Here is a 144,179-nt window from a genome sequence, read left to right on the forward strand (position 1 = left end):
ATTAATGATAATTGACATACAGTGGCATTAATGACATATATATATATAGAATAACATGAATTACAATAGACACGAGTGACGTGTCATACTGAAATCACCGGTAGGTGTCATTGAACGCAGCACAACGGCCTGGCGCAACAGGCAGATCACGTGATCAAACTAAAGCTGTAGTTACTGATCCGGTCAATTTGTCACGCTAACATCAGTATAATAGCAGCCTCAATGAACGTCAGTTACACGGTTAAATAAACAGTGACAGAATGAAGTTACGTGTCGGGCCGTTCATGTTTCATGGGGCAGTGTAAACATGCTACATGGTAAGCTAACAAGGAGAACCGAGCTTATTAACCTGGTAATTTAACAACTCTCGTCACATACAAAATATAAACAACGTCACATAACTTACATCATCACCGACGCACACTGTTGCACAAAGGAATGGAGGAAGCACGATCGGCGAAGAGTGCCTCAACAAGTTAACTACACATGAATTATCAAACAAACTGCGCATGCGCAAACAGTCCACAGTCTCTGCGTGGGGCAGCTTGCTGTGACGTGGACTCCTCACAGCAGGGAATTCACAACAGCCGCCCCCACATTCATTCATGAATGTGTAGAAGAAGTACAAGTCCCTGCTTTGTTAAGAGACCCTGGTGTCCGTGTCATCTTCAGGCATCTTGGGGAGCGGTACCAGCTTGGTAACCGGACGAGTGTAAACTGTCCCCTTGATGTTGACATCCGCTGAACGAACTGTCCCATCATCGCTGGGATGAACTTTAGTGACCTTTCCTATGGGCCAGAGCGCCCTAGGAAGCTGGGAATCCACTACCATAACCACTTGATCTGCAGCGAGGTCGGCCGTAGGGGTCCTCCATTTCTGGCGGCGCTGAAGGTCGGGAAGGTACTGGCGGGTGAATTGGCTCCAGAACCGGTCTGCCAGGACCTGGCTGTGCCTCCAACGGCGGCGGCCTAGAAGATCACCGGAACCATATGCGGCTTGAGGAAGCGATGCGTCGTGCCGCCCCATCAGCAACAAGTTAGGCGTTACAGGATCGGGGTCAGCCAGGTCAGAAGAGGAGTATCCCAGGGGCTTGGAGTTAAGTATACCCTCTACCTCCACGAGGACAGTCGACAACACCTCCTCTGATACAACTTGGTCCCGTAGCACGACTTGGAGGGAGGCTTTGACAGACTTTACCTCCCTCTCCCACGCGCCACCGAAATGGGGTGAAAGAGGAGGATTGAACTTGAATGTGATGCTTTGGTCGGCCAACTGTCGCTTTAATGGGGGGTCGAGATCTTCCAGTGATTCTTTGAGCTCTCGCTCTCCCCCCCGGAAATTGGTGCCTCTGTCGCATAAGATCTCATATGGCTTGCCTCGTCTTGAGATAAACCGACGCAAGGCCAGTAAGAACGAATCTGTGTCCATGTGTGGCAATAGATCAAGGTGGACACATCTTGAAGTAAGACATTTAAATATAATGCCCCACCGTTTCTCATGCCTCCTTCCTATCTTCACTGTATAGGGCCCGAAGCAATCGACACCGGTGGACCAGAACGGGGGTTTGTTGATCCGGAGCCGTGCAGCCGGCAGGTCAGCCATCTTTGGTGCCACGGGGGTGCTTCGCCACAAACAGCATTCCACACAGTGTTTCTGGTGTTTCTTAATGACCTGTCGACCACGAAGGATCCAGTAATTTCTCCGGATCTCTGCGAAGATTCTCTCGGGGCCAGCGTGGTGCAGACGGTGGTCGTAGTCCTTTACCAAGAGCTGAGTGATCAGATGATCAGGGCTGATGACAACAGGGTGAAGGCTGTCTCCAAGCAGGCTCTCTGCTTTGCGTAGGCGACCACCAACTCGAATGAGGCCTAGTACTTGATCATATTCGGGGCTGAGAGCACTTAAGCGACTGCCTGAACGGACTGGTTTACCCTGCTTAAGTGCCTTTAGTTCCTCCGGGAAACTGTCGGATTGTATCCTTCTCAGCAGAGTAGTTTCCATCCCGATGCGGTCAGCAGCGGTCATAGCTGGGGCAGCCGCCCCATGGAGGGACCGATAGGTAGCCTGCAGTAGTTCAGTCCATGTACTGTATTTAGCAGGGTCTGGATCATCGCTGCTAGTAGTGGAGATGTGACCACAGAAAGTTTGGGCTCTCAACTCATCAGGTTCCTCTGTGTACACTGAGGGGTTCACCGGCCAGTGGTCTGAGGACTGATACAGAAAAGAAGGCCCTTGACTCCAACGGCTTGACTGTGACAATTCGAGGAGGGTCTTCCCGCGAGTGATATCGTCAGCCGGGTTCAAGTCGGTGTTGACGTATCTCCATGATCCGGGTGTGGTAAGATCCAGGATCTCAGTGACTCTTGTACCGACGAATACTTTGTACTGGTTGGACTCCGACTGTATCCAGCTCAGTACAGTTGTTGAGTCAGACCACAGAACCACGGATTGGATGGGCAAAGTCAGTTCGGTCTGTAGCAACTTGGCCAGCTGGGCTCCTGTGAGTGCAGCGCATAATTCCAGTCGGGGCATTGTCTGTTGTCGCTTGGGTGCGACCCGAGACCTGGCTATAATGAATGACACAGTGATGCGTCCCTCCTGATCCTCCACTCGCAGGTAGGCGACTGATCCATACGCCTTCTCCGAGGCATCACAGAAAATGTGAATCTGCCTCACTGATGAGTCGTTGTCGGCTGCTGCTGGAACATAACAGCGGGGAAGAACTATGTTCTGCAACTGAGGGAGCTCACCTTCCCATGCCTGCCACACTGGAAGTAGCTCGTCTGCGATAGGCTCGTCCCACTGTCTTTCTGTAGCCCATAAAGCTTGGACCAGCACTTTGGCCCGAGTAGTGAAGGGGATTATGTATCCGAGCGGGTCGTATTGCGAGGCAAGCACCCTATACACGTTCCTCATAGTGGGCTGTTTGGGTGATACAGGCTGGCATTTATAACCCAGTGTGTCTGTCATGCAATGCCAAACCAGGCCAAGAGTGGATTCCCTGGGGTCAGCTCCTTCTGAGGTTAGCCACAGCTCAGAGGTTGTTGATCGCGCCTCAGTCGGGAGGTGCGAGATTACCTCGGTCCTGTTGGAGGCCCACTGCCTGATCTCAAATCCACCTTTAGCTAGGAGGGCTCTCAGGCGGTCGAGAAGATCCTTTGCCTGCTGTGGTGAGCGGAGCGATTTCAGGCAGTTATCCACATAGAACGAGGTGATTACCGTCTCCAGCAGGTCCTCGTTGTCGCTCTGGTGATCTCGAAGGTGGCGCTGCACAGCGTAGATGGCACAACACGGACTGCAAACCGTACCAAATGGCAGGACGTGCCATTCATAGATGTCAGGTGATCTGTCTCTGTCCATGTCGCGCCAGAGGAAACGGAGAAGTGGGCGGTCCTCGGGAAGGAGTCTGATCTGGTGAAACATAGCCCGTATGTCTCCGCTGATGGCGACCACATGTTCTCGAAATCTGAGCAGAACCCCCAGTAGCGACGGCCCGAGAGAGGGCCCTGGTAGCAGATCATCGTTCAGAGCACTGTCCTGGTAGCGAAAGGAGCAGTTGAACACCACCCTTGCCTTTCCATTATGGTGTACTAAGTGGTGTGGAATGTACCAGGATTCGGCAGAATGACTGGCCTCCTCGCTGGTGATCCGCTTAGCATATCCTGCCTCCACTAGCTTGTGTATTTCTTGGTTGTAGACTTTAGCAAGCTCAGGATTGGTCGATAGACGGCGTTCTGTGGAGCGGAGGAGGGGCATCACAGCAGCAGGTGATGCGCAGGGCAGAGCTACTTTCCTCTTTCGAAGGAGAGGCGTTGCGTATCTTGTGACACCATCCACTATCGCAGTGGTGCTCTTCTTATCAAGCATGGTGAGAGCTGCTTGGTCTTGTTTGGATCTCGTCACCTCCCTTTCGCCTTTGAATGGCAAAATGTCCAGCTGCCACAGGCGTTGAACATCCTTATGTAGGTCGGAGTAAGGTGTTTCAACTGACAGGTGAAAGAAGGAGCTCTCACCGGGTGGATGTTGAAGAAAGTTGGTGGGCCCTTGCACTGCCCAGCCGAGTCGAGTGCAGACTGCTACTGGTGCTCCGATATGTCCTGCACGTACTGGGTGGATTGGAGTTATTAGATGAGGGTGGTCGGATCCAATCAGCAGCATTGGCTGTACTTTAGTGAAGGTGTGCAGGGGGACTCCTTTCAGGTGATTGTATTTCCTTGTCAGTTTGTCTCCTGGACATGACTGCTCGGCCAGTTGGAGTTCGGTCGCAGTGAAAGCTTGGCTGATGGAGTGATAGGCGCGTGGCTGTATGTTAGCAGACACCTCAAATGACACTGCCATTCCCTGAAGCTTCAACACATCCTGTCTGATAGTCTTCAGTTGAAGTGACTCCACATCTCCACACAGTCCGAGGTGTTTGACTGCAGCAGCCAGAATCACAGTACGCTCAGAGCCATCATCTAACACTGCATATGTGTTTAGTGTTCTTTTGCCGTGGCGGAGCAGCACTGGTACCACCTTTAACATGACACGCCCTGAGTGGCTGGCGTGATCCAGATACACTGCATTGGTTGGGGCACTGACTGTGAGAATGTTTAGCTGTGGGTCTTGGGCCACAACTTCGTGGAGTATCAGCAGGTGTTGTTTGTTGCATGAGGAGCAGAGTTTCTTTAGGGTGCAGTCTTCTGGTGAATGGCCACGCCCACATCTCCAACATTTCCCTTTGTCTTTAATCCAGGTAGCTTTCTCCTCGGTAGTAATTTTTTCGAACTCAGGGCAGCCATTGAGGTAATGATCCTGGGTGGTCGTGCAATATGGACAATAGGGCTTAAAGCGCTCCCTCCTTTTACCTGTAGGCTGATCCTTCTTTGAGCCCGGCTGGATGTGGGTCCGTTGTCGCTGTGGAGAGGTCTGCTGATGTTTGACTGTTGTGGAGTCGCTGCTGAAGTAAACAGAGGCTGGTTTGGCCCACTGTGATTTACCTGCCTTATTATCCCTCTGTGTGATGCGACTGGACTCGGCTGGGTTGGGTTCTGCTGCACGTCGAGACACCTGGAGCACCTGAACCTTCATGTCCAGCCATTCAGCGAGGTCAGGTAAGGTGTATGTCTGGTCGCTCCCGCTGCGGATGATGCCTCTTTTTATGCAGAATTCGGCGAAGCTATCCCTGTAGTTACCGGGCAGTTTACCAAGGAGGGTGTCTACATGGGAGCCGCACCGCAGCTCAGACTGAGCGGGACCGTCCATGCGACTTAACATCCCCACCAGTGTGTTTACAGCGGAGGAGAAATCTTCAAAGGCCCTTGCATCACCAGGTTTCACGGGAGGAGAATTCAATATAGTCTTTAATTCTCCCTGGACCAGCTGTCTTGGCTGCCCGTATCGTTGCTGCAGAGCGTCCATTGCACTGGTGTATGGGGCGGAGTCATGTATATATCTCTTTGCCATTTGGTAGGCACTGGGCAGTTTGAGGTGATCAAGCAATACTTGGTATTTATAATCTTCAGTTAAATGTCTGTGTGGACCAAGTAAGCTATCCAGTCCCCTTTTCAGCATGATGAAATCACTCTCCCGTCCAGAACTGAAAAGAGGCAGTTTGGGCTTCGGGATCCCGTATGAGGCCGCAATAGCCATTTCTGTCATGGTGAGTGTTGCAGGATTGTTGTAGGGAGAGATGTATCTTGGCGCTGGGGGTGGAGCGACCATGGGTGTGAACTGTGGGTAGTGTGCAGCTGACTGAGATCCAGACTGGTGTGGCTGTGGTTGCGCTGCAGGGGGATACTCAGTCTGTTGGAGTGAGTAGACTGCTCTTGGATCAGTAGGTGGCTGATAAGGAAGGATAGCACGAGAGTTTGGTCTTGTCCCTTGTTGGTTGAATGTAGCAGGTTGAAATCCTAGTGGTGGTCCAGGTTGAGGAGTGGCCTGATGCTGGACGTATTGAGGATAGTTCTGCTGTTGTGCAGTTATGAGGAAGGGCTGTGGCATAGCTTGAGACTGTGGGGGTGCAGGCTGGGCTGGTTGAGATGTATACAGAGTAGGTGGATGTGTCAGCGGGGCTGCAGGCTGATTTAGCAGTTGAGCTGGTTGGTGCCCGGGCTTGACGAGCTGACCTGCATGTTGGACAGGCAGAGAAGGTGAATATATTCGCTGGGCAAGCGGGGTGTGATGAGCCAACTGAACTGCAGGCAGCTGTGGAAACTCTGGCGCTGGTCCAGTTAGGTTAGCTGAATGATGAGTAGGCTCACTGAGGTCTATCAGTTGTGCTGCTACCTGGACGGATGGCTGCAGAGCTCCAGCAGCCTGATGTGTTGAGCTGAGTTCTCCTTGCTGTATGGGCTGTGCTGTAGGTGGGTGATGCTCGCTGTTGTCTAAGAACTGACAATATCCTCCATCAGCTGATCTCCAACTCATCTGATTATCCAGGAGGGGGGATACTCTGGTCTCTGTCACTCCACTGTGGTGAATATGAGGAAGGCTTGAGCTCCGGGCTGGATATGACAAGTTGAATGGATGCTGCTGAGGGTGAGCTTTACCTTTAACACTGTCCATGGCTGACTGTAGCTGTCTCATCTGCCTAGTTATGTCTTTCATGCGGGCTTCCATCCCTTCCAGCCTCATGTCTTCTGGCCCAGTGAGCACCGTATGGTCTGGAGGCTCTTCCTGGTTTGCTTCTATCACTTGTTGTGTTGTATCTTGTCTATTCAGGTAGCCAAAGTTGTCAATGACGAAGTCATGCAGGTACCTGGGGAGTTGACGAGACCGGCATGGGCGGGATACAACTGCAGGTTGATCATCTGCCTGGTTGCCAGAAGCTGCCATGGCGCAGCTATACACAGGATCCGGCTCGAAGGACCACTTGTGAGGGAACAGCTTTGGTGATGATACGCTGGCTGTGCATATACTGGCCTAATCCTCCGGTCAGAGAAGACGCAGCAACTTCTCTCTTTATTGGCTTTATTGCAAATAAACAGGACACTGCAGCAATTGTATCTTGTGTGTGTGTGGTTTGTGATGTCTGCAAAGACAACAATAATAAACAGTATTAATGATAATTGACATACAGTGGCATTAATGACATATATATATATAGAATAACATGAATTACAATAGACACGAGTGACGTGTCATACTGAAATCACCGGTAGGTGTCATTGAACGCAGCACAACGGCCTGGCGCAACAGGCAGATCACGTGATCAAACTAAAGCTGTAGTTACTGATCCGGTCAATTTGTCACGCTAACATCAGTATAATAGCAGCCTCAATGAACGTCAGTTACACGGTTAAATAAACAGTGACAGAATGAAGTTACGTGTCGGGCCGTTCATGTTTCATGGGGCAGTGTAAACATGCTACATGGTAAGCTAACAAGGAGAACCGAGCTTATTAACCTGGTAATTTAACAACTCTCGTCACATACAAAATATAAACAACGTCACATAACTTACATCATCACCGACGCACACTGTTGCACAAAGGAATGGAGGAAGCACGATCGGCGAAGAGTGCCTCAACAAGTTAACTACACATGAATTATCAAACAAACTGCGCATGCGCAAACAGTCCACAGTCTCTGCGTGGGGCAGCTTGCTGTGACGTGGACTCCTCACAGCAGGGAATTCACAACAGTGTGTATGAGAGCATTTCACTTGTATGTATGAGAGCATTTCAGTAGTGTGTATGAGAGCATTTCACTTGTATGTATGAGAGCATTTCAGTAGTGTGTATGAGAGCATTTCAGTAGTGTGTGCAAGAGCATTTCAGTAGTGTATATGAGAGCATTTCACTCACTTGTATGTGTGAGAGCGTTTCAGTAGTGTGTGCGAGCGAATAGTTTTCAGTTGTTTATGTGAGAGTGTTTCAGTAGTGTATGTAAGAGCATTTCACATGTGTTTGTGAGAGGTAATTCTGAATAATGTCCCTGACGGCCCCTCATAGATGACTACAGCTTTGGGCCGAGCGGAGTGGAGGCAGAGGGTGGAGCTGCACGACGCACAGCTGATCCGGATCTCTCTGATCAGACTGCAGGCTACAACGCAGGATGAAGGAGCAAGAGAAAGAGAGAGACGGAGGAGGTGGAAAAGCTGGAAGTAAGAAAGAGAAGGATCAGGTAGGCTGTGTGTGCACAGTTATTAGTCTGTAGAAAACAGAAGCGTGGCGAATGGTGTTGGCTACATTGATTCGTTTGATTGTTTGATTGATGTGTGGATACACTATTGGGTTTCTGAATATAGACTATTTTCTCAGTCAGAGTAAAAAGAAAGAAAATAGAACTTATATTCGATTATAAATTGATCTGTGTGCCAGTTGAAACTTGTAAAGTGTGAAATGCTCGGGCTGCCTGTGCTGGTATGAAGTCTTCGGGGTAGACTGACTGAAGCAAGCCAAGTTGTTTTGCTTTAGGTAAAGTAAAAAATAAGGAAATATCCGCAGAAACAGTAGCTCTTCCAAAATTCTACTTTTATTAATGCCTTAAAAATGGGTGTTTGTTTACGTCGTTTAGTAGTAATATTGACAAATAAGCATATTTTTCTTCCATTATAAGTTTTTGGGGCAATAGATGTTAAAGTCTCACGATGAAAGTGTCCTGCTGCATTTGTTCTTCTGGAAAAAACGGAGCAGGGCAGGGCAAGAATGCCCTCAGGCCTACAGTACAAAGGGTAATGCTTTACATCAGTATCCTGATAAAAAGATTTAGTTAATCTCTTAAAAGTCAGAATAAGATGCTTCATAACATTATTATGTATTTTAAAGACTATATAAGTGTTAATAATTGCAATATAATTACATTTATTGTTAGATTATAAAACATTCATAAGCACCCATAAGAAACGTGTAACAAACTGTTGATAAAAACCTTACGAGGTTCTTATAATTGTTTATAGTATGCCTTAAAAAAGTCATTTGAGTTTAACTAACTTAACTACTTTTTTGCATTTATTTACACTAAACTATGCTTTTTGGAGCCAACAAATATAAGGTGAGAACTATGACTTACTAAGGTTCAAAATCCTATATTATGCACTGAATAACAGTTAACTATGCTTTATACAGCTTTCACATCTAAACAGAGAACAGAGCCTTGTCAGGGTAATACATCTTTTACTATGCACCACTATGCTCTTTGCAGCCCTCCATCTGGAATGAGCAATACATGTGACCAAGGTTGATAAAATTTGAATAAAGAATTACATATAAATACAATATTCTCTTTTCTTTCTTTTTTTAAATTTTTTTTTACTTCAAATCATTTTCATATAAAATGAAGACCAGATGTGGCCATAAAGAGAATGTTCCATAAAAAATAGTACAATTATTAGCGCAAGTTTTCCACTCTGATCATTTTCTTGCATGAGGCCCTAATTTCCTCTAGGGCTGCAATGGACTACTCTTAACTGACCACCAGTAACCGCACAGCTACAAAGAACATTCATTTTGTTTTGATTCTGGCGGCCCCTGTGGACGAAAGCAACACCACCACCTCCTGTAGTAAAGACCATGCTAGCACATGTATTTCTTTTGCATGCAAGTGAAAGAAAGAGGCAACACATTTTTAATGATGATGAGGTAGTTCTTCTAGCTGTAGCCAAGTCATTGTTTTTCTTCTTTTCCCTTCTTCTCTCTCTGTCTGATCTCCCGGCATGGGATGCTGGGAGATCAGCTGTGGTCTTTCCTAAAAGTTGTATCATAATTACACCTATCTGCAGTGCTGACAGCCATCTGTGTACAACAAGCTCAGCATTGAAATTGGCAGCTGCTGTCAAACTGGCCAAATTCTCATTGTTGAACCCTGGATTACTGCACATGGCTTTCTCTCTCTCCCCTCTGCATGTCAGTGAGCATTGAATTTCAATTCTATCAACAACATCAACATTTATATATTTGTCTGTATGCTTTTTTGGAACAGCTGTTAGATGAAATGTCTCCAACAGCACTAGACATGCATGTTGCCATCATGTTATTGTGTTTTGAATTATGATGGACAGTCAGATATCTGATTGTATGCATCAAGGACATGCACAAGACTGGGTTAAAGGTGTGAGAGCATAAGCCCATTTGCCCTCTTTGACTGCAAGTATCCCATAATTGCTAGTTGGACCAAATTAAAGCTGCTGTAATCATTGTCGTTTTAGCCAACTTCCTGTCTGTTTTGCAGTTAGCAATCTCCTCCCTCCTTTCACCACATGAACGCGCTGCAGTAATCACCAGAGCAGAAAACAGGAGGATCCTGCTCTCTCTGTGTTCACAAGCAGACAGTACCACCTCTTTATGGAGTTCTCTGTCCTGATTGGATAATGTGGGCAGGGATACCAGAAAATATCTTTTTTTCTTTTACTCATGAACACTCTGAAACAGTGATTACTACTGAAATCTAGAACTATTTAATAGTTAGTTGCAGAATCAGAATCAGAAATACCTTTTTGGTCCCTAAGGGGAATTTGGTTAAATTTTTGATAAAATGTAATATATAATTTTAATGAAAATATATCACCTACAGTACATTTGATGGGTGGCCCAAAGTGTAAATATACACAAGTGTTTTGTAATTTTGGATTGGTGTGTGTGTGTGTGTGTGTGTGTGTGTGTGTGTGTGTGTGTGTGTGTGTGTGTGTGTGTGTGTGTGTGTGTGTGTGTGTATTTGCTTTAAAGTCACACAAACTCTTTTCTTGGAGCTGGAATGTGGGGAAAAAGCCTTATGTTAAGACATTATGGCTGGATTACACCAACAAAGGATGAACTTTTAAACCTGATTGAATTAAAAGCTCCACTAATTCGGTATATTGCACATTTAATTTCCTATAAATTCTTCACAATAAAAGTCCTATGTCATTTTATCATTGAAGAGCTTTAATTATGAGGCAGCACAATCAGGAACTGTTTTCACCAGCAGTAACTTAACATGTCTCCTGAAACAGCTGTAAACCAGCATGATGTAACGAACAGTTAAGCTAATTTTTTTTGCCAACTAGCAAACAATGTGGCATTTCATTAAAAAATGCAGAGCAGCTGAAAAGGCTTCCTTTATACGTACTAGGTCCTGACAGCATGCAAATTGATTTTATTCATATATTTATTTCAATTTGGGTAGCATCTACACATTGATTAAACACTGTTTAGTTTTGGTTTACATAAATAATCTTTAGATTTAGATAGATAATGCTGCAACAGAGCTCTGCTTAATTTTAAATCTGGATTTACTCATTTTAAACCTAGTTTTACTAAACTCTGATTAAAGATAATCTTAGATTAAATAATCCTTGTTGGTGCAACCCAGTCTATATGTGTGCTGTGGCAGCTGTTAACCATTACAGCTGCTATATAACCTTATTTCCTTAAGAAGTGGCTTTGTAGTTCTGTTTGATCTGCAAGAGACAGAGATTAAAAGCAACTGTATCATGCCAAAAACAAAATTAAATCAGGGGCATGAAGTATTAACCTGCGTGACATTCATCTCAATGGCACCTGGCTTCAGACGAGAAGTATTAAAGTGCTCTTAAGAAGGGGGAACAAGACATGTTTTAACCGCTCTCAGTGTTTTTCACTTTGGCTGCTTCACCTGATGACATTCAATTCAGTCTTGTGCTGTGTTAGTGCAACAGAGATTTTACAAGTCTAACCTAACAAGACTGCTATTTACAACTTTTATGTAAAAAGGATTTGGGTGTTCAAGGGACTGACATGTCAAATTATCTTCACATTTTTGCATTTATAGTGCACTTGTCACATTCGCCCATTCACGTACACATTCTTACACTGATGGCAGAGGCTGCCATGCAAGTGCTGACTTGCTCATCAGGAGCAATCCACCACTTCTTACATGATGCACACCATGGTATTTCTATGATGGACTATTTACACACACTCACCCTCAGATTAAACAATTTGGGGTTCAGTATCTTACCCAAGGATACTACGACGAGTAGCCAGGGATCTGGGGAACGAATCACTGACCTTTCGATTAGTGAACAACCAGCTCTACCGCCTGAGAAACAGAAACCCATGTAAAGACGTGCATGTGTGAAAGTGTAAAAATAACACACAGTTTGGTCTGTTGGAAATTAATGAATTAATGAATTATCAGGTCTGCCTTAGGATCTCTAACAAGTACTGCATCTTCTCTCTTGGTTTTCCCAGCATGAGATATTTCCGTTACATGCAGACTGGGCTTTCATTTGATCAGCTTAGATACTTCAATTGGGAGAAACTCATTGCAGAAGACCTATAAATAATAATAGGGTTGCCCCTGTAGACCATAATGCAGTGCAACCACATAATGATGTGTAAGTCAGGGGTGCAGGTCATTGTGGAAAATGAAGAATACTGGATAGGATGAGGAAAAACTTAATAATACATAGCACCATCAAAGAAATCCTGCAGTACAACATCAGCTGAGTAACGGCAGAGAATTACTGTACATTCGGTGTGTAAATGTGGACGGTAGAGACCAGTAAGAGAGACAATAAAGCACTCCCTCTTGACTGCTAGTAACGTCTAGGTTGTCAATAGACAGACAAGTTGAACCAGTTCACACTCAGTGAGGTGACAGATTGTATTTCAGCTGAATCTTTTTTGCCTTGGAGCACTTTAAAGGTTTAAAGGAGTTTGAAAAGAAGTTCAGGGTGTGTGCAATGGTGAACACATTGTTTACCAACTAGTTTCAGAGAGCATAACCGTCAGTTTCCTTTCTCTTCGGAACCCCACAATCATGCCTCAACTTGAAGTATCACTCATTCCTGACATTTCTTTCCTTCTTTGCTTGGCTTTCATCTAGTGTCTGCTCCAACACTTCACTTCTTCCCTTTTTTATGCAGCTGATTTCTTGTCTGCTTCCTTCTCCTGTCTGTTGCTTTTTATTTCCTGCTGCTATAATCCCTTCTGTGGGATCTCATGATCTTAGAGTACATTCCTCCCTAAACAGTTACACATGGAAGCTCATGCCCACACATTCACGCACACAGCTTCTGACGAAATTCCAAGTAGACAGGTTGAGTGGTTGAGGTTGGTGTTGAAATAATATCCAGATCACATCTTCTGAACATTAGGTATCAAAAGAGGACAGCTTCAGATTTTTTCAAGACTATTTTGATGACAGTCACAGGCTTTAAGAATCTGGCAACTGATACTGTGGTGGCAACTCAGTGTTTGCTGCCGCCTGCTGACACTAGCCCCATTTACACTGCTCTTTGAGTGCGGGGATCTTGCGCCAATTCTCTGCATCCTCCTCTGTGTGAAAGTCTCAGATGCGGCAAGGGGTGAAATTTCGCTGCGCCTCTGATGCACCTCCAGAGGTAGTATCAGAGGGGCAGCATTGGCGAATCAAACCTGTGTGAATGGATAAGCCGGCGGCGCAGAGTGGGGGCGTGTCGGTCTGACGGTCTGATAACTAAACAGATCCTTCACTCAAATAAAGAGAAATGTCCCACTAAGCAATGTTACAGGACCAAACAACAGTAATATAGCAACTGGTAGTGTCTTTGGCAACTTATATGATGAAAAAAAATCCGTAGTTATACGTGGAGAAGTGTCTGTCATCCTGTCTGTCCTCACCATGTGTTTGTCTCCTTCACTATTGTGTTGTTGTAGTTACTGTCTCATGGTGACGGTCAGCCCTCCTGACTGAGACTTCAGTGAACTTTCCCCCAGAAAACAGCATCCCCCCCCCCTGAGTGAGAGAGTCAGACAGCGTCCTGTTTACTGATGGAGATTATGTAATCATGTAATTAAGAGCGAAAATAACTTTGTCATTTTCCAGGATGCATGGTGGGTCAGGATCTCAGTCACAACACATTATAACATATACAATGAACTTATGCGACTTAACCAATGGAAATTATAGTTTCAGCAATCAGGGTAGCGGATTTGACAAACCAAATTAATGTCTTAGCCATGTATCTGTGGAAGAGACACACACACAAATCAGGAAACCACAACTTGTACAAAAGTGGTAAGCAATCATTCCTAAATAATGTTAAGATCCAGGAGAAATCTGATTATTGATTTTCTGCATGTTCGAATGGATTAGTGGGTTTTACAGTAATATGGTTTTGACAGTGCCTGTAAATGCAAACCTGGTGTTTCAGTACTGGTTTCTTCTCTGAATGTAAACATAGTCATCTTCTTTCTATAAGACACCCCAACAAAACACAATGCAAAAATTAGGAGAAAGACATCGGCACCAGAAGCAAACAGAGCATATCAGTTATATAACAATTAGGGGTGGAACGGTTCACAAAATCCACGGTTTGGTTCATATCACGGTTTTGTGGTCACGGTTTTTAGTTTGGTTCGGTATACGTTGATCGTTAGGAAAATCAATTATGTCTTGTATAGTCAGGTTAAAACTGAAAGAATGAGGCAGTCTGACATTTGATACATCATTGTGACAGTCTTAGGTTAAAAGTAGGTAAGATTCTGGCACTGCAAGAGAGGAGACATTGCTAGTTCAAACATGCTTTTCATTTATTTGGCAAAGAAAGTTATCTTTAACAAATGCTAAGAACAAATAGTTATTCACTGTCCCTAAAATGCAGTGGAATCTTTTGTGCATACTGGGCACAAATACTGAACTGAATGAACTATATAACCTACATTTATCAATTGTGGTTCTTACAAAAATTATATCTTATAAAATATAAAAGTAGAAATGGCTCTTAAAGCTCTGATCCTTTAATTAGTGCATACAAAAGAATTTAACCTTACTACTTTTACAACCACATTATATACCAACAACATAAAGTGAAGCATAGGCTCTATCAACACTAGACTTAGGTCCCTGTTTATCAGTTCTTAATGGAAAACTCAAGTTTTTTTCCACTTGAAATTACAGTGCAGTGTTTGAAATACAATCAAAGAAATAAGGCTGGATTGCTTACCAAACTGAAAGTGTCACTGTGTTATCTAAAATAACAAAATAAATAACCAGATTATCAGGTCATCAATATAAAATGTAGCATAAACCAAACTAACACATACTGCACTGCTTATAAACAACACAGCTCCGCTCATTCTATTATCATGTTCTTCTGTAAGAAGATCAGTTTGTCCACATTCTCTGCCAAAAGACGAGATCTACTTGCAGTGACAATGTCCCCTGCTGTAGAGAACTCTCTCACTTGTTACAGATGTACGTGGGACTGCGAGGTAACGTCGAGCCAATTTAGCAATATGAGGATATTTATGCTCATTGCTTTTCCACCATGAAAATGGATTTTCATCCACAGGAATGCAGCCTATGAGCCTGTATGACATGACAGGGATTGTGCTGCTGTCCCTCTGCAACTTCCATTCTGTCACTGCTTCAGAGAGATGCTCGCTTGTATGGCTCACATAAAGGGGGCGCGTCTGTAAAATGGAGCTTTTCATCTTCCATTCTGAAGTAATGTAATGGGCAGTCACAGTCAGGAAACTTTCAGTAGCCCTGGAGGTCCATCCATCACTAGTAAGCGCTACATAGGCTATGTCTGACAACTCTTTAACAATTCCTTGTCGAGTCTCTTCATAAAGTGCGGGAATTACTGTGTTGCTGAAGTGTTTGCAGGAGGGGATTTTATATCGTGGCTCGAATGTTTTAATCATAAAACGAAATCCCGCACCCTCCACCACGGCAAAAGGCTGCATATCTTTGGCTATGAAATACCCCACTCCTTTCGTTATACATTTTGCCCTGTCTGACTCGTCACTGTAAGGCTGTTTAAAAGCTGTGGGGAGTAGAAGTTGTCCTGTCAACTCTCTCCCTTTCCTCCTTGCGCTGCCAATTGTCTCACTGGGATGATGTCTTTGCAGATGAGCTGACATGTTAGTCGTGTTACTGTTAGCATTAACAACACGTGTTGCACAATGCTTGCACACTGTCGCACTTTTGTCAACAACTTTCTTACCGCTGTCATCGTAGGTCACTCTAAATGCAAAGTGGTCCCATACAGCAGACCTATACAGTGCTGCTAGCGCATCTTCTAGCTCTGACACTTTTCCACTCGCCATGCCCACAAACGTCTTCACAACTGACCCAAAGATACTCTATTACTATCTGCTACACCGCTTCGCTTTTTCATCTTGTTTACTGGCAGTTGGCATCCAGCTCAGTACCGCCACCTGCTGCTCTGGAGTGTACATGCTTTGCCTCGTTAGTAAATGAGAAAAAGAAGTTGCGCATGTCTATGAACCGAACGTGACACACGCAAACCGAACCGAGACAGTCGAACCGAACGGTTCGGACAGTTTTCATAAACCGTTCCATCCCTAATAACAATACAGTTGAGCACAACCCTGCACTGTGCTTAAGTTCAAACTCAGCCTAGTTTGAAAGTAATTTCTAATGTAGGATGGAGTTTACACTCTACTTACATTTTAAAGGGTTGCACCAACTGAAATAGTTCCAACGTTAGCAAAAGTTACAATTTTAATTTTACAGCCACCCCTCAGTAGGTGTAAAGTCCTAAAATTTCAGCATGGCACATCATTTTGAAAGATTGGATAACTTGGAGGATGAGGAGGAGTGAATTTTACCGGCTGTTTTACATCTAAATTTGGCATTAGACACTAATGTTATAGTGTTTGCAAGCTAATTTAATAAACAACTAGATACTAATTTATAACAGTTTGCAAGTGTAGCCCCATTATCTGCTTGTAATATTGTTACAACTTCATCTGCCCAATTCTAGAGCATCACTATATTACCATATGTTGTGGTTAACAGTTTCACCACTCAATGCCACTGTTATTTTAAACTAGCTGTAGATTAGGGTTAGAGGTTATAGTTATCACCTTATCATTATGCTTTTTTCCAATTTCACGTACCTTTTTGTTTTTTGTTGATTAACGACAGTTAAGTTAGGACTCTGAACTGAACTCAGTGTCCCAGAATTCCCCATTGTTCACACCTAGGTGCAAAATTCAGCTTTGAGCTACTATTGGTCAGGGTGACAGACACCCCCACTGACCAGATAGTCAAAACTCCAGCGCCTTCCTCGTTCTCTCTCTTCTCCTCAAGCCTCTCTTCTCCTCCGACTTCCTATCCTCAAGGGCTCCTCTCCATCTCCCCACCACGGGGTTGCCTGCCCTCAAGATCTCTTCTTCTAGGCCTAACAGCTGCGGAGAGCTGCAAGCTGCATTTGCAGCAGGCCCAAAGAACTTCTCCTCACTGCAGCGACACGAGGTCCTGCCAGTATTCCTGATCAGTTAGCACCAGCAGCTGCAACACAAAGCTTGCCAGCTAACTTCACAATCTGAGGAACACCAAGCAAGTTAGCACCGAGCTGCTATCCTTGCAAAGGAAAGGAGCAAACCGTTTCCTCCTCTGCCGACTTTCATCCATCAAGAACAGCATTCAACATTGGAATCCCAACATTCTCCTGCAACCACCAGCACCTTTTCTTCAAAGACTGGTAACGTTGAACTGGGCTTAGATAGCATAGCATAGCACGGCTAAGCACAGGACTTTAAACTCTGGTTGATGTAATGCATATGTGTTCAATTTATCTGTGTCCACTGTTTGAGTGTTATTGTGATCACAGGTCAGGTTATTGGTAGTTTGCTTTCCTAGACGGCTAATTCGACGTTAGTCGAATGATGCTTCACACAGACTCAGGGTCTTTGCATGCAACTAACCATCTTCTATAACCTGGCATCACGTCACACACACACACACGCATGCACGCACGCATACACACATTCCTTGAGCCTGGAGCATATCACACCCACGTGATATCAGTGACCACCATTGTTTCTTTGTTCTGCCAGACACACACACACACACACACACACACACACACACACACACACACACACACACGCACACATTACACCTGTATACACCTGTATATAGTACATGTTAGTGTGTTTTCATCTTTGTGTAAATAAAATACTTTTGAACCTTCAGGCTGCCTATTTAATATTGTACAAGAGTGAATGTTGCCAACCTCTACTCTGTCAAGAACTCCAAAATCCTTTAACCATTACTAGCTGTTATGGTAATATTGGTTGTAGTTATTAAATTAATTATTAATCAGTTACAAACAGTTTAGTACCTTTTCTGAGACTGATTTGGTGAATTGGCTATCTTTTCCCTTCTTCAAGGGTGGTGCCCCGAGGTGATCTAATGTAAATTGGATCTTATTAGTAATCATAATTAATAATTATCCCTGATAATCATTCATTATTATTGATAGCCAAATTTAACCCAAAACTCCCTATTACTGTTGCATGAAGCACTACATTATGGTGCCTCGTGTGATGTGAGCACAACAACTGATTGGCCACAGGAAGTGAAAGCATCATTTTATTTGACAATATTTTGGTTAGTTAAGATGTACCTTACATCTCTGTGGTGCAACCAAACAACCACACAGATTCAGACTCAAAGTAACTAGTTTTAACATATCATTTAGTGTGGATGTTAAGAGAGAACTAAGCCATAGCTTTTGTAAATATATACTTATTGTGAATTTGATGGGTTACATCACCACATTTCAAACAAGTCAGGATAAGGGCAGCAAAAGACTGGGAAAGTTATGAAATGCTCCAAAAACAGGTTAATTGTTAACAGGTGATTGTGTCATGTTGGGGATGAAAGGGGCATCCTCAAAAGGCTGAGTCGATCACAAGCAAGAATAAGGGGAGGTTTACCACTTTGTGAAACGCATGATTGTACTGAGGATATTACTACATGGGCCCTGCAGTGCTTTGTTAACCTGTTGTCGATAAACAGTTAGTTTGAAATTGGTTGCACTAAGTTTTACGCAGCCTCCAAACTTTTTTGGAATCTGGGTTGCATTACAGTAACACACATCACATAACTCTTGTTGCAGGCTCACACTGATGGCTGTCCAACAGTTTGTCACTGCACCTTCTCAAAATATTTTTTGTGCTTGTAACTTGTGCTTGAGCCACAGTAATGTTCTCCATATTTATTTGTACTTATGCTTCTAACAAAATGTTTTCATGCTCACAGAGCTGGATTCCCAAGATCATCAAAAAGCGAGTGTGCACCACTTTTGTTGAAGACTCTTTCAGGTAATCTCTCCCTCTGGCTTGTCTAGAATGCAAAAATACTGTAGTTTAATGTTTTTTTCTGAAGATAACCCTTTTGATGAAGGATTAATGAAGGAAAGCTCTGGTTTAACTGAATGTAAACTCTGCATTGATACATTGTTTCTTAATTGTTCGTCCTAAACAGAAAGTTTACTCTTTGGGATTTCATATGACCCACACCCCCCTCTCACCTGAAATAATGCTATTTAGGTCATTAACCACATCAACATTGAATGATGAGTTTAATAACCTGCCCCCCTCTGTTAAAACTATGCCAGAAATCAAATGCCATCAAATTTGTATTGTTTCAAAAAATCTGATAATTTTTACTCTTCTCTAACTTGGAGAAAGTATTCCTTAATATACTTACACATTCTATACATATACAACTCTTGCCAGACTGTTAACTGAAACAGACAAAAGTAATCATGTAACCCCAAATGTAGCCCCACTGCATTGGCTTCCATTTGGTTTCCGAATTGATTTTAAGGTTTTCACTCATTACATTCTACTCATTACATTTAAACATTGAAACCTTAGGAGTTCATGGAATCTGTCAGTGCCCTAAACTCTGGACCAGCTTTCCTGTTGAAATTTGACCTAGAGAGAGCGTTGTAGCATTGAGGAACTTACTGTAGAGTAGGTTACCATGAACCAGTATGCAACTTACTGTAAGAAAGTGTCTCATTGTCTCAAATGCCTTTGTAATGGCTTAGGGTGTTTGAGACACTGTCATACACAGAATAACAGGTTTTATGTTTTTTGTGTTGTGTGACAGTAATGGAGCATTGTGTCAGTGTGGTGGTGTGCAGGAGATGCATGACTCTGTGGCACGAGGAGACTACTTTGGAGCTGCTATTGTCACCCAGTGGGACAGCAGGCAACACTCTTCAGAGTATCCCACTGATGCCTTTGGAGAGCTGGAGTTCGCTGGCGCTGGACGCCGACACAGCCATGTGAGTGGCAGTACTGGACTCCCACATAACACACAGTCATAGATATTTCAGCGTACCTTTAGTAAAGTGGTTCAGCCTCAACACTGATGAATAGAACCCATGGACAGTGTAACTTTACCCCAAAAACCTTGCTTCTGCGTCCATCCCATTAGGGATTTAAAGCTCCTGTAAGCATTGTTGTCATTGTAGCTAACTTCCTGTCCATTTTGCAGTTAGCCAACCCCTCCATCCTCTCTATGTCACCACACTTGCAAAAAGCATTTTTTTTCCGCTTCCATGATTGGGAGCGCTGGAATTGGTAGCTTAACCTGTCCCTTCATTGCTGGTAAATGGGAGGATCCTGCTCTCTGCCTGTTACCCAGGCAGACAGGACCACCTCTTTATGGAGGTCACTTAGTCCTGATTGGATTAAGTGGGAAGGGATACCAGAACATTTCTTTTCACAGACATTAGTTACTGACCAAACACTCTATAATACCGCTTTTCCACAGAAATTTGTGGGTCTACACAGGTTATTTAATGTGGGTCAACCCCGCTCAAAATCACCTATTGACCTCACTCCCACTTCCCACAGGCAAGACAGCCCGTCTATGGGTAATTCTCATTTCTATTATTTGTCCTTTCCTTGCTCCTCGCTCCTCGCTCCTCACTTGAACCGGAAGTCGTTCCTGTCTGCCATCTTGCAGGCCATCCCAATTCTCTAATTTGTGCACCAAGGAGCGAGGAGCCATCTCTGAGGAGCGATGATCGAGGACTCACGAGAGTCACAACATGACTGGAGTTTCATAACGGAGTGAAAACAAGTTTTATATTTAGTTTGTTTTCTGGTTCAGTAGTGAGTTAAAATGTGTCAGCCTGACTGTAGGAGAGAAAAAGGACCACAGACAACTTTCTTCATTTATTACAAACATTTTTCTTTTCAGGGTCTGTTTTAAACACGTGAGGCTGATCATTCCTAAGTGACATCATTTCAGTTTTCCCTCAAACATTAAAAGATTATTTCAAAATCAGAATATCACTGAATACGAAGGCAAATAATGGATCAATGTCTGAACAAATTCTGCCGGTTGAAATGGTTCCTGTGCCTCTGACCATAAAACAGTACACAGTATAAATACACAGTACACATTATAAATACACAGTACTCAGTATAAGTACACATTATAAATACACAGTATAAATACGCAGCACACAGTGTAAATACACAGTACATAATATAAATACGCAGTACACAGTGTAAATACACAGTGTAAATACACAGTACACAGGGTAAATACACAGTACACAGTATAAATACGTAGTACAGTTTAAATATGCAATACACAGTATAAATACACAGTACACACTGTAAATACGCTGTACATAGTGTAAATACACAGTACATACCATAATTACACAGTACACTGTGTAAATACACAGTACACAGTTTAGATACACTGTACACAGTGTACATACACAATACACAGTATAAATACACAGTACACAGTTTAAGTACAAATTATAAATACACTGTACAAAGTGTAAATACACAGGACAGAGTATAAATACGCAGTACACACTATAAATACACAGTACACAGTGTAAATACACTGTACACATTATAAATACACAGTACACAGTCTAAATACACAGTACAGAGTATAAATACGCAGTACACAGTGTAAATACACAGTACACATTATAAATACACAGTACATAGCATAAATACGCAGTACACAGTGTAAATACAAAGTACACATTATAAATACACAGTACACAGTCTTAATGCACAGTACACAGTGTAAGTACACATTATAAATACACTGTACACAGTGTAAATACACAGTACACTGTGTAAATACACAGTACACTGTATAAATAGACAGTACACAGTATATATATACGCAGGACGCAGTGTAAATACACAATACACAGTATAAATACGTAGTACAGTTTAAATATGCAGTACACAGTAAAAAAAAAATTACACACTGTAAATACACTGTACATAGTGTAAATACAAAGTACACATTATAAATACACAGTGCACAGTGTAAATACACAGTACACAGTGTAAATACACAGTACACAGTATGAATGCACAGTACATATTATAAATACCTACTACAAGGTATAAATACACAGTACACAGTGTATGTACACATTATAAATACACTGTACACAGTGTAAATACTCAGGACAAAGTATAAATATACAGTACACTGTCCAAATACACAGTACAGAGTATAAATACACAGTACACAGTGTAAATGCACAGTACACATTGTAAATACACAGTACACGGTATAAGTACACTCTACACAGTGTAAATACACAGTACACAGTATAAATACGCAGTACAGTGTAAATACACAGAACACACTATAAATAGACAGTACACTGTGTAAATACACAGTACACAGTATAAATACATAGTACACATTATAAATGCACAGTACACAGTATAAATACACAGTACACAGTTTAAATACACAGTACACAGTGTAAATACACAGTACACATTGTAATTACACAGTACACAGTATAATTACTCAGTATACAGTATAAATACACAGTACACAGTATTAATACGCAGTACAGAATTTAAATACGCAGTACAGTTTAAATACGCAGTAAACAGTGTAAATACACAGGAGACAGTATAAATACACTGCACACAGTGTAAATACGCAGTACACAATGTAAATACACAGTACACAGTGTAAATACACAGTATACATTATAAATACACAGTACACAGTATAGATACAGTGTACACAGTGTAAATACACAGTACTCAGTATTTGTACATATTATAAATACACAGGACACAGTATAAATACACAGCACAGTGTAAATACACAGTACACAGTATAAGTACCCATTATAAATACACTGTACCCATTATAAAGGCACAGTACACAGTATAAATACACAGTACACAGTGTAAATACACAGTACACAGTATAAATACACAGTACACAGTGTACGTACACATTATAAATACACTGTACACAGTGTAAATACACAGTACAGAGTATAAATACACAGTACACTTTCCAAATACACAGTACAGAGTATAAATACGCAGTACACAGTGTAAATACACAGTACACAGTATAAGTACACTCTACACAGTGTAAATACACAGAACACAGTATAAATACACAGTGTAAATACACAGTACACAGGATAAATACATAGTACACAGTGTAAATACAAAATACACAGTATAAATACGCAGTACACAGTGTATGCATGTAGTACACAGTGCAAATACACAGTATACATTATAAATACACAGTACACAGTATAGATACAGTGTACACAGTGTAAATACACAGTACTCAGTATTTGTACATATTATAAATACACAGGACACAGTATAAATACACAGCACAGTGTAAATACACAGTACACAGTATAAGTACCCATTATAAATACACTGTACCCATTATAAAGGCACAGTACACAGTATAAATACACAGTACACAGTGTAAATACACAGTACACAGTATAAATACACAGTACACAGTGTACGTACACATTATAAATACACTGTACACAGTGTAAATACACAGTACAGAGTATAAATACACAGTACGCTTTCCAAATACACAGTACAGAGTATAAATACGCAGTACACAGTGTAAATACACAGTACACAGTATAAGTACACTCTACACAGTGTAAATACACAGAACACAGTATAAATACACAGTGTAAATACACAGTACACAGGATAAATACATAGTACACAGTGTAAATACAAAATACACAGTATAAATACGCAGTACACAGTGTATGCATGTAGTACACAGTGCAAATACACAGTACAGTGTGAATACAAAATACACAGTATAAATACGCAGTACACAGTGTAAGCACAGTAGTACATAGGATCCCCCTTTGCACGTACATGTGGACTGTGCGCGTGCATGTGAGAAAAATGTGTGTGCGTCAGGAAAAAAAAAATGTGTGCGTGTGTGTGTGTGTGTGTTTATGACCCATAGCATTCTTGTGTGTGTGTGTGTGTGTGAGTGTAAACACCTTTCAAAGGCCTTTCTGATGTGTATTAGAGTTAGCCATATGGTGGGTTACTTACACCTTCAGATGTCTCTAAGGGGGACATAGTGTATTAGTCTGTGACAGTTGTCATGGGGAAAAGCAGATTCTGCGTTTTACATGTAGGTGTTAACCTGAATCATCTACCCCCCAAAATCCCAATCTGCAGGTTAAAACACTTTTCACAGTTCCCTTAAGCATGGGGTAATTTTACACATCAGACAGTCACTCTGTCTGCAAATAAGGTACAACTTGTATATGTGTGTGTGTGTGTGTGTCTTTGGTTTTATCTGACATAGGTCTCATATGATGTTTGAGTTGAAGAATGTTGGTGAAATATTTCTATATCAAACTGGTGTTTCTTAGTAATTTGTTACATCCAGCCTGAATACTATTCAAGAGCCCCCGCCGCTGATGGGGGGTGGGTGGGGGGGTCAAAAACAGGTAGTTGGTGGGATTGCTTACACCTTTAGATGTCTCTTAGGTGAGCATATTGTATTAGTCTGTGGGAAAGTTGTCGTGGGAAAGCAGATTCTGTGTTTTACACATAGTTGTTAAAAACACTTTTTCACACTTCAAGCAGTCACTCTGTCTGCAAAGATGAAGTCTGCAGAGATGAGTTGAAGAATGTTTCTTAGTAATTTGTTACATCCAGCCTGAATACTATTCAAGCGCGCCCCGCCGCTGATGTGGGGGTCAAAAACAGGTAGTTGGCGGGATTGCTTACACAGAACTCTACACCAAACCAGCAGTGAAGGAATCGGGGGTGTACTCATTAGGCAAATGTGCTAGCTGTGTGTGTGGTTAGGAGATTCAGAAAAAAATGAATGTCTGAATGAGTGATAATAGTGTAAAAACTTGTTTATATTCTTTTGGTGATTTGTTTTATCCAACATAGGACACTTTTACTTTTGAGTTAAAGAATGGTGATTAAATATATTTTCCACATGTGGTTACCTGTTACTATTCAGCTCATGTCTAGGTGTGAAGACCTGAGAGTTCAAGGGGATATAAGTTTATGTAATTATTATTAGAAGCTATCGATGAGTGGTCTCGTTGCGAAGCTTTTTTAATATACGCTTGTTTTCTTTTCTTATTGTTTTATTCAACATATATTGTGTATAGTTATGTGTTAAAGAGTTATGGTTAGATTTTAAATTTCTCAAAACTCCTTTTTCATCACTACAATTTTGGGTTACGCCTATCGTGGTGACGTGTGATACCACCCCTGGTGGAGGTGTGATTATTTGAGAGTGTATATAAGCTACTGTAAAGTGTCGGTCTTTCTCTCTTGCTTTTTGCGCTCTCGACAGGCCGTGGCTCGTACTTTCTGGAAAGACATTTTTTAATTTTTTCTGGTGTGTTGATACGATGGATCTTCTGAATGGTGAGTTTTATTTATTCATTTTGTTTGTTATTATCTCGTTCCTAATAGATTTGTTTATCTAGTGTTATTAATACGGTGATAGCATAGTAAACATTGTGATAGCATAGTAAACATTGTATGTATCTTTTTATTTTTTACAGAAATGATTGTATCAATGTATGAAATCAGGAGTAGCTATCTTTTTTCTTCAGGGTAGTTTACTAGTGGTATAAAAACTCCTCAACAGTATAGGGATGTTTTTGCAATCGCTAAACTGGTGTTCAAACACTGTGTTTTTTTGTTTGTTTTTATTATTTATTTTAATTTTATTTTGTATAGATTTCCAAGAAGAAGAAACACAGCAACCCAGAGTTAATAGCCTAACTCTTAAAGCCCGCTGGGCAGAGTGGTATGTAGTGAATTTTTATTTGGTCTGTGTTTGACTATATCGACACATACTACTTTATTTATGTATTTATTGTTAGATTTTTATTAACACACATAGTCATAAGACAGTGTGTGTGTGTGTGTGTGTATGTGTGTGTGTGGCTATGGTCTTTACGTCAGGACATTCACAGAATGTATCATATTCCCTCAGTGAAAAGGCGTGGAGAGTGATTGCGGGGGACCGAGAGGCCGCAGACGGTAAAACTTATTTATCTACTCTATTTACTTGACTAGTAGTCATCAATAGCGGTTAATTATAACCATATGAGCTAACTATTTTGTGTGTTTGTATAGATTTCCAAGAAGAAACACGTCGACCCAGAGTGAATAGACTATCTCTTAAAGCCCGCAGAGCAGAGTGGTATGTAGTGCAATTTTATTTAGTATTGTATTTTGTTTAAATATATTGAGATGTATACTGCTTTATTTATGTATTTATTGTTAGATTTTTTATTAACACACATAGTCATAAGACAGTGTGCGGTTCTGTTGCTTACGTCAGGACATTCACAGAATGTATCATATTCCCAAAGTGAAAAGGTGCTGAGGGCGATAGAGGAGGGCCGTGAAGACGTGGCTGGTAAAACCTGTTTTTTAAATTTTTTTTTACTCTATTTACTTGGCGAGTAGTCAATAATAGCGGCTAATTATAACCATACGAGTGAACTATTTTGTGTGTTTGTATAGACTTCCAAGCTCCAAACAAGAAACCCGGCAGGACAGGTCGTCCCAAAGTCGTTAGAACCAATGCGATATTGTCCAAAAAGCGCAAGAGGCAGAAGGCCATACAAACCGTCCCTGATACAAGGTATGTAACAATTATTTTGGTTGTATGTATTATCAGGATGTTCTTTTTTTTTATTTATTTTATTTTACTTTCTAACTTTATCGTCTTATCACAGGTTGGTGAGCAATGTGTTGCAGCCAGTAGTCTTACCCCAGGAGCCAGAATCCCCTAGAGAAGAGGACGATACAGAGCTCGCTCTCCAAAATGAACTGGATGTAGCTGTGGACACACTTGTGGGGTTGAATACAACTACGAGTGAGGCGGAGCCCGTACCACCCCCAGTGTATATGGTCTCCTCTACACCACCAGGTGATGTAGATCAGATAGTTGTGTCACATGATTGTGTACCACCAGCTGTGTCACCGACTACACCTCCTGATTTTAAATACCCAATACCTTGGTGTCTTGATAACGGTGATTGGGTGTCTGACACGGACACAGCACCTCAGAGGTGTCAGCAGACTGCGCTCGGCGATTTTCAACCCCCAATACTCGAGCGTCCTGATAATGACGACGACGATTGGGTGGCCGACGTGGCCATCACACCTCTGGAGTGTCTACAGCCACCCGATTCTTCTGTCTTACCAGTCGTGTCAGATAGCCCAGAACTATTGGATATAAGGGGGTTTTGTGAATACTATTTAGGCCCAAATGCTTTTGATCATGTCGAACTACTAGACACAGAGAATGATAGGTTTGACATAGTGAATAACAAACTAGAGAAATTGGAAAGCTCTATGATTAAAAAAATAGCAGTGTTAAAAAGACAAAACCAAAACTTGTTAAAAATAGACGGGCTTATACACTATACAGACGCCAAACCACAGAGGCATTAGGCGATCTGGGTGTAAGGTTCGCAGCAATTTTGCCCACAATTGGCCACACGGGGCAAAAACATAAAAGAATAAATAAATAAAAAATAATAATAATAAAACTTGCATCACTCGGTGTGTCATTAGCGTTGATTACTAGTTATTAAAATGGCCCCTCCCAGAAAAAAATTTAGACGTAAAAACGGTACCTGGTATGTCGTAGATACCGGTGACAGCGATGAATGGAATACTGACGATGATGAGCAAACAACATCTCACAGTATTGACGGGGCTCGGGCTGGATATATTCGTTTTGCGCAAAAGAACGATTTGCCTTATGGTAACGTTAATGATGATGCCAAAACAGTGCCTAGATGGGTTAGGACTCAGTACAAACGATTCAAAAGACGTATGTCAAACATGATTTCTACCCAAGAGTCTTCTACTCCTGCGGCTGTTGCTGCTGCTACTGCTAGTGCTGATGATAACATTGCTGGTGATGTGGACATTGGTGGATTTGCTGCAGCTGCTGCTGCTGCTGATGATAACATTGCTGGTGATGAGAATTTTAATGATGACGCTGTTGCTGTTGATGTTGCCGCTGTCAATAATCCTGTTGATATTAGTATTGGTGATGTTGGTATGGGGCCTGCTGCTGCTGACAATGGAGATGTAGACAATGCCATTCAGACTGGATCTGCATCGGTACCAAGGCAGGTAGAACACCGTAGTGTTGTTGTTGTTGATGAGCCTTGTTCTGTAAATCAGATAGGCGGTGGTAGTGAAGATAGGGATTTACAACAGAATGGTGAGATCGATCCTGTGCGTGGTGCCGATTCATCCCATAATGATGATAATGATGATGATGATGATGATGAAAACGGGCAGGATCAGATACAAGTCAGGAATATACCTACTTTCAATGCCTATGAACTGCGTCAGCGACTTGATTTCAGAGACATCAGTCTCGATAGTCCTGAATTGGTACCCATGAGAGTTAGGGATAGGCTGTCTGGTGTAATCGATCGAGCCTTAGAGGGAGCGCATCCTGGTAGTATTTTAATTGCAGTATTGAGAGGTCCATCCCTGGCCAGTGACGTGCAGGCTATTTTAAACGCCGACAATCAATACAATGCAGATTTGTTTATGGAAGAAATTTCACAAGTTTTGCAAAGTAACGACACTTCCATGACTGATGACGAATTGGAATTTATTGTCACGGTGGTACAGAATAGAAGTGGTGGGGCTCGTCTCCGTTTGGGTAAAGTGCCTTATGATAATATTTTGTCAAAGAAAGGTCGCTTTCTGTACAACCCTGACAATGGTGGAGATAATAATAATTTGTGTTTCAGTCTCTGTCTGGCCCGTTTTAAACACAAAGATAAGACTTTGACTGAACAAACTGTGTATGCGGAAAACAAACATAGGAAGGTGATGCACGATCTCACTCGCTGTGTATCATTTGATGATGTCGCAAAATTTGAGGAGGAGATAAATGCAAAAATCATAATCTTCCACCATGCCGCTGACCGTAAACGATTGCTGTGTTACAAAACACACGACGCATACAACAGAGACACTGTATGGCTCTATCTACACGATAACCATTATTATCTGATAGAAAACCAGACGGGGTTCTGGGGTGTCTCATATGTCTGTCATTATTGTTATGAAACATATGAAGCACCCCTGTACCATAACTGCGATCTCAGATGTAATGTTTGTTTTACAACAGAATGTCTTGATCGACCAAACAGTGTCAGGAAATGTGATAAGTGCAAACGTATATGCAATTCCACATTTTGTTACAACCAACACAAACAGCTTGAGAAAGAACACCAATTGGTACCTTGTGACAGCCTTAACTACTGTGACACGTGCGGTAGAATCTACAAAGTAGGAGAAAAAGCTCACCAGTGTCAACCTATTAGGTGTCGACACTGCGGCGAGAACAAATTGGATGGTAAGGCTACACATCAGTGTTATATCCAACCTTTGCAGAAGAAAGAACTGCATGAAAAATACAAAATATTTGATTTTGAGACGTGGTATAACAACGGTAAACAAGAGGCAAATTACGTGTGTATAAAAGATCTCAATGGAAAGAAATGGTTCTGTTGCGAGGGAACAAACTGCGTTAAAACCATGATTGACCGCTTCAGAAAACCCGAATATAAGAACCATACATTCATAGCACGTAATGCGTCAGGGTTTGACAACTACATACTGCTGGAATACTTTGTCAAACAAGGAATCACCCCACAGCTGACGATGAGAGGCAGCAGGGTGATTCTAATGTATGACAAAGAATACCAACAACGTTGGATAGACTCCTTTAGCTTTCTGCCTATTCGCTTGTCGAAAATACCAGCAGCCTTGGGGTTTGAGGATATGTCGAAAGGCTATTTCCCCCATAAGTTTAACACAGAGGGCCACGAGTTATATGTAGGGCCCTACCCAGAACCACACTACTACGGCTATGACAGCATGACTGCCAAAGAGAAAACAGCATTCATGACCTGGTATGACACAGTGCGCACTGAAACCTTTGATTTCAATACAGAGATTCGTCGCTACTGTATGAACGACGTGGAAGTGTTGCGCAGAGCTTGTGTGATCTACCGAGATACATTTCTCAAATGCACCCAGCTCGACCCCTTTGCATACACCACCTTGGCCTCCAGTTGTATGGGGGTATTCAAAACGCTGTTCCTGCCTAAAGACACACTCGCTCTCACGTATGATGGGGCATACCTTGAGCAGAATAAGACATTTTCAAATGTGTCTATAGAATGGCTTGAATACCTGCGTCACACTGAGAAGCTCGAGATAGCTCATGCGCTCAATCATGGTGAAAAGGAGATAGGTCCATACTATGTGGATGGCTATCACCCTGATACAAATACGTGCTATGAATTTGCAAGTTGTTTCTACCATGGGTGTCTCAAATGCCACGTCCAGTCTGCTATGAATCCAGTCACCGGAAACACCTTTGGCGAGCTCTCCTGTGCATTCTCTACAAAGATTAAAGCTTTGAAGGATGTCTATGGTAAAAAAGTCGTAGTGATGTGGGCGTGTGAATGGCTCAGGCTTAAAAAGACTAGCCCTAGTCACCAGACATTTCTGAAAGATTACCAGAAACCAGAACGTTTGGACCCCCGACAGGCTCTGTTTGGAGGGCGTACAAATGCCATGAAACTGTATCATAAGGTGTCAGATGGTGAGAAGGTAAGATATTACGACTTCACCAGTTTGTACCCGGCTGTGAACGCGCTAAAACAATATCCAATAGGTCACCCCCAGATTATCTTTAGGGATTTTGATTCCCTTGATAACTATTTCGGGTTTGTGAAGTGTGTTTTGCTCCCGCCGAGAGGTTTGTACCATCCTGTCCTGCCCTATAGGTGTCACAATAAACTCATGTTCCTGCTATGCCGTACATGTGCTGAGGCGATGAACCAGACGAGTGACTGCACACACAATGACGACGACAGACGGTTGTCGGGTGTGTGGGTCTCGTTTGAGCTTCAAAAAGCGGTTGAAAAGGGATACCAGGTAGTGCGTATTGATGAAGTGTGGCATTTTCCCAACAAGACCGACACCATGTTCAGGGATTATGTCAAGACATTTCTAAAATGCAAGCAAGAGGCTTCTGGTTATCCGGGACATGTCAAGACGCCTGAGGAGAAAGAAAGATACATCAATGACTATCTCCAAAAAGAGGGCATCCAGCTAGATGCAGATAAAATCTGCGTAAACCAGGCGGTGAGGAGTTGCAACAAGCTTCTTCTGAACTCATTGTGGGGTAGATTTAGCATGAGGAATAACCTGCCGAATTGTGAGTTGATAACAGAACCAGCCAGATTTACACAGCTGATGTTTAGCGATCATTATGATGTGCGGCAGTTTTGTTTCATCTCAGATGATGTGGCTATGGTGCAGTGGTCTCATGCCGACGTCAGGGCCTCCAGAACTAAGATGTAAATATCTTTATAGGAGCCGTGACCACAGCCCACGCACGACTCATGCTCTATGACGTATTGGATAAGTTACAACAACGTGTTCTTTACTGTGATACTGACAGTGTTGTTTTTACTTCACGGCTGGGGGAGTGGAACCCACCCATAGGTGAATACCTGGGTGATTTGACTGATGAGCTGAATGATGGTAATGTGTGCGGACTCCCTGAAGAAGATTATATCACCGAATTCGTATCAGGGGGTCCAAAGTGCTATGCCTATCACACAGCACATGGCAAAACGCAGGTCAAATGTAAGGGGGTGACGTTAAATGCTAAAAATGCTGCAGTGGTCACCCCTGAGTCTCTGTTGGGTCTAGTACAATCTTTTGTGACCAATCAGAATACAGATGCGCACATGGTGACTGTTTCTGAAACAATCAAACGAGACAAAAAGAGGTTCCATCTCAAGAATGACACAGTTACAAAGAAGGTTCAGGTTGTGTACAACAAACGTAGGGTGTTGGCTGATTATACTACACTTCCTTATGGATATTAGATCAGATCGCGGGTTTGATGACAGACTACAACATCCATTTAGTCTGGTGGTGAGCGGTCCTTCAAACTGTGGGAAGACATATTTTGTCAAGAGTGTTATTGAAAATGCATCGAGGGTTAATTCACACCCTATTGACAATGTTGTATACATATATTCGTGTTGGCAACCTTTTATATGATCAACTACTACAGATGAGAGACATTAACTTTGTGAATGGTCTACCCGAATCTCTGTGTGATGATGTATTGTTACCCCTAGACAAAAACAATCTGCTTATTATAGATGATTTAATGAATGACGCCTGCAATAATATAAAAGTACAAAATGTTTTTACCAAATACGTTCACCATAGGAATCTTAGTTGTATATATTTAGTACAAAATCTATTTATTCAAGGCAAGGCTAGTCGTACTATTAGTTTGAATGCCAACTACCTTGTTTTGTTTAAAAATCCTAGAGATAAATACCAAATCACATTAATAGGACGACAAATGTTTCCAGGCAATACCAAATTTTTTTTAGAGGCTTTTAATGATGCCACCAACACGGCATATGGCTATCTTCTTATTGATTATAAAGCCAAGACACCAGATTATCTAAGACTCAGAACTGCAGTGCTATCAGATCGTCCAGTTGTGTACATCTCTAAAAAGCAGAAGGTGTGACAATGTCGTTACGTATGCAGAGGAATTTGGCTCTGTTGGAGTTGTTATATAAATCACCACCGAGTGTACGAAGGGTCATTGTGGGGCATGCAAGCACTGACTTTGTGAATGCTCTGTGTGAAATAGCTCTCAATGTAATAAGCGGCAACATCCCTTTGACGGACAAACAGTACAAACAGCTAAAAAAAAAGAAAACCATCATCAGACTAGTAGCTGATAAAAAAGTCAAACTTTTAAAAAAGAAAAAGACTATCAATCAGACTGGAGGTTTTTTATTACCCCTGCTAGGAGCAGCTATACCCTTTTATAGCCGGTCTTTTTAACAGAGGTTGAAATGGAGCACGCACAAAAAATGTTCCTGGTCCCTCAGCATCAATTGGACGCCTTAAAACAACAGCAGGAGCAGAACACTGGTTCCATAAGGCAAATTGTGCAAAATGACTTAGATAAAGCCATGATCGACATGCTAAAACTACCGGACACGAACGTTTATGAGAAGGCCAAAAAATATGCCGGTATTCTACAACGATACCTGGTATTAGAAAAACAGAATGCGAGTGAAAAAAACGTCTTGACTCTATCACTGCCAGTCAGTGAAGGTCATGATACAAACGGTCCCTGCCTCAATATCACACCACGTACTGACGACGTTGACAAAAAAGATTTAATCACCGAAGAGGTATTAAAGCACGTACCTAAAAGAAGCAGAAAAAACGCCGAATACATTTTAGACGCGATAACCCGATCAAAAAATTTGATTTCATGGACAGATCAGGGTGAGATCATCGTCGACAAACACACTGTCCGAGGCTCACACCTATACGATTTGGTAAAAAGCGTTACTGCTACACATAATGTTTCAGATGTTTCAAGACCTATAGGGTGGGACCTGTTTTTAAAAACTATGGCGCGTTTAAATATTCCTTTATCGGCTATCCCAAACACTATGGTGCGACGGGCTATTGCTGAATATAAAGGAATCGCTGACACACCAAGTGATGCGAGTTTTATACCCCAAGACACGTATCGAGAGAGAAAAAGGGTGGGTCCTAGTAGTACACCCAGATACCGTGCCCCTCTTAGGGCCCCGAGGGTGAGGGGTTTGAAATCACGTAGTTGGGACACCAGCTGGTTAAATTTTTGATTTCCGTCTTACATGTATTTTAGTTTTTATTTTACTTATATATTTTTTCTTTTTACGTATTTTGTATCATTTTATGTATAGATTGAATTGTCTTCTTTATTGTTTAAATACCACGGTTTGCTGCATAAATGTTTCAGGGACAATATACCTGTAATTTCTAGATTTTTTTCTTTCTTTCTTTTCTCACTGCCAATGGCACATTGTTGTTTTTAAAGTATTTTCATGTATATGTGAATGTGTAAGTTTTTCTAATTTTTTTTTCTATTATTATTATTATTATTATTATTATTATTATTCATTTTATTTACTGTTGTTCCATTTTAATAAACAGTTGTTTCTTTTTTTTCATTCTTTTTTTTGTATATATACATATATGCAATGATTATTATTATTATTTTTTAAACATGAATAAAAAAAAATGATACCTTAAAACAAGATTGTGTTCTATATTTATTTGATGTTAACAGTTTAAACACCATTTAACATTAGATTACACATTTGTTATCCACATTGTACACATGTAAAATCATATCCATGACATACATCAGGTTGTATTTTGTTAACAAATTGACATACCATTGCATCATTACAAACAAGATCGGGTCCATACATATTTAAAAACCGTGAATACGGTATCCCTTTTTGTACATGACATAGAAAAAAGACACAGTGTGGGCCACATGTTGTTGCGAGATTATTTTGAACCTGTTTTCTAGAATAAAATACATCCGTACAGTTTTTTATCAGAAAATTATTTATCATCGTTGGAAATTTGTCAGGCGGGTGACCAAAACTGTCAAAGAAATATCCTTGTTTATGTTTTGTAATATAAATAGCCAGCCAATGTTCACCAGGCATGTTAGAGGGCTGCGTGTTTACAATCAACATAGCAGGATATTTATAAACACCATGTTTAGGGAGCTGATCGCATGCTAGGACCCCCAGAAAATCTGAACCCCTAATAATTCTTTTCCTAACAATACTAGTTAATTCTATCGTATTCATTATGTTTTTTTAGTAGTAATCCATCAATACTTGTCTCCTGTTTGATATCTCGATAACTGAATCGAAAACAGAATAACAAATAAGATTAACAGTGCGTGGTAGAGGAACTCTGAAACGAGCTTCCAGCCTCACATTGCTTGTTTTAATTAGTGACACATTCCCTGCACACCCTTCATCGGGTTCCAAATTGAAACAGAATAATGTGTAACCGGCTCCGAAATCTTGACGTGATATGGCCAACGATCTGTCTTTTAGATGACGTCCGGTGGTGTGAATCAGCTGATAATACTCTCTTGTGTACTGGCCTCTCTGAAAGAGCGGTTGAAAGGGTTTTGCGGGAAAAGACTGACCGTCGGCGTATAGACTTATAAACTCTGTATCAAAGTTCTCAAAATTAAATGGATTGCGCGCATAACTTCCTGTATGTCCCTCGTTATCAACAAAAGCGACAATAACAAATTTAGGGATCTGTCCAATATAGAGATTTTCTTGGTTGCACACCCTGGTTCCTGCAGGTATGGAGAAAGTTTTCAAAGTCACTCTGTCTATAGCGTATTTAGCATTAGTATGCTGTAGAGCCCTGCTATGGGCCAGACGTACAGTTGGAGCAACAGATACCTTTTTCACAAATACACTGGGGCTAACATAATCTTAACTCGAAATTGTACATTTCCCGGCGTCATAAGAGAAAATTCATCCTTAGACCGTATAAATTTCAGAGAAATATCGACACCATTTAGCAATAGTTTTTCTTGAAAAAACAAATCAGAGTGTATCGGGGCGATTAACTCCACGATTCTGCTTTCTCCAGTGTATTCTCCTCTAGCCGCCAACCCTGCATTGTCTCCGTCTATGGACGCATCGTTCATATGCGTGCTAGTGTCTTTACAAAACAAACCGGTACTGAACTGTGTATCCAAAGTGTCCCGTCCATAGTTAATCAAACATTCAATTATACCGCGATATGGATATGTGTTGGAGGATTGTGTTATAAGCCTATCCCCCAACATTATATCGACCTGTGAGAATAATCTACATCCTGGATAGTTTATAAATCCTACGTCGGCGCCTTGAGCTATGTTTGTACTGTCTGCATTTACAATCCTCACACGTGTAAAAAGATATGATTCATTCAGGTCTAGGTAATCCTCGCAACTAGCCGATATGTAAAATTCCAGAGGTCCAGTGTCCATTATTGCAGAAATAGGTGGGATTTCGACAAAAGTAAATTTCTCAATGGATGTCTGAGTGTAGGGTACTGTAAACAGATCCAACTCGGTCTTCACACATTCTTCAGACTGGTTATGAATGAGCGCCATGGTTGTATTCCTAGAGTTGTGCCCTAAAATATGTCTCTAGACAAAGTCCTGGAACGACTGATCCGAGCTCTGCGTCTCTTGCTGGTTGCCTTCTTTTTGACGGCTTTGCGTCTTTTAACACCGGTTTTACGTTTTTTAGCCCCCGTTTGGCTACGCCCTCGTCTGGAAGGAGGTCTTTTCAAAGGTCTTCTACTATACACCATCAGACCACTCCCCTCCTGTTGCCTTGATAGTGTGTTTCTTGCAATATTCGACACAACATCCCCCATAATGTTTGTAGCGGCTGTTTTTAAGTGGGGTTTTGCCAGATTGAACCCACTTTTTAACAAAGGTACTGCCATTCTGAGTAGACTACGAAATATCCCCCCTAACCCATTACCGTATTGGGTACTGCTCTCTATAAATCCTGGTAAATCTCCCCCCGCCTGGTTCATGTAGTAGGTCATATATCTACCATCATCGCGTGTAAATGGGGTGTGTGTCATTTTTTATTATTTTTTTTTTATTTTACCAAATGCAAAAGGTATATACTGATTTTGATCGTTTTTTAACGAGATCTCTATATCATCAATAATCGATTTGGAGAGTGATGTGTAGTGTGGCTTGTCATAAGTCAGAGTGGGCATACGCCTTATCTCGTCCGACACATTTATACAGCGGAGAAGTGGCACATAGCTATCACCCAATAGTTGATAATCCACAATATCACTATAGAGAAATATATTATACGTTCCTGCGTGAATATCGGCGGGGTGTGGAGCAGTATATTGTTTCCTAAAATTTAGGGTGATAGGTATTTTGACCGGCTCCCCTGGATTGAAACCTAGTAGCTCTGCTAGACGCCCTTTAAATGTTAAAGTATATCCTTCAGCCCCCGAAAAATTAACAAAATTCGTAATATTGTTGTACACCAGACTTAGGCGGGATATCGGCGGGGTTACTATGCATTTTGAATTAAATTCTTTCAGTATTCTAGGTATAGTCTCATAGAAGCCCACTGCTAGAGATATAGTATATGTCTTCTGTGTTTTATAGTCATAGATATCCACATCGGCATCCGCTGCTGGGAAACTATTCCATACGCGGGGATATTGGACTTCAATAACACCGACTTCATATGGTTCGTTCAGGACTATCGGTTTAGCTAATTTAGTCCTATATTGCCATATCTTGTTATTTGGATATACATGTAGTGAAGCATTACTAGGCAGTGTGACATAAAACCCGTTTTTCTCCATAGTTCTGATACGCACGAGCCAATATTCAAAAGTGACTCTGTAAGGAGTTAGTACACCCCCTTTTATCACACATCTACGATATCTTTTTCAGGGAGCCATGAGTTAAATTTCTCAGGCCACCCCAACCATTTAACAAAGACCATATTTTTACGACCTAATTTCTTTCTGGCCAGTATTTTTTCTATTTTAAAAGTTTTGTTTTTATCAATAATCACTAGTTGTAGCTCTGGCTCGTAGAATGTACCTTTCACTACTTCCCCCGCACAATCTAATAGCCTGTATACAGGTGGATCTCTTGCTATACATGCGGCTATTGTAAAATACTCATCTGTGTATGTTTGTTCGTAACCTTTTCTAAACACCCCACGAAGTTTTGAAATTCTCACTTTATCCCCCAACCTAAATTTAAAGAATGATGCTCTCAACGGTTTCAGCTTATATAAATTGTGAAAGACTGTTTTCTCGTTGTCTTTATTTACAGAGCTGGGGGACATCTTTATCGATCTATGATGAGAATTGTTATAGGCATCAACAAGGTCCTGGACCACATCTACATATCTACGCGAATTAACAGATGATAGATACCTCCACATACGAGTCTTGAAGGTTCTGTTAAAACGTTCCACCACACTAGCCTTAGTCTCATTTAGTGTTGAAAAATGGGTGATTTTATACTGATCTAACAATTGTTGAAAGTGTTTATTATAAAACTCTGTGCCCTTGTCCGTTTGGAGTTTTGTAGGTATATGGCCCTTGCTCAGAATGTTGTTAAAAGCTTTGGTTACAGACATGCCTGATTTGTTTTTAAGACATCTGACCCACACAAATTTAGAAAACACATCAATACATGTTAGTAAGTATCTATCTCACACTATCATTTTCAGTAGAATATTCACCCATATCCACTAAATCGATCTGGAAATGTTTATCAATACCACCAACCAAAACCCTGTTCCTAGGAAAATGTCTCGCAGCTTTGGCATGGAGTGTATAGACGTCTTGCCCCAGTAAAAAACGTTAAACATCTGTTAGCCTAGGGGTAATCCCTGTAGAATCCCTGACGGCATTACGAAGCTTGTTGATACTTCCAAGACCGCCTGGATGAGCAGGATCATGATAAATCTTTTGCAGTGTGCTTTCCATGATAATGATGAGACTGGAATGGTCAGAATATGTTTCTTACAAGGCTTTTATTTAACAGTTAGACAATTGTTTTCATTTTTTTAAACACACACACACACACACTAAACAAAAAACAAAAACAAAAAAAGGAATAATCAAAAGAAAAAAAGGAATAAAAATAAAAACATATAGCAAGTGTTGATGCTGCTTTACGTTGTTGTTGTTACAGTACACCTCAATGGTCTAGTCCTCTCCAATAGTCACTTATAACACGTAGTTGTGCTATTTTCATATAGTCATCACCAATCTTTGTGTCATACATTTCCTTGATTTTATCCGTGATCTTCTCCGCTGATTTCAGCTCGTGTAGAATAGCTTCTACAGCCCCCTGGGTTCTGGCTTCGTCGACATAGATGCGTTTTGAAGTCAAAAAGCGCTGAATGGCTGGGATAAAACGGTCAGTCCACAGTCTCTCTGTAAGCTGGTCAAACCGGCTCTCACAGAAATAGTCAGGGATCCCCAACACACACTCATGATGCTTCTGACTGGGGTGGTTGATCTGACAGCCATAACAGAGCTCCTCCCAATACCTGTATACAACAATGTTGAGGAGGTGTAGGACAATGGTTTTAACCCCATCAATGAACACGATAGATAGCACCCCGTTGTTTTGGATACTAGCCACATCTTGTGTGTCACAAATCACATCTTGTGAGTCAGAGGGAGAAGGTGAAGGGGTCCGCACCAGCAAAGATGGAGTGGAGGGAGATGAAGGGGGCGTCTGCATCGCCGGATATGGAGCAGCTGGAGTAGATGAAAATGTAGGAGATGAAGGTGTAGATGGCGAAGGTGACCACGGCTGTGACCAAAACACTGACGGCTTAAGAGGAGATGTAGGAGGTGATTGGAAGAGGCTTGGAGATGCAGGGCTGTGCTCTGATAAAACAAAAAAAAAAAAACATCATATTTAGATATAGAGTAGAAATAAACATTGACATATAAGTATGATTGCAAACAAAAATTATACATAATATGCCTACCATTTGTTCTCAGTAGTCGGTGTGTCTGATGATTTTCGGCCTACACAAGGTAGGAGGCTCATCGCGCTGGATACCAGGCGACATATCATCAAATACAAGGCGTTTTCTAATATTCTCATAACTAGTGTTGATTCTGTCTTTTTTGATGGCCTCGTCAATTTCTCTAAACAACCTTTGCAGAGCTCGCCAGTCGCACCACTGGATAAAGAAAACGGTTTTGAACCATGAGTCATATTCTCCAAGTGTGAGAGGATATGGTTGTCTTTTCCATTCTTCGAGCCCTCTGGCCGCTATCAACCTCTCCCTATCTTCACACACACTGAGAAAAACAAAATCGTCTTGCGGCCGGAAAAAACGATCAGCTACGATCCGATAAAGCTCCGGACCTGTAGCGCTGACCATCTGCGACACATAAACTGTCTCAGGAAAGCCAGGCCAATCAAGGTCTGGGCAGACAATAGAACGAAACAACTTCCAATCTTTCACAGACATACTACCCCCTCGTGTATCATCATCCACAATTCCGGCACACGTTTGCCATCCAACACTCACGCTAACTCTTCCATCATGATACTTTACAGAGTGAACATACCCATTTAGACCCAAGTATTCTAGATCCAGCCCTGACCCTGACGCAGTGTTAGCATTGGTAGAAAGGACACCCCTCATTAGGGTATGCAGGGGGTGACATACCATCAACAACACAGGCCTGGTCCAGATCCACACATCCACTGCTTGCCATGACTGCAAAGGGTCCCTTGTTGCTTGAAAGAAATCCGAGGGTAAATGAACACAAATGACCAATGCTTATATATACAGTTAAACAGAGGGAGGGACCAAGGGTGTGAGGACCCAGGGAGGGGCCAAGACAGGAGGTGTGGTCACACCCGCCCCCCACATCAGCGGCGGGGGCTCTTGAATAGTATTCAGGCTGGATGTAACAAATTACTAAGAAACACCAGTTTGATATAGAAATATTTCACTAACATTCTTCAACTCAAACATCATATGAGACCTATGTCAGATAAAACCAAAGACACACACACACACACATATATACAAGTTGTACCTTATTTGCAGACAGAGTGACTGTCTGATGTATAAAATTACCCCATGCTTAAGGGAACTGTGAAAAGTGTTTTAGCCTGCAGATTGGGATTTTGGGGGGTAGATGATTCAGGTTAACACCTACATGTGAAACGCAGAATCTGTTTTCCCCATGACAACTGTCACAGACTAATACACTATGTCCCCCTTAGAGACATCTGAAGGTGTAAGTAACCCACCATATGGCTAACTCTAATACACATCAGAAAGGCCTTCGAATGGTGTTTACACTCACACACACACACACACAAACACACAAGAATGCTATGGGTCATAAACACACACACACACACATTTTTTTTTCCTGACGCACACACATTTTTCTCACATGCACGCGCACAGTCCACATGTACGCGCAAAGGGGGATCCTATGTACCACTAAGCACGTAGTACACAGTGCAAATACACAGTACACAGTGTGAATACACAGTACACAGTATAAATACACAGTACACAGTGTAAGTACACATTATAAATGCACTGTACACAGTCCAAATACACAGGACAGAGTATAAATACGTAATACACAATGTAAATACACAGTACACAGTATAAATACACAATGCTCAGTATTTGTACACATTGTAAAGGCACAGTACACAGTATAAATACACAGTACACAGTGTAAATACACAGTACACAGTATAAATACACAGTACACAGTGAACGTACACAGTACACAATGTAAATACACATTACACAGTATAAGTACACTCTACACAGTGTAAATACACAGAACACAGTATAAATATACAGTACACAGTGTAAATACACAGGACAGAGCATAAATACGCAGTACACAGTGTAAATACACAGTACACATTATAAATACACAGTACACAGTATAGATACACTGTACACAGTGTAAATACACAGTACACAGTATAAATACACAGTACTCAGTATTTGTACACATTATAAATACACAATACAGGGTATAAATATGCAGTACACACTGTAAATAAAGTAAGTACAGAGTATAAATGCATAGTACACAGTGTAAATATACAGTACACAGTACAAGTACACTGTACACAATGTAAATACACAGAACACAGTATAAATACACAGTACACTGTGTAAATACACAGTACACAGTATAAATATATAGTACACAGTGTAGATACATAGTACACAGTATGGATACACAGCACACAGTGTAAATACACAGTATACATACGCAGTACACATCGTAAATGCACAGTACACAGTGTACATACACAGTACACAGTATAATTACTCAGTACACAGTATTAATACACAGTACACAGTATAAATACGCAGTACAGTTTAAATACGCAGTAGACAGTGTAAATACACAGTACACATTCTAAATATACAGTACACAGTATAAATACACTATACACAGTGTACACACAGTACACATTATAAATACCCAGTACACAGTAAAAATGCACTGTACACAATGTAAATACAGTGTAAATACACAGTATAAATACACAGTATAAATACACTGTACACAGTGTAAATACACAGTATACAGTATAAGTACACAGTACACATTGTAAATACACAGTACACAGTATAGATACACAGTACACAGTATAAATACACAGTACACAGTATAGATACACAGTACACAGTATAAATACACAGTACACATTATGAGTACACATCATAAATATACTGTACACAGTATAAATACATTGTACTCAGTATAAGTACACATTATAAATACACAGTACACAGTATAAATGCACTGTACACTGTAAATACAAAGTACACAGTATAAATACAGTGCCGGCCCTGACCAATTTGGTGCCCTAGGCAAGATTTTGACTGGCGCCCCCTTGCATCGCAGTCAATTTTATAATTAATTTTCATACACTCACACAGAAACTACATGTATGTATTCAAGATTTTATTTCTTTTAAGTCAAAAATATCACACCAAATAAAACTGAAAAAAGAAACAAGTGATAAATTAAAAATACAATATAAATAAGATATTGCACAAACACATTAAAGAATATTCTATTTACATACAAAATAAAAACAGTCTGTATTCTTTGGCAGGAAACCTTTTGCAGCAGAAGCAGTGCAAGCTATCATTCTTTTTTGAGTACATCAGCCAGCTTCTTTTGATTTTTCCCCCACTGACTCTGGTAAAAAAGTCATGTGGACATTCTCCCAACTTTGTTTTTGGGAAATGTGTAACTGTTTTTTATTTGAAATGGTCCTCTGTGAACTAACTCCTTTCTTACTTTGTCAGTTAGAAGAGATGGCCAGTCAACAGGGTCTATTGGTGCAGCCTTTAGTCCTGATGCTGTGTCACTCTGGTGTGCTGAGATAGAGGACAGGAGCACCTGATGCTCACTGGGGGTGGTGGTGAAATATTTTAAAAGTGCATCTGAAGAGAGAAGAGAAGTATATGTGACCACTGGATGTTACAGTTTAATAAAAAACAGATGCTTGGTGTGTGCTATACATAAGACTAATATAGACTAATAATGAAAATACGATGAGATTCATTCAACTTTATCGTCATTGCAATGCAATTCAGTCTAACCAGAGTGCAAAAAGCAGTAAAGTGCAGTGATATATATATATATATAGATATATATATATATATATATATACACATACACACACATATATATATATACATATATATATACATATGTATATACATATATATATATATATATATATATATATATATATATATATATGTATATACATATGTATATATATATACATATACATATGTAGCCTATGAATGATATGGGAAAGTAGTATTAGCATTAATACACTTTAACAAACATAAACTGTGAGACAATAAACCAAAGTCTTACAACTGCCCTATTACTTATACAGTGGATGGAAATCTAATAGCATTTTAACTGACATACAAGCAGGAAAACACAGCCAACAGGTTAAAATAACACCTGAACAGGCCTAACGTTAACTTTCCAAATGTCCCTCATGAATTTAAAGTGGAGTAACATTAACTTACGTCGACTCAGCTATTTACTGATTATTAAACAATGCTACTATTGTCCGAAGTAAGCTAGCAAGCTAACACTCTGCTCCAACAACGGTAACTACGATCATTAAACTATTAGTTTCATTCACTTCATCACATTGACGTTACTGTACCTCTTTCTTTTTCATGTTTTGCTTCCTCTGCTTTCCTTCTTCTCCTTCCCTGGGCGCCAGATGGTTTCAGTCTTTTGGACATTGTGGTTCCGCTACAGTATCAATAAATCTCTCTCTTGGGTCACGGTCCGGTCAGATTCAGGCAGCTCGCCTCTCGACCCCGCCCCCCACCCTCACAGAGGGGCACAGTGCAACGAGCCAGCCAGGAACCCAGAAAAAAGGCCTCTCCATTATTTAATAGGCTTTGCAATAAGGTTATGTTGCTGTGGGCTTATATAATATTTCGAAATAATATTAGTAATAGCGCTGGTAAAAAATAGTTTTGTTTTTTTTTTCTTCCCCGTTTGCGGCGCCCCCCGTGGATGACGGCGCCCTTAGCATTCGCCTATACTGCCTATGCCCAGGGCCGGCCCTGTATAAATACACAGTACACAGTGTAAATACACTGTACACAATGTAAATACACAGTACACATTATAAATACACAGTACACAGTGTAAGTACACATTATAAATACACAGTACACATAAATACACAGTACAGTGTAAATACACTGTACACAATGTAAATGCACTGTACACTGTATAAATACACAGAACACGGTATAAATACACTGTACACAGTGTAAATACACCGTACGCAGTATAGATACACAGTACACAGTATAAACACACATTATAAATACACTGTACATAGTATAAATATACAGTACACAGTGTAAGTACACAATATAAATACACAGTACACAGTATAGATACACAGTGCACAGTGTAAATACACAGTACAGAGTATAAATACGCAGTACACAGTGTAAATACACAGTACATAGTGTAAATACACTGTACACAGTGTACATACAAAGTACACATTATAAATACACAGTACACAGTTTAAGTACACAGTATAAATACACAGTACACAGTATAGATACACAGTACACAGTATAAATACACAGTACACATTATGATTACACAACATAAATATACTGTACACAGTATAAATACACTGTACTCAGTATAAGTACACATTATAAATACACAGTACACAGTATAAATGCACTGTACACTGTAAATACAAAGTACACAGTATAAATACACAGTACACAGTGTAAATACACTGTACACAATGTAAATACACAGTACACAATGTAAATACACAGCACACAGTATAGATACACAGTACACATTGTAAATACACAGTACACATTATAAATACACAGTACACAGTGTAATTACACATTATAAATACACACTACACAGTGGAAATACACACTACACAGTGGAAATACACTGTACACAATGTAAATACACAGTACACATTGTAAATACACTATATACAATGTAAATACACAGTACACAGTGTAAATATACAGTACACATTATAAATACACAGTACACAGTGTAAGTACACATTATAAATACACAGTACAGTGTAAATACACTGTACACAATGTAAATGCACTGTACACAGTATAAATACACAGAACACATTATAAATACACAGTTCACAGTGTAAATACACTGTACACAGTGTAAATACACAGTACACAGTATAGAGACACAGTACACAGTTTAAAAACACAGTACACAGTATAAATACACTGTACACAGTGTAAATACACTGTACACTGTATAAATACACAGTACACAGTATAAATACACAGTACACAGTGTAAATACACAGTAGACAGTGTAAATACACTGTACACAGTGTAAATACACAGTACACAGTAAAAATACGCAGTCCACACTCTAAATACACAGTACACATTATAAATACACAGTACACAGTATAAATACACAGTACACAGTGTAAATACACAGTAGACAGTGTAAATACACGGTACACAGTATAAATACACAGTACACAGTATAAATACACTGTGTTCTGGCATACATTCATCTGACGTCTCTACAGCTGATCCAGCTGTGATTAGCTGTAGTCGTCATTAGAAACGGACGTCACTTCACGTGGCGCTGCAGAGGAAATGACTTCTCATTTGTCTTAGAACAGATTTCCTCGGTCCTCTCTCCTCCCGTGGTTTCCTCGCGTCTCTCCACGAATTCTCGGTTGGCGGGACTAAGACGCAAGGAAAGGAGGCAAGTGAGGGAAACGTGGAAACAATTTTTAGGGAAATGAGAAGCACCCTGTGATTTCTCTCTCAAAGCATTACATTGTATGTCACTGATGTCAGGTTTTTTTTTCCATGTCACGAATGCATTGGAAACCGTTTAACCTATGGTCTTACTGCAGTGATGCAGAAGTCTACCGCAGGATGTGGTCAGCAGGCTGTAACATTGCTTTTGGGTGTAGTTACAGATGCAACAGAGCACTCTTTCAAAGTGAAAGAAACTTGATATTTTCAACGAGATGGAACAGTGAAACACTGCCTGGTATTAGGTATGTTACTCTTTAAAGAGCAGAGGGACTGGGAGACCCACGTTAATGACCAAACACTCTAAATGACTGATGGCTATAGGAATATAGAACTATTAATAAAAATATCACTTACTTCTGCCTTAAGCCAACAGAAAACATGATAATCACACCATTAATACCTTTTCAGCTCTTTGCTTTATATCATTCTGTACATTCTTTAGATGCATGGCATACAAGATTGCATATTGTGGTGAGGAAGGCAAGGCAAGGAATGACCCACTGAGGCCGTATTATTTACCTTGATTGAAATCCATATCTGTCCACTGATTGCTGGAAGAAGGCTAGTGCTGTTGAGGACCGATTGTTGTTTGCTGCACCCAGGTACATGATCTAGAGAAAATATTAACAGGGTGTAAATTTTTCTTTTTCAAGCTGTCCTCTAAAATGTTTTTTTACGTGAATTATACCTTTCTTGAAAAGCCATCCACAGCACCAAAAATGACAATGTTGTACCTGGTTAGACAAAAGACACTATAATAGTACAACACACCCTAGCTGGTTCATGCGACAAAGGATGCCAACAGTGTCCACACGGTGCATAGAGGCCCGCACCCTCTCCCACTGCACTCGGAATCCTCTGGCCTGCAAGCTTCCCTTAACCAAGCGGTACCCAGCATGAGGCATGTCTTTTTTTATTTCAGTTACCAAATGGTCCAACTCTGCGTTTGAACAGGTGCTATAGAGTGCTCTGACAGAAAAGCCAAACTCTCATTCTTCTGAAGATAGAGCGAGTGGACACTCCCATCAAGTTAGCAATACACGGCACAGGAAGACCTTGGTTGATGAAATGTAACAGAGAATCCGGAAAAATATCAAATCTTGGACGCCCAGTTGCTCCATGACGAACCTGCACAAATGCTATGGGGACCTGATTTTCTCTTTCTTCAACAACCAACGTGCAGCTCTGTGAGTGCATCTACAATGGCTTTTGGGATGAGAACCTGGTCAGAGACAGCACTAAAAAGAACAGCCTCCTGAGAACACACAAATTCAAGGTAATCCAGGTCAAGTGGCTGCTGACTGACAACATGCTGGAGCCGTGTGTGGAGCCTCTCTGACATAGTTTGTACAAGCAGTTCCTAGAGAGAGGGGAAAAGAGGAAAAATGTGTGAGGTCAAAAATACTGATATACCTTAACATGACTAGAAAAATGACCAAAAACTGCTATTACACTTTGCTTTATTCTTAATATCTTCATGACCATTAGTGATAGAGAAAGTATTTATAACTGATCCATGAACAAATTAGCTCTAAATATCTCCACATCTTTACCTGATTTCATGTGAATTAGCGAGAGCAGCGCCGCTAAAAAAGTTTGCGCTAATGACCGCATTTCACTTCCTATAAACTCTTCACAATAAAAGTCTCCCGTTACTTTGTTATTTCAAACCTTTCAATGTGAAGCAGCGAAAGCAGGGCGTGTGTTTTATCTGCAGTAACTTAACACGACTCCTCAGGTGGTGCTAAAACAAATGTGTGTGGACTGAGGTCGTCTTCACTTCAAAATTCAGTCTTAAGAACAAGACGTATCAAGTGTAACGTTATATGTGGCCATAGATTAATTTAGTTAAGTTAGAAACAGAATGAAAAGTTAAGTTAGCCTAATCGGTGTAAGCTAGGTTAGCTCCTGCGGTACCAAGCTACATATTTATCATCGTACCCACAAAAGACATTTCTGGAGTTTAGTTAACATTTGATTTTTCACCAGCAACGACCACAAACTCACCTGTTGGCCGCTCATTATGTTAAATTTAATCCCCAAAACTAGCGTTTCTCATTCTGAGCAGGTATCCGTCCGTGCGAGTCCGAGTCAGAGGCAGCAAGTCGAATCCACGGAAGCTCCTGTTTGCGGCCTTGAATAAAGATTTTGGGCGAAAAAAATCGTCCTGGCGGCCTTAAATTGACTCAACAGCGCCACCTGCTGTTGTGGAGTGCGGATTACAGGACATCTGTTAGAAAGTTTCCTGGCATTAGTGTGTGAATCTGAAGGCATTTATGTGTGAATCTGCAAGGCGGAAAATTAGTGCCAAAAGTCACGTGACAGTTTTTCATACTTGTATAATTTATATATATACACAGTATATTATATACTATATATATATATTATATTATAGTATATTATATATATAGTTTTTTGTACTTGAAGGATTTTTTTGTACTTGAAGGTTGTTCTGTTTTTGTACTTGAAGGATTTTTTTTGTACTTGAAAGATTTTAGTTTGTACTTGAAGGATATTTTTTTGTAATTGAAGAAATATGTTTCTTTGTATGTGTAAAACATGCTGTATTTGTTTCTGAAGCATGATGTATTTGTTTGATAGGTAAGTTTCTTATTTGCAAAACAAAATGCATTAGTTTGTGAATGATGTTTTGTATTTGCAAACCACACTGAGTTTGTTTGTGAATCGTTGGGCATGAGTAAAACATGTTTTGTGTGTTTGTGAGGTTTTGGCATGATTTTAACTCCATAAGCTGGTTTGTCCTTTTGTCTGCTTTTTGTGTTGAAGGAGTGAGGAGTGAAACAGTTTATCAACCACTAAATTACGTTTTTTATTTGCTCATTGTTTGAAGTCAACCCGGAGAATATTTCTGTTTATGTAAATAAATTCAAAACCTTTTTGTTGAAACTGGAAACATCTCTGCGTGTGCTTATTATTTAGTGAGTCGTAGACCTCATCCTCAGGAACTACTCTGATGTTTTTTTGACCTTTTTTGAATGCAAGAGTAGCCATAACAACAGTTGAAACCTGATGTGGACAGGGTAACAGTCATACATTGTGAGACACATGACAGAACAGCATCTTCTGAGAGGGAATGTTGCTTGTGGTGGGCCACTGGCGCTCTAGGTTAGGTTCATAGGTACACTGAGCCCAGACAAACAGTATGATTGATGTTAAAATGTTTGGAGTATTGCATCTCTGTCTGTATTTGAAAAAGTATTTGATAAATGCGTTCCCTCTCACTGTCCAGTATCTGCGGCTGTCATGTGACACACCGCCTCAGATCGTCTACACCCTGATGACGGCTCACTGGGGACTGCCCTCACCCAACTTGGTGGTGTCGGTTGTGGGAGGCGAAGGACATGAGAAGATCAAAACATGGGTGAGAGATGTCCTGAGAAACGGGCTGGTTAGGGCAGCACAGAGCACAGGTAAGAGCCCAAAGTTAACAAGAGTGTTAGTAGAAAGCATGGAGAATGCAACATGGAGCAGTTTGTTTGAAAACTTAAAAAATAGATCATTATAGTTTGTATGAGGTCTTGTTGTTCCGGTCAGCTGCTTGAGCTGACACCTGATTAATAATCAGGTACAGTAAAAACAACGGGTTCAAAAAAACACACTTTCTAAAATTCTGAATACTAAAAAAAGCATACTAAAACATTAACTACCTAGGTGATTGCTGGGTTTGGCTAAATGCTTAAATGCTGATGGCAGATCCTCCAGTCGTGACTTTTACATTTGCTTCACTGCTGAGGAACTTCCTTCAGTGAGCTGTGGCTCTATGTTTGACTATGTCAGTCACATTTGGACTACAGTTGGTCCACTGCATACACTTTCCAGATAAAATTCACACTCTTAAGTTTCTGCTCCACATATTGGATTAGTAGACAGAAATTGACTATTTTGACAATGATTGTTTGGATCACAGTGCTTGCCAAACCAAGCAAATAGTATACTGAATCAAACAACCTGCCTCAAACAGCTTGGGATGAGTACATGTACTGTTACGCCCCTATTTGTACTATACTGTATGTTGAGTTATTAAAAACCTCACCTCCTGTGTCCCACCTCACTACTTTTTTTTACTGCTTTTGCCCAGGGGCCTGGATACTAACAGGGGGTCTAAGGGAGGGCGTAGGCCGCTGTGTTGGCGAGGCTGTAAGGGACCATGGGGCTGCGGCCCCAGCTCTCTCCCAGAAGAAAGTGATTGCTGTGGGACTGGCACCCTGGGGCCTGGTGCACAACAGGCAGCAGCTTGTCAATCCCCAGGTACACATCATAATGCATACTATGAGCTTGTCGTGAGATAGTCCACAAAAATGTTTTGTTACCTCAAAGTGTTACATAGGTCGATACATATTTTCCTACAATTTGCCACAACTAAACTCAAACTGTGCAACAGCCATGACAGTCCTTACCATAATGGTAATTACTATTTAAATTTCCAATTTGAATGTATCATTTTAGAACAAGGGTGTAGGTTGTCATGTGGACAGTAGGGACATGTCAGACAGAGAGAGTAAGAGAGAGAGAGAGAGAGAGAGAGAGAGAGAGAGAGATGTTGTTTGGTGTTGTGTTGGTGTTCATGTTGTTATTTGTTGTGTTCTGTCCATTGTTGGACAGATGCTTTGGCAACATTGTTGTTAAAACTTTCATGCCAATAAAGCCCCTTTGAATTTGAATTTGAGAGAAAGACAGAGAGAGAGAAAGAGAGAGAAAGAGATAGATAGAGAGAAAGAGAGCAAGAGAGAAAGAAAGAGAGCGAGAAAGACAGAGAGAGAGAGAGAGATGCAAACGTTTTTTCCTGTGCACCTCCCCCTACTGAGTTTGTCAGAGAAGTCGATAAGTTGGTTAGTGTTCCGCTCCATTCTTATGTGAGAGCTCAGATTAATAAATGTTTTCTATGATTTTGAAACAGGAGTCTTAGAGCTAGTGTCCTTAGCGTTTTTCTCTATTACCGCACAACAGCTTCATCCCAGCACTCCCCAGTGTGCTGCCAGCATTTTTGTGCCTAATAAAAGAATGCAAAGGTTCTATCAACTCTGTGTATAAATCTGGTCCTTGGAACAACAAGAAATGATGCATCTGAGGATCTCAAGGAATAGGAAGGGGCATAGGGCAGTAAGAGATCTAATAAATCCAAAAAAATCTGAGGCCTCTCAGGGCTTTGTAAGCAATGAAAAATATCTTAAAATCAATAAAAGCAATAGGCTTGTCTATAGCCCCAGAAAAAGACACATGAAAATAATTGAAACACCACTAGTGGACATTTTCACTTGTTTGAAAAAATAAAACTTGGAAAATTATAAAATATAGTGAAGTGGAGAAGAGAGTAAGTGGAGCATCATCTCTGTAAGCAAAGACCCCACCTGCAACACTTTAACCAGTATTTTTCAGCATGTGTGTGGGAGTACAAGTTGTTGTTAATTGAAACAAAGCAAAGCATGATGAAGGCTGTGGTTGGCTTGTGTTTGCTTTATGTGAGGCAACACTAGATCCTCCACGCAGATCAGCAGAAGGGTAGCAGAGTAGATTCCATCCCTTCCTTGGAGTGAACTCACTCACATTTACTCGTGTTGTCTGTTTGAAGGGGAGTTTTCCTGCTCGTTACTATGTGCAGAACACATCACGTGACTCCTGCTGCCTGGACAATAACTGCCAGGCTTTCCTCCTGGTGGATGATGGAAGTGTTGGCCGCCGTGGCGGAGAGACAAGCTTTCGTGCAAGTCTGGAGGACTACATTTCCCATCAGCGCACTGGCATTTGGGGTGAGAAAGAGACATACACAACAGCCACTTTCAAACATGAAATCTGTAATATTACTGGTTCATCCAGTGGCTTACTGGTTTTGTTGGTTTGTCAGTAGGATAACACTTAAACTGCAGAACGGATTTACACTTTGACTGAGGAGGATGATCAGACCTTTTGACTTTTGGTGATGATCCAGATAACATTTTTCTCACTTTCTTTAACATTGTGTGAAAGGGTGTTTGTCAAATGTTTTTGTTAATTTCTCAGTGAGTAATGCGTGAATCTTGTTTAAAGAAAATAATGGTTAATGGTTTGGGTGGTTTAAAATTTAATTTAGAGTGATGCAGGGCTATTGAGTTGATATTGGATTAGCCAGCAATGTCTAAGACACTATAAATAAACGTCATGTTTATTGAAGGCATCTAATTTTGCTAAAATTTGCTTGCTGTCATAAAGATCTTTTTCAAATATGACAATGAAAAAAAACAATGCAGGGATAGGTGCATGTCTGAAAGCAACTAATGAGAAAATGTGTTTGCATGCTCATATTTTAATATCAACCTTGAGCTTCAAGATATATCTAACACCATGTCATGTTCTTTTCCAAATCCATTCCATTTCCAAATCACAAAACTTCTGACACACTAAAACTCAGCTTTACTGTTCTTACTGAGAGTGAATGTGGACCTAGTAAAGGTACAGTATGTGTAGACTATCTGTGTAAATTACTTGCTTGCCCTCTAGTGGTCTAGGTTGTAGAGCACATTGCACAATCTTCAAATGCTTTTACAAATACATTTTGTAAAAGCAAAAGATCTCTGAGCGTAGAGCAGGATGCTCCTCTTTTGTGTCCAGCAAACTTTTGCTATATATAAATAAAGGCCAAAACAAAGGGGTCTGGGAGGCAAGGAAATTGAAGACAATCTGCATGGAAGCTGAGAGGTTTCAGAAACCTACTACAATCAATTCATCTCATGTTAAAAAAATGGGAAGTTGTGTGTATTTTAAGTTGTGGGATATTATGAGAAATCATATCTATTTTTATTTTTGTTTGTTTGCTTAATGCAATGCAACAGGTAGTGGCAGTATTGAAATCCCAGTGTTGTGCATGCTCATATCAGGAGACGCAAACATGCTGGAGGTAAGGAAACTGCCAAATACATTCTCACTCAACACAAACACTATAATAGTTTTTTTGGATTCTACCAAAATATTTCACCCATATTGTTTTATGACAGAAAGAATATTTTTTTAGATTTAGGGAAATTAGCAGCAGCATGAATGTTCGTTCATACCTATATGTAATGTATGTATCTATATGTAAGGTTATATGTAACCTATATGTGTATGTGCAAAGAAAGCTGTTTTAGTTTGTTTCAGCATTAATGCACCCTTTACCCTACACTTATTGTAAAGCTCATAATTATTTATAATTATTGTGATATTTGTATATTTTCAAGTTAAGTTTCTAACTGTGTAACACAGTTTTGTATTTTGTCAGCTATCTGGGTACCTTTCAGTTCTCAGCTCTTTTAGAAGAGAGATTGCCATCCCACTGAGACTCTTTGTGTATGTTCCCTGGCTCAGAGATTAGATGCTTCTCTGAGGAATGCTACACCCTGGCTGATTCTTGCTGGTTCTGGTCCAGCCGCAGACCTTATCAGTGAGCTGCTGGGCAATCTCTTACCTGTCCCCCTCAGTCCCATCTCTCCTCCAGCAGAGGGTGAGGCTATTGAAGGGCCTAGTGCAGAGCTCCATGACTGGGTTCTTGACAAGGTCCGGAGACACTTCCCAGCTGAAGCTGAACTGGAGAAACTGGTGGATTGTGTGAGTCAGACAGCACATGAGTGAACTTGTATGTGTGTGTGTGTGTTGCTTTGCATGTAGAGAAGCAAAGCGGGCAGCATTGCAATTGCTGCCTGCAGTTGTTACAATTCTAAAGGAAGCAGAAAAGAGGTTTGTGGATAGAGTTGTATGAAGTGAGACAAATGGGGGACACATACATAGGTAGGCACAGGAAACTGGATTTATAACTGAACATTAATAACCCAAATTAAGGAAAATTCTTTTTATTGGGGGGATTTTTTTGTCCCCAGTGTAGTATGCTCAGTTTCCTTCACACTGTAGTTCTTGTCATGGCTAACTGTACTGTGATGTGCAGGAGGCAGTGCTACCAGGGTCAAATGTTGAGTCTCAGCATGAACATGAACTTAAAGGAACTTGGGGCAGGATCAAGAAATAAGACTCAATAGTGAAACGACGGCCGTTAGGGTAACTGCAGCCATCAACCAAACTGGCGCGGGAGCGCGCATAAACTCTTCACAGCAGTGCAGCTGATGCCGTATCCCCTACACACATGAAGCAGCCGGGAAGCCGGCTCGTTGTGTGTAGCGACACACAAGCGCGGCGATTTACCGTTACGGTTGATGCAGTCTGAAAGGCACAGGCGAAAGCAAAGACGGCTTATTGGGGGACAAAAATATCGTCTCTGACACGGAATTGCTGTGTGTAAGCGGCTAATGTTACTACACAGACACAAACAAACCGTCAGCCTGTGGCTACAGCCTGCTGCTAACGTCACCTCCCGGATAACAGGTTGGGCTTTCGGTCCCATATATAAAGGGACATATTTCTAACTATTCGGTTTCAGACTAAAGGACCGTGGAAAATGCGCAGTCTGTAACTACTCAGTGTTACACAGCGGTGGACTAAGTTACATGTTTGCAGCTAATGCTACTTTGCACGTTAGGTCACTCCGAGTCCTCGGTGATCTCATATGATTTTCAAATCAAGCTCTAAACATGACCTGTAATGTTTTCTTACCTGGTTACTAGGAAATGAGCCATGTCAGCATCTGTTCTCAGTCCCAATTCGAGTTGAAGCTGCCTCCATGAGTCGAATGTGTATCCGATGTTTATTCGGGTGCCAGCCCGGCTTTGGTCGTAATTTCGTTTCGACTTATGACGTGCCGCTGATAAAACCTTTGTTTCTTCTTAGTATGACTTTTTAGTGGACTTTGTGTGGTGGTGGGTCGTTTGCTGGCCGTAGCAGAATCCATTACTACCCAAACACTAGTTTGGGTCCACCGTGCTTGTCTTCTTCCCGTATCCAAGGAGGCGCATTCAGCGTCATCTGACGTCACGTCCGCACGACTGCGTGGGAAATTCGGGCCAGAATTGCAGTACATTATGCAGCACACAGCCTGTTCAAGGCAATGGAGAGATACGTGGGTGGGCTCATTCTTTTTGGTTTTGAACGCTTCATCACCCATTAGCACTAAAAAACTTAAAATGCATGTTTATTTTTTCACAAATCCTGCCCCAAGTTCCTTTATTCCTGCAGCTAATCACCACTGACCTTTTTTCAACTAAGCAGACCATATTGTCTTTGTTGTTTGTTGTCTAATAGTATTGTACGTGGGAGAAATTTACAACTTGAAACCTGACTGATATAACCTCACCCACCTGCTAATCAACAGATCCAACATTACTGTTTGATTGATGGAATGATGTCCTATATGAAATGAAAGTTTTTCCAAACAGTAATTTCCTTTACTACCTCTGTGTGCCTAGGCTCTGAGTATTTATCAGAACAGAGAGCTCATTACTATTTTCCATGGGGAACAGGAGGGTTCTGATGACTTTGATACAGTTCTCCTCAAAGCCCTTGTAAGAGGTAAGTAAGTTATTTAAGTTAACAATGAAAAAATAACACAGATAGAAATATAACATAAAACACAGATTTTTTTTAAAAAAAGCAAAAAAAACTGCAAGAAATATCAATGAATTAAAAGGGATGACACAATCACGAGCCTGAATACGTTTTCCAGACTTTAGGGGCCACAACTTTAAAGGCACAGTTTCCTTTAGATTTACACTTGGAGTGAGTTATAACCAATTAACCTTGATCAGAAGAGGAGGAAGATCAGTGAGATCTACAGGTACCATGGGGCTGAAGTAGATGTGTCTCTATGTAGATAGCTGTTTGACCCTGCAGAGTTCTATAAGTGATCACAGGAATCATGAATCGGCTTTTATGGGAAGCCAGTGTAATGATATCAAGTTATTTTAGATGACTGGTCAATAACTTGTAAGTGATCCAGTAAAGGTTTGCTAAAATGGGTGAGGAGGGTGTTACAATCGTCAAGAAGGGACGTCATCTCAGTTTAAGACAAAATGGGTCTATGTTTTGCAATGTTGGGATCATATCAGACCCTTAAATGGTAAATCCAGCAATTTTAATCATTAAAATGTGTGTTTACAGTTCTTAGGGAGTACTACTGTATGTGGAAAAAAGTTGTACAATGCCTTTTGTGACATCACGGGGGGCCATTTATCAAATTACATGCAGCTTCCTGGAGTTACGCTTTTAATATGTAAGACAAGGGTCTGTGCCTAGTCAGTAGTGACAGCTAGAGTTCAAAGGAAAGATTTAAGATTTAAGAGGAAAGCTAATAGAGATCTCAAGATAAGTGGTTCTCAACCGGGTTCACCTTGGGACCCACATTTTATGGTGTCATTAAGTTGTGCCCCAATCGATGTGCGTCTCTGTTTTTCTCCTAGTGTTCTCTTGCCATTTGATATTCTCCCGGTCAGTCTTATCATGTCTTACCTTTGCCTCTTATACCACCTTTGTGTGTGTTTTTGAGCGAGTAAACGTGTGTCAAGTGAAGCCAGTGAGTACATTGAAGAGTTGAAACTGGCTGTGGCCTGGAACCGAGTGGACATCGCCAAAACTGAGCTCTTCGATGGAGACATACAATGGAAGGTCAGATTCAAACTGAAAAACTACTGCAAAACTACCTTCTATACACCTGGCATCAACAAGGATTTGTGATATCACAGTGTACCGGGAGAACGCTAAAAGTTTAAGGTGTCACTTGTTTTTACAGGCTACAGCACATTAAACACTGTTAGCATGAACATATCAGCAGAATTATTGTGTAAAAAGTCAGGTTGCAGTCAGCTGTTAGCCAAGCAGCTGCTGAATGAGCCAGTGATTGTGGAGCGAGAATAAACCAGCTGTGTCACACTCAGGAAATACAGAGTTGTATTTCCTGAGTGTGACACAGCTGGTTTATTCTTTAGTCTCATCTCCCTGCCTTTCTCTTTCTCCTTTTGATACCAACTCAAATGCAGAAAGTGAAAGGCAGGGAGATAATTTCAGTGATTTAATGGAGCAAAGTTTACTGGATGGCACAAAGAGGCAGGTAACAGGCAAGCTGGTCCAGGTAATAGTTGAAATAATTGATCCTCTAAAACCAGTACTAGGCAAGAAACTAATAAGCAACATGGCAAATGACGAAACAATCCAGCAAGGAACAAATGAAGTGCACTGGTATGTATGGTCTCTGATGAAAGAACGAGATACAGATGACGAGGTGGGCAGGGAAGTACAGGGCCAAAATGATTGCACAGACATGATACGAGCTGTTTGAATTCTCTGTCTGAACTACTGGTCTTTCATCATAACTTTGCTACTCGTAGACTTTGATGTGTAAAATTGGTGTTGTGCTCTTTAATAGAAATTGAGAGAGCTCCAAATGTTACATAGGAGATACTATGGTATTGAAAGCTAAATATAGCAAATGATGCTCTCTTTCTGGTCACTTATACGACTACACATGCTGATTTTATTTTTCATTAAATGCATTGCAATAGTACCAAACCTGCTACAGAAAGTGGTTAGAATGTATTCCTGCATGTTTTAATCTCATAATGCTCATGAGGTGATTATATTTTCAGTACGAGGACCTTGAAGACTCCATGACAGATGCACTGATCAATGACAAGCCCCAGTTTGTGCGTTTGTTCTGCGAAAATGGTCTGAATGTCCTGGACTACCTCACATACCGGCGCTTGGAAAACTTGTACCACTCACTGTCAGACAGCTCACTGGCCTACATTCTGCTCCAGAGGCGTCTGAGCGAGAGGCAGGGTGTGGCTGGATACCTGCCTAACCTGGATGGAGCTGTGACAGTACCTCTGAAGAGTCCCCAGAGTGCACTAACTGGACCTGCATCAGCAATGGAGCTTAGCCTATTCGAGGTGAGGAAGATGAGTTGAGAATGGTCAAAGGGGTAGCAAGGAGGAACCTTTAAGATGGACTGATAGCAGGTTATCATACTGTTAATGGTGTTCAATTGAACTGTGACTTGATGAGTAAAGGATTGTGTTGATAATTAGTTTTGGGTGGTTACTGATAATGATGATACTGCTGATGGTAATACTTTTATATGCAGCTCTCTTACTTTATTTAATAACATGTTATCTTGTCAGGCTACAATAGGCTTATTACATTAACAATAGAAAGAATAAAACAAACAGTTGTTGAAGCTGTTTATGGAACCACATCATCCAACGCTATTTCACTCATAATTCTGTTGCATCACATCATTGAATTGATACAGTGGATGCATTTTCTTGAAATAGATTGTAATGCATTTCAAGAATTAAATGAAATACTATTTTTGCTAGAAAAACTTGAGAAGAAGGCAATAATGCACAGAAAATAACTCATATGTGCAGGTATTTAGTTAACTGAAAGAGAAGCTTTTCATAACCCATGAAAGAGGGCTGCTTGCAACGGTCACCATTCCCCTACAAAAAAAGTCCTAAGTGTCTTATTAAGGTGTTGTCACCAAAAGCATCTTGAACAGATTGAATGGTATTTAGACTTAGAATGTTCAACTCTAACTCAACCAGTGGGATGAACAGCATTCTTCCAACCATATAATATCATCTGGTGTTTTGATTGACACATTGCTCCAAAATCTCCAATAGTCGTTTAGTTGAGTTGAGATCTGGTGACTGTGAATTTATGGACTATTTATCCATATTTATCACCCTGAGTCTGATTTAGCTATTTTGAAACACAGCAAACTAATAACTGTAATTACTTTTGTTTGTCTGTATTATATCAAGTTTCATTACTTTCATTTTGTTATGCAACCTTGTGTTGTATAATGACAAATCACCTTGAAAGCATCCTTGCTCTGTACAATATGCAGTTGTAATGAAGTATTTGGTGATGCTGCAGGTGTCCCGCCTGCTGTGGGACCTGTTGGGGGATGTCTGTCAGCCTTTCTACTATGGACCTCTGGGTCTGGACCACAGCACCAGCACAAGGAGGGCTCTCAAGGTCAGTGAGCAAGGAACTCTAGTGATTTTAAACAGCAAAGTTTATTAAGACGTTCTTGAGTACAATTGCATATCTGGGTAACGAATCCGTGTATCATTCGTTCTTTTAATAATTAATTGGGAATCCAAAATCGGAAAATGTAAAAACAATTGTTTGTTTTGTTATTCATTTATGAATCTGATAACAGCAAAACAAATAAGGGTTTGTTTTTCATACTTCGGTTTTATGCTCAGATCAAATAAAGGGAAATGAAGAAACGATCCATGGGCCAAACTTGATTTTGATATTTAGTTTGTCCGATTTGTGTGACCCAGAAGTTATTGACTTCTTTGTGTGTTGCACTTGATAAGCGTGCAGCAAATTCACCCACCAACAGTTCAGTGTGAAAGAAAGCCTGAATAACCACAATCACACAGTGATTGTAAGTCAATGAATCGACACCATGGCCACACTGTGACCATACGCTTATATAATAAAATACTTTTTTGAAACTGGCAAGACATATGCAGAGATTTCCACCACACTGCAACAGACGATACTGAAGTTAGCGTCAGATTCAAAGCTTCTTATTGGAATTTTCCAGTCAACCTTAAAAGTGGCACACCACCTACAGATGGCGCTGTTCAGTCATTCTCAAGCCAGTTCATGGACTGAAAAACAAAAATTATGGGGAAGATGAAATGACAATGAATTATACAATGGCACGGTCTGTAATTGGTCTACAATCCTAAGTTTTGATCATTTTAACTCTAGCATTTTTTCCCCTATTGTCCTTGCTCATGGTAAAGTCAGTCATATTTCTGTTCCTACCTATTTGCTGTGGTTCTACCTGCTCCATATTAAAAAGTAACCAATATTCCAATATGACCAGGGACATCACAGGGTTTGATAATCCTGACTTTTATTTATTTTTACTTAAGCATTTATCTGCTGTTTACCTAAAAACCTTTTTTCTATTTGTGAAAATACAAAAAAGGGCCATTTCATAGCCTTTTTTCATGTCTAGACAACATCAGATCGGGGTCCAAATCAGACTAGTCAAATCTGGACCACAATAAGGAGACTCCAGAGACTCAGATTTGTGAAACCTTAATGTATTTGTGAAAAAAAGAAAAATAACAATAATGTTAGATTTACAATTTACAACAAGTGGCTTGCTGAAGAAAAAAAAAGCTGTAAAATGGCCCTTTTTTGTATTTTCACAAATAGAAAAAAGGTTTTAACTACGTTGCCTTGAGGCTACGTTGTTAAATCGTTTCATTATTTATCTGTTTTAAGTGTGTTTATTGTTAATATTTCCAATATTGTTGTGCTGTAGATCCCGAGTCTGCACAGGGTGTTTTATTTGCAAATTGACTGGATGCACCATGCCGTTCCACTGTGTTACTTCTTGTCCGGTTCGATCTGCTCTGTGTAGATTGACGTGGCTGTGGTCCGTTTCCGTAAACTGCAGCAGGAATAATGAGCCCAAACACACCTCAATTCTTTGCAAGATATACTAATAGATCAAAGAAGACCTGACCATCATTACCTCCATGCCTTGGTCGAGTGCATGTTATCATTAAAGTCTATCGGGGAAATACCAAATACTAAGTTGATGTAGTATTCATAGACATTTTTCAAAGATTCAACTTTTCATTCATATTTGTAGGCTTATATTATCAATTGTGATGAAAGAAATAGTATTTCCACACACACACACACACACACACATACACATGCACGCACACACGCACGCACGCATGCACGCACACACACACACACACACACACACACACATATACATATATACATATATGCATACTGGCCTTAAGCTTCAAACTATGATGCTCCACTGATCCCTCCCTCTATCTAGGTTTAGGCACAACAACTAGCCTACTTGGATAGGTTTGGGAATAGATCTTGCTTTGGGTTAAAATAAAGACGTTACCCACATGAGTTCAGTCACATCACTTGCATAACTTATGTTACATCATTTTATATAACCTTCCCTATGTAACATTACTGAAAAAAAAAACAGCTCTTCACACTTAGGCTGTGTTCCACCAACAAGGATTAATTCATAAGTTCTACTCAGAGTTTAGCAAAACTAGGTTTAAAATGAGTAAACACAGATTTAAAATTAAGCAGAGCTCTGTTGCACCATTAAAATGTAATCTCTGTTTAGTAAAGCCAAGTTAATTTATGTAAACCAGAGTTAAACAGAGTTGAATCGATATGGAGTTGCTACCCAAATTAAATAAATACATGAATAAAATCAGCTGACTTCTTAATAAAATGTCATGTTGTTTGCTAGTTTTGTTGTTTTGCCCTATTAGTTAGCTATGTGCATCTCTTTCATTGCCCTGTCTGACAGTTGGTCCAGTCTTCCTGTTCAGCTCTTCAACAGTTTCCTTGCTGAACCGGCATCTTTGGAAATTCAGCAGCATTGTTTAAGTTAAACCTTTAAAGTGTAAGTTTAAAGGTAATACTAGATCACAGTTTAAATTGGAGTTGGAGTTTTGGTGCAACAGAATTAAATGTAATCTATCTAGGTTAAGAGAAAAAACTAAACTGAGGTTTAAAGAGAGGTTCAAATTTAATCTTTCCTAATTTTAAGTAAGTTTTAAAGTTTGGTGCAACAGAATTTAAGCCTAAACCATGATTTAATCAGGTATAAAAGTTCATCCTTGTTGGTACATTTCAGCATGGGTCTTGGTCACACATGGGACTCAAAGCCTGATCTCCTGGGGGAAAATCCTCGACACAGACTTTTCTCGCTCTTTATACTACCGCACAAGAAATTACACATTACATCATATTACAACAAGTGTAGACCACTGACCAGGCTGCTATATTTGATTAATGGGCTGGCAGTAGCGACCTCTTTGCAGGACTCTCTGGGCTAGAACCTGCCAGCCACCTGGAGCCCGCAGGGTCAGGGCAGCACATGTTCTCCTTGTGTCTGCATGGGTTCCCTCTGGGTGCTTTGGCTTGCTCCCACAGTCAAAAGAAATTAAGGTTAATTGGTCATTTTAAATTGTCCTGTTTTAAATGTCAGTGTGAATGGTTGTCTGTATGTGTCTAAAGGTAAAGCGGTTATTAGTAATGGATGGATAGTTTGAAAATTGAAAAATCTTGGTGTGTGGAGTAACAAAGAAGTGATCCTACCTGTAGCCTGTTTATCATCTTTGCGTGAGGCTAGAGGAAATGTTGATGCTTTTTTTAGACTGTCTATCATGAGTCAGACAATGTCATAAGAGTGCAATGCTTGATCAATGGAGAACTCCTACGGGTAAACCTTTTTAAAAAGTTAACATCTCCCCTCAAATGAATTTTTGTAATGATCCTGACAAGAAGAGAGACACAGAAACTACTTTATGAAAATTTCCCCATACAAAACTACTTAAAACAACAGGAAAAGCTGTTGGCACAATTTGAAATAGATACGTTAATAATGCATGATTGTCAGCTGTAAGAGAGATAATCTTTTTTCTGATCTGACTGCCTCACTTGTGTCTTGTCTTACTTTCAGCAAGTTAATAAGATGCTGCTGGGGGAGTGTGTGTACCGAGACCAGCGCTGCCTCTCTCCCTGGGCAGCCCTCTTCATCTGGGCTGTCCTGCAGAACCGCAGTGAAATGGCTGTTTACTTCTGGGAGATGGTGAGACTAGCCTGTAATTTTCTACACCCTCATTTAATCAATATAGGCATTTAATTTCAAAATTGAAAAGTTTAGGCTGTGATCAAGTGACACTGTAAATGTTAAACTTAACCAGTTTCAGGTGATGACATTTTAGTGTGCTGTGAAAAAAAGGCTGACCACCATGTGCAGCAAACTTCATTGAGGTTACAAAGCTGCCATTTTTTCAAAGTTGTCATCAAATTTGGTTTCATTTGAGCTGGTGTTAATTGGCATCCTGTGTTTCTGTATTTCCTTGACAGGCAGGGGAGTCAGTGCTGAGCGCTTTGGGTGCATGTAAGATGCTGAGGGAGCTTTCTAAGCTCGAGAGTGAAACTGAGAACAAAGTTGCTATGAAGGAACTGGCACAGAAGTTTGAGAACCTGGCACATGGTGAGCCAGACCCAAAGCTGCTTTGTTCTCTATGTGTGTAGACTTCTCATCTATATGCTCCATAATATTAAACTGGAAACTGTCATTTACTAATGGACAGTTAAGAAATACATCTATTTATTGTTTTTATCTAAAAGTTAAAGCCCAAGACAACCCCATAGCTTAAGGTATAGCTTTGTTCCTGCAAGACTACTGTCTATCTACCTCATTAGGGCCCGAGCAGGGAACCTGCGAGGTCCCTATTGTTTTTCGAATGATTATTATTATTTTCCTTTGTCCTTAATGATCGCATTTTTCACTGCCTCAATGTGAATGAAAACGCGATTTTATTTGGCAAACTCATTAGGCTTGACGAAAAATTTTATAATCTGTTGTTGTTGTGAACGTGCACCACTAGGTGGCGCTATTATCAAGGAAAGTGCGTTTTGGCTAATAACTCCCACATACTTTGTCGCACCTTCAAAAACCTTATATCCACGCGTTCAGTGAATTGTGCTGAATCTCCGGATATAGGCCACGCCCATTTCCGCCTGGCGTTTTTTTTCACTAGCTCGCGAAATGTCGCAAACCTACTTTTTCGAACTCCTCCCAGGCAATTTCACCAATTTGCACCAAACTTTGCACACAGCATCTGTGGACCCTCCTGACAAAAAGTTATTAAAATAATTTTGATATTACAAAAAATACTCAAGTTATTAAATAACAACTTCCTGCAGATTTCGTTCCAAACAGGAAGTGTTGCATATCTCCACATTGGTATGTCCAAATGGCATGAAACTGAGGATACTACTTCCCCATGAGCCCCTAAGGCTCTGTGTAATATCTTGGCCCATGACCACTAGGTGGCGCTCTTTAAATTGAAGTATTTTATATCTCCACATTGGTTGCTCCCATTAACACAAAACTTGGTACACTCATTGACACTGCCCTCCTGAGGATAGCTGATGAAGGTATTATCGATCTGACACTAGGTGGCACTCTGGTGGCAGTTTCCTTTTATATTTGGCACTGTGCCCACACCATAACACTTATGGCTATGAAATTGATAGGGGTGGTATAGACCAGCCCCTGTAACTCACACACCAAAAATGACCAGCAGGGGGCGCTATCATCAACACAAACCGTTTTTGCTTAATAACTCCCACATAATATGGCGCACATTGTTAAACCTTATATCTACGTGTTCCGTGCATAGAGCTGAATTGTGTGATGTAGGCCACGCCCACTTTCTCGCCAGAACTCAATTTGCAAATTCGCCAAATGTCGCAAACCTACTTTTTCAAACTCCTCCCAGGCAATTTCACCAATTTGCACAAAACTTTGCACACAGCATCTGTGGACCCTTCTGACATATATCCAGAGAGACTGCTAAACTCCCTGAATAAATTAAAGATATGAGGAAGCGACTGTGATAATTCACTGATAAAGAAGAGTACATCATCTGCATAAAGTGATATATGATGAATAGTGGACTTTATCGTAATTTATCCTTGAACCGACACCTTACCGTGGTGGAGGGGTTTGAGTACCTGAATGATCCTAGGAGCTATGTTGTCCGGGGCTTAATGCCCCTGGTAGGGTCTCCCAAGGCAGACAGGTCCTAGGTGACAGGTCAGACTAAGAGCGGTTCCAGCCCCCTATGACTGAAAACACATCTAGGAAGCGTACGTCGCCCGGAATGGCGTCACCGGGGCCCCACCCTGGAGCCAGGCCCAGGGTTGGGGCTCGCAGGCGAGCGCCTGGTGGCCGGGTCTTTGCCCACGGGACCCGGCCGGGCACAGCCCGAAGGAGCGACGTGGGCCCGCCCTCCAGTAGGCCCACCACCCGCAGGAGGGTTCAGAAGGGGCCGGTGCGGTGCGATTTGGGTGGCTGTCCTGGGCGGGTGCCCCGGCGACCCAATCCCCGGACGGTGACTCTAGCCATGGGGACATGGAATGTCACCTCGCTGAGGGGGAAAGAGCCTGAACTGGTGCGGGAGGTTGAGCGCTACCGGCTAGAGATAGTCGGGCTCTCCTCCACGCACGGTCTGGGCTCTGGAACCCAACTCCTTGAGAGAGGCTGGACTCTCTTCTACTCTGGAGTTGCCCGCGGTGAGAGGCGGCGAGCTGGTGTGGGCTTGCTCATAGCTCCCCAGCTCAGCCGCCATGTGTTGGAGTTTTCCCCGGTGAACGAGAGGGTCGTTTCCCTGCGCCTCCGGGTCGGGGATAGGTCTCTCACTGTTGTTTCGGCCTATGGGCCAAACAGCAGTGCAGAGTACCCGGCCTTCTTGGAGTCCCTGGGAGGGGTACTGGAGAGTGCTCCAACTGGGGACTCCATCGTTCTGCTGGGGGACTTCAACGCTCATGTAGGCAGCGACAGTGTTGCCTGGAGGGGAGTGATTGGGAGGAACGGCCTCCCTGATCTGAACCCGAGTGGTGTTCTGTTGTTGGACTTCTGTGCCAGTCACAGTTTGTCCATAACGAACACCATGTTCAAGCATAAGGGTGTTCATCAGTGCACATGGCACCAGGACACCCTAGGCCGGAGGTCGATGATCGACTTTGTGGTCGTGTCATCTGACCTCCGGCCGTATGTCTTGGACACTCGGGTGAAGGGAGGGGCTGAGCTGTCAACTGATCACCACCTGGTGGTGAGTTGGTTTCGCTGGCAGGGGAGGAAGCTGGACGGACTTGGCAGACCCAAACGCACTGTGAGGGTCTGCTGGGAACGTCTGGTGGAACCCTCTGTCGGGGAAGTCTACAACTCCCACCTCCGGGAGAGCTTTGACCAGATCCCGAGGGAGGCTGGGGACATTGAGTCCGAATGGGCCTTGTTCTCCGCCTCCATTGTTGACGCGGCTGTTCGGAGCTGTGGCCGTAAGGTCTCCGGTGCCTGTCGTGGCGGCAATCCCCGAACTTGGTGGTGGACACCGACAGTAAGGGATGCTGTCAAGCTGAAGAAGGAGTCCTATCGAGCCTGGCTGGCTCAGGGGACTCCTGAGGCAGCTGACGGGTACCGGCAGGCCAAGCGTGCTGCAGCACGGGCGGTCGTGGAAGCAAAGACTCGGGCCTGGGAAAAGTTCGGGGAGGCCATGGAGAAGGACTACCGGTCGGCCTCGAGGAAATTCTGGCAAACCATCCGGCGCCTTAGGAAGGGGAAGCAGCACCCCGCCAACACTGTTTACGGTGGAGGCGGGGAGCTGTTGACCTCGACTGGGGATATCGTCGGGCGGTGGAAGGAGTACTTCGAGGATCTCCTCAATCCCACTGACACGTCTTCCATAGAGGAAGCAGAGGCTGGGGACTCGGAGGTTTATCCATTCATCACCCAAGCCGAAGTCACCGAGGTAGTCCGGAAGCTGCCCGGTGGCAAAGCACCGGGGGTGGATGAGATCCGCCCTGAGTACCTCAAGTCTTTGGATGTTGTGGGGCTGTCTTGGCTGACACGTCTCTGCAACATCGCGTGGCAGTCGGGGACAGTGCCTCTGGACTGGCAGACCGGGGTGGTGGTCCCTCTATTCAAAAAGGGGGACCAGAGGATGTGTTCCAACTACCGGGGGATCACACTCCTCAGCCTCCCTGGTAAAGTCTATTCCAGGGTACTGGAGAGGAGAATTCGGCCGATAGTCGAACCTCAGATTCAGGAGGAACAATGCGGTTTTCGTCCTGGCCGTGGAACACTGGACCAGCTCTATACCCTCAGCAGGGTGCTGGAGGGTTCATGGGAGTTTGCCCAACCAGTCCACATGTATTTTGTGGACTTGGAGAAGGCATTCGACCGTGTCCCTCGTGGCATTCTGTGGGGGGTGCTTCGGGAGTACGGGGTCGAGGGCCCTCTACTAAGGGCTGTACGGTCCCTGTACGACCGGAGCAGGAGCTTGGTTCGCATTGCCGGCAGTAAGTCAGACCTGTTTCCATTGCATGTTGGACTCCGGCAGGGCTGCCCTTTGTCACCGGTTCTGTTCATTATTTTTATGGACAGAATTTCTAGGCGCAGTCATGGGCCGGAGGGGTTCTGGTTCGGGAGCCACCGGATTTCATCCCTGCTTTTCGCAGATGATGTTGTCTTGTTGGCTCCTTCGAGCCGGGACCTCCAGCATGTTCTGGGGCGGTTTGCAGCCGAGTGTGAAGCAGCTGGGATGAGAATCAGCACCTCCAAGTCTGAGGCCATGGTTCTCGACCGGAAAAAGGTGGCTTGTTCCCTCCAGGTTGGGGGAGAGTTCCTGCCTCAAGTGGAGGATCTCGGGGTCTTGTTCACGAGTGAGGGAAGGATGGAGCGTGAGATTGACAGGCGGATCGGTGCGGCGGCCGCAGTAATGCGGTCGTTGTATCGGTCTGTCGTGGTGAAGAGAGAGCTGAGCCGAAAGGCGAAGCTCTCGATTTACCGGTCAGTCTACGTTCCTACCCTCACCTATGGTCATGAACTTTGGGTCATGACCGAAAGAATAAGATCCCGGATACAAGCGGCCGAAATGAGTTTCCTCCGCAGGGTGGCAGGGCGCTCCCTTAGAGATAGGGTGAGGAGCTCTGTCACACGGGAGGAGCTCGGAGTAGAACCGCTGCTCCTCCACATCGAGAGGAGTCAGCTGAGGTGGCTCGGGCATCTGTATCGGATGACCCCTGGACGCCTCCCTCGGGAGGTGTTCCAGGCATGCCCCACCGGGAGGAAGAGACCCCGAGGAAGACCCAGGACATGCTGGAGTGACTATGTCACCCGGCTGACCTGGGAACGCCTTGGGATCCTCCCGGAGGAGCTGGAGGAAGTGTCCGGGGAGAGGGAAGTCTGGGTATCCCTGCTCAGGCAGCTGCCCCCGCGACCCGGCCCCGGATAAGCGGCAGATAATGGATGGATGGATGGACAATTGCTCCTGGATTCGCATACAGAACTTTAATATAGCCAATGAATGATTCTCACTAGTGGCGCTCTTTAAATTGAAGTATTTTATATCTCCACATCGGTTGGTCACATTAACACGAAACTTGGTAGAATTATTGCCAATGCCCTCCTGAGGCCAGGTGATGAAGGTCTTACCCATCCGACACTAGGTGGCGCTCTGGTGGCAATCTAAGTTTATATTTGGCACTGTGCCCACACCATAACACTTATGGATATGAAATTCATAGGGGTGGTATAGACCGTCCCCTGTAACTCACACACCAAAAATGACCACCAGGTGGCGCTATTATCAACAGAAAACCGTTTTTGGCTATCAGTTAAGACATGCGCGCACAATAACGGGGCAATGGGTCCGGGTAAGGAGCACGCCCCGATGCGCGTGGCCTACGAGGGCCCGTTCATCGCTGCTTGCAGCTTTAATTTTCTGTCATGTCTCTACTGTCTATAATAAAGACATAAATATGCCTCCAAAAACTGTGTATCCTAGCAACCTAGTAGAAATTATGAATGAGAAAAAATAATAATGTTTGTTGTTTGTGTGTTCAGATGTATTCAGTGAGTGTTACCAGAACAGTGAAAGTCGCTCCTTCACTCTCCTTATAAGGAAGTCTCCAGTGTGGGGTGGTGCAACATGCCTGCAGATGGCCACTGCGGCTGATGCCCGCCTTTTCTTCAGCCACGATGGTGTTCAGGTAGAGAAGCTGTCATTCATTCTCTTTTTTCAAAACTGAAATGAGCTTAATTTGGCTTAATATGCTGACCAAGAAGAACACATGAACTACATGTAAAAATTCAATGCAAACATGGAAAAACAAACAAAACAGACAGTAGATTTTCACTAGATACTTGCTTCCTGGTTGAGAAGTAAAGTTGGTTATCATTAGGGTTGCCACCTTCCAAAAAAATAAAGTAAGGACACCCCCCGAGGCAGGGGCGCCACTCTGCAGGGACCCGACCACTATGGGCCCAAGATTGCGGTGGGGCGCCAGTTGTGATAAATCATAATGTACACCTGCTTTACAGTAGGATGACAGATTTTTAATGAAATAAATCAAAATCAATTTTATATATACTGTATATGCCATAATCACAATCACATTTCAGTGGGCTTTACAATCTTACAGTGAATGACATCTTCTGTCCTTAGACCCTCGAAGAAACTTGCCATATTACAATAAACAGTATGAATTTCATGGTATTTTTTAATTTATTCTTTCCTTCTTTCTGTCTGCTGTTTTTTTTGATGAAATCATGAATGATACTATCAATATTATATTGAACTATTTTCTGATTGTATTCATGTCTATTGACGATATATTGATGTTGTATTGATTATATATTGCCCAGGCCTTAGTGTGAATACAGATTTGGCTAAAATAATTGTCAGCTGCCTGTCTTATGTACTGAAAAGTAGTCACCCCATCTAAACAGTGAAACCACACAGTAATCTACACACTTCTGAGAAAAATATATTAAGTAAAACACTATTGTTGGTAAAACACTTTTTATTTTTAACATTTTATACTATTAATTCATTAGTACTGAAGGATGCAATTTTCCAGATTGATAAAGCATTAATAACATAATAATTGTGTATTTTCTTAACATCAAGGGCAATACATTTATATTGATTCATATTTAAATCAATCAGTGTTTATGCATCACATAACCTACTATTGAGGCCAGTCCACGTGAGGGCAGCCCATCTCAGGGACTGAGATTTAACCGGAAATCTGTCCCTTGTATGTGATGTGATACATTTATTTGCTAGTAAATTATATATAATCTGAACAGAACGCGATGTCCCATCATAGAAATGATTAAGAAGCTTACTGTATCAGCTTCAGGAGATGCATGGGATACGGAGAACTGTAAGACTGCTGTTCAGTTTTTGTCAAGCATTTGAATCTTAATGTTAATGTTATCTAATCAAATCAAATCAATTTTATTTATATAGCCCAAAATCAATGGGCATTATAATCTGTACAGTGAACGACATCCTCTGTCCTTAGACCCTTGATTCGAGTGAGGAAAGACTTGCCATATCTGTTTCCTGAATCTTGAATCTGTGAATACTATATATAGTTCTGTTGTCTAAGCCATAGTTTATTGGTCGTAGTGACTAGCTAATGTTGTTGCCGGAGAGAATAAACCTCCTGAACTTTGCTATCAGCTTCCTGCGTCTCATAGCACTTGAGTACTCACTGCATTCAAACATTTACATATAGTACATATATTGTATGTACTATATGTATATACATGTATATATTTGACAAAAGTGCAGCAAAATAATTGGCTTACTGAGTTTGAATTGGGAATACCAAAGTCAAAATTTAAGTTACAGTATATGTTAAATACATACCAAGGTTGGGTATAACAAATTGATATTTATGTAATAATTAATGTCATCAGTAAGGGTAATGTTGTTTGGGAGCTGTTGTAGTAACCGTGCTGTTCTCTGTTGTAGTCTCTGCTATCTCAGATCTGGTGGGGTGACATGGAGAGGAGTACTGAGGTTTGGAAACTGGTTTTAACCTTCTTCCTGCCCCCCCTCCTCTACACAGACCTTATGAGCTTCAGGTAAATGTTGTGTTATTATTGTGTAATTTGGCTTGTGAGTGTGTGTGTTTGCAGTATGATTCCATCCTGATTGTAGGGCTCAATCTTTGGGTTTACATCTTGAAAAAAAAGTGTTAATTTGTTTGTGAAAATCAGAATTTGAGCTAAAATTGGATTTGAAGTTGGAGCTCAAAATGCTCTTTGTTTGTGATCAGAGGTTTTTTGAGTTCTCCTAACTGTCTATCAATAAAAGTCTTTTCTAAATGGCACTTGTCACAAGAGTCAAGTCCAGTACATTTTATTTAAATTTCCCAAACTCACAGATTGCACATTTGCCTCTGAAGGAGATTTTAATCGGGACAATATACAGTATGGTACCTTCTATCTTGTAATGGATGATATCTTGCTGTTGGAGGAAATAACTTTTGGAAGCGTTGGTAATTAAAATTCTGTTAAAAATTGGGTAGACAGATCTGATCTGAAAAATCAGGATAATGTCAATATGATCGCAATATCTTAAAATGCATGAACTAGATCCAAACCTAGATCTCAACACAAAATGTTTATGTAAAGGGGTACACCTACATAATATCCTACAGAACAGTAAATGATCAATCTCCAGTTCGTATGAAGATGTATCCTTTGAGTCGAGGTTCCAATTTTAGTCAAGATTTCCACACTTGAAAACTGACCAAAGCCTTCTCCAAACCTCAGAAATTACAAAGTAAAGGTTCAGCTGCAGTAGCTATTTGCAGCATTGACTTTATGTGAGGTAGGATTCTTGATAGAATTTTACCAATCTGAAAAGCTTCTCTGAAAAGATTCTGTTGGGACCCACAGATGAAGTCGTTCATTGTGGATTTCAAAATGGATTCTGTACTGAACTCAGTTTCCCAGAATTCCCCAGTCTTCAAACCTAGGTGCAAATTCAGCTTTGAGCTACTATTGGTCAGGGTGACAGACCCCCCTCTGACCAGAACTCCAGCTCCTTCCTTTGTTCCCTCTCTACTCCTTCAGCCGCTCTACTCCTCAAGCCTCTCTTCTCCACCTCTCTCCCCACGGGGCTGCCTGCCCTCAAGTTCTCTTCTCCTGGATTCTTCTAGGCCTAACAGTTGCTGAGAGCTACAAGCTACATTCCCAGCAGGCCCAAAGAACTTCTCCTCACTGCAGCGACACAAGGTCCTGCTAGTATTCCATATCAGTTAGCACCAGCAGCTGCGACGCAAAGCTTACCAACTAACTTCACAATCTGAGGCACACCAAGCAAGTTAGCACCGAGCTGCTATCCTTGCAAGGGAAAGGAGCAAACTGTTTCCTCCTCTGCTGTCTTTCGTCAGATCTTGCACAGCAAGAACAGCATTGTTCAACATTGGAATCCCACCCTTCTCCTGCAACCACCAGCACCTTTTCTTCAAAGACTGGTATCGTTGAACTGGGCTTAGATAGCATAGCATAGCATAGCAAGGCTAAGCACAGGACTTTTAACTCTGGTTGATGTAATGCACTTCTGGTCCAATCGCTGGTCATTTCCCACCTGGACTACTGCAACTCTCTCTTGGCTGGACTCCCAGCCTCTGCAACTAAACCCTTGCAACGTATCCAGAACGCTGCAGCATGCCTTGTTTTCAATCTACCCAAATTCTCCTATGTGACCCCCCTCCACTGGCTTCCTGTTGGACCATGGTGCTCAGGCTGCTCAGCAAAGTCACGACTCTTCTCTGTTCTGGCACCCCAGTGGTGGAACGAACTCCCGACCAATGTCAGGACAGCAGAGTCACCCACCATCTTCCGCAGAAGACTCAAGACTCACTTGTTCAGACTTCAACTCGACCCCGCATAGTATGACCCCCCCCCCCCCCCCAAAAAAAAAAAAAAACTAAACAAATAAATAATTTATATGCACTTGTGTGTTCTTACCCTTAGCACTTACACCATAGCACTTTTGTACTTATGGTAGCCTTGATAAATAGCAGCTACTTTGCTCAGATGAGGGCTTGAATTGTTTCTATCTTTTCTTTTCTACTTTATCGTTGGTGATATGTTGTGGTTTCTTTCTTGTGACAAATGTACTTATTGTAAGTCGCTTTGGACAAAAGCGTCTGCAAAATGCCCTAAATGTAAATGTGTTCAATCTATGTGTTAGTTCACTGTTTGGGTGTTATTGTGATCTCAGGTCAGGTTCTTGGTAGTTTGCTTTGCTAGACAGCTAATTTGACATTAATGAATGATGCTTAACACAGACTCAGGGTCTTTGCATGCAACTAACCATCTTCTCTAACCTGGCATCACGTCACACAAACACACACACACACCTGTATATAGTACATGTTAGTGTGTGTTTTCATCTTTGTGTTAAATAAAATACTTTTTGAACCTTCATGCTTTCTACTTAATATTGTACAAGAGTGACTGTTGCCAACCTCTACTCTGTCAAGAACTCCAAAACCCTTTGACCATTACAAGCTGTTATGGTAATTTTGGTTGTAGTTATTAAGTTAATTATTAACCAGAGTCACAAACAGGGGGTGGTGCCCAGAGGTGATCTAATGTAAATTGGATCTTATTATTAATCATAATTAATAATTATCCCTGATAATCATTAATTATTATTGATAGCCAAATTTAACCCAAAACCCCTATTAATATTGCATGAAGCACTAGATAATGGTGCCTCGTGTGATGCAGTGTACAACAACTCACTGCGTTTTCTGTGAGTCAAATGCCATTTACATATATCATAGAAGTACAGGCCTTAAGGCACATAATACCAGACCTGAGAGGGCTCTCGAGTCCACCCTTTGTACTTAACCTCAGTTCGGAGTACTGTACCTACAGTAAATGCCAGCTCTGCTTTGTGTTTCCAATACGGACAGTACTCCTGGGGGGTTATTACTGGCCTTGGGGTAACTTCCTTTCACTTTTCCAGCAGCTGGGAAACAACAGGGGAGATTTGTCTTAACTCTTGAGAAACTGCTGCATTTATTAACTGACACACTGTGACCTGTACTGTACATCACTGCCCAACTGACAATACACACACTGCTAACCCTTTTTCCTCTGCTCTGCTGGCATTCACCATTTCTTTTCTGCTATTCGCTCTCTCTTGCTTGACCACACATTCCTTATGCTCTGCTGTTCTCTCTCTTTTGCCTGACCACAAATATTGCTTATTACAATAGGTAAACTAGCTTTGCTTGAGAAAAGGCTGCAGGCAAAAAGACAGAAGATAAAAACAGGAATTGGGAAATCCTACATCAGAGCGCAGACAACAAGATAACTCTGGTTGTTTGGACTGATCAATCAGTGGTCTGCACTGTAGCTCCACTTTTCAGTATAAGATCGCCATGCTAGGTACCTCAACAGAAGGGTAACAAAATAACAGAATGGAACTTTTGACAATGAAAAAACATTGATAACCATTCCAATGTGTAAGGAACTGACCCTAACTGAACTCGGACTGCTTGGTGGAAACATTGCTTTAGAGTCACCAGATGGAACCCTTTCCAGGATGGCACCCAGGGACTCCAAGAAGGCCTGGTACTCCAGCTGCTGTTCATTGCATAAGCAGTCAGAGCCATCTTCTCAGAGACTTGCACTTACAGAGAGGAGACCCTCTCATTCTCTGGGGAGAAGTCCAACACTGCGGCAATCAGCCTGGAGCTTGTGAGTTTCCCTAAACCCATTCGGTGCCTGTCACCCTGAGCAAGTCCAGAGATGGAGACAGTCCAGCCCCTCTCCAGGAGTTTGGTTTCAGAACAGGCACTATGAGTCGAGCTGAGCCCACCTATATCTAGTTGGCGCAGCTCCATCCTCCAGTTCCTTCCCCAACAAAGATGTGAATTTCCACATCCCTTGGACCAGTCTGTGATACCAGGGGTCAGGAGACCCAGGTCCCTGCCTAGAATACACTGCATCTGACCTCAGTGCCTGTCGTTTGTGTGGTGGGCCTACATGGCAGAGACTCCATGTTGTTTCTTCAGGCTGTGGCCCATTGAGTCCTGTAGAATAAGGCCTGAACACCAAAAGCTCACCTACAAGCTCCACTCTCAGGTATGGTTACAGCAGGGGGCCCCGTTTTTCCTTTTCATATGGGGTCTTCGATTCACTCTTAAATGTAGTCCTGGACCGTCATTGTGGGAACTACCACAGAAGCAGTTTTGAGTATTTTGCCAGGTGTTTTCATTCAGTCATTCAGATTTTCACCGCAATATTGTCACAACTGTGCAAGAAGCAGTCACAGCTTCACAAGTATGTAGTTGAGATCAAAATGAAGGTCAAGTTCCAAGACGGGCGCTTGCACCCTGGCCCACATTTGTGGTCCTGGAGACACTTTTTTTAGCAGTAATTACCACAGAAGCAATTTTGGGGACTTTGTCATGTGTTTGTCTGTCTGCCTATCTGCCTGTCTGTTTGTGGGCATGTTTTTGTCAGCATGATAGCGTCACAACTGTGTAAGATGCAGTCAGGAAACTTTACTGGTGTGTAAGATAAAAATGAAGGCCAAGCTGAAGATGGGTGTGGTTCCACTCATGAGTTGTGAGCACTCATTCAATAATGTAATAATGGGTCAGAATGTAAACATGGTGATAGGCGTCCTGGCTGGTGTGATCCCATCGCAAGATGATCTTTATTTTGTGCCTGAAATCACTCCCTATTGCACTAAATGCAATGTTCGTCAGTTCCAAAACAATCTGATTTTCTGAGTTATTCAGACGGCAGATGAACTTAAACATGATGTTTCTTAAGACAGATTGGAGAGTGTTGACTCGAGCAGTCACAAACATTTCGGTGGCGCTGGTCCATCTGGGCCATTTTAACAAAATTCTCAGAGTCATTGTATGCCACTTGCAGTCTCCGAAGGCTCGGTTTTTTATAATTTGACCACAGATGTGCAGTGTATAGCGGTGTGCAATAAGCTTTAAACAGAGTCAGCTTCACGTCATCAGAGCAACAGCCAAATTTCCGTATCAGTACATTTGCTTGCACATGTAACATGCGAGACTGACGCAGAATGTCCTCATCATCAGTCAGTGTGTCTGTGATCACATGTGTAGCGTAGGGCTGAAAAAAGATGCTTGCTAAGCAAAAGTTGGGCACCAGACAGGAGCACAAGGCAGCCTGCCATTTATTCCTCTAATAAAAAAACAAAGATAAACCCAAAACATTTGTCAACTCAACACCATACAAAATCCCAGCTAGCTCAAGGCCCTAGCTACTACAGATAATTAACCCAAACAAAACACTGGGCAACAAAATGACTGAAAACGAAAAGTTAATTGTTCACCACGCTAGACGAATCAAAAATCAAACAGATAAATCACTGTAGGAAAACCAAAGGTAATCGGACAATAAATCAACAGATTGCAAAAACCAAATAACAAATCCAAATTCAAAATGCAAATCCCAAAAAGCCATATCATTGGCTGTATTGGGGAGGAAAGACCAGACAGTAGCTGAGAGGGGTGATGAAGCCGGGAGAGCAACAGGCCGAGACCACTTAGCTGTAGAGTTGGTTGAGCCGGGTTTCGGACTGGTTGTACGCTCCGAGTACCGCGTAAAAGACATCAGATGGATTGATACACACTCCGGGATAGCGTTTAGTCCTTCTCAAGTGTTTAACTCCTCTTTAGCGCCGATTAGCTTGGGTATCTCCTCTTACTCTCGCTTCCTCCTCTCTCCTCCACGCTTTCTTTGTCTACCTGAACAAACATTTTCTTCCCCCAACTCCCAGGTGAACTTAATTACTTCCTAGTCCCTCCCCTTCCTCTGAGGAGGGAAGGCAGTGATTCAAGATATTTCACCTGACTACAGGTTTTTAAAACATGACCTGACAGCTTAAAGTCAGGGAAAACCATATGTTTATCCTAATTTGTTCTGGAGATCATAATAACACTCTTTACATCATTATATTTTATGTCATGTTGCTCTCCATACAAGGAATACACATTAAGGAGCTGCTGCAGACCAGCTGAACTCGGACTAAGTAGCACACAGTCATCCGCGTACATGAGATGGTTCACCACTGTACTGCCAAACATACAGCCGGTTTTACACATTTTTAACTCTTTTGACAGACTGTTCATATAAAAATTAAATAAAATTGGAGATAAAATGCTCCCCTGTCTGACTCCATTACTGACTTGAAAGGGAGCAGATACACAATTATCCCATTTCACCTGCATTGTTTGGTGAGCATACCAATGAGACAGGATTCTCACTATGTATTTTGGGACGCCTGCTTCGCTCAATTTTTTAAGTAACTTTCCATGGTTCACGCGGTCAAATGCCTAAAAAACACATAAACATGGATGAGTTTTTTCTTTTGTAGTTACTCAACAATTCTTTTAAAACATAGATACACATATCCGTACTGTGCTTAGGTTTGAAGCCAAATTGATTTTCTGCAGAGATAATTAATGCATTGACTCTTTCAAGAAGAATTTGTTCAACAACTTTAGACAATACACTAGCAAGAGCAATGGGTCTGTAATTGTCTGAGCTGCATACTTTTCCTGATTTATCCTTGACAACAGGGACCAGCAGCACTGTCATCATAGAGTCTGGAAGACAGCCATGGACCATGAAGGCAGTGAAGCATAGGGCAAGCAGAGGAGCTAACCTTGAGCTGGCAAATTTGAGATGTTCAGCAGAGATAGAATCCATACCTGTACATTTATTGACTGATAGGTTTCTGATCACTTGATACACCTCATGGGTCTTAATTGTACTGACACCTTCAACATTATCTATGTGATAGCATTCAGTCGGGACACAATTAAATAGTTTAGTATAATGCTGTTGCCAGAGTGCAGCAATTGCATTTGCACCAGAGACTCCATCTACTGTACATGGTAAGGATGGTTTGCAATTATTAGCACGCTTTACCTCTTTCCAGAAAGCTTTGCTGTTTTTATCTAAAAGTTTCTTGGCCATGGAGTCAGCCCTCAAAGTTTGCTTGTTTTTACTGATGTAACGTATAGCATATTTATATTTTGCATTTGTATGCTTCTTGTATTCAAAGATAGGTCCCTGTCTTGGTTTACCAGCCATTGCCCAAGATTTAGTAGCTTTACAGACTTCCGTATAGAATTCAGCCACATATGTGTTCCAGCCAGGTCTAGCTTTCCCCTTCATTTTTGTTTTAAGAAGAGGCTCACTGGCTTTAAGTAGAGCTGTTACAATATCAATGTACACTGCAGAGATATCCGTTTTATGTTTAATGTTAGAACAGTTAGTATTTTTACAGATGAGTGCCTCTCTTGGCAGATACATGTTGCTCAACAGTTGATCAGTGTGAGTAAAATAGGAAGCAATGTCTTCCTCTAAAAGAGAGGGCCAGTCCACATGATCTGGAATAAAACTGTTTGCACATTTTACAGTGTCAGGTATATTATCCCATCTAATAACCATCTTTACAGGAATGTGATCTGAGGTAGATGAGTTATATAAAATTTCTATATGTGCCAAAGAAGTGTGAGCATCAGCTGTTGAGAGACAATGATCTAACCAGGATGTGGTGTGCCATGCCTCACTTATATATGTGTAGCTTTCAGATGGCAACAGCTCCCTACTGTACAGTATTAGATTATTATCTCTACAGAGATGATTCAGGTGGTTAGCAAATACTGATCTACTTTCTGAAATATCTGCATTCATATCCCTGACAATAAAGACACTAGTAAATTGCTCATTTATTAACCCTCTATGGTACACATTATGATGCGAGTTAGGAAAAAAATATTTGGAGTGTTTTTATGTCTTAAAATAGACTAAATAAACCTAATCTAAAGAATTTTTTATTTTTTATTTTTTATTTTTGGAAGTTTTTGGGGTTCGTTGCCTGTAGGCAACATTGTACCATAATGGTGCATAAATTTAAAAAAAAAAAAAAAGTTTTATTTTCAATTTGAACATCATTTATTTCATTAACATGTGTAAAATATTAAAAAACTTCAACAGGTTACAATTAATTTTCCATTTTAAATGTAAAAGCAACATAAAAATAACTCTTTTAAATGGTTTCTGGTCTAAATGTTGCCTGTAGGCATTGTGGAACAACCCATTTGAATGAATGCCCCTCACTGCTTGTGGTACTGCACGAAGCAGTTTTTTTCTGGTGTGAAGCAAAGGTAGCTCAAGTGTTTAGCGCACTGAATCTATCTCATATTGTACTAGAAATACCTGTCTCTGTACTTGCGCTCTCACTGCCCTCATCCTCATCCTGATTCTCGCTCTCATCCTCCTCATCCTCCTCATCAGTCTCAAGTTCTCCTGTCAAGTATTCTTGCAGCTCATCTTCATTGTTACTTAATTCACATTCATCCTCACTATGCTCAAGTGGAAGAGCGATTTCTACCCTCTTCTTGGCTAATATCTCCTTCTCGTGGATCTCCTTCTCGGTGTTCATCTCTTGGCGCTTCGGTCCCCCCCGCCGAGCCGTCAGCACCGCTGGCAACATAGGCAACATAGGCAATTTTCAATAATGGTACGTTGTTGCCTCAAGGCAACAGTTGCATTTTAACAAGTTTCCACTATTTAATGAGCAATTAAATTGCATTTAACTATAAAAAATTAAAGTTTACTCATCTATGAGTGTGCATTTTTTTCACGATGGAAAAGGGCCAGAAAATTATGTTTTCAGACACTTTTTAAGGAGCAAAATGGCAAAGCTGTTTTCTTTGAAAAAGTCTGGGAAAAGAGGTTTCAAGATGGCTTCCTGAAGGTCATGTGACAAATTAAAGCATTGTTATTGGTTCCTTATGGTCTTCCCACTCTTTTAAAGTATTGCATCATTCAAAGGGATGTATTGTGGAGATGTGACAGGCCAAAAATGGGTTCGTTGCCTGAGGGCAACACAGTACCATAGAGGCTTAAGAAAGAACTAATAAACGCCAGCTTATTCATATAGTCTTCTTCATTATTCTGGCATTCATATGGGGTATAGACATTTAAAATGACAAATTCCTTATCAAGCTGTGTCAAGTGTATGGCAATACACCAGTCCACACCAAGCCTAATGACATTCACCACTGGAGTCCAGTTTCTTATTCCACAGAATTGCCACTAGTGATGTGCGAGTCATGAACGAATCGTTCAAAACTCGAGATTCTTTTTACTGACTCGGGGGTTACGAGTCATTGTCTCCATTAACTTGTTCACTGACTCACCGCTACTACCGCCAGCTAACTGCAAAGAGAAGACATGCCACACAACTGTTATTCTAACTGCAATTGCATAAATGTATCAAGCCAGCTCACAGCTCACTCGCTGTCCTTCCCAGCTCGTAAAGCCCCTCCCTTACCCGTGAAACTCGTTGCTCCACACCGTTCAGGACTCTGTAGCTGCAACTCGTAGCTCACAGCTAACTCGCTCTCCCTCCCAGCTCGTAGAGCCCCTCCCTTACCTGAGAAACTCGCATTCCGTGGCACACACTCTGGGTGACTGACTCAAGTGACTCAAGTGACTCGAAAACCCGATTCACTTTAGTGAGTGACTCATACAAACTCGAGTCAGTAAAAGGAATCGAGTATACCATCACTAATTGCCACACCTCCTGGTATTCTGCCCCTTTTTATACCCACGCTGAGGTCAGTGGTGGACTCACCAGCACCATGGAAATTGTCATTAATTGAGTTTAGCCCTTTTAGATCCTGCTTAGCTAGAAAAGTTTCCTGTAAGCACAGAATGTCACAGTGCTCCAACAACTGATCCACAACAATGCGGCGCACTTTTCCTCTGCGCTCTGATCCAAGTGCAGGCGACGGCAGTTGTAAGACAGGACGCTTATCTCCATAGCAACATCAGACTTGCGCTGTCATGCCAGTATTTAAAACCCCAGCAGATAAACCGACAGCGTTAACATTAGTGCCAATGAATCCGGCTCTACGAGGTTCATAAAAGCGCCATACATACACTCCCTCCGGCCAGAGCTCCGGGTTATACATGTCACCTACATCCTTGCATTCAGCGGATATTTTGAATGAAGCGTATCTGCTATTCATGGTGACAATTCTTTGGCATGACACCTCACGACAGAGTTTCTCCTCAAGATGAGCACGCAGAGTTTCAGCGTCTATTTCTGGAGAGAACTGGCAAAAACACTCACCAGTTTCGTTGTTACCACTTTGATCCCTCCAGCTGCTCCAGTGCCCATAATAGTTTTACCAGCTTTCTTCTGCCCCAATGTCGATTTACCGATGCGTAATCGGCCGACTCTGTGCACTTCCGTTGCCCTCGTTTCACTACTTGGCTCCACTTTGGAGACCCAGGTGAAGGCATCGTTACACCCGAGGCAGCTGCTGGTGTATCCCTCTCCACAGCTAGAAGTGGCAGTCCCTGTGGATCTCCTTCTCGGTGTTCATCTCTTGGCGCTTCGGTCCCCCCCGCCGAGCCGTCAGCACCGCTGGCAGCCGCTGCGCTAGTGGGTCCCGCGGCGCTAGCATTCACCGCGCCCAGACGCCTCACCGATGCAATGTGGCCGGCACAGCCGTGGTCAGCGTAGTTCTCCTGGGCACCAACCCGGCGGTTCACATCAGCCGTGACAGCGCGCAGCCCTTCACTGATTTCAGTCTGCAGGTGTAGTGCATGTTTCACGGATGAGACCTCGGTGTGTAGCTGCTCCACTTTCCGGAGTAGGCCGCATACATCCATGTTTGTGAAAGTCACTGGTGGCAACTCATCCAAATAGTGAGATAGAAATCTTGGAACATTGTCCCCACACTCGTTCAGCACCTTGAGGCAGCTCTTTATGTTATTGGCATCTTTCTATGCACCTTTATACGAGATGTTCCGCTGCGTTGTAGGACAGAGCTCAAACAGCGTTTTCTTTGAGGTTTCAATCCACTCTGAGTCGAAGCTGTTGGGGGCTAGCAGGACATTCTCGTCCTGACTTAATGTACTTATTTTCATAGCAAGGAAGTGTAAAAGCTCATCCTCCACTATTGTTTTACCATCAACAGTCTTATATACCTCAGGTTTTAAGCGAACTCTGGCAAACGCTATAGCACCTGAGGAGCACGCTGCTGTGACGTCCGCCATCACGTGTGTAATATATATCAGCCTGATAAATTATCGGCCCAATATATCTATGATTGTTTATATGATTTATATGATATGATTGTTTCTAAAATCTCAATTTACAACTCAGGGTTTTTGATATGTAGAGAATATTGAAAGAATGAACAAGGGAATGATTTTTGACACTGCTGTATGGAACTGGATCAATTGATTCAGCAGGAGCTGAGATGACTCACAAGCTGAATCATTGCAATTACAAACCACCGATGAATGTAATTTATCAGTTTGACCAGATTATTAAAGATGCCTGGTTGTTTGTGTTCATGTTACAGGGAACAGGAGGAGGAGGTTAGGTCTGTGGAGGTCCACCCCTGCAGAGACACTGAAAGTCTGGATGGGAATGATGCCACTGTCTTCTCGCTTGCTGACATTATCCAAAGGTAAATACAAATATAAATATAAAAATATGACTTTAATTTTATACAAATATACTAACATAATTTAGGGTTGTTTGATAGTTTTTGTTTCTCAGTTTTAATAAACATTCCATTCCTGATTCTTTGTTTGGGGTCGCAGTGAGGAAGACGCTGAAGAGTTCAAGGCTCTAAAAGAAAAGATGAAAGGTGGGTTTTGATCACTATTCAGCTATTACTACTTGAACTTACGGGCTACTCTCTTAGATACCACTTCCTTGCAGAAAGTAAGAACTGTCAGCAACTCCCTGCAATCTACATGAAGAACAAATAATGAGACAACTACACTGCGTGGCCCTACAGACTGTTAAACGGAGGTTTGTATCCATTAGCCAGCCAGCACAGCCCTCTGTTGGAGAAAGCCTGCATTTACAATCAAAAGTGAATGCAGTCAAGCGGTTCTTTCGTCATTTAGCAATAAAAGCGCCACCTATTGGCCGATTTGCACCAAATTTTGCACAAACTGTCATCGGGCCATGGAACACAATTAGCAAAGGTTTTGTGGTAATGGGACCGTATTTCAGTAAGATATGCAAGACTGTCTGTTTGGAACAAAATGTACAGGAAGTTGTTATTTAATAACTTGAGTATTCTTTGGAATATCAAAATTCTTTTCACAACTTTTTGTCAGGAGGGTCCACAGATGCTGTGTGCAAAGTTTGATGCAAATCGGTGAAATTACCTGGGAGAAGTTAGCAAAAGTATGTTTGCAACATTTTGCGAATGGAAATGTAGCATGAAAGTGGGTGTGGCCTACATCACACAATTCAGCTGAATTCAGGGAACACGTAGATAAAAGGTTTAAAAATGTGCGACATATTATGTGGGAGTTATTGGCCAAAAACTTTTTTGTCTTGATAATAGCGCCACCTGCTGGTCATTTTTGGTGTGTGAGTTACAGGGGCCAGTCTATACCACCCCTGTCAATTTCATATCCATAAGTGTTACGGTGTGGGCACAGTGCCAAATATTAAATTAGACTGCCACCAGACCCCCACCTAGTGTCGGATCGGTAAAACCTTCAACGGATATCCTCAGGAGGGCATTGACAATAATTCTACCAACTTTCATGTTAATCCGACCAACCGATGTGGAGATATAAAATACTTCAGTTTAAAGAGCGCCACCTAGTGGTCATCGCCCATTTTGAACAGAGCCTTAGGGGCTCATGGGAAAGTAGTATCCTGAGTTTCATGTCATTCTGACTAACCAATGTGGAGATATGCAACACTTCCTGTTTGGAACAAAATCTGCAGGAATTTGTTATTTAATAACTTGAGTATTGTTTGGAATATCAAAATTCTTTTAATAACTTTTTGTCAGGAGGGTCCACAGATGCTGTGTGCAAAGTTTTGTGGAAATTGTTGCGGCCCACATCAGATTCAAGACCATGGTGCTGGCCTTCAAGGCCGTCAACCGAACCGCACCCGTCTACCTCCAAACACTGATCAGACCACACGCCCCAGCGCGAGCACTTCGCTCTACTACATCAGCCAGCCAGCTGGTACCGCCATCGCTGAGAGCAAACAAAGACCGCACAGTGAAATCCCGACTCTTCTCTGTTCTGGCACCTCAGTGGTGGAACGAACTTCCGACCAACGTCAGGACAGCAGAATTGCTCGCAATCTTTCGCAAAAGACTCAAGACCCACTTGTTCAGACTTCACCTCGACCCCGCATTGCATTTTCTTGTGACAAATGTACTTATTATAAGTCGCTTTGAACAAAAGCGTCTGCTAAATGCCCTAAATGTAAATGTAAATGTAATTGGTGAAATAGCCTGGGAGGAGTTCGAAAAAGTAGGTTTGCGACATTTCGCAATTAAAAAAAAAAAACGGTAGGCGGAAATGGGTGTGGCCTATATCAGGAGATTCAGCACAATTCACTGAAGGCTTGGATATACGGTTTTTGAATGTGCAACAAAGTATATGGGAGTTATTAGCCAAAGCGCACTTTCCTTGATTATAGCACCACCTAGTGGTGGACGTTTACAACGACAACAGATTATAACCTTTTTCGACCAGGTGTGACATATATTCCAAGTCTGGTGAGTTTTGGGGTATGTTCAGGCAGTGAAAATGCGATCATTTGGGACTAAGAAAAACAAATTAAAAAAAAGGAATAATGATAATCCTTACAAAAACAATAGGGACCTCGCAGGTTTCCTGCTCGGGCCCTAATTACAAGTTGACCAGATGTAGGATGGCAGTGTTTACTGTGAGGGAGAAACATCAACCAACCTGAGCAGTGACACTGAAAGTGGGGACAATGTCTTCAAGCATTCATTCATCTTTCATCTTCCTCCGCTTATCCGGGGTTGGGTCACGGTGGCAGCAGGCTCAGTAGGGAGCTCCAGACCTCCTTCTCCCCAGAAACACTTTCCAGCTCCTCCGGGAGCATCCCGAGGCGTTCCCAGGCCAGATGAGATATTTAATCTCTCCAGCAGGTTCTGGGTCTGCCCCGGGGTCTCCTCCCAGTTGGACGTGCCCGGAAAACCTCCAAGGCAAGTCGCCCACGAGGCATCCTGATCAGATGCCCGAACCACCCCAACTGGCTCCTCTCGACGCGAAGGAGCAGCAGCTCTACTCCGAGCTCCCTCCGGATGTCTGAGCTTCTCACCCTATCCCTAAGGCTGAGCCCAGCCACCCTACGGAGAAAACTCTTCAAGCAATGTCTTCAAGCATCCAGGGACAAATACAATGCAACTCTTTGCGTATGCTAAGCTGATGGCCAGGAACTACACTGGAATAGTTGAACTAGATTGCGAGGACACTGATATGTTTGTCCAAGTGCCTAATGTCTCGCAACAGCTCTGAGAGGATCTGAATAAACACAACCATTCATTAATCATCTGGCATGTCACGCTCTCAAAAGAGCTCCTGGGATATTCAGAAGAAGAGTTGCAGCCAATTTGTCCAAATTTTGTTAGTTGAGGTTGAAACGTCAGGTTAAATACCTTGTTCAACACTTTGGTTATTCAATTCAGTTTAACATTTTGTGACCATGGACAGGCTGGATTAGTACCCCCAGGGGCCCCTGGGCACTGAAACTCATAGGGTCCATAGCAGGTGAAATGATGAGGTAGACATGAAAGATAAGGACATAAACTTACAGTAAAACATTCTTTGTTAAGATTGTCAGTTTCATTGATTTTTTTATATTATTTTGCAGTCTACATAGCGTTCAGTAAAATGCCACTTAGAGGCACATTTGTAAACTTAATTTAGAATTATTTATAAGTGATTAATTGGATCATTCTTTTTATTTACACTGGAGCCATTATCTCCTGAACTGTGAAGCACTTTGTGAAGTCTGTTTTCAATATGAGCTTTATAGATTACTCATAGAGCTTCCTTCTGACCTTTAATTGAGATTTTACTACGATAACAGTTTACGTGTACACCAGCAGGCGCAGCACTCTAAATAGTCTCAATCTTGCGTAACAACAACTGTGCTGCTGTCTGAGAACCTCTAGGTTCTAGGTGGGTTTTTTTTGCGGAGTCTAATATTTTAAAAGGGAGATGGATGGATGGATGGATTATTTTCTGTAAAATATTGATACTACTGCTAAAATATTGTTAAGGTTGACAGGTTGCTTGCATCTTTGAATCTTTATAATTTTCACTCTTTTACTTCTCTACAGACTCTTTGCCATCCAACTCCAAGAGACCATTTATTGTATCCCGGTGGAGACAGTTCTGGTTCGCCCCTGTCACCTCATTCCTTGGCAATGTACTCATGTACTTCCTCTTCCTCTGCCTGTTTGCCTATGTTCTGTTGGTGGACTTCAAGCCCCCACCCCCTGATGGCCCCACCTCGCTGGAGTTTGTGCTTTACTTTTGGGTTTTCACCTTAGTATGTGAAGAGTTTCGACAGGTTGGTAGTTAAGACATACCACACATATTATTAAGCAGCATTTATAATGCGGCCCAATCTGTGCAAGTAATAACTTACACTGACATTATCTAAATGGTAGGTCTTCTCTGTGTAAGACAGCAATTAACATTTGTGCTTCAGGTGCACAATCAGCAGTAGTGATGGAATAAAGATGGAAACAAAATGGCTGGAATGTTGAGGCATTTCAGACAATCTGACCAAACCATGTTCCAACTATAGCTCCCTGCTTCAAAAGCTAAACTAAAGGCTAAAGGTGTGGTCTCAATAGCACCAGTCACTAAATTTTAGTGCAACGACATCACTTTATATTGCACCATACTACACAGCCAGACTACTAATTGCAGCAAGTCTGCATGATAGACTGATTTATTACCCACTGTAAATGAGATATTGCATCCTTTTTGGGAGGCATGGTGGAGGGATATTTCATTAACTGTAGGACTAATGTTACCATACCTTTATGCCATGTTCAGACTGACATAAGTACTGCTTCAAAAAACGAATCCTCCTCATTCATTTCAACAAGGCCTAGTGTTGACACAGTGGGCACCCCAATAGGGGCCTCTAGCAAAAAAGAAAAGGAAAAAAAATGCCAGGTTGTCCGGCAAAGTTGAAACAGGGTCAACTTCTCCTGCATCACAACATGACGTCATGAAGCAATGCACTGTGTTGGCCAAAAAAATCAAATCAGCCTACATTGCTGGTAGATTACTTTGTAACATAAAAACTGTAGTTATGTTGTTAACCTGGTTCTCGTATCTGATAAACCTTTAAGCTCATGGATTGTTCTCTGTGGTCCCTGAGACAAAACAGCCCAACAGCCCTTTCTATAGCAGTGCAATTTTCAGTCTGAATGCTAATTAGTTACCACAGTACCAAAAATACATATTTCCCTCATTGACACAGACTTACTGTACACTGCACAGATCCATCCACATAAATCATGACTCTTATTTCTCTCTCTTTCTGTGTAACAGACCTTCTTTGTGGGCAGTACCTTTGTGCTTCAGAGGATGAGGAACTACATCCAGGATGTGTGGAACAAGTGCGACCTCACAGCCATCGCTCTCTTCACTTTGGCTCTCTGCTGCAGGTGACTCTTCTGACACGGTGACAGGAGGATTTACACTGACCAGTCCTCAAACAAAATTCAGTATTTTCTTGTCTTTTTTCTTTTTTTTTACTTACTTATGTTCATGAAGTAGATGAATAAATTGCATCACATATCACTGGTGATTGACTGCACAGTTTTGTTTTACAGAATGTTTCCCTGGTCATATGAGTTTGGTCGAGCTGTGATGGCCATAGATTTTATGGTCTTCACATTACGTCTGATCCATATATTTGCCATCCACAAACAGCTTGGGCCCAAGATTATTATTGTTGGCAAAATGGTGAGTGCACACACAAGTCACATAACAATGGGCAACACACAATTTAATGAAAATGTAATGCAATGTGAAACAGAAACATCAGTGATACCAAAGAGGTGGCAGGTCCTATCACCTGTTGCTATTTAACATTAACTTTGTGAGTAATTCCAAGCCGAAATGAAACTATTTAAAGGCCTATCTGCAAGCTAGTGTGTGTAGTCAACCTAATATCATTTGTGAGTCATGGACCTCCACTCTCAAGTAGCTCTTGAAATAAAAGTTGTGTCAAATTAAATAGGCTACATCACTAGTTCAGTGATGAGGATACATATTTAATCAGTGTTAAAGTAAATAAAAGTAGTGGCAGATCCCAGCGTTACAGGACTCAAATCATGATCTGGGCCAAAAGAAACTTGATCGGGACATCCATAATGAACACTGTACCAGAACTTTAAGAGAGGATCTGTTTTATTCTGATGTAGCTTCCGAGTCTTTGTCCAAGTATTCTCACTCAGTCGGTCATGGATATCAGAGCATGTGAGCAGAGCAGAGCATGTGAGCAAGCGGGTAGTGTGAGCAGGAGGATTTTGGATGGAGTGCAGAGTGGCTTTTTTTTAAAAGCTGGAGCAGCGGCTTATCTCCCGCTCCAATTTCGCTTCGGTACCACTCATTCCATGAGTATAAAGCATGCCCAAGCCAGAAAGTGTAACCCCATCTCTCTGGCTCTATCTCAGTGGACTGAAGAGCTCATGCAACAGCTTCTCTCATTTATTTTCCAGCAGTAGTCAAAGACATGAATTTGGTTGGTGGTGATGATGAAAAATACAGTACAGCCGTCAACAAACTAAGGGGGCGGGCTTACAATGTGATTGTATTAATACAAATGTGCACTCTCCATGAAAGAACTTGTTTTATTACATAAACTTCAATGAATTCATTATTTAAGTTTATATGAAAAATATTTAACAATTCTATGCAAAAGTTTTACAGTGCTCATTATAACTAGCTAACTACAGTTTTTCTCCATACAGAAACTACAAACACACCTGTTAGACCTCTAAGACAAACATATGAATGTGGTTGAGGGTGATGGTGAAACATACAGTGCAGTTTTAGCCCTTACACATTTGTAAAAGAATACAATCAACACACCAAAGCAGGCGCTATATTTACATTAGCCTCGTAGTACTTCTCTACAGACAGAGCAGCTACCTGCTACATAAGCTAACAGACTTAGCAGGCAAACTTCACTCAACAGAACAATATAGATACAGATTGACAACTTAGCAACAGTCACACGACATGATGAACTATTAATGTCATTTAATATACACTTTCATTTGGGTGTTAGGTTACTCTTATAATCTCTAAATTCTCTCAAATACTAATAGCTTAGTATTTGAAACAAGGCATATGTTTTCAGTACATACCATGGTTTAGATCATCAGCATGCAAAGGGGGCTAGCTGAGGACCTTGGGTCTCTATAATTACCACCACCGCCACATGAGGGCTCTCTAATAAAACAAATAAAAGGAGCCTGGCATATAAACAGATAAGTTATAAGGCCCATATATTTCCTGAAGAAATTAGAACAACGAGATAACTTAAAATAAAAGTAATACTGAATGGACATAGAAATTAATTTTGACAAACTGCAATCATCTAAAATAACCCTGTTATGTTCTCTTCCCCTGAATTTGGCAAAATTCTGAAATACAGTCCCCCTATACAATGTATAGGAGGACTCAATGAAGAAGTAACACTATAGTGTCAAATTAATCCCATCATACTAACACTTTGAATGAATAACACATATAAAATAACAATGGGCCCCGTAAAGCTAGAAGGCTTTTCAATAACATGAGGGGGAAGTGCATCGCTTATCACAAACCCCTCACTGATGACAGAATAAGATTCAATTCAAACTCAGTCTAACCATCGACAAAGGCAGAACACGCTTGACTGTGGCAACTGACGCAAGTGGCTGCAGCTCAGGAGGTAGCCAATCTGAAGGTCACTGGTTCGAATCCCCGGCTCCCCCAGCTGCATGTCGAAGTATCCTTGAGCAAGATACTGAACCCCACATTGCTCCTGATCAGCAGCTGGCTGCTTGCATGGCAGCCTCTGCCATCAGTGTATGAATGTGTGTGTGAATGGGTGAATGTGACAAGTGTTGTAAAGAGCTTTGAGTCGTCATAAGACTGGAAAAGCGCTGTAGAAATGCAAGTCCCTTTAGAGTAAGCCATCTACTGGGAAGGAAGTTTAACACACTGTGTTCACACTAAATAAAGAACTAGCTTACGTATTTTATTTATTAGTCTGTGTGTGCAGTTTCTGACCTTTCATAGTTTAAATAAGCCTGTCGACAGGTCTCATTTGTAAAGAAAATGTATATCAGGGCAGTCTTGAGTTCCAATGATTTCTACAACTCTCATTTTTCTGTGACGGAATGAGTGGAGGACATACTACTTTGTCACAAAAAACATTCATGAAGTTTGGTTCAATAATTAATTTATTATAGATCAAATATGCTGGGTCAAAAATATACACACAACAAATTGAATGACCAATTTTGGTGATGCAGAAAGTTGCGATTAGCATGGCCTCTTAACTTCTTCTGAGTGATTCTGATTGATAACAGCTGGTGACTTGTCTGGGCCCATTTTAATCGGGCTTGTTTGACACACCCATTCGAATCAGCCACAAACATGACAATTGGAAAGTCACTTGGAGCCTTTTCAAAGCAGTTACAGGTCCCAAGATCAACTGTGCAAACAATTGTTTGTAAGTATAAAGTGTATCATAGGGAAATCACCTTTTCTCTGGAAGTCATGGGTCGACAGGGGAATCCTGACCCTTGGAGACCTATATGCTGGGGATACACTCAAGTCCTTTTCTGACATCAAGACACAATTCCACCTACCCCAGAATCAGTTTTGGAAGTACTTACAACTCAGACACCTGTTGCTGCACACATTTGGGTCTCTTTCAACACCTCCCCCCACTGTAAGCTTCCTCACACAAATAATGAAAATTTTTGGTAGAGGTCATGAAGCTTCAGTATATTACTCAATGGTTTTGAAATGCTCAGATAAGGGTGCATCTTGCCTTAAATTGATTTGGGAAGGAGATCTCAACGTTTCATTCACAGACAGGGAGTGGAATAGGATCTTACAAAACATGAAAAAGATGTCCAGGGAACTCAGAACTAGGCTTGTCCAATTCAAGATCCTGAACAGAGTCTATTGGACCCCTCAAAGCTATATAGAGTCAAGTTAAAACAAAACCCAGACTGCTGGAGATGCCAGAGCGGGGAAGGCACCTTGACTCATATGCTGTGGAGCTGTCAAAAAATACAAGACTTCTGGTTTGAGATTCATAGTAATGTTACAGAGATTATAGGACGTGATGTGCCCTTTTCCCAGAGGTTGTATATGTTATTTCAGAATCGAAGGCATCATCATTTCTCCTTTTCCTGGAGTGAAAGCATTGTATAACATAGTTATTTGTTTACTTTCTGTATACAAGTCTCAATATTGTTTCGTAACCAACATTTTCCACATGTGTACTTGTAATGTGTGATATTCAAAAATCCCAATAAAATATTAATCATAAAAAAAAGTATAAAGTGTATGGCAAAGTTGTATCACTGCCACGATCAGGTAGAAAACGCAAACTGGTCAGGATGGTCAAGAGTCAACCAAAAAATACCAAAAAGCAAGTCTGCAAAGAATTAGAAGCTGCTGAAAGACAATTTGACAGTGTCAAATGGATGGTAAATGGACTTGCATTTCTACAGCGCTTTTCCAGTCTACTGACCACTCAAAGTGCTTTACAACAGTAGTCATTCACCCATTTACACACACGTTCATACACTGATGGCAGAGGCTGCCATGCAAGGTGCCAACTGCTCATCAGGACCTATTTAGGGTTTAGTATCTTGCTCAAGGATATTTTGACATGCGGCCGGGGGAGCCAGGGATTCGAACCAGCGACCTTCCGATTGGCTTCGTCCTGAGCTGCAGCTGCCTGCATCAGTGGCCACAGTCCAGCATGTTCTGCCTTTGTCGATGAGCAGCAATATGTTTGGAGGAGAGAAGGTGAGGCCTTTAACCCCAAGAACATCATACCTACTGTCCGTGGTGGTGATAGTTTCAGGGCTGTTTTGCTGCAGTGGATCTGGTGCTCAAAAGAAAGTAAATGGAATTATGAAGAAGGAGGATTATCTCCAAATCTTTCAGAAAACCTAAAATCATCAAGACTGCCATGATATACATTTTCTTCAAGTGTATTTAAAATTTTGACCACAACCATATGGGCTTCCCCAGTCACAGACACAACCTCTTGGCCTCTCCATCACACAGGTCGTCACAGGTGGTGTATTAATTTCAGGTAGACAATCCTCACTCTCCATAGGAATCTGAAAGACTCAGTGCACGGGGCTAGTACCAGGCTGTGTAAGTTGTTAAGTGGAGAGATCCACAGCTCCGTTCCCATCAGAAGCACAGCCTCAGGCAGGACTGGCAGGAAATTCACACAGAGCAGCATATTTGGAGGACAACCTTTGTCTGGCCTGAGATGGGATCATGGATTTCAAAGGTGTGAGTCTGGAGGTTTCTGTTGACCACAGTATAAACCATGTCCCCCCACCGGTCAACCAACTTTCTGAACCCTCACTCTCCCTTGTTTGCTAGGAAAACCCTGTCACAAGGTTCGATCTCCACTCCCTTGACTCTCCTGTTGTATATGTTGGCCTGTTGCTTTTGCTCAGTGCTGGAATGTTTTCCATAAGTGCCATGCCCTCACAAAGGTCTGTCTTTAGATCCTCAATGTACAGTGGGAACGAGACTTCACCATCATCTGACAGCAGACTTGAACAGAACATCGACAGGTAGGCAGGGAACCCGACCAAACATAAGGTAGAATGGTGGGAACCCAGTAGTCTCATGAGCAGTGCCGTTGTACTTAAATGTTATCTTGATGCTCTCAAGTGGTGCACTACCATTTGGCTCTTGCGTCTTGCCCATTACACACCTGGCACAGCGCTTGATGTGGTCCTTTACATCTGGCCCCATAGAGCTTCAGTGGAAAATTTGTTTCACAAGGGAGAGAGTCCTGTCTTGACCCTGGTGACCTGCATTGTTGTGACACACACACACAGCGTCATCTCTCAGTGACAAACGGACAACTTCCTCATAAGTCTCAAACAGAGCATGTGAGCGGAGCGGACCGGGTGAAAATTTCCACTCCTCGCTCACAGACCAATTTGCGCCGCTCGTCAGCTCCGCCTGGTTCTGCGTATTCTCTGCTCCGCTCCGCTCCACTCCATCATAAATTTTATCCCGCTCCACTCGCTCACCACTCCGCTCAAAAAAAAAAAAAAACTGCATCGTACAACCCTCACCTGTAATCTTCTATTCACAAATAAAACATGAGCTTGGCCGTTTTTCCCCAGGCTACATAATTTAATTTCATTTAAAAAATACCACAACCCAACTCAACTAAGACATAAGGGTAATGTTTCATTTTTAAGCCGACAAAAACAGTGAGACCATAAGTTATTAATTTAAAATGTTTCATTTTTAAACCAAGAGGGTTAAGGTTAGATGAATCAATAGGCATTGTTAACTCAAATAGATAGGCTACAAAATGCAAGTCATCCCAGTTTTAAAACTCAATAAACTATTAGGCCAAGCCTATAATGTTGACTTGTAAATAAAACGTACTTGCCTTAAATAAATTGTATGCCATAGAAATGTGTCTTTTTAGATTCCAAAACAACTCTTTACCGACTGCAACAACGTCACCGCATTCTTTTTCTTGTTCCACATTATCCCCATCTGTTACTTTTACAGGAATAGTACACTTGTATGACTTCTCAGTTTCTTTTCTGAAGTACACAGTAAACTCCATAGTTTTGAAAGAAAATAATGGGGGTGTGCGCGCAGGTGCAAAGATGCATTCTGGGTAGGGCATGAGCGACCGGAGCGAAATTGGAGCGAGAGATAAGGCTCCACTCCACCTTTTAAAAAAATAGCCGCTCCTCGCTCAACACAAAATCCTTCTGCTCTGCTCCGCTCAAATGCCCTGGTCTCAAAGTAGGCCTCTTCCTCCTTGAAGGTCTGTGATGTCACTCAACATAGAACATAACTTTTGCTAGGTCAGCATCTTCACGTTGTCTGTCCCCGGGGGTTTGCTAAATGGCAAGACATCTTGACCAATGGACGTGACACTTGGACATGGTCAACCAGGACTGTGGACCTGATTCTCACAGCCATTTCACAGACAGACCAAGATAGCTGACACCCCAACTTCAGGCAAAGAGCTCACTCGGGGTGCTGATACATCAACTGCTGCCCTCTCAACTTTTATTTTTAGGCCCTCTTGGTAGACTGGCGAACACCACCTGAAAGCCTCTTGGACATCACCTCCTGACAAATCCTCCGATTCCTTCAACAGACACCTGTATGGTTCAATGACAGGGCGCTCACCAGTCCTCTTTCCTGGGAAAGGCTCCCTACTAAGGGCAACTGCAGCAACATTTTTAGGCCCAGGGACGTATTTGACATCAAACACGTAGGCAGCCAACTTCGCAACTCAGCACTGCTCGCACGCATCTAGCTTTGGCTTTGTGAGAATTTAGGCAAGTGGGTTGTTGTCTGTGAAAACATGATCTTTCAGGCACTAGCTGAATTTCTTGCAGACTACCCATTTCTATGTTAGAATAGTGAGCAGGGTATTTACTCTGGGCTTTGTTCAGGGACTTATTAACGAATGCTACTGGACAAGCCTGTTTATCACCTTGAGCAACCTGGGATAGAACAGCACCTAGGCCGTCAGAAGTTGCGTCAGTGGAGAAGATAAACGGCTTAGAGAAATCTGGGTGATCCAGTATGACATCGACGACCAGGGCTTCTTTCAGTTTCTGTAGTGCCTGGTCACATTACAGGGTCCAGTCTACAGCTGTCAGTTTTCTGTAAGTCATGGGTCTCTCCCCTTTGTTTTCCTTGTTGATCTTGGTCTTAGTTGATAACCAAAAGAGAGGCTTAGCCATCGTAGAGCAGTTTGGGATAAAATGTTGGTACCACAAGACAAGACCCAGGAATGACTTGACCTCTTAGAGCATGGGGTCTGGGCATCAGCGAGCATCAAGTCTGACTTTGCCACCTTTGTTATGGCTTTCGCCCTAGCAGCGTCTGTTGACACACCACAGTTGTCAATGACATTGCCCAGGAAGAAAGACCATCTCAAGGCTCTTCACAGCCTCCTCCTCATCAGTTGCAAAAAACATTAGGTCATCAAGGTAACAGCAAGCTCATATAGGTCTGATCCCCAAAAATCTTCATGCACATGAAACTTGCTGGGCTATTTCACAGTCCTTGGGAGAACCTGCTGTATTCGTGGAGGCCAACAGGTGAGGCGAAGGCAGGGAACTTCTTGAGGTCTTCATGAAGGGGGATATTATAGAATCCAGATGTAAGGTCCATGGTACTGAACAGTGCAATCCCTCCTAAAACAGCAAGGCACTCTGCCTGATGGGGAAGAGGGTAAGCATCCTTCACCATCCCGGCATTGAGCCAGCAGAAATCAGTGCAGTTGTGTAGATCACCACTCCTCTTCCAGACCAAGACAAGTGGCATTGCAAACTACTAGGTGACTTTCTGATGATGCCTCTCTTCTCCATTTTTGAAATCAGCATCACCCGGAACCTTTGGTAGTATGCTGGAACACATCTGTAGGGGAGTTTGAAAGGTCTCTCATCCATTAGGTGTATTTTGTGGACAAAGTCCTTTATATTGCCACAGTCAAGTCTATGCTTGGAGAAGAGCAGAAGTAGAAGAGAAGAGTATTTCAGCGCAAGCTTGCACATCTCTTTCTTAGTTATCTGACAGTGACCATGTTTCCCCAGGACTTCTTCCATGTCGGACAGGTCAGGGGTCTGTTCTGTTGTGACATGTTGGTTGTTCAAATTAAAACATGAACTGTCAGCAGGCTGGAGTTCTTCGAAAGCCAGATATGGGAACATATCTGCCATCTTAGCATTCCTCTTGATTGTTATTGAATTATCTTGAGTTTTATGACCTTCATAGGGACCCCAGTCCTTTGGATAGATCGAGACTTGTCGGCTCAATCACCACAGTGCAAATGTATCTGTGAGCAAGGAGTAACTGCGTGTGTAAAAACATATGATGATATGATGAGATATTTTGCTGAGGTGCTTGTCATAAGATCCTGCCTGTAACCTGTAACATTAATCCAAAATGAGGTGAAGTCCTCATTTCATCCTATAACAATCTACAGTGATCATCAGAATAATCATCTTGTGACATAGGGACCAAATAGTTATGCCATTCACACACAACAGGCATTGACCAATGTACTTTAAGGTGTTTCATGACAGTTATGATTAAATGTCATTAAAACGGATCATATGACATTTGGACTAGAAACAGCAGCTCCTGATCTGACAAAGTTCTTATCATGAAGTCACACCAGGGCCGATCTTGTATTATCCATTTCTGGTCTCTCTTTGCTTCCCTCAGATGAAGGACGTTTTCTTCTTCCTTTTTTTTCTGGCTGTGTGGCTCATGGCCTATGGAGTGGCCAATCAGGCACTCCTCTACTCGTATGATCCACGCCCTAATTGGATATTCCGCCGAGTGTTCTACAGACCGTACCTGCACATTTTTGGACAAATACCCATAGATGAAATGGATGGTGAGTGGCTCAGTCTATATAGTTTTTTTTTTCTTGTATTTTTTCCCCCTCTGGCTCTGTCAAGCACAATGTCCTTTGGTTCTCTGACTGTCCTCCACATTTGAATTAGAAAAAAGAAATTGTAGTCAAAGTCATTTAAAAATTAAAACCTCTGAAATTTTCCTTTCATCTCAGTTGATTGAAGATGAGCTTGGATAAAATAAGATGTGCACAAAACGGAGCAGAAATGCAATGATAAGTAATACCTAATAATTGTATAAATGTCTGCTTCCGTTTACTTACAATGGACATACAAATGTAGGCAGTACACAGTGTACTTTTTACAGATGTAGAAGTGGATAGATTCTTACTTTTACTGCTATTGTAGTTGTCTTAATTCATTATACATTATATTACTTATTCACTAGTTCTGTAGTAGAGTCTCTCAGCCAAACAAGTGTTCATGGAGTGTCTTGTCCTACTAGCTTTTACTCTGTTGAGACTGATGCAGTGGCCATGTCAAATCCATGTTGGACAGGCTGCCTGAATGGGACCACAAGCGGTTTTAAAGAAGATCTTATTACTTATTCACTATTTCTCTCAGCCAAAGAATTTCACACAAGTGTACTTGTACAACCAGAGTGACAATAAACATCTTGAATGTTGAATTAGATTGATTCAGGTGGGATTTATTGCATGCTGTGAAATTGGACCCCATAAGATTTCATTCAGTCTGATAAACTGGCAACTCAGTGTATAGGAGTTGCTATTGCTGCCATTCATGGTTAAAATAGACTCTTTAAGGTGCTTGTAAATGTGCAGCATAGACTCTCACATGTTGTTTTGGACCTCTGCTTTTGTCTTCCATCTAGCTGATAAGTTGGAGGAAGTAAACTGCACAAACAATGCCACACTAATTGAAGCAGGAGAGGAGCCCTGTCTGAACACCTTTGCCAACTGGCTGGTTGTCATCCTCCTTGTCATCTACCTACTGTTTACCAACATAGTACTGGTCAACCTACTCATTGCTATGTTCAGGTACACTGGCATTTAGAATAATTTATTTCAGTCCCAATTCTGTTGTACTTTTAAAGAGATTTCATCAGAAGAAATTGTACTGTATGTTGTACAGAATGGAAACCTAGTGTATGAAAGCAATGCTCTCTGTATGCCTAATAAGATTTAAATTTTCTGTTTACAGCTACACCTTTTCAAAAGTACAGGAGCGCAGTGACACCTACTGGAAATTTCAGCGTTACAACCTGATTGTGGAGTACCACTCAAGGCCCTGCCTAGCACCGCCCTTCATTATCATCTCACATCTCCACCTTTTCATCAAAAGATACATCCGCCACATCCCCTCAGCCAAAAGCAAACACTTTGGTGAGAAGTTGCAAATACAGCATGGAGACAGGAGATATGTGTGAAAGAAACATGTGCATTTAGCAGGGGAAGGAGGAAGCAGTAAATAAAACCAAAGGTACAAGGCTTAATGGCTAAGACCCAATAATGAGCTAAGTGATAAAAAGAGACATTGTGACCCCTGGCTGTCAAACAATGAATAAGCTATTGCATTGGTACTGGGTAGATCATTCGATTTGCCCAATCAGTCTAGATGTGTTTAGTTAATTAATGTATGCTAATTGGAGAGGGACCTACAGCTGTATCTTGGGGTGCCAGGACCGTTGGTCATATGTTATTTGCTCCATTTATTGTCAAGACAGAGCTGTCTCAGCATTGTTGGTAGCAAGTTAAGTCGGTTGTCAGTTGATTTGGGCCTCTGCCAAGGTTTTGTTTTTTGAAAAAAAAAACACCTATAGTGATTATGTGTTTAAGGAGTGTCTAGTCCTACATGCCTACTCTGTTGAGACTGACACAGTGGTCATATCAAACCCACGTCGGAGAGGCAGCCTGAATGAGACCACAGGCATTGACCCTTCTTTAAAACGCTCCTCTTAACCAGGGTTGTGCACAGGTTGGTTGCTTGCCAGCTTCAGTGAATTGGATTCTCAATCAGCAATGGAAACTTAGTGTTACTGTAAGTAATTAGTTATGTTTAAACGTCATTTGACCAACTTGCCAATACAAGAAAGAGGGAGAGATAAAAAAGATAGAAGAGGAGAGAGAAAAGAAGCAAAAACATAGAGGCATATGGACATAAAAGGTTAGCCTGTATACTTGCTAAGTATATGTGGTTTATGAACCAAGTTTATCTATACTGCAGACTGTAGTCACTAACAGTGACAACCACAGTGAAAGTCTCATATCTATGTGTCCAATTCAGGTTGAATTGGTGTTGACACAACTGTGATGGATGTCTATCGTCTAACAATAATATTGTATTCCTGTAACCTGTAATGGACACGGGAGCAGTTTGATTGCGAAGGAGTTGGGTTGAGTGTCAGCACCTCCAAGTTTGAATCCATGGTAATTTGCCATGAAATAGTGGATTGCCTCATCCAGGTTAAGAGTCAAGTGAATTTGCTTCTAAATTTAAGTTCAGGTGTTGTTAATGTATGAGGTTAAGGTCGATGCTGGGATCACCATTGAGTCATGCGAACATTACTGTGAACCACTGTAGTGAACAGGAAGCGGAGACTGGGGGCAAGGCTCTCAATTTAGCTGATCGGTGTTCCAACACATACCCATGCTAAAAGCTTTGGTTAATGACCAAATCAATAAACCAAAATGAGTAATATATAGTGGCTGGAAGTGGTGGAAATGTGTGTTTCCTTCGCAGGGTGGCATGTTTACCTTTCGGCCAAAGTCCCACTAAACAGAGTTTTGGTGGAAAACACTACCTGACCTTATCTATTTTGATATCAGTACAGAGTGCACACTGTTTCTTTTCCAAAAGGAAATCATTCTTGGCTCCCTCTGATTTGCTCAAAGTTATCCATGCTTTTATTTTTTCATGCCTAGTCTAGTGTAATGCTGGTATCAGTCAGAGATCTCTTTAGAGACTGGTGCAGAATGCTGCTGCACAAAATTTAACAGGTACCAAGAAATAGGAGTACATTACTCCTGTTATAGCCAACTTACACTGGCTACTTGTTTTACTTCATATTGATTTTAAAATGTAAAAAAAATGTACTTTTATTTTAAAGCTTTTAATGGCCTCACCCCAAATGACTTTTTTTTACTGACCCCCCATGTGCCTGGGCGTTCTCTAACATTAGTGGATGCAGCTGGTTGTTCCTAAATCATGGCATGTGACTAAAGGTGATTTGGCCTTTGCTGTCAGAGGTCCTAGACTGCGAAACTCTCTCCCTGTTGAAATCAGGAAGGCCACATCATTAGCATCTTTTAAATCTTTTCTTAAAACTTTCTTATATAGGAAGGCATTAATTAATTCTCATTAAGTTACTAGCTTCATCATTTTAATCTTGCCATTTAACATATTTTAACTCTTTTTTTTTTTATCCCACAATGTTTTATAATCTTTATGTTGTTTAATTAATTACTTTTTTGTCTGTTGGTCTTTATCTGTGTTTTTATATTTAGTTTTTTTTTCTTCCTTTTTTTCCCGTCTCTTACACTTTGTAAGCTTGTTTCAACATATGCTATATTTATTATATTATTATTATCTTCTCTCTTCTCAGTTTTGGAACTGCGGGGTAGAAAGGCTAGCCGCCTCAACACATGGGAGGCTATCCAAAAAGAAAACCTCCTCTCAGCTCAGAATAAGCGACAGAGGGAGAGTGATACCGCACGACTTAAATGTACATCTCTCAAGTACGTTCCCTCTGCAATTGTCGTGACTTTATATAATTTGATTGATAACAATATACTATATGTATAAGAAGAGCCATTTTCTTCTCACTGTTAGAAATGAGCAAATTGTATATTTCAACCAATAACTAACGAGAGAGTGTAGGACAGACATAACATACATTTTATTTATGTCATACTATAAATCTAGTGTCTTCCTCACATAGTCTACTGACACTGACAAGTTTATTTTTCCACTGCTCACTACAGGCAATATCTTTTTAGTAAAAATGTTGGTTTATATTATGTGTTTGTAATTATTATCACTGACCAAAAATGTAATCAAACGTTTCATTAAGGTTACACTTTTAATCATGTTTTTTGTTTCAGTTCAAGTTTTTCTTTAGTTTCTCTTTTATGTATAGAGGTTTCTGATGTTCTGATGAACTGAGATTAATATTCTAGCTGAGTTTTGCAGCTGGTTTATTTGTGTGCATGTTTGTTTCTGCAGGGTGGACAGTGTGCTGAAGCAAATGACAGAGATCCGTGACCATGACAGGAGGTTGCGGATGCTGGAATCAGAGGTCAGTTATACTTTAACGCACATGCAATCTGTTAAGTCTAATCTGTACCTGTCAGACTTTTTTCAAGTCCAGAAAATAAGTTGTTGTTTTGACAATCAATTCTTTACACAAATTTAATTTAGAGATATATCTGACAAGGAAACATCTTTCACGACAAGAGTAGAGTAGGTGTTCCTTATTTTTATTGTGTCCAATCCCTGCATGCATGGGCAGATTTATATGGGTCCGCGGTATCTGGTATCTGTGTGTGGAGTGTGTGTGCATGGTGTGTCTGGTTTCTCTGCAGCTGTTGGCTCTGCCTGCTCAGCACTAATCCATCTCTGTTTGTGTATATCTCTCCCAGCTGGAGTACTGCTGTAGCGCTCTCTCCTGGATGACGGACGCGCTGTCTCAGAGCAATCTGATAAACGCTGACCGCCGCCCACCGCTCCTCAGAGGTAAAGTCACTGGACATCTAACCATAACTAAAAATAAAAAATCTGTTTAGATCTTTTTTTTTTGTATGATCCCACAGGTTACAGACAGCTAGATAGTTTTTAGTAAGATGATGTGAAAATACAACATCATATTATGCAAACTGTTGCACAATTAAAATGTTGATTAATTCAGTGGTTGTTATAATTATCATTTTCTTCTGTTGTAGATTCTCCAAGCTGACTCTGAGCTCCAGGATCTCACTCACACACAAACACACATTTAAACACACACATGCACGCATGCACGCGCATGCACACACACACAGTCATGAAAGTCATGTTTCTATCACTTTAGGGGATAATATCTTCCATTACCTTAACCTTAACCTAACCTCAGCTAACCTCAAATCAAAAATTAAAATGATTTACATTATGGGGACTTCTGTAGCCCCAAAAGGAAGGGGAGTCCACAAAATGTGATAGTGTAAACAGATTTATAGCATGTCTCCACAATATGAGTAATACACATATACACACAGTTCACTCAGGGCCATTGTGTCAAAGAGCACCTTATTTGCTATACTGCCAATCATTTCATTTCTTTTACTTTGTTGATTTTTAGATGTATGTTGTTTTAGGTGCATTTTAATTAGGATAAATAATATGTTGAGGTCAAAGTAACATACTTTTTTTTATATATAGTAGTGCCACCATGCACTGTTGTGTGCTATAACGCCTCTTCAGAAAATTTTCAAATTATTATGATTAACAATACACATAGGTGTACACACATAAACATCAGAGCATTAAACTGAGCTTAAAGCTGTAGATGTGTCTAGAGTGCCTTGTTAATATGTCTGTTAAGTTGATTACGGAAATTACAGTGGTATGCAAAAGTTTGGGCACAGGAAAATCACTGCATCAGTTTGTCACTTGCTGAGCTTTTGAAGCAGCAACTTCATTTTAACATATGTTATACCTTATGGAAACAGAAACATCTCAGTAGTGAAATCATTTTTATTGGTCCAACAGAAACATTTTTATGTGCATTTAAACAAAAATAGGCAGTGTTGGGGAGACTTAAACTACATGTAGTTGAACTACATAGCTTAACTACAATTTGCTGTAACTTGCTGGTAGTTAAACTACATTCATATTTTGTGCTTTGTCAAGTATTTCAACTACTTTTTGGGTCATTTTTTGTAGTTTAACTACTCAATTTACAAACTACAATTTTGGCCAATAACATGAAATTGAAAATTTTATTTTCTTTGAAAAAAGGCATGATGCATGTCATGACATGCTAAGCCAACGCTGCCTCTGATTGGCTTGCCCTGGCAGCACTCAAATGCTTCACAGAGTGGGTGGGTCTTTATGCCAAGGAAGGCAGTGCTCATATGGCACAAGCACATTATGGACAACCCTCCCGCTACCCCCGATGCACCCCCAAACGCGCCAGCCCAACCATGGCCATATTTGAGCATGTACATGTTGGATATAGATGGCTTTTTAGTGTTGGTAAAGATGTTTTTAGTGCCAAACGGAACCGGCTGTCTGATAAAAACTTTGAGAGACTGCTCATGTGTCATCAAGCAATTCTGCCCTGGCATCTAGTTCTAGTGGCTAAGTGTTAGAGCCTCTGAAGTTCCTGTGATGTTGACCAAAAATGTCAGCTTTTGTTTTGTTCTTTAAAAAATAAAACTTGAGTTGAGAGGCATATTTCTGCTGGCATGTGAATTTTTTGTAGGCTATTATATTTTGTTTCATATACACCATATGTTGATTTATTTAACGCTGAGTTAAATGAGTATAATGAGTATAAGTAGTTGCTAAAGCTACTTTTTTTAGCAGTAGTTTTACAAACTACATTTCTCCAGGGGTAGAAATGTAGTTTGTTCAAACTACTGCCAGGCTGAACTACATGTAATTTTACAAGCTACGCTTGCAAAGTAGCTTCCCCAACACTGAAAATAGGCATGTGCATAAATTTGGGCACCCCAAAGAAATAATTCCATTAATATTTAGTAGAGCTTCCTTTTTCTGCAATAACAGCCTGTAGATGCCTCCTATAGCCACAGACAAGTCCCTGAAGTCTGGCAGGTGGTATTTTGGCCCATTCCTCCATACAAAACGCCTCCAGTTCAGTCAGGTTTCTTGGCTTCCGTGTGTAGACAGCCTGCTTCAAATCAATCCATACATTTTCAATGATGTTAAGGTCTGGAGACTGGGATGGCCATTCCATAACATTGTACTTGTGCTTCTGTATGAATTCCTTGGTGGATTTTGAACAGTGCTTAGGATCATTGTCCTGCTGAAAAATCCAACCCCGGCGTAGCTTCAACTTTGTGACCGACTCTTGAACACTCTTGTCAAGAATCTGCTGATACTGAGAGGAATTCATGTGGCCCTCAACTTTAACAAGGTTTCCAGTACCTGTGCTAGCCACGCAGCCCCATAACATGATGGACCCTCCAACAAATTTCACAGTAGGCAATAAGTTCTTCTCATGGAATTCAGTGTGTTTTTTTCACCATGCATACCTCCTCTTGTTCTGACCAAATAACTCTATCTTAGTCTCATCTGAACACAGTATTTTTTTCCAAAATGCTTCTGGCTTGTCCAGATGTGCTTTTGCATACCTCATGCGACTCTTCTTGTGACGAACACTCAGGAAAGGCTTTTTGCGCATCACCCTTCCAATGAGCTTTTCCTGGTGCAAAGTACGCTGGATTGTGGAATGATGAACAACTACACCATCAGCAGGCTTGTCTGTGACCATTCTAACCATCCTTCACCTGTGCCTTTCCTGTATTTTTTTCGGCCTACCACATCTTTCCTTCACAAGGACTGTTCTTGTGGCCTTCCATTTCTGCACTACATTTCTGACTGTGGAGACAGACAGTCCAAACCTTCCAGATAATTTCTTGTACCCTTCTCCTAATTCATAATAGCAATTTTGTGCTGCAACCTGTCAGCTATAAATCCCTATAGGTCTTGAAATGAATGCGATTAAAAGGGTGCCCAAATTTATGCACATGCCTATTTTTGTTTAAATGCACATAAAAATGTTTCTGTGGGACCAATAAAATGATTTCACTACTGAGATGTTTCTGTTTCCATAAGGTATAACATATGATAAAATGAAGTTGCTGCTTCAAAAGCTCAGCAAGTGACAAACTAATGCAGTGATTTTCCTAAGGGGTGCCCAAACTTTTACATACCACTGTATCACCATTTATGAGATAAAATGCTGTTGCATTATCAAAACCCTTTCTGGGGAGTGCAACGTGCACTCATTTAAGCTACACTAATCAATATTTTTATATTAACAATGACTCTGATTACTATAATGTGAAAGTGAAAGTCCAACCATTTTTTGCAGTTCCCCTACTACTGAATTTCTTTGTTTCTTTTGGCTCATTGTTTTGAGTTTTGTTTCTGGTCCAGAAACTGCTCTTTCATCAGCCTTATTTCTACTAACATCAGGCAGCTGTTTTCAGTGACAAAGCTCTAAATGCCCAACACCAAACGGTAGACTGACACAGCTGGAGATAGCTGGTGAACATTGTAGAGGACAAAAAAAAAAGCTAAAAGGAGAATTCATGAGGTGGACCCAAACGCCACTTCAAATGAATCATAATGTTCCAACATAACCACTTAATAAGTTGATAATATTTTAGTTGTTACGCTCATGGAATAATGTCCAGAGGTTTTGCCATAAATTTTGTTGTCAATATTTTTTTTGTTGTACTAGATAGTTATTGCAGTTGTTACAGTTTTGTCATGAAAAAAGAGGATGTCAATAAATTGGCATACTGATTGTCAAAATGTTCGTTTAAGAGATTAACACTGATCTGGAGTGAGTAATAAGAATTTCATACATATAATCATCATCCTTTTGCACCACCACTGACAGGTGTTGCCACCAAAAAGCAGTAGAAAATGTTATTCATTAGCAGGTTTGTAACAAAGCATTTCAAGCTACAGTGGTGTGGGGAAAAAAAGTAAGTCTGTTTGGTGCTGCATGCGTGGACCCGTCAAAGACTGTATGCACCTCCTTGTTGGACAGTTGGACATGATGTCAATTTAGACACACGATGATGCCACAGTCACTGAGATAAATGTCCAGTTAGCAGCTTTCAGCATCAGTCATCTATACATTAACATGGAATTGAAAAAAGAAAAGAAACTACTCAGGGTTGTTGATGGTGGGGTTGGTAGGCTGTTTCTATTTTTATTTTTGGGGGGTTGATATTCAATGTGATATTTTTATACTTCTACTATATACTGTTTGTTCTGCTGTATACGGATACTTTATGTATGTTTCTAGATAAAGACTCTGTAAAGAACTCTTTTCAACAAAGTCATAATAAACAGGTTTTTTTTCTGCATTGTAACAGTGATGAGATGCATTCTGTTTTGCAAAAAGAATATACATCTTTCATCTCTACAGTACTGCTGAGAACCACCCACTTGAGTGCATTATATCATTTGCATCATCTCTCATGTTCAATTTAACAGATTTTCTCTTAAAAAAGATGTACTTCAAAGATGTAGGTCTCTAATATATTAATATACAACCTTCAGTTAAAGGGGAATTGCCGTTTTTTACAACCTGGACCTTATTTCTAGCATAAAATACGATCATTTACTCACCCAGATAACTTTGGTGTCATTTGGAGTCATTCGGACAAAATTAGATCCAGTGGAGCGCCGCGTATATCCATATAATGCAAGTGATTGGGGCACCGAAGCGCAGCCTCTACATAACGCATTATCTGCCGCGAAACTAGTTCATTTCACCAATATTTTGTTATGATACACTAGTGCTATTCCCCTCTGAGTCCGGGCTTGCCTGTTATCAACATCCGGGGTCTGTAGGTTGACCTACTAACCTCTGACCTGGATGATGTCATCTCTGAAAGCCGCGCGCACCCGTGACAGCCGGCTTGTTTACCTGTAGTTTGCTACAGCTAGTTTTTTGCAACATGGCTGAATATTTTTCCGATTCTGAGGTGGTGGACGATGACTTTGTTTATGATGGACGTCCTTACCGTTTTAAGCCAGTACACGGATGAGGAGCTCGCTGAAAGGAGGATGCGGAGGCTGGGAGAGGAACAGCTGGCCAAAGAACAACAAACGGCTGCGGCTAGGCTAAACGGCAAGGTCAACCTACAGACCCTGGATGTTGATAACAGGCAACCCCGGACTCAGAGGGGAATAGCACTAGCGTATCATAACAAAATATTGGTGAAATGAACTAGTTTCGCGGCAGATAATGCGTTATATAGAGGCTGCGCTTCGGTGCCCCAATCACTTGCATTATATGGATATACGCGGCGCTCCACTGGATCTAATTTCGCCCGAACGACTCCAAATGACACCAAAGTTATCTGGGTGAGTAAATGATCGTATTTTATGCTAGAAATAAGGTCCAGGTTGTAAAAAACGGCAATTCCCCTTTAACTCAACTTCAGGCATGTCATAGGGTCATAAAAACCTAGATGACGCACAGTTTTTTGCTACTATACTCAGACAAAAACGGATGTCAACGTGCTGGGCCCTAAACATTTTAGAGACATATTATCTCTAACATTAACAGCATTATTCTGGCCCTCAGCACCACGGTAAGGAATCATGGAGTTCACTTTGATCAGGGCGCCGGACAAATTTTGTCACACCACACCTCTAATTTTACCACTTGTTTTAATTAAAGCAAACATACTGTGCACTTATTAATTTATTATTCAGCATTCATTATATTGAATGACTATATATATATATATTGATCACTTCAAACAGCATCCTATTAAGAACATTAAAGCTGGAGTATGGAACTTGTGTCTCCCCCTTGCAGTTACATTTCTCTGCCATAAGCTCTACGCATTTGCTATAGTAGAGAAGCATATTGCTGCCACACATGAAAAAAAACTATCACAGCATAACATGAAAATGTTAAATAGATAGTATTTACAGTAATAATAATTTAAAGCGCAGTAAATAATTTGTGTGTTTTTGGAGTGAGCGTTGTAAAGTCTGATGGCACCAGGTAGGAATGATTTCCTGTGCTGTTCCTTTAGGCAGCGGGGTTGAATGAGTCTGTTGCTGAATGTGCTCTTAAGCTATTATTGTTATAACAAGATATTTTTCATGTTACAACATGGTAATATATTCTTATAATGTGAATAAGTATCACTGAATAATTCATATTGTTACATTGTCACATTTACACAATTTAAGTTGTACTTCATGCTTGAGTTGAGACATGTCAAGATTTTGCTGTTTATTATTATTATTGTGATAAGTATGGATACACTAAGGAGTATTTTAAAATGCATTGGGGTGTACAGAGGGAAGAATCAGTCCCAGAAAGAAAAAGGGGCAACTGGGGATCATGGGCAAAAGGCACTGGGACTGGGAATAAGAGAAACCAGGAGGCAGGGCTGAAGGGTGAAGCAGGTCTTGGGCGACCGGGAGGCAGGGTCAAAGGGTGAAGCAAGTCTGGGAGGTGACCAGACCACAGGGGGAAAAGGGCAGCCACTTCGGGAGGCTGCGCCAAAGGTGAAGGTGGAATCCCTCAGGAGGCTGGTGCTGAAAGCAGTAGCCCTCTGGAGGCCGGGCCAGAGGCCGGCAACAGAGGAGAAGCCCCTCTGAAGGCCAGTGACATTGCTTTGGCTTTAACTCAGGACTGGGGTGTGGCACCAGAGACTGGCAGCTGGAGAACTGAGCAAGGAACTGACGACAGGGTGCCAGGGCTGAGGTATGATACTTGTGTAGCAGCAGGAAAGGATGTGGGCAGCTGGAGATCTTGTGGATTGGCTAGGACTGCTGACTGGAGGTCTGCCTCAGCAGGGGTGAACGACAAAGGACCAGGATGAGGAGTCAACCATGGAGAAACAAGGACCACCAGAAGCCATTCAGGTAGACAGTGGAGAAAACACAGGTTTAAATACATAGGGAGCGGTGAACTAATGGAAGACAGGTGAGGACCAAAAGGGACAGGAAGACAGACAAAGGGAGGAATTAGAAATTGAAACATGACACATGAGGATATAACTACAAAATTAAACAGGAAATCAACAAACCCAAAAACCCAAACCATGACAAAATGCTCTGTTTAATTTCTGTACTGTAGCGACTCCCCTCTTCACTCACAAAAAAATGCAGCTACAGGCGTACCAGTGCAGGGTGTCTCCACAGACACACATTTAAAGACCCTTGATATACAGCAAAATACAGAGAGATTTTTCTGGAGGGTATAGGCTTAATTAGCAATGCGTGAATTCATTTGGCAATGACTTGAATAAAAAGATGAGTTTTTGAAAATACTGAACACGTAATCCAGCACAATATCATGGATGCTTTCACTTACATTTTGCAGACGCTTTTGTCCAAAGTGACTTCCAATAAGTACATTTGTCACAAGAAAGAAACCACAACATATCACCGTCGATAAAGTAGAAAAGAAAAAATAGAAACAATTTTCAAGCCCTCATCTGAGCAAAGTAGCTGCTATTTATCAAGGACACCGTAAGTAAATAAGTGCTATGATTTAAGTGCTAAGGGTAAGAACATGCAAGTGCATATATATATATTTTTTTTTTTTTGGGGTTCGGGGGTGTGGAGGGAGTCATGCTATGCTGGGTCTAGGTGACGTCTGAACAAGTGAGTCTTGAGCCTTTTGCGGAAGATGGCGAGTGACTCTGCTGTCCTGACGTTGGTCGGGAGTTCGTTCCACCACTGGGGCGCCAGAGCAGAGAAGAGACGCAACTTCGCTGAGCGGCCTTTGTTTGCTCTTAGCGATGCTGGTACCAGCCAGCCAGCTAATGTAGTAGAGCGAAGTGCTCGTGCTGGGGCATGTGGTCTGACCAGTGTTTGGAGGTAGATGGGTGCAGTTCCATTGATGGCCTTGAAGGCCAGCACCATGGTTTTGAATTGGATGCGAGCCGCAACAGGAAGCCAGTGGAGGTCATGGAGGAGGGGGGACACATGGGAGAATTTGGGTAGATTGAAAACGAGGCGCGCTGCAGCGTTCTGGATACGTTGCAACGGTCAAGAGCGAGTTGCAGTAGTCCAGGCGGGAGATGACCAGTGTTTGGACCAGGAGTTGCGTCGCGTCCTTTGTGAGGAAAGACCAGATCCTGCAGATGTTGTATAGGTCAAATCTGCAGGATCAGGCCACTGCAGTGATATTGGGGGTGCAGGATAGTCCATCGTCGAGGATTATGCCCAGGTTCCTTGCAGTCAATGAAGGCGATACCATGACGTCCTCGACAGTGACTGACAGGTCCATGTGAGGGCAGTCTTGCCCTGGGATGAAGAGGAGTTCAGTTTTACTAAGGTTGAGCTTGAGATGATGCGCAGTTGTCCAAGCGGAGATGTCTACCAGACATTCCGAGATGCGCTTGGCAACATGGGTATTGGAGGATGGGGGAAAGGAGAGGAACAGTAGGGTGTCGTCAGCATAACAGTGGTAAGATAATCCATGTGATGTGATTGCAGAGCCTAGTGATCTAGTGTATAGTGAAAACAGAAGTGGTCCTAGTACTGAGCCTTGAGAGACACCAGTTTCCAGAAAGCAGGGTTTGGACAAGGAGCCATTCCACGTGACCTGAAAGGTGCAATTTGTCATGTATGATGTGAACCAGCTTAGAGCAGAGTCAGCGATGCTTTCAGGGATACAACCAACCCTGTATTGCAGTTTTATCCTTGAAAAGAAATGTTAGCTTCTTAACAGCCAAACCAAAGAAAAAATACAACATCTCCTGACCTAAACACACATGCAAATATTACTGCTCAAACTAGAACATAAGTTAGTTCTTTTGATAATTCACTAGGGATTGTCAATGCCAAATAATGGAAAAGAACAGTACAAAGTGTGATGCTGTAATGGACACAACCCACTCTGTATTCCTGTTTGTTTCTTTGACAAAAGCTGTAACTTGCTTAGCAACCAAACAAACCTGATGGGAAATTTTTTTTTTTTAAAAACAGTATCTCCTGTCCTGACATATAAACACATGATAATGTCCTTTTTCGATTTAGGAGAATATGACTTTGTGTTTTTTTCACTCAAAAACCTGAATGAAAAACAAACAAAATAATGTTTTTTTTACCTGCTTAACAAAGCTCAGTAGGTGGACTATGTGCACATCACAGTTCTCATCCAGGGCCAAGGAGAATAAGTTGAAATTGTCCATCTTGCTTTTCAGCTGTTGCCTCAGATTTTCATTGATGTCTTCAATCCACCTTGTAACAGTTCTTCTTGAGCGAGACAGATTTTGTAAAGACTGTCTGGCAGAGTATTGCCACGGAGTCCACCAGGCACTCTGATAGATTCCCCCTCAGAAAATGGCTTGCTCTTTTTGACGTTTTTGTGAGCTAATACATAGCTGTATTTTTAAATGTCATTCCTTTGTTGCATGAAATTTCATAAAAAGTCTTTGCTGCTTTTGTAGCTTAGCTAGCAAATCCTCAGCAGTCCTCACCCTCTCATCTTCCGGCAGGTCTCTGTATGACTTTGCATGTTTTGTCTAGAAGTGACGGCTCAAGGTGTAGTATTTTAATACAGCTAAGCAAACCACTTTATTGCCTACCCAGTTAAAAAATATGAGCAGTCCTGTTGAAACTCGTCGGCCTGCCCACCATCCGGCTAATTCACCAAACAACATAAAGACAGCTAAGCAAATAGGCTAACACCTCAATTTAAAATCTAAAATCATGCCATACAATGTTCAAAAGCCTAGATTCTCGTGATTCTATTCATGCAAACCATTTCAAGATAAAACCACATCAGCAAGGTCCAATCAACAAACAAACCAGCTAACAAACTAGCATGTACAAAGTTGTGCCAACCCACCAATAAAAGTGTTTCAGTAGTGCATCAAAGGAGAGATTAATTGCATTAGTTGTGCACTATTAGATGAATCCCCTGCTTCACCGCTCCCCTGCACCGGTAGGGAAAGCTGAGGTCTTCCACAGCCTCTGTATATGAGACTTTCTTAGCAGCAAGCAGACGCGCCTTTACAAAAGGAGAGGGCGCCCAGCCACCCTCTCCCCACATGGCAACATGACATAATTACCTTTTTTTTTTCTTTTTTTTTTTATCACAGGTGCTCATGCCACCCCTCCACAAATGGTGCCCTGGGCGGCTGCCCATATTGCCCATATGAGGAACCGCCCCTGAGCCAATGACATTTACATTTACATTTAGGGCATTTAGCAGATGCTTTTGTCCAAAGCGACTTACAATAAGTACATTTGTCACAAGAAAGAAACCACAACATATCACCGTCGATAGAGTAGAAAAGTAGAAAAGAAAAGATAGAAACAATTTTCAAGCCCTCATCTGAGCAAAGTAGCTGCTATTTATCAAGGATACCATAAGTACGAAAGTGCTATGGTGTAAGTGCTAAGGATAGGAACATACAAGTGCATATACATTTTTTTTTTTTTTATTATTATTTTTTGGGGGGGGGGGAGTCATGCTATGCGGGGTCGAGGTGAAGATTGAACAAGTGAGTCTTCAGTCTTTTGCGGAAGATGGCGAGCAATCAATGAGATTTCAAATCCAGCAATTTATAGTTCATATCAATTTGTAAAGGCCTGAACTTGGAAATTATGCAAGTTTATGTAGGTTTATGCATCACGCTCCTTAAATAGGCTGCTTTTCTACCGTAGCACTTGTTTTTGACGATTTTATACAAATAAAGTTAGTGTAAATGAGGATATAAAGAACTGTAATGAGTTTTTGCCACCGTCACAAAATGGCATTTCTTTGACAGGCACCTGAATATTTCCTTAGAAAACATGTGTTAAAGCTGGAGTGTGTAAGTTATTTCTGGCGTCATTTGGTCAAAAATCAATAATAACCTTTCAGCATATTGTAATTCATAGTGTTATGACAGAACACTGGACTTCTGGGTCTCCTCTTGGCTCTGTATTCAGGCTTTAAAAAATCAGTGCCGTGACGGCAGTGTTCAGCCAATCACAGTTCATTTTACAGAGCAAGCTGTTTTGGGCGTTCCTATTGGTTGCTCGACCAAAGTCGATGCACGTTCACCTTCCATCGGTGGTGAAGATGCAACGGCGGACGTCCCAGCAGGAAAAGTCGCTATCCCGGCATTACCAACAAAAGCGTACACGGCTAAGCAAGCCAAAAAAAGGAAGACCGATGAGAAATGAGAGTCTAAGAGGGACAGTAACAATAGACGGAATAAATCGCGTGTAAACATTGGACAAGCATATCCGAGGTGGAGAGAGCTTAGCGATAGCATCGGGCTGAAGTTGGATACTGAGTTTGCTGTTCTTCTCCTGGATAGGTGAGCCTCCAATGCAAGTTTTACTTAGCTGATAATCTAAATGTGTGGTAGTAATTGGCTGTGTAGTTGAAATGAAAGTGAATCTAATAAAGCAGGCGGTTTGTGGTCACAATTGACGAGTAATGTTGTGAGTTGATTAGCTTTATGCTAACCGTAGCCAAAGGCTCGCGACAGCTACAAGCAAGCCAGAGCCAAAGTCAACGTCAAATGTATTGTCAGTAGCATTATATATACACAACATACAGAGGACGTGTGCCGTGTAAATATGGATGTGACAGTTATTATTTATTTTCAGGTTGCGGTGAAAAGAAAGAAGTGTCTGAATAAAGTGGTTGTCTCCGATAGTCTGTGCATGTGGGGGTAATTGTTTACTTTAGCGTTATACGTTGTTTTATTATTCTTAGCATTCACACCTCTTTCCCGTGATATATAAGTGTTGCTGTTGTCATTAGATTATGCTGTATAAGTTTCACGTCAGTATGACAAATATCATAGCGTTATTAGTGCCAGACATGTAGGCTATGTCATGCTGAGACTTTAGCAAGAAATAATTGTTGTCCGTCTCTATCGCTCTTCTAAACAATGCAAAAGTAATGTTTGTTTGTTCATACGTTCAATTTGTTCAGGAGAGAAAGGTAAAGTACTTTCTTACTTGTAATTCGGCCATGGTAAGTGTATGACAGAAAAGTTCCGACGTGAATATTCCAAGCGCTACAGTCGCGCGAGAGTGGAAAGTGAAAGTGTAGAGCTACGGAGTCGTTGGGAGGGGAGGGGGGAGCGCAGTTGTTTCCATCCCAGTCTCATGCGTTTTTCACATATTCTACAAAGTACAAACTTCATTTTCAGTAATATGGTTATCTCATTTGAACTTGGACCGTAATATATTATGTGGACCCATTGCATTCCATCCAACTAACCAATGGTAGTTACATTTAGGGGGCAGTTATAATTAATTAAAGAGTATGGTCTAGTGCTGCTAATTGCAAAGTGTTGTAAGATAAATTTTGTGAATGTTGTGCATTGGCACTATACAAATAAAGATTGATTGATTGATTGAGTGAGTGAGTGAGTGATTATAGGTTATCTGCAGGCTTATCTTTTCATTAAAATGTGTTTGTCCAAAACCATGCCTGTACTCCAAATGGTTCAACAACAGCTTTGAATTTACTTTGGGCTACACTGAGAAATACATTTCCAGAGATATGGGAACACTTGTGAGGCCACCTCATCTGGCCTACATCACCCACCTACAATGCAGTACTGAGTTCCCTACCCAGACAGCTGAACGACCATTCACACCTGGGTTCACCTAGCCCTAGAAACCCACATGACGGCTGGTTAGGTCAACGACCCACAAGTGGCCCTAACAACTCTGAAACTCAGAGCTCACGCCTGTCCTTAACGACTCTGTAAGGATACTCCCACACAGAGTTTAAAAGCCTGCAAGAAGCCTCTTGGCCTCTGTCATTCTGAACCATTAAGTCATTATGAGCCAAACTCTAACCAGAAACGCCTTTTCTTGCTTAACTTTATCAAAACATGTCATCTTTTGCAATACTTCTTTTTTAGTGTATAATGGTCACAAACAGTCAAGAGATGACCAGTGCCTCTGCTATTGGTTACAGGGGAAACTCTCAACGTAATGAAAGTTAAAATCCATCCATCCATTATCTGCCACTTATCCGGGGCCGGGTCGCGGGGGCAGCTGCCTGAGCAGGGATACCCAGACTTCCCTCTCCCCGGACACTTCCCCCAGCTCCTCCGGGAGGATCCCAAGGCGTTCCCAGGTAAGCCGGGTGACATAGTCACTCCAGCATGTCCTGGGTCTTCCTCGGGGTCTCTTCCTCCCGGTGGGGCATGCCTGGAACACCTCCCGAGGGAGGCGTCCAGGGGGCATCCGATACAGATGCCCGAGCCACCTCAGCTGACTCCTCTCGATGTGGAGGAGCAGCGGTTCTACTCCGAGCTCCTCCCGTGTGACAGAGCTCCTCACCCTATCTCTAAGGGAGCGCCCTGCCACCCTGCGGAGGAAACTCATTTCGGCCGCTTGTATCCGGGATCTTATTCTTTCGGTCATGACCCAAAGTTCATGACCATAGGTGAGGGTAGGAACGTAGACTGACCGGTAAATCGAGAGCTTCGCCTTTCGGCTCAGCTCTCTCTTCACCACGACAGACCGATACAACGACCGCATTACTGCGGCCGCCGCACCGATCCGCCTGTCAATCTCACGCTCCATCCTTCCCTCACTCGTGAACAAGACCCCGAGATACTTAAACTCCTCCACTTGAGGCAGGAACTCTCCCCCAACCTGGAGGGAACAAGCCACCTTTTTCCGGTCGAGAACCATGGCCTCAGACTTGGAGGTGCTGATTCTCATCCCAGCTGCTTCACACTCGGCTGCAAACCGCCCCAGAACATGCTGGAGGTCCCGGCTCGAAGGAGCCAACAAGACAACATCATCTGCGAAAAGCAGGGATGAAATCCGGTGGCTCCCGAACCAGATCCCCTCCGGCCCATGACTGCGCCTAGAAATTCTGTCCATAAAAATAATGAACAGAACCGGTGACAAAGGGCAGCCCTGCCGGAGTCCAACATGCACTGGAAACAGGTCTGACTTACTGCCGGCAATGCGAACCAAGCTCCTGCTCCGGTCGTACAGGGACCGTACAGCCCTTAGTAGAGGGCCCTCGACCCCGTACTCCCGAAGCACCCCCCACAGAATGCCACGAGGGACACGGTCGAATGCCTTCTCCAAGTCCACAAAACACATGTGGACTGGTTGGGCAAACTCCCATGAACCCTCCAGCACCCTGCTGAGGGTATAGAGCTGGTCCAGTGTTCCACGGCCAGGACGAAAACCACATTGTTCCTCCTGAATCCGAGGTTCGACTATCGGCCGAATTCTCCTCTCCAGTACCCTGGAATAGACTTTACCAGGGAGGCTGAGGAGTGTGATCCCCCGGTAGTTGGAACACACCCTCCGGTCCCCCTTTTTGAATAGAGGGACCACCACCCCGGTCTGCCAGTCCAGAGGCACTGTCCCCGACTGCCACGCGATGTTGCAGAGACGTGTCAGCCAAGACAGCCCCACAACATCCAAAGACTTGAGGTACTCAGGGCGGATCTCATCCACCCCCGGTGCTTTGCCACCGGGCAGCTTCCGGACTACCTCGGTGACTTCGGCTTGGGTGATGAATGGATCAACCTCCGAGTCCCCAGCCTCTGCTTCCTCTATGGAAGACGTGTCAGTGGGATTGAGGAGATCCTCGAAGTACTCCTTCCACCGCCCGACGATATCCCCAGTCGAGGTCAACAGCTCCCCACCTCCACCGTAAACAGTGTTGGCGGGGTGCTGCTTCCCCTTCCTAAGGCGCCGGATGGTTTGCCAGAATTTCCTCGAGGCCGACCGGTAGTCCTTCTCCATGGCCTCCCCGAACTTTTCCCAGGCCCGAGTCTTTGCTTCCGCGACCGCCCGTGCTGCAGCACGCTTGGCCTGCCGGTACCCGTCAGCTGCCTCAGGAGTCCCCCGAGCCAGCCAGGCTCGATAGGACTCCTTCTTCAGCTTGACAGCATCCCTTACTGTCGGTGTCCACCACCGAGTTCGGGGATTGCCGCCACGACAGGCACCGGAGACCTTATGGCCACAGCTCCGAACAGCCGCGTCAACAATGGAGGCGGAGAACAAGGCCCATTCGGACTCAATGTCCCCAGCCTCCCTCGGGATCTGGTCAAAGCTCTCCCGGAGGTGGGAGTTGTAGACTTCCCCGAGAGGGTTCCACCAGACGTTCCCAGCAGACCCTCACAGTACGTTTGGGTCTGCCAAGTCCGTCCAGCTTCCTCCCCTGCCAGCAAAACCAACTCACCACCAGGTGGTGATCAGTTGACAGCTCAGCCCCTCTCTTCACCCGAGTGTCCAAGACATACGGCCGGAGGTCAGATGACACGACCACAAAGTCGATCATTGACCTCCGGCCTAGGGTGTCCTGGTGCCATGTGCACTGATGAACAGCGGAAAGTTAAAATGTCAAAAGAAAATCAAAAAAACCCTGTGTGCTGCTGTGAATATAGCCTTCATGTGCTCAGTCATAAGGTTAACGTAATATGGCGAGGTGAAATTGTGATCAATAAGAGTGACATGATGGTTGTTGCAGAAAAGTAAAGGATAGGGATGTAAACGTTACGTTATTCATTTTCTTCCAGGCCAGCAATGCATTTCACTAAGCACAACTGTCCCCCTCTCTTCTCCCCCACTGGCCTGCACTAATGTTAAGCTAGGTTAGCCTAACTTTACCTTGCTAACATAACAAACAAATAAGCATAACCGACACAACAAAGCACATCATGACTCATGGACAAGTGGGTTGAATTGAAAAGGGAAATTGACGGAGTCATTGTTTATTTCACAAACTAGTTATAAACTTACCATGGAGGCAAACTCTGCGGTCCTCACCTTAGGAGACAGTGTGGTGACTGAGAGACTCTCTTGAGTAAGAATTGAGTTTGAAATATGAATTGAGCACGCTCTACTGGACAAATAGCAGGTCAACATTTCTCGGTGAAACCAAGTCATATTCCCTGCACTTTATTTGGAAAAATAAAAGTGCTAACATCTGTGTCTATCAGCCAACTTCTGGCCGATAACGATTATTCTCAGGTTATAATTGGCTGATTAAATTGGCAACCAGCCCACATTTTAAATGCTCCCTACGCCTGAGCAGTTTAAATGGCGTATCAGGGCACAATGTCCTGCTGGGACAGCACTGCCATCAGGGAGTGCCCTTGCCATGAAGGGGAGTACTTGGTCTGTAATGGTGTTAGGTTGGATGGTACATGTAAAGAGAAATTCTCTTTGTAAGGTAAAACGATTCACCTGTTACTTTTAGTGTTGTTGCTGATCAGTCTGTTAATGCGAGTCCATTTACCATTTACAGTATATGGCTGGCAATTAGTTTGGTTACATATAAGAGTAGGTGTGACAGAAGAAAGTTTTTGTCCGCATTGAACTTGAGAGTCTGAGCCATACCCAGTAAAAATCAAGAGTGCAGGAGTATTTGTAGAAAATAATTTTTCATTTACGTGATGAGATAACTTTTGGCTATGAGTTAGCGCTATATGAATAAAATTGACTTGATTTCATTTTCTTGCTCTTCTAATTCTCTCACACGCGCATGCACACACTGATACACAAACACACCAGTTGCCTTAGGTAACTTTATCATGGAAAATGATTTCCCAGTTTAGACTGCCCCTACATGGAAAGAGCTCAGGTTGGATGTGGCACTGGATCAGATTCAGGGAGGCAAATGAATCCGGCTGGAGAATGTCATATCTGGTTGATGAATGGGCTGATGCAGTGCATTTCCTGTCATCTCTTCACCTCACAACACCCTGTCCGACACCTTAAATAACACATTCTTTTTACGCAGACATGTTAGAGTTAAATGAGGTCCTGTGCTCTGGTCTTTACTCAGGTGTCACCATTTGCCCCAAGCCAAAGCAGACAGGCAAAGTGTCACATGCATCAGCTATTATTCCAAACTGATGATGATTGACATGATTTCTTTAAGACTGTATGGGGAGGAGGAATTAAACATTAGCAGTAGTTAACTAAATGGGTCAAGTAGGTCAATGAAGGCAGAGTCAGTGGTCCAAACTAAGAGAAGAAATGTCGTTGGCATGTCTGAGCTCATCTCCACTTTCAGCCACTTTGCAGTCTTCATCTCGATCTGATCTCCTCTCTCATTCCGTCCTTTGCTCTTTCCATCTCAGCTGTTTCTGACTGCCACTAGCCTTTGGAAACTTCATTACGAACTTGTTCTCAAAACTACGCTGTGTATCAATGATGTGATGATGTGTTATCTAAAGCTTAAAAATAATGAATGATGATTGTGATAATTGTTATGCAAGGTCGAGACTCCTCTAGGTTAAATGTACTGGGCTGGGACTTTTTGGCTGTGCAATTGTTTACTGCACCTGATTTATTTGACTTGGGGACTTCATGGGAATCTTATAAGCCTTCACTTTCTCCCAGTCCTTGTGTCTGGCTGATTGGAACAACACAAAAAATAAAAAGTTCCAGTAGGAAGGATGTGACTGATGATGAAAACTTGAGCCAACTGACAAAAATATCTAATGTAAACTGAAACCCATTAAAAAAGAAAGAAATAGCATACAAAGTTCAAGATCAACAAACAACAGCATTTTTCATTTGACTTGAATACAAATATATATTTTATGCAGCATTATTTGTTTTATTTTCTTAATTATTTTATTTAACGTGTACAACATGGGTTAAAGGAGTAAAAACACTATCACTGGCATCACACCAGCATGCAGAACAAGTAGAGTATATGTATTTATTGATTTCAGTCTATATTGGTTTAGGAGGTATTTCAGACGTGCCTGTCAGTGATCTCTTTCTTCATGCATGTGTAGGTGAGAATTGACAGGGACTATGGGATACTGTGCTTGTCCCACACAGACAGAGCCAGAGAAGCTCACATTACACTGACTCTGAGACTGTGGGGTTTAAAATAGAGTAGTTGTCAACTCCTCATTGCACAAATCCATCTATTTTGGGTGCAGTGTGTAGGGGGAAGGGAGATAGGTAGAAGGGATAGAGATCAGTTTCTGAGTTTGGCCTATACCCTTCGTAGAGCATACACTCTGGCTGCATCAGCAAGGGGGAAGCACTGGAGGTATAAGACATAATTAGTAAAAACATGTTTTGAAAAATCCAGTAGCTCAGAACAGTTAGTCGATGGTCTGTTATGTCATTTCAAAGGATGATAGTGTTGGAAAATGACGATTTCGCTCTGCTCAGAGCTAGTATTTGTCCTGAAGTCAACAAGAGATCCTAGGGTGATTGAAACCTAAATGATTTATCCCCTTAGCACCATTATGTCCTCAGCAAATTCCATGGCAATCTGCCCATTACAACATGGGAAATTTTAGGCAAGTGTCTCTAGGAATTACGATCCATTTGAATGATGGTGCAGGGGTTCTTCAGGTCAAAGACCCCTAACTGACACCAGTTAGACCACAGACCCCCATTTGATAAGATTTTTGGATCCAGCATCTAATACGTTTTTTGCTTTTAGTGGTTTTATCATGGAATGTCTATGAAACCCGTGACCAAAATAGTCACACATTCTGTCATTGTGCTACTTGTTAATGAAAGTATAGTAAAAATAAATTATTGCCCTTTTTGCTGGGGAACCCCTGGGGGTCCCTGGACCCCATGCTCAGAACCCATTGTGCAGAGCTCCACTGATGTTTAATGCAAACGTTAAGTGCCAATTGCAGGAAGTAGGGAAACCTCTATGTAGCAAGGTGGATAGTACTGGGGTCAGTATATTATAAACAACATCTTTTTAATATTGTCTAACAGGGACCAGCAGAAGAGCGTCTAGGCTTGTGTCTAACAATTTGTGTTACTGACATTCACATTTACTTCACTCAGTGACTGGCCAGGTGTGTGGAGGTGGAAAAATGGATAGCCCTTTCCGGCTCTTTTTCAAAGAAAGCTGTTTTTAAGCCCCCTCTTTATATTGTCCACACAACTACTTCTGTTACTTCCCACAATTACAAGCGAATGCAATGCCAAATGCCGCTGAGGAGGGACAGTCTAAAATTAAACATTATCTGCCATCTAACAATTATTATGTTTTGCCCATTGGTCTGAGAGCACGCTTTTTGCACCCACCTTTGACTGAGGCTGTTTGGAACAACTATAAAATGTTTGCCTTTTAGGCATGGTTGGACGATACTTCACACAAACAAATTCATTTTAAGCAGACCCCTGTGTTAAAGTTGCTGTAAATGTAATCCTGTTCATTGTGCAGTTAGTAATCCCCTTCCTTCTCACTTCATCACCACATGAACATGCAGCGGAAATCACCAGACATAGCAGCAAACAGGAGGTTCCTGAGATACTCTTTACTGAAACATTCTATAACTGTGATTACTGTTGGAATACAGAGGTATTTAACACTCATTTTAATAAAAAAAATTACAGCAGCTTTTTTTCTTTAAATTATTTTTTGGCCTTTGTATGGCTTTATTGATAGGACAGCTTCAGAGAGCTGACAGGAAACGGGGTGAGAGAGGGGGGGTGACATGCAGCAAAGGGCCCAGGCCGGACTCTAGCCCCGGGCCACTGCAGCGAGGGCAAAGCCTCTGCATATGGGACACCCGCTCTACCAACTGAGCTAATCAGCGCCCCACTTACAGCAGCTTTAAGGTTATTGCTGGTGGATGGGCATGTAGCATCGTCAGCTTTAATGGAGACAACAGTTGGCATTCCATTACAGAGAAGCGATTAATGTATGGGTTTTTTTGTAACCATAACTGTGTTAGTATGACTTTTCAAATGTTAATGTCTTATTAAATGTTTAAAACACCAAGGAATTAATTTAAACATACCCTGACCATAGTTTATTGGACAGAGTCATGATAATGGTGATTTTTCCCAAACCTTGAGAGTTTGAAATATTAATAAAAAAATACAAATTTTGGCCTTTGAACTGTATTTATTTCGTTTTAATTAATCGTTTTCACTGAGAGGTTGCAGGACAAGAATGCTTCCAAAATAGAAAAGGTTCATCCTTTGTGATGCACCAACACGATTTTGGGGTCACCAAAAGGACTAATCCTTTTGTAAGAAGTCAGTCTATACTGTGTACAATTACATGTCTAGTATCCTCCCAGCTCTATGTGAACTGATCCTCCTCCTTTCTCACAAACTATATGGCCATCACTGCTCAGGCCTACTTCTGCTGCAGTCTTCTCTTAAGTTAAGCTTGAACCCTTGATCTAAAGTTAAACCTGAACATTTGATGATGATGGAAAAGCAACTATGCTCCACTCGTTCCTTATACCCACTTCAATCACTCCCCTCTTCTCTGAGTAGCATAACTTATGGATAGTGCAGGCCTGCCTACCAGCATTTGCCCCTGTCAGTCAGCCTGACTGCCCCCCTCCTTCTTAGCTTACCCCATAGTTTGGTCAAGCTCTTTTTCTGTCACTCTCACATTAGTCCTGTCTGTGTCTCCAACGTTGACCAGTTACTGAGGGCTCTCCTCTCAGCTTCACACAAGTGCTGCACTGAACTAAAAGACACTGTCTTGTTGCAGTCCCAGATTTAAAGGGAGTGCTGCCTGCTTTTCCAACAAGAATTTTTGCCCGGACTTGGGAACAAGTGTCTGGATCTCAGCTTGGAATATCTTCTCTGCACTGGACCTTGTCTATTGGATGCCATTATAATTGGTGTCCATTTCCTACTGTTGCAGTCCATTTAAGTGTGTGTTACTCTAAGTAGGTTTGAATTTGTGAGGTTGTGTATTTTGGGGGAACAAATTGGCAAAGAGCTGCAGTGCTGGACTCCTGCAGTGTTTCCAGGTTTATTCCTCATTAGTTGGCACGGTCCCGAACTGTGAAAATGGCATCGTTGAGAAGTGTGATTCTTGCGCTGTTGCTGGCGCTGCTCTGCTCCTTCCATACCCCGTTGGCTCCCACTGCCAAGGCACAGGATCTCCCATTCCGCTTCGAGGAAGGTCTGGCAGCTGACGACGATGACGACGACGACGACGATGACGATGATGACGATGATGATGACGACGATGACGATGACGACGACGATGACGACGATGACGACGACGACGATGATGACGACGATGATGACGACGATGATGATGATGATGACGACGATGATGATGATGACGACGATGATGACGACGATGATGACGACGATGATGACGATGATGATGATGATGACGACGACGATGATGACGACGACGATGATGATGACGATGATGACGACGACGATGATGACGATGATGATGACGATGATGATGATGATGACGATGATGACGACGACGACGACGATGATGATGACGATGACGATCATGAAGGTCAGTCACTTTGAATATGCAGTAGTATGTTCTCATTTGTCATCTTGTGTTAGCATTTATGCGGACATCTGCACTTGAGGCACATTGCCAAAACACAGCACGAAGACGGAATGCAACAATGTTACAACTGCCTGTTATATTTGAAGTTCAAGTATCAGTTAGGCTGATCCTTAGACATGTAGTTGGTGATGCATTTCAGGTGCACAAGTGTGCATGTACAGTACAGGGGCAATGTGCGAAAGGGGAGGGGCTAAGTCGAAAGCTAAGTCGAAAGTTTAGCCACTCCCCTCTCGTTAACATTCTTATAACCTCATCATCTCTTTGTCAGTTTTTATTTTAATGACTCAGAGCTCATAGGTAATCAAAGTCCCTCCTCCACCGCTTTCCAGCTGTCCATTTCCCTTGCTGTCTCTGACACTGTGTTCTTTTCCCTGCTTAACTAGAGTTATGAGCACTCTGGGGAAATTGAACTGGCCCATCTGAAGTCCAACTGTCCGAAGTCCTTCGAACAGTACGCTAGATATGAACTTGGGGACTGCAGAAGCATTGATTTGAGAGAGAGAAAGAACAAAAATCCAATTTCACACAAACCAAGCCTGACTTGGAAATCAGTCACTGGGGTCACTAGTCTGCGATCGTTTGATTTGTGTTTCGTTTGAAAGAATGGTACCTCCAGTATGGGTCCTCCACTAGGATCTTTCTTATTCATTTGTTTTGGATCAGATTGACCTGCATTTTTGTCTTTATGTGAACCTACAGAGAAAGAAAGAGAGACAGTGTTATTGGGGGTGGGTTTGGGGATCAGGATGCCAGAGAAACAGACAGAGGGAGAATAAAGCGCGAGGGGAGGTGCAGGAGGGCCATTACCTAAATCCATTAATATAAAAGTAATAACAGATGTCAAGTTTCTCTCTTTCTCCATATCTCTCTTTCTTTCTCTGTGGAGCATTTATGCCACTGTCTGTTAAAGAGGCGTCTAATGCACAGAATTTATTTTTCAAGTCTGGTGTGTGGACTTTGAAATTGCTACATATAATAGAATAACTTTCAATGTTTCATACCTCATCTTATTTTCTAAAATGCTGATGTTCTGATGCATTAGATACAGAATAACTTTTGATGCATATGTTAGTAGCAACTTACATTAATGATGAATGTATATACATATACATATATATACATATATATGTGTGTATATATATACATTCATATATATATATATATATATATATATATATATATATATATATATATATATATATATATTTATGTATAATATGGGGTATACATTTTTTATTATTTGGCACTGAAATCATTTAATACAAATATTAAAGTCATGTGAAACTAAGCTGAACAAATGTATAACTTCTCATATGTTATGAAATGCTACAACAGTGGATTTGCTGATGATTTTTCAGATCTTCAGGGAGAAAGTGTTTGGGAAAAGAGAGAAACATCTCTTTCTATAAGGATGTTAAAGAGTTAATGCTCAAATGTCAAATTGTCAAGAGATGAAATGGTTGTCTGCTTTTTCTCTTCTTGTTTGGAAAAATGTGATTTTGTGATGACTGTGAACATTCATATGTGGAAAATATGACAATCACCTCTGTCCATATGTCTTTAACCCAACTTTCATTCATTAAATAAATCAAATGATCATACACTGCCTAACTGCAAATCTGTTACCAAAGGCAGAGGACTTGTAATAGAGCTGTTAATAATGCATGGAGAGCATGATTGCTTTTATCAGTGTTTTTGGCTATGTTACCTATATGAGGCCCAGAATGCTGAGCTACAGACATTTGTCCCTCGTGAGTATCTGTTCTGACCACAGCATGTTCTTCTGAACTGTGTTTTTAATAAATGCTTTCCCGGGAGATTACAATAGTGGGGTGATACAACAGTTGGGCACACATGCAATATGACTGCAACAATCTTAATTAAATGTAAAAGACACAGGTCAAATGATCAAACATTACTTCCAAAGTATAATTGTTACTGGTAGTAACAAATGTAATAACATTCTTATTGTGTCCAAAAATAATTTGCAACGTATTTGTATTATATCACAGTGGGGAAGTGTACTGTAACTAGATATATTTACTCAAATACTGTAGTTAAATACAATTTTGAGGTACTTGTACCTTAGTATTTCCTTCATTTGCCGGATAATATGCCACTACATTTATCCAACAATTATGTCAACTGGTTACTTTAGAAATTCATATTTTACATCCAAACCATATTGGCAGCTTATATAAAATATGATACATTGTTATAGATTAATATAAACTACTCATCAAACATAACATTGCATTGTTTAAGTAATATTATTCCACTATTAAACAGGCACCATTCTGCTGCATAATGAATACTATTACTCTGACACTTTAATCACTTTTGCTGGTAATCCTTCTGCAGTTTTATTTAAATGATATTCTGAAGCAAAACCTTTTAAGTGTGCATACTTACATTGTGCTATTGCAACTTTTAGGTTGTTTTAAGTTGATCATGAACTGAAAATGCACTCCAAATTACAGTATCAAGGCCAAATGAAATGAATGAGATGATGATACACAGGTATATTCTAAAAGATTACTAAGCAGAAGTTGTTACTAAAAATATTGTGAACTAAAATTGACAGGCAAACCACAATCAGTTTATATTTTAAGCACATTAAGTCTACACCTGTCATATGAAATGTACTATATAAGTAAACTAGAACTATGTCCATATTATTAATGGTGTAATATGTATTTTTGATGTTGCATTATCGAGTGTTAGATCTGTTCAATTTAGTTTAAAAGTAATATATTTATTATTGATATTATGTGCAGATGATGACGATGACGACGACGACGACGAGGATGGTGCTTATCATACAGGCTCTGTGTGCTCATATTGTGAATTCTGTGAGGTATGTTTAAAATTAGATAGGAGAAATTAAATGTCATCAAAGCTTAGTTAGAAAATTAGACCTTGACAAACAGATGTCACTAAAATCTGAAATAACACAAATACCACAGTGTGTAGTAAAGGGAAGCAACTGTCCAGATTATACAGCGGGGATTTGTATCATAACATACTGAAATGGAAATAGTAGAGTATATGCAATCGTACATGCACGTGTCCACTCTGTAGGTTCTGTGAGTGTACAACCCTTTCTAAATGTGCCCTTTCTGATTATCTCTTGATTTCTTTTTAATTAAATGTCTTCTTCCAGCACTGTGACAGCTGTGACAAATGTCCTTGTGAAGAGGGAGACAAGGCTGGGCACTGTGATGACTGCAAGGTGAGAAAATACACATTATGTGACATTTGACTTCTGTTCACCCCATGCTCTTCTCAAACCCGGAAAGCAAATGAAAAGATTCTGGTTGTACATGCTGTTTCCCCCCTCTGCTTCTCTGATGTTTGTTCTACCACTCGCTCCTTTCCTGATATTTTCACATTTAACAGATAGTGTTCCTCATCCTTTTTCAAAAAACTCTGGCCCACTAATCCAGTTTGTGAACTGTGTGAACATGTCTGCACTCATTCCTCTTGATGCGTCGTCAGCGGGATTCATCTCAGAGTTAATGTACATCCAGTGACTTAGTTTAGTGTTGTCTCCAAAGATCGGCACTCTATTTGCTACAAATGTTTTAACATTTTCACAGGCAATGTACCTAAACATAGAGGTACTTCCAGCACAAAACACTATTCCAGTGGCATTTGCAGCTCTTTTCTCATTTGGTGATTCTCTGACTGTTCCTCTCATGCCACCAGCAGGTTGACCTTGTTGGTTCGGAAGAAATGCTGGTGATATACTTACTTTTTTTTAGCGCTATTATTAGATCAGCATTCTAATTGTCCAATTCTTTGGTGTATGATCAAATTCCTGCAGAACAAATGACTTTCGTATTAGTCTCAGCTGTACTTTGTTTTTGTGCTAATTAGCACATACAGTATTAGAATGCTTACACACTAAACTAAGATATTGAACATGGTAAACATTACCTGCTAAATATCAGTGTGACACTGCCACCCCATGTAAAGAGCAGATGATGTTACTCTGCAACTTTATAAAGAATGGGAATGAAGCAGGTCGACATGCAAGAGTAAGTGCAAAAAGTGACATTTATTATCCAAAAGACTAAATTCAGCTAAAAACAAAAAAAAGAACAAAAAAATTCCATGTATCCTTTATTATGGGACAGTGTGACCTAAAATGCAAATCTTGAGTATCATGGAGGCCCCACCCCCCAACATACAGGACCCAGAGGATCCACTATAAAACGCCCTGGTGCCAGACACCACAGGACACCCTCAGAGGTCTTAAGTCCATGTCTTGACAGGTCAGAGCTGTTTTGGCTGCACAAGGGGAACCTTCACAATATTAGGCAGGTGGTCATAATGTTATGCCTGATAGGTGTATATTTTTTGTCTGGATAGAAATGGGCTTCCATATATCTATAAGCAAGCATTTTTGTACCTGTATGGCATTTTGGTCTCACTTGGTGCATGAAGCAGGATGGGAAGAGACTGCTTTGTGGTCAGACAAATGGATTATTCTTCTTGTGATGATATATTTACATTTCTACTCTATTTTTCTGTATTAATTACCCTTTGTCTTGTCAACAGATGTGCAGTTTCTGCCAATTGTGTCCTGTGTGCGAAAATCTTTGTCAGCCTGGTGAGTAATTGCCACAGTGATATTAAAACATATTCTTATATTTTTCACATTAGAAAAGGAAAGTTGTTGTGTTTTTGATCATTTTAACTGTATACATATATATATATATATATATATATATATACATATATATATATATATATATATATATATATATATATATATATATATATATATATATATATATATATATTTAACACTTTTAACATGGGACTTAATTCATCATTCTAAAGAGAACAGGATCTCCTGCATCTTACCATAAAATGAGTTTTTTCTTTCTTTCTTTCTGACAGTAGAGTGTAATATGACAATACTGCATGGCAGCAGTTGAAGGTTCATGGTTAATTTAAAATGGCTGATATCAGTGATGCTTGGTAGATGGGTACCAGCTTGGCGGTTTAAATCCACTGTAGAGCCTTCCTGTCCTGGCTGTGTTGTTTGTAATGTTAAGATGGAGCCAAGATTCTACCTCTAATGGGAAATGTTGGACTTTGCTGTTTGTTGACAGAGACTCAAGCTTACGCTTCCTGTGTTTTTTTTATTTTAGAGGGTTTTCTTGACAAAGTGACTGGATCAATCTACAAGTAAGTCATATCTACACTGACCTGAACCCTGTTTAAACATTTATAAATGACAGCCTGTTACCTCTGTCTGTCTCTCCATTCACAGGACTGTAGCTGATGTCTTTGATGACGATGATGATGACAACTGAACCTAACCATATGTTGCCACCATGTGGCCAAAATGATATATGTTTGACCTTCACTTCTGATTTTCATTGTTATTTTTGTCTTTTCCTTGAGAATATTTAACATTTTCTCACCAGTGACTGAATAGAAATTGTTTAAAGAATAACTTAATTATATTTGTGTACTGTTGTTAACTGACAAGTCTAAGTCTTACTTGAAAAATGAAAATGAAAAGTTTGAAGTCATATTTGGAATATTATAAATAAAAAAGAGGGGACTCTTTCACTGAATGATGATACTCACTAGACTGAATGTCTGAAGTAATGTATTCTGTGAAAGAAAATGAAAGAATCATTTCCTGTAGAATAGATTTTAAAGTAATGCTACAAATTCCCTCACCAATCGACATGCAGTGAACTTTGGGCAGTGGCCTCTGGAGCCCCTGACAGAAGAGTTTGCCTGCTTTGCCAGGTAGTTGCAGTCAAATTGGTAAAGGGATTGACTTTCCTTCAGTTCTTTTATTACTGTACAATACTATCAGAGGTGGGAAGTAACTAATTACAACTACTCAAATTGCTGTAATTAAGTTATTTTTTTAAGTCTGTAATTTAATTCGTACTGAACTATGCATTACACCATGTATTCCACTCAGTTACTCTTAAAATCATAACTGAGTACTGAATGAACAATTTGAATTAATATCCAAACCTTTAATCAGCATTTTTGTATCCAATAAAGCTATCTGATCAAAAAACAGACCAATGAAACCCCTGACCCAGATAGCAAAATTGTTGCAGACCCGATCTGGCCCACACCAGACACGTTCATCTGGCCCACATACCACGTGGAATGATGGTGCTTGTGCTCCTGGCCATGCTATGGATGTCAGCCAAGTGTGAACCAAATAAACCAGAACTCGCCCAAGTCTGGGCCACAGTTCATTCTATTCTGGTGGGCTGAATCTGACCCAGATGGCAGTCCATAGCATGGCCAGGAGTGGATTGCCCGAGTGCTATCATACCACGTGGAATGTGGGCCGGAAGAGGATGTCTGGTACATTTGGCTATCCGGGCACATACAAAATAACAAATAACAAATAACAAACACAAAACTCTATAGCATGCCCAGGCTTGGAGAGGTGACCATGACCACAGAGCAGAAAAGCACAGGAGTTGGGGGTAAGTGGATTTGGAGAAACAGAAACCCCTTTTGAATTGAATGCCTGCATTTGATAATGCGTTAATAATCAATGCTTGAAAAGCATCTAGCAAGCTATGGAGTGATAGGATGCACGCTTAAGTAGCTCTGTATGTTTCCCAACAAAATAGGCTAATAACAGAACAAAAATCACTTAATAGCTGCACCTTCTCACGAGGAATGACAAATATATCACCAGCACAACCGCTAACCCAAAACAGTCTAAAATGCCATCCAAACCAAAAATGAAAAAACGAATGGATGAAGGCCCCACTGAAGTCCCAGGCTTAGCTGAGAGACAGCCACGCGAAGAGAAAGCCAACCAAACGCCGATCTTACAAGCTAAATCCTCCTCCTTTCTGCAGTGAAGCAGGCAAAATGTGGCAAAATTGACCTCGCATTGAGGAGGTAACCGCTACACCGAGAGTGGAACTCCTCTGGCTATTGATCGGAGACCAATATCAATAGCAAGCTAGAAACCATCCAAGCCACTTCATTCACTCACGGTAAGACGATCCAAGAGCTACAGCTACAGCTAGTTCCGATGCTACAGATGAGTTGAAAGCCGAAGTGGAGCGCATCTCCGGCGTCGTGGCTAAACTATCAGAACAATGTCCTGATCCGGAAGGCAATCAAAGCGACACAATTTGATAATAGCCAGAGTGAAGGAAGGCAAAGAACATGGTCAAAACGTCTGGGATTTCACAGCACAACTACTCAGATACGTTAGCACTGAATGAGGAGCCGGTGCTCGGCCGAGCACACAGGCCACTGACGACCCAACCAGATGATAGCCTACCCCTGCGACACCTGATCCTGTGGGTGCACCACCGCCATGTTTTGGAGGAAGTCCTCCGTAAACCCCTTGAGTTTTCTGTCTGTTTATACCTATTTTGTAAGCAGAATTTGTAAGTAGAAATCATGAAAAAAATACATACAGTCGTCCTCAAAATTATTCATACCCTTGCTAATTTTTGTGATTTTCTATTTTTGTGATGAAATGACTGCATTTTTTCAAGTTTGTTTATGAGGTATACGTGACCAACAAGTGAAAGAATGACAACAATACACAATTCAAGAAATTCTTCATTTCAGGGGTATTTTATTCAAGGATTCCCAAAAAATGCCATGTTCAAAATTATTCATACCCCTGACAATATCTCAACAAAAATCTTTGTCCTATGGTTATTTCAAAATGTTACAATGGAATAAATACCATTAACATTGTTAAACAAATGTTAAACACTGATTTAAAAAAAATAGCATCTTTCCAGAAGAGTATACATAGAGGAAAAGTGTTCTGGTCATTCTCAATTTCTGGTCATCATGAAGAAGGAGCTCAGTGAAGACCTACGTCGACGTCTTGTGCGTGCCCACAGTGAAGGAAAGGGTTACAAGGCCATTTCAAAGCAGTATGATGTCCCTGTGGCAACCGTCCAGAGCATAATTAACAAGTACAAGAAATTCAATACTGTTAAAAACCTCAGCGGGCGTGGCAGGAAGCGTAAGGTGTCCCCTAAACTTGCCAGGAAAATATGCCGAGAGGTCAACAACAACCCCCAGACCACAACCAAGGCCCTAATTGAAACGCTTGACCAGGCAGGGACAAAGGTCTCACGGTCCACCATTGAGCGAGTCTTGCACAGAGGAGGTCTCCATGGACATAGGCCTCGGAAGACGCCGCTGCTCAGGAGGAAACATGTGCAGGCTTGCCCGGCCTTTGCTAGAGGTCATTTGAAGCAAGATCCCAGCTTTTGGTCAACCATCCTGTGGTCTGATGAGACCAAGTTGGAGTTATTTGGCCATATGGATGCTCAATATGTCTGGAGGAAGAAAGGCGAAGCATATAAACCAAAGAACACTGTGCCCACAGTCAAGTACGGTGGTGGAAGCATAATGCTATGGGGATGCTATGCAGGAAGCTTGTGGACACATACAAGAATCGTCTCAAAGCAGTCATAAAAAACAAAGGCTATGCTATTGACTATTAAAGAAAGACATTGGACTAGGGTATGAATAATTTTGAACATGGCATTTTTTGGGAATCCTTGAATAAAATACCCCTGAAATGAAGAATTTCTTGAATTGTGTATTGTTGTCATTCTTTCACTTGTTGGTCACGTATAACTCATAAACAAACTTGAAAAAATGCAGTCATTTCATCACAAAAATAGAAAATCACAAAAATTAGCAAGGGTATGAATAATTTTGAGGACAACTGTATATACTGACTTGTTTTGCTGTTTCATTGCTTTTGAGGGACTATAGATTTATTCAATATACAGATATTTTTTATGTTTTTGTGATTGAACTGTATTCTATAATATAGACCATTTATGCATGCATAATGTATGCACAGGACATTTAGTGTGAAAAGAATTGATGATACTACACTTCCAGTTACAGCAGTACTCAGAGATACACTATAATGTTCACATTTCATGAGGCACTTAATAAAAGTGAAAAAGTCCATAAATAATTACCTCAACCCATGTGTCAGCCTTAGTTAATATATTTTAAAAAGAAGAAAACTTACTAGAGAAAGGTAATGTATTCTTTAAATATTTTCAAATACAATCCCAAAGCGTCAGTATTTGATGAGTCAGGAAACTCAAAGCATCAGTATTTAGAATGAGACTCAAAAATCAACCCTCTTACAAATTGGACATTTAATTTTCACCTACTGCACATGTTCTTTTCTTCCCACTCATGTTGTTGCTGTTTATTCCACTAAAAAAGTTTGATTTCTTAAAAATAATTTTAATATACATAACACAGCCGCAGAGGACCACAGGTTGCAAACAAACCCAGGTCCCTGGGTCATCCTGCAGGCTACATGAGATGTATAGATTGCCACCAGAAACATTTGGGGTGCTACAGTATAATGTGCAATTTCGGAGAAAAGTTTACATTTTTGTGTACATAATAGCTTTCTAACTTGCTAGTTACATCTACAAAGCATGTCCTAGAGATAAGCTGGTGACAGGCCCTTCAGTGATTTTAAAAGCTAATAAGAAAATTGTTAATTTAAAATTTAAAATAGGTGTTATTGAAATATCCTGCCAGATCATGTTTTGTTATTTATTCAGTCCAGTTCCATTTTTCAAGTATTTCTGATTCTGATTCTGATTCTGATGGATGCGTGGACCCTGACTGTCCTCATACTGTGTGTTTTCCAACCTCCATCTCAGACACATACAACTAATTTTCTGTGCCAGAAATATGCACTTTCTTCGTCTTCCTCTCTCACTATTCACTGTAGACAGCCATTGATGAGAAGGCTGTTAACACACAGTATTCCACCCGTGACACTAACAACAGATTAGCACCAAATATGACATATTCCTCACCAAAAGAAACATAACATTAATGTTACATAACCTGCTAATAGATGCATCTTGTGTTTAGAGTGCAGAGAGAAATTCAAACTCCTCTTGGAGGAACATGCATGCTCTTCATCTTATTTAGGACATGAGTAGACATGCACGTCAGCCTCTTGTGCTCAAAACTAGCTAATAATGCTAGATTACAAAGCTATGTTAGCTGCTAATGATGTTTATGAATCATCTGAATGTCAAGGCTGTTAACTTATTTGGCTAACTGTTGCTGCTGTCTGGTTAACTGCTGCTGCTGCTGTTTAGTGTTCCTCCTCCTACCTAGAATGTTAGACATTGTGCTGAAATTCGCAATTATGGACAAATAATTGTGCTGGAGGCATTCACAACATATGTTCTTCTACACATGGAATTCTTTATTTTTAATGTAAATGCTGGAGGCATTTGTACGTTTTTCATACGGCTTCTCCTCCTACAGAAACCATTTAAGTATCAAAATGTTCAGCTTTTTAAGGACATTATAGCTTCTACTTTTGGCTTTTCTATCTGTTATACTTTTGGAAATATTCAGTTTTTTCTGCAAAACCATGCCCATTCATTCTTATGGGTAATTTTTCCAATTTCGTTCTGCTACTACTTCAGCATACATTCAGCTAGAGCAGGGGTCAGCAACCTTTACTATCACAAGAGCTATTTTTGCCCCTGTCTCTTGCCAAAAAAATCTGTCTGGAGGCGCAAAACATATTTGTGTTTTATAATGAAGATAACGCAGCCTAGAAAGTCTAAATTAGTTTATCGACATTATTAATAGGCCTAAATGAGCATTCATTTATATTTTCACATGATGTGGCAACTCTGCAGTGGGCTACTTATGCTTGCAGTATAAGGTAGTTGAACTTTGCATTTCCATTTGAGTGATGCCATGTTTTGGGGCATTTATGAAACAAAAGAACTAGCCTACAATAAATAGAAATAGAGTAGCAATACAGAACTATATATGCAGACCTACTTAAGTCATCCCTGTGTTTGTGAAAATGTACAAAATAAAAAGTAGCCTCACTTGATAATAAATAAAACACATAGCAGCAGCTTAGATTTAAAAACAGTAAAAGTGAAAAAAAGGCAAAAAAAAAACAAAAACCACAGGACAGTTTCAATTTTATTTTAGTCCATTTCAGTGTGAGGTAATTCTTCTTTTTTTATCCTCAGCCACACACAGCGATCAACACTTGGGCTTGATCATAGAACACAATGATATTAACTCAACTTCAATTAATCACAATGTGATAGAACAGATACAATTCTGTGTGTAGGCTGTGCATTTTTATTGTCGGAGAATGTAACAATCACTGTAGGCCTAAAACAGTGATGATGGTAAAAAAAAAAAAAAAGATATTATTCATTTCCATGTAAAATGTCAAAGCCACAGGGAGCCACTGCAGAGGGGCAAAAGAGCCGCAGGTTGCACACCCCTGAGCTAGAAAAACCGTTCAGCCAACTTTGAAGAAGTTGCAAGACTTTGAACTATTCAGCATTTATTCAGCTTTTGAAAATCTTTTACGGCTTTGAAATCTTCACAGTTTTAGTTTTAAGGTTTTTTAGGTCATCTTCAGTTTTTATAATGAGCAGCAGAGTGGGTCACATGAACTCTAGAGAGCAGCTGGAAAACCTTGAGAAAAAAATATCTTCAGGTTGATTTAGATCCCACATCTTTTACTTCACATAGACAATATATACATAGAAATGTAGCAAATCTGGTTGGCTTTCAGCTGTCTTATCTTAGATGTAGGACTTCCACTTTTGGCTGTAGAAGCCCTAAAGCAACAAGCACTCCAGCAACTCCCCAATAAACTGCAATGTTAATTTTGAGCCTAAATTTCTGGAGGAGAGCAGACGGTACCTGTTTTGTCTGTCGCGCTAGCTCCCTCATTTTTCACTCTACAGAAATAAAAAAAGACATGAATGCAATCGTCTACTTGTCCGCTCACTCTCACAAATATTATGTAGTGCCCTGCTAATTTGTTTATATGGGTTTATCACATTTATTTCAGTTGGTAAAGTGTTCTGATGTGGGCCTATACATTTATTGCTGCTGTTAATATTTGTATGGTTAATGTGGCGATTGATACCAAAATGTGAACGCCTCAGGTTTCTCTTATTTGGGTTCTCATTTGTTTGGGCAGGTGTCAATCATTTTCTCTGTTTAACCTGCGGTTCCAACGTGGATTTCTATATGAGCTCCAGCATGCGCGCCATCACTGGTACCAACTGAAATAACACAAAAACCCTGGGGTATTACTATTTTGAAGGTTTTTAATGTGCGTGTATTTCTTGGTTATGAGGTGATGACAAAGGAAAAAGATATGAGCCACAAGATTTAGACATTAAAACTGTTTATTATTGCTGAATCCTTGTTTGAAGGTGTTTTTCATGCTGATGATGTTTATATTAAATAAGAGCTATAGTTATAGTTAAAGTAAACTGCATGGGAAAATGAATGCTCAGTAACAGTTGCAATTAAAACTGCAAGCAGTGATGAACGGGCCCTCGCAGTCCACGCGGGTCGGGGCATGTTGCTGTCGGGACATGCTGCTGTCGGGGCATGCTGCTATCGGGGCATGCTGCTGTCGGGGCATGCTCCTGTTGTGACATGCTGCTTTCGGGGCATGCTGCTGTTGTGACATGCTGCTTTCGGGGCTTCTTCATGCAACAACTTCCATTGAGGAAATGAAAGTGAAGGCAGCCAAGCTGTCATTTCGTCATTTAGCAATAAAAGCGCCACCTATTGGTGGATATGCACCGAATTTTGCACAAACCCTCATGTGGGCATGGACCACAAATCAAAAAAGTTTTGTTTTAATCGGACTATATTTTGTAGAGATATGAAGAACTGTGTGTTTGACTGCAATGTGCAGGAAGTTGTAGTTGTATATTTTGGTCGTTGTTTGGACTATCACAATTCTTTTGATAACTTTTCGTCAGGAGGGTCCACAGATGCTGTGTGCAAAGTTTGGTGCAAATGGGAGAAATTACCTGAGAGGAGTTCGAAAAAGTAACTTTGCGATATTTGGCGAATTTGCGAATGGAAATTTAGCATGAAAGTGGGCGCGGCCTACATCATACAAGTCAACTGAATTCAGGGAACACGTAGATATGAGGTTTAAAAGTGTGCGACAAATTATGTGGGAGTTATTAGGCAAAAACGCTTTTGTGTTGATAATAGCGCCACCTGCTGGTCATTTTTGGTGTGTGAGTTCCAGGGGCCAGTCTATACCACCCCTATCAATTTCATATCCATAAGTGTTATGGTGTGGGCACAGTGCCAAATATGAAATGAAAGTGCCACCAGAGCGCCACCTAGTGTCTGATGGGTAAGACCTTTGTCAGCTATGCTCAGGACGGCAATGACAATAATTCTACCAAGTTTTGTGTTAATCCGACCAACCGATGTGGAGATATAAAATACTTCAATTTAAAGTGCGCCACCTAGTGGTCACCGGGCAATATTTTGCACAGACCCTAAAGCTTAGTTTATGCTTCTGCGTCAGGTCGACGGCATACCTACGCCGTAGCTACACCATCGACGCAGACCCCTACGCCGTAGCCTGACGTGCACCTCCAAAAAATCCTAACTACGCGTCGCGTTGACGCGGACCGCAAGCGCTGTGATTGGTCCGCTCAGAACGTAATTTCCGGCAGTTGCTTTTTCCGGTCGTACAGACCACCTCCGCAAACGTCTTCTCTGTCGCCTGCGCTTTAACATTTACAATATAAGCATTTGCTCTTCAATATTGATCCAACTCCAAATACAGCTGCTCCACCTCGGTCGCCATTGTTTACTGTTGTTTAGTGTGACCGGAAGAAAAAAGCAAGGATTCGGCTATAACCCCTGAAACCACACAGCCACACAGCCACACCCCCCTGGCGGCATGGCGGTGAATTGCAGAGCAATGCAGACCCTTGACGCAGAACTTCAAATGCTCAACAACGGCGTCACGTCGACGGCGTAGGTACGGCGTCGACGTGACGCAGAAGCATAAACTAAGCTTAAGGGGCTCATGTGGAAGTAGTATCCTGAGTTTCATGTCAATTGGACACACCAATGTGGAGATATGCAAAACTTCCTGTTTGGAACAAAATCTGCAGGAAGTTGTTATTTAATAACTTCAGTATTCTTTGGAATATCAAAATTCTTTTAATAACTTTTTGTCAGGAGAGTCCACAGATTATGTGTGCAAAGTTTCGTGCAAATCTGTGAAATTGCCTGGGAGGAATTCGAAAAAGTAGGTTTGCGACATTTCGCGAGCTAGCGGAAAAAAACGGTAGGCGGAAATGGGCGTGGCCTATATCAGGAGATTCAGCACAATTCACTGAACGCAAGGATATAAGGTTTTTGAATTTGCAACAAAGTATATGGGAGTTATAAGCCAAAACGCACTGTGTCCTTGATTATAGCGCCACCTAGTGGTGGAAATTCACAACGACAACAGATTATAAAATTTTTCGCCAGGCCTAATGTGTTTGCCAAATCGCGTTTTCATCCATGTTCAGGCCGTGAAAAATGCGATCATTTTGGACAAAGAAAAATAAAAATTAAAGCTGCAAGCAGCGATGAACGGGCCCTCGCAGGCCACGCGGGTCGGGGCGTGCTGCCGTCGGGGCGTGCTCCTTACCCGGACCCATTGCCCCGTTATTGTGCGCGCATGTCTTAACTGATAGCCAAAAACGGTATTGTGTTGATAATAGCGCCACCTGCTGGTGATTTTTGGTGTGTGAGTTACAGATGCCAGTCTATACCACCCCAATCAGTTTCATATCCATAAGTGTTATGGTGTGGGCACAGTGCCAATGATAAAATGAAATTGCCACCAGAGCGCCACCTATTGTCAGATCGGTAACACCTTCGTCAGCTGTCCTCAGGAGGCCATTGGCAATCAGTGTACCAAGTTTTGTGTTAATCCGACCAACCAATGTCGAGATATAAAATAGTTCAATTTAAAGAGCGCCACCTAGTGGTCATCAACGAAAATTTAGCACAGAGCCTTAGGGCCTCATGAGGAAGTAGGATCCTGAGGTTGACGTCATTTGGACAAACCAATGTGGAGATATGCAACACTTCCTGTTTGGAACGAAATCTGCAGGAAGTTGTTATTTAATAACTTGAGTATTTCTTGGAATATCAAAATTCTTTTAATAACTTTTTGTCAGGAGGGTCTACAGATGCTGTGTGCAAAGTTTTGTGCAAATTGGTGAAATTGCCTGGGAGGAGTTCGAAAAAGTAGGTTTGCGACATTTGGCGAATTTGCCAATTGAGTTCTGGCGAGAAAGTGGGCGTGGCCTACATCACACAGTCCAGCTGAATTCAGGGAACACGTAGATATAAGGTTTAACAATGTGCACCATATTATGTGGGAGTTATTAGGCAAAAATGGTTTGTGTTGATGATAGCGCCCCCTGCTGGTCATTTTTGGTGTGTGAGTTACAGGGGCCGGTCTATACCACCCCTATGAATTTCATATCCATAAGTGTTATGGTGTGGGCACAGTGCCAAATATAAAAAGAAACTGCCACCAAAGCGCCACCTAGTGTCAGATCGGTCACCCCTGTGTCAGCTATCCTCAGGAGGCCATTGGCAAGGAGTGTACCAAGTTTTGTGTTAATCCGACCAACCGATGTCGAGATATAAAATAGTTCAATTTAAAGAGCGCCACCTAATGGTCATCAACCAAAATTTAGCACAGAGCCTTAGGGCCTCATGAGGAAGTAGGATCCTGAGGTTGACGTCATTTGGACAAACCAATGTGGAGATATGCAACACTTCCTATTTGGAACGAAATCTGCAGGAAGTTGTTATTTAATAACTTGAGTATTTCTTGGAATATCAAAATTCTTTTAATAACTTTTTGTCAGGAGGGTCCACAGATGCTGTGTGCAAAGTTTGGTGCAAATTGGTGAAATTGCCTGGGAGGAGTTCGAAAAAGTAGGTTTGCGACATTTCGCGAGCTAGTGAAAAAAAACGCCAGGCAGAAATGGGCGTGGCCTATATCAGGAGATTCAGCACAATTCACTGAACGCGTGGATATAAGATTTTTGAAGGTGCGACAAAGTATGTGGGAGTTATTAGCCAAAACGTACTTTCCTTGATAATAGCGCCACCTAGTGGTGCACGTTCACAACAACAACAGATTATAAAATTTTTCGCCAAGCCTAATGACTTTGCCAAATAAAATCGACTTTTCATTCACATTCAGGCAGTGAAAAATGCGATCATTTTGGACGAAGGAATAAAATAATAATAATAATAATCATTGCAATTACAATAGGGACCTCGCAGGTTCCCTGCTCGGGCCCTAATTAAAGCTGCAAGCAGCGATGAACGGGCCCTCGCAGTCCACGCGGGTCGGGGCTTGCTGCCGTCCGGGGCGTGCTCCTTACCCGGACCCAATGCCCCGTTATTGTGCGCGCATGTCGTAACTGATAGCCGTCGTTACATGCTGCTGTTGTTACATGCTGCTGTCGGGGCTTGTTCATGCAACAACTTCCGTTGAGGAATCAAAAGTGAAGGCAGTGAAGCTGTCATTTCGTCATTTAGCAATAAAAGCGCCACCTATTGGTCAATTTCCACGAAATTTGGTAGAAATGCTCATCGTGCCATGGAACACAATTGCCAAAAGTTTTGTGTTCATCGGACTGTGTTTCATCAAGATACACAAGAATGTCTGTTTGACCACAATGTGCAGGAAATTGTTGTTTTATATTTTGGGCGTTCTGTGGACTAGCACATTTCTTTTAATAACTTTTTGTCAGGAGGGTCCACAGATGCTGCGTGCAAAGTTTGGTGCAAATCGGAGAAATTGCCTGGGAGGAGTTCGAAAAAGTAGGTTTGCGACATTTGGCGAATTTGCGAATGGAAATTCAGTGCGAACGTGGGCGTGGCCTACATCACACGGTTCGGCTGTATTCAGGGAACATATAGATATAATGTTTAACAATGTGCACCATATTATGTGGGAGTAATTAGCAAAAAACTTTTTTTCTTGATAATAGCGCCACCTGCTGGTCATTTTTGGTGTGTGAGTTACAGGGGCCGGTCTATACCACCCCTATGAATTTCATATCCATAAGTGTTATGTTGTGGGCACAGTGCCAATTATAAAATGAAACTGCCACCAGAGCGCCACCTAGTGTCAGATCGGTAACACCTTCATCAGTTGTCCTCAGGAGGCCATTGGCAATCAGTGTACCAAGTTTTGTGTTAATCTGACCAACCGATGTTGAGATATAAAATACTTCAATTTAAATAGCGCCACCTAGTGGTCATGGGCCAAGATTTTGCACACAGCCTTAGGGGCTCATGGGGAAGTAGTATCCTGAGTTTCACGTCATTTGGACAAACCAATGTGGAGATATGCAAGACTTCCTGTTGTGACCCGAATCCACAGGAAGTTGTTATTTAATAACTTGAGTACTCCTTGGCGTATCAAAATTCTTTTAATAACTTTTTGTCAGAAGCATCCATAGATGCTGTTTGCAAAGTTTGGTGCAAATCGGTGAAATTGCCCGGGAGGAGTTCGAAAAAGTAGGTTTTTGACATTTCGCGAGCTAGCGAAAAAAAACGGTAGGCGGAAATGGGCGTGGCCTATATCAGGTGATTCAGCAAGATTCACTGAACGCGTGCATATAAGGTTTTTGAATGTGCGACAAAGTATGTGGGAGTTATTAGCCAAAAGACACTTTCCTTGATTATAGCGCCACCTAGTGCTGAAAATTCACAACGACAACAGATTATAAAATTTTTCGCCAGGTCTGATCTATATTCCAAGTTTGATGAGTTTTGGGGTATGTTCAGGCAGTGAAAAATGCGATCATTTGGGAACAAGAAAAATTAAAGCTGCAAGCAGCGATGAACGGGCCCTCGCAGGCCACGCGGGTCGGGGCGTGCTGCCGTCGGGGCGTGCTCCTTACCCGGACCCATTGCCCCGTTATTGTGCGCGCATGTCTTAACTGATAGCCAAAAACGGTATTGTGTTGATAATAGCGCCACCTGCTGGTGATTTTTGGTGTGTGAGTTACAGATGCCAGTCTATACCACCCCAATCAGTTTCATATCCATAAGTGTTATGGTGTGGGCACAGTGCCAATGATAAAATGAAATTGCCACCAGAGCGCCACCTATTGTCAGATCGGTAACACCTTCGTCAGCTGTCCTCAGGAGGCCATTGGCAATCAGTGTACCAAGTTTTGTGTTAATCCGACCAACCAATGTCGAGATATAAAATAGTTCAATTTAAAGAGCGCCACCTAGTGGTCATCAACGAAAATTTAGCACAGAGCCTTAGGGCCTCATGAGGAAGTAGGATCCTGAGGTTGACGTCATTTGGACAAACCAATGTGGAGATATGCAACACTTCCTGTTTGGAACGAAATCTGCAGGAAGTTGTTATTTAATAACTTGAGTATTTCTTGGAATATCAAAATTCTTTTAATAACTTTTTGTCAGGAGGGTCTACAGATGCTGTGTGCAAAGTTTTGTGCAAATTGGTGAAATTGCCTGGGAGGAGTTCGAAAAAGTAGGTTTGCGACATTTGGCGAATTTGCCAATTGAGTTCTGGCGAGAAAGTGGGCGTGGCCTACATCACACAGTCCAGCTGAATTCAGGGAACACGTAGATATAAGGTTTAACAATGTGCACCATATTATGTGGGAGTTATTAGGCAAAAATGGTTTGTGTTGATGATAGCGCCCCCTGCTGGTCATTTTTGGTGTGTGAGTTACAGGGGCCGGTCTATACCACCCCTATGAATTTCATATCCATAAGTGTTATGGTGTGGGCACAGTGCCAAATATAAAAAGAAACTGCCACCAAAGCGCCACCTAGTGTCAGATCGGTCACCCCTGTGTCAGCTATCCTCAGGAGGCCATTGGCAAGGAGTGTACCAAGTTTTGTGTTAATCCGACCAACCGATGTCGAGATATAAAATAGTTCAATTTAAAGAGCGCCACCTAATGGTCATCAACCAAAATTTAGCACAGAGCCTTAGGGCCTCATGAGGAAGTAGGATCCTGAGGTTGACGTCATTTGGACAAACCAATGTGGAGATATGCAACACTTCCTATTTGGAACGAAATCTGCAGGAAGTTGTTATTTAATAACTTGAGTATTTCTTGGAATATCAAAATTCTTTTAATAACTTTTTGTCAGGAGGGTCCACAGATGCTGTGTGCAAAGTTTGGTGCAAATTGGTGAAATTGCCTGGGAGGAGTTCGAAAAAGTAGGTTTGCGACATTTCGCGAGCTAGTGAAAAAAAACGCCAGGCAGAAATGGGCGTGGCCTATATCAGGAGATTCAGCACAATTCACTGAACGCGTGGATATAAGATTTTTGAAGGTGCGACAAAGTATGTGGGAGTTATTAGCCAAAACGTACTTTCCTTGATAATAGCGCCACCTAGTGGTGCACGTTCACAACAACAACAGATTATAAAATTTTTCGCCAAGCCTAATGACTTTGCCAAATAAAATCGACTTTTCATTCACATTCAGGCAGTGAAAAATGCGATCATTTTGGACGAAGGAATAAAATAATAATAATAATTAAAGCTGCAAGCAGCGATGAACGGGCCCTCGCAGGCCACGCGGGTCGGGGCGTGCTGCCGTCGGGGCGTGCTCCTTACCCGGACCCATTGCCCCGTTATTGTGCGCGCATGTCTTAACTGATAGCCAAAAACGGTATTGTGTTGATAATAGCGCCACCTGCTGGTGATTTTTGGTGTGTGAGTTACAGATGCCAGTCTATACCACCCCAATCAGTTTCATATCCATAAGTGTTATGGTGTGGGCACAGTGCCAATGATAAAATGAAATTGCCACCAGAGCGCCACCTATTGTCAGATCGGTAACACCTTCGTCAGCTGTCCTCAGGAGGCCATTGGCAATCAGTGTACCAAGTTTTGTGTTAATCCGACCAACCAATGTCGAGATATAAAATAGTTCAATTTAAAGAGCGCCACCTAGTGGTCATCAACGAAAATTTAGCACAGAGCCTTAGGGCCTCATGAGGAAGTAGGATCCTGAGGTTGACGTCATTTGGACAAACCAATGTGGAGATATGCAACACTTCCTGTTTGGAACGAAATCTGCAGGAAGTTGTTATTTAATAACTTGAGTATTTCTTGGAATATCAAAATTCTTTTAATAACTTTTTGTCAGGAGGGTCTACAGATGCTGTGTGCAAAGTTTTGTGCAAATTGGTGAAATTGCCTGGGAGGAGTTCGAAAAAGTAGGTTTGCGACATTTGGCGAATTTGCCAATTGAGTTCTGGCGAGAAAGTGGGCGTGGCCTACATCACACAGTCCAGCTGAATTCAGGGAACACGTAGATATAAGGTTTAACAATGTGCACCATATTATGTGGGAGTTATTAGGCAAAAATGGTTTGTGTTGATGATAGCGCCCCCTGCTGGTCATTTTTGGTGTGTGAGTTACAGGGGCCGGTCTATACCACCCCTATGAATTTCATATCCATAAGTGTTATGGTGTGGGCACAGTGCCAAATATAAAAAGAAACTGCCACCAAAGCGCCACCTAGTGTCAGATCGGTCACCCCTGTGTCAGCTATCCTCAGGAGGCCATTGGCAAGGAGTGTACCAAGTTTTGTGTTAATCCGACCAACCGATGTCGAGATATAAAATAGTTCAATTTAAAGAGCGCCACCTAATGGTCATCAACCAAAATTTAGCACAGAGCCTTAGGGCCTCATGAGGAAGTAGGATCCTGAGGTTGACGTCATTTGGACAAACCAATGTGGAGATATGCAACACTTCCTATTTGGAACGAAATCTGCAGGAAGTTGTTATTTAATAACTTGAGTATTTCTTGGAATATCAAAATTCTTTTAATAACTTTTTGTCAGGAGGGTCCACAGATGCTGTGTGCAAAGTTTGGTGCAAATTGGTGAAATTGCCTGGGAGGAGTTCGAAAAAGTAGGTTTGCGACATTTCGCGAGCTAGTGAAAAAAAACGCCAGGCAGAAATGGGCGTGGCCTATATCAGGAGATTCAGCACAATTCACTGAACGCGTGGATATAAGATTTTTGAAGGTGCGACAAAGTATGTGGGAGTTATTAGCCAAAACGTACTTTCCTTGATAATAGCGCCACCTAGTGGTGCACGTTCACAACAACAACAGATTATAAAATTTTTCGCCAAGCCTAATGACTTTGCCAAATAAAATCGACTTTTCATTCACATTCAGGCAGTGAAAAATGCGATCATTTTGGACGAAGGAATAAAATAATAATAATAATTAAAGCTGCAAGCAGCGATGAACGGGCCCTCGCAGGCCACGCGGGTCGGGGCGTGCTGCCGTCGGGGCGTGCTCCTTACCCGGACCCATTGCCCCGTTATTGTGCGCGCATGTCTTAACTGATAGCCAAAAACGGTATTGTGTTGATAATAGCGCCACCTGCTGGTGATTTTTGGTGTGTGAGTTACAGATGCCAGTCTATACCACCCCAATCAGTTTCATATCCATAAGTGTTATGGTGTGGGCACAGTGCCAATGATAAAATGAAATTGCCACCAGAGCGCCACCTATTGTCAGATCGGTAACACCTTCGTCAGCTGTCCTCAGGAGGCCATTGGCAATCAGTGTACCAAGTTTTGTGTTAATCCGACCAACCAATGTCGAGATATAAAATAGTTCAATTTAAAGAGCGCCACCTAGTGGTCATCAACGAAAATTTAGCACAGAGCCTTAGGGCCTCATGAGGAAGTAGGATCCTGAGGTTGACGTCATTTGGACAAACCAATGTGGAGATATGCAACACTTCCTGTTTGGAACGAAATCTGCAGGAAGTTGTTATTTAATAACTTGAGTATTTCTTGGAATATCAAAATTCTTTTAATAACTTTTTGTCAGGAGGGTCTACAGATGCTGTGTGCAAAGTTTTGTGCAAATTGGTGAAATTGCCTGGGAGGAGTTCGAAAAAGTAGGTTTGCGACATTTGGCGAATTTGCCAATTGAGTTCTGGCGAGAAAGTGGGCGTGGCCTACATCACACAGTCCAGCTGAATTCAGGGAACACGTAGATATAAGGTTTAACAATGTGCACCATATTATGTGGGAGTTATTAGGCAAAAATGGTTTGTGTTGATGATAGCGCCCCCTGCTGGTCATTTTTGGTGTGTGAGTTACAGGGGCCGGTCTATACCACCCCTATGAATTTCATATCCATAAGTGTTATGGTGTGGGCACAGTGCCAAATATAAAAAGAAACTGCCACCAAAGCGCCACCTAGTGTCAGATCGGTCACCCCTGTGTCAGCTATCCTCAGGAGGCCATTGGCAAGGAGTGTACCAAGTTTTGTGTTAATCCGACCAACCGATGTCGAGATATAAAATAGTTCAATTTAAAGAGCGCCACCTAATGGTCATCAACCAAAATTTAGCACAGAGCCTTAGGGCCTCATGAGGAAGTAGGATCCTGAGGTTGACGTCATTTGGACAAACCAATGTGGAGATATGCAACACTTCCTATTTGGAACGAAATCTGCAGGAAGTTGTTATTTAATAACTTGAGTATTTCTTGGAATATCAAAATTCTTTTAATAACTTTTTGTCAGGAGGGTCCAC

The 144,179-nt window shown here is 41.7% G+C and overlaps 2 protein-coding genes across 2 annotated transcripts; both read left to right on the forward strand.

Annotated features, from left to right (window-relative positions):
- Window positions 1-18,958: 18,958 nt before the first annotated feature.
- trpm4a (transient receptor potential cation channel, subfamily M, member 4a) lies at window positions 18,959-101,425 on the forward strand. The gene is made up of 27 exons (XM_073462512.1): window positions 18,959-19,008; window positions 19,805-19,982; window positions 49,123-49,303; window positions 49,972-50,141; window positions 51,463-51,640; window positions 52,700-52,764; window positions 53,211-53,450; window positions 55,196-55,298; window positions 56,272-56,390; window positions 57,368-57,670; window positions 58,662-58,763; window positions 62,278-62,406; window positions 62,688-62,817; window positions 68,239-68,384; window positions 70,160-70,272; window positions 81,600-81,707; window positions 81,844-81,890; window positions 85,383-85,615; window positions 86,614-86,729; window positions 86,898-87,030; window positions 95,554-95,728; window positions 96,580-96,745; window positions 96,909-97,090; window positions 99,310-99,442; window positions 99,930-100,002; window positions 100,346-100,439; window positions 100,646-101,425. The coding sequence occupies exons 2-27, from the start codon at window positions 19,842-19,844 to the stop codon at window positions 100,657-100,659; spliced, it is 3,594 nt and encodes a 1,197-aa protein (XP_073318613.1). The 5' UTR covers window positions 18,959-19,008; window positions 19,805-19,841; the 3' UTR covers window positions 100,660-101,425.
- Window positions 101,426-120,766: 19,341 nt separating this feature from the next.
- Window positions 120,767-127,307, forward strand: LOC140992125 (uncharacterized). Its single transcript, XM_073462391.1, has 6 exons — window positions 120,767-121,653; window positions 124,491-124,570; window positions 124,877-124,945; window positions 126,277-126,328; window positions 126,876-126,912; window positions 126,998-127,307. Exons 1-6 carry the CDS (start codon window positions 121,182-121,184, stop codon window positions 127,038-127,040), a joined length of 753 nt encoding a protein of 250 aa, XP_073318492.1. The 5' UTR covers window positions 120,767-121,181; the 3' UTR covers window positions 127,041-127,307.
- The last annotated feature ends 16,872 nt before the right edge of the window (window positions 127,308-144,179 follow it).

Source organism: Pagrus major, chromosome 24, assembly GCF_040436345.1.
Source record: "Pagrus major chromosome 24, Pma_NU_1.0".
Taxonomy (NCBI): Eukaryota; Metazoa; Chordata; class Actinopteri; order Spariformes; family Sparidae; genus Pagrus; species Pagrus major.

Excerpts from the sequence above, each read along its gene's own strand:
- trpm4a (XM_073462512.1), top strand. The coding sequence starts at position 19,842 with ATGCATGACTCTGTGGCACGAGGAGACTACTTTGGAGCTGCTATTGTC. Across the intron at positions 70,273-81,599 it reads ACAGACCTTATGAGCTTCAG|GGAACAGGAGGAGGAGGTTA; the intron begins GTAAATGTTGTG and ends TTCATGTTACAG. Across the intron at positions 87,031-95,553 it reads TTATTATTGTTGGCAAAATG|ATGAAGGACGTTTTCTTCTT; the intron begins GTGAGTGCACAC and ends TGCTTCCCTCAG.
- LOC140992125 (XM_073462391.1), top strand. The coding sequence starts at position 121,182 with ATGGCATCGTTGAGAAGTGTGATTCTTGCGCTGTTGCTGGCGCTGCTC. Across the intron at positions 121,654-124,490 it reads TGACGATGACGATCATGAAG|ATGATGACGATGACGACGAC; the intron begins GTCAGTCACTTT and ends TATTATGTGCAG. Across the intron at positions 124,571-124,876 it reads CATATTGTGAATTCTGTGAG|CACTGTGACAGCTGTGACAA; the intron begins GTATGTTTAAAA and ends GTCTTCTTCCAG.